Here is a 121896-nt window from a genome sequence, read left to right as displayed (position 1 = left end):
TAAACATTTATCTTTATAGTAGGTATATTTTCGTGACGAAGTTAAAGCACTTAGACATAGAAATGAAAATATCTTCATCATCTGTTTGATAGTTTTCTAATACTTGTATTATTATTAACTAAAAACTTTCGCTCATAACTTTGCAAGCTTTTATCAAATTCCGTGACGTAGATCGTATGGCGCATGCGTCATAGAGTCCGACTAGCTTCTGAACCAGTTCGTACCGAGATTCGCTGGATAGCGCTCCTGACCCCTAGAGATGTGATCCCGGTATCGGTATGCCGAAATAACCGCGAAATTTAAATATCGAACTCGAAGTGACGTTGAAATCGCATAGTGAATAACTTAGTTATTTATGACTGACATTTATAACTTCTATTAATAAAAACTGTTACAGAGTTTTTATGACACTGAAATTTTAGAATGGTGTTGATAACGAAGTGTATGTTGTAGTGTTCAAAACTTTTAAAAGTTTATTAGTACTGTAATACGTACTTAGTGCTTGAAGAATAATAATTTAATTAGATTTTTCAAACGTTATTTCGTGGTAAGTACCTAGTATTAATAACTGGGTTAAAGTATTTATAACAAATCATCTGTCTTTTTATTTAAAATTATTAATATTAATCGGACTTATATCTATCTCTACAGTGTATTGTTTAAAATAACTTTCTTCGAAATGACAAATAAAATACCATTTAGTTTTTATTTTTATTACATTAAATTATCAAAGTGAATACCACTGTTGAAATATTTGATAAATTAGTGATAACGATGATGATGATACAGACATTAAATAATAATGTCAATTTTTTAATTATTATCGTAATAAAAAAAATACTAGATTTTTTTGCTAGAGTCTTAATAATTTTTCTAAAATTAATATGGCTGCATAATATTTTATTCTTTAACTCTTATCACAGAGCGAAGTTTGAGTAACAATCATTGGGATATTTTTTTTTAATATTTTGTATTTCATTTATTCAAAGTCTGTTAAAAATGTTGCCTGCCTTGAAAAAATTGCTACGTGTATTCAGTTGTTAGATGTTTTACGAGTTAGAGGTTTTGGAGGTAGATTTCAAAAAAATATTAAATTACCTCTTGTTAATTGAAATAAAGACTATATTTAAGAATATATTTTTGCAATATATTATGTATTGTATAATTGTATATTTATACAATTATTAAGTTATAATATGATGTAATACTCACTTGTACCGACTCGTAAATCTATGTAATACTCATAAATTACCAATAACTTTGTTCTCTCCCTTTCAAATGAAATTATAAAAGTTCCGGTTAAGTTATTAATAATTAAAATCTTATTATAGTAAAAAAATATACTACTTATAAGATAAAAATGCAATTTATAGTTCTTAATTATAATTAAAGATTTCAGTGCTAGTAAAAAACCCACACTCGGAGAATTCAAACACCATAATCGTACCATAGTTGATTGGGCTCAACTATAGTACGAATATGGTGCTTGAATTGCATATGGTGCAAGTCTGTATTCCTCGACTCTGCGACTTGCTTCCGTTTTCCGACAACTTCCGTTTCCGGTGTCACCATTCACTTGTATGGTTACTTTAAATCAATAGACCCTAAGATTCGTTAACGACATATTTAGTGACGAGAGAAAGACTCATATTGTCGACCCATATTGTAGCGTTACCGAAAATATCTCTCTTTCATAATAAGGCAACGGCCTCTGTGGCGCAGTGATATGTGCGATGGATTTACAAGACGGAGGTCCTGGATTCGATCCCTGGTTGGGACCGATTGAGGTTTTAATTGATCTGGGTGGTGGATTCGTCCGTGACTAGTTACCACCCTACTAGCAAAGGCGTGCCGTCAAGCGATTAAGCGTTCCAGTATGATGTGTAAAAGCCGAAAGGGATATGGATTTTCATCCTCCACCTAACATTCCCCGCTTCCATTTTAGATTGCATCATCACTTACCGTCAGATGTGATTGTAGTCAAGGGCTAGCTTGTAAAGAATAAGAAAAGGATAAGAAGAGAAGAGAAACCGATATTTCGCCGCTATTGGTCCTCAGACATACTGAGGTATTGTCTCATCACGAGGTATTTAGCGTCTCCTAGGATTACAGTCAATGACTCAGCTGTCCTTGAATAAAAAAAGGTGAACCGGGTACAATAAGTTTTAATAGTTTTATTGGTCTGCGTTTAACTTAAATGATATTCAGCAGGAGTTAAATTTAAATGCAACAACTTTACCTACCTGCACTTTATGCTACCGGCTCGAGACTTGATAAACATGGTATGAATATTCAAAGACTATGTTAGGACTTGTTCTTGTTTGAGGTTCTATACTGACTGTTTTGAATATAGGTGAGCGGACCGGAAAGAGTCGAGCAAGGTTTACATACATTTTACCGCAACTTGTGGGAATGGTCTTTGAATAAATACAACTGAATAGAACCATTTGATAGAAGAATTTATTTAGATAGGTAGACCACTTTGTATAAGCACATACACACAGTGGAACATATAACCACATCCTTTTTGGAAGTCTGTTAAAAGATTAGTACTTAGTATATGCTTCCTAAGATCACGGGTCCTGGGTTCGATTTATGGGCCGGGCTATGAAATATTGAGATTTTTTCTTCCATGAATGCCCAGTAGTAGCCCAAAGTTGATAAATTGGTGATGTTGTATCATCGGAGAGCCGTTTAGCAATCGATTAACTTAATTAATTAATTTTGTTAACTTTTTTTTTGTTTTTTTAATTGAGAAAGAATACAAAAAGGAACTTAAGCTAACTTGTTTGTTGTAATTCTACATTGTTTGTGTGAAAATATTAATGTTCGAAAACTAATAGTAGAAACGTCTTGGCATTGTGATTAAAAATAGATAACTTATCCTAACAACTATACAAATCATGCCCACGTGGAATGGTGGCAAGAATACTGGCTGCATTTCCGCGCTGGACAGCCAGGCTGATCCTTTGCGCAAAAAATGAGCCAGCCCTTCTGTCACCAGACAAGGCAAATAGCTGCGGTGAAATGATTCGGTAAAATTTTTTTGCACTGCGACTCCATAGCCCAAGGGTCTCCACGGCAAAAGGTACAAATATGTTACTCTCTGTCAGAGAGGCATACTTGAGCCACTTACCGGTTTCAGCTTTTTCTGCTGTCTTGATTCTGTCTCCCTCACACGGTGCTAATGTGTCAACGCATGTAGCGTCCTACATTAGGGCTCGCCCCATTTCCCAGGGAACCAGCGTCAATCCATCAGGTCTCTTGCCATCATCCCGACTTATTCCTGACGGCTCGATTAACGCAGGATTATTTATGGTGACAAGAGCCCTTTTTATTTTAACATTAAGATTAGATTTTGTTAACTAGATAGTTAGTAAATAGGATCGTGATCCTTACATATAAACAATATCGCATTGGAGCAGCGTTAGCGTCTATGCTCCAGTTCCTCTCTCGTATAATGAGAGAACACAAGATTTTATTTTATGAGTGTCCTTTTTTCTCTCATTTATAAAACAAAGTGGCTTTCTCTGTCCCTGTATCCCTATGTATGCTTAAATCTTTAAAATTACGCAATGGATTTTGATGTGTTTTTTTAAATAAATAGAGTGCTTATAGTGAAAGGTTAATTTGTATGATAAGATTCATTAAATAGTGGAGAAATACTGTTATTTTTGAGATTTTTAATGTGATATCGTAAATAATTACATTTTTTCCGCTTACATTGCAAAGTTGAAAGTTACTGAAAAGTTGGAGGTGCATATCCCGGACCGGATACGAACCCACACCCTCCAGAATCGGAGGCAGAGGTCATATCCACTGGGCTATCACTACACCTATTGATTAATTACGAGCAACTGTTTACATTGAAACCAAATATCTTTAGTTCGACGATTGGTTTTATTGAGTGGAAGCGACTGGCAACCATAAAACTGTATGTATGGGCTATAAGAAGCAATCAATTCGATATTATTGTCGGTTGGTGGGCACCAAAAGCTTCTTTATTATATCGTGGTTAATATACTCAGAAGCACAATTATCCGCCCACTTTAATATGACGCGAGTATATTACAGTGGGCGGATAATTGTGCCTCTGAGTACAGTATTTTTAGTCCTGCATACCATTTGACTATTTTGACGTATGCTAGTTAACATAAACGAAATTGAGATTCCATGTAACAAATAAAAAAAAATCCGACTATATAAAATATATGAAAAAAAAAGAAAAAAAAGTCCACCTCGAGTGTACAGTATCTCACAGTAGTCGAGTTGGTTTTATTTTATTTCAGCTATCTAACACTTGGGTTATTAAGAAAAATAATCGATATCTTAATAATGTAAATCTGTTCAGCGGTTTGGAATATATCTATATATATAAAAGAAAGTCGGGTTTGTTACAACACTTATAACCCGAGATCTGCTGGACCGATTTTCATGGTCTTTGATTCGTTGGATTTGTCTCTGCCAAGAATAGCAGAATACATCTTAAAAACAAAGAAAACTCGACGAATAAATAATTATGAAAGATGAATAATTTTCCATAAATGTTACTTTGTTTAGTACCTGTCAAACATTTGTTGTCCATCCTGTCAAATACTGTAATGATTGACATTTATACGTGCATACAGAAATACTGACAAATGATTATTACATTTACGCGTGCGTCCATAATTTTATTTTGGGTAAATTAAAGTTTCTATTTCCGAAAATCAAATTCCTAAAATTTATTTTATAGGTTAACGAATATTTATAATATTTTAGGGTAGAGGTAGGTAGGGTGGTACTGTAGGGTATGTATAGGGAAGAAGTGCACATAAGTCAAAGCGAAGATTGATCGGGTCCGCTAGTGATGTAATAAACAATATTACATACATACACAATACATGCGCGAGAATATAACAGATATAACCCTTTTTGCAGTCGGGTACAAAATAATTAAAACCTCGTTCTATTTATACAAATAAGCTTAACTTTTTTACAAATAAGCCTAACTTCAACTTAACTACTAGGCGAAAAGTTTTTTGGGACCACACATTGACCGAAAGTTGGGTTCAGCCCCGAGCGAATATCGGTCAGCTAGATATTACCTACTACTTTGTTGAGTTAGGAACAGGGACAAAAAAGTTGGCACAATGGCTTATATACTTTTATTTGATTTTGTATTAGGCGCAAACTATTCAGCTTACAGGGAAAATTTTTAGGGATTTTTCTGGAGGCCCAAATTCTCTAAACCTAATAACGAAAATAGGTATAGGTATATTGATGGTAAAGGTACAATGGTTTGTTAAGAGGATTTACAATCATTTTCATCATTAGACTAAAAGTGGCCCACTGTCGGGCATTTCTTTCTCTTACAACAGCATGTTGCAGCTAAAACCCAACACTCTGTGAGTTTGTGGGTTTGGTTTGATGGTTAATTCTTTAATGTCCATTAACAGACAATTGTGACATGAAATGACGGTATAGCTATCCGATGTCCCAGCATTTTGCAAGGCAAAACTAAACTACAATACTTCACTGACGAGCGTGCCAAGGGATCAGGCGTTCAAACTCTCGGTTGGATGTATCATGTAGTCAGTGACGTGCATAAGGCTGTCGATCGGGGTATGCACTAGTAATAAAATTAAGCAACCTGGAAATATCTGTATTTAATAAGCACTAAGAAGACAACTCTTAGGGTATGCAGTACTTTATACTTTTGTATGTATGAAGTGCACGCAACTGCATGTGGTAATAAAGTAACAGCACAAATACCTTTGTGTGTAAAATAAAGGAACGTTACCTCACCAGGAACGTATCTATCATCTATCATAATATTATAAAGCTGAAGAGTTTGTATGTTTGAACGCGCTAATCTCAGGAACTACTGTTCCGATTTGAATAAATCTTTCAGTGTTAGATAGCCCATTTATCGAGGAAGGCCATTTATCGATATATTATCCCCGTATTCCGACGGGAACGAGAACCACGCGGGTGATACCGCGCGGCGTCAGCAAGTTGTTTAGAGTTATACAGCGAGAAGGATGTGGCGTCAAAATACGTTTAAAAAAACCTTTTTAATCACAGGCAGGTGACAATTTTTTTCTATTCTGAAAATAGAACATCAAAACCTAACCCTTCCGGCAGTAGAGATACAATAACCATTGTATTATAAGAACAGCCACTCAATTAAGTAATTACCAGTAATGGCACACGAGAGTAAATCACGAGACTGGTCTTTTTCTAAAACAAAACACGAAATTGTGGTAGAACACGTCTAGTTTATCTACGGAGCTCGGCGACTTAGGTCAACATTGCTTAATCAATCCAATCTTTTTGTGTACCTACTCTATGCAACCAGGTCATGCTGTCCTCAAACACATTTGTAAAATAGATTGGATACAGTGCATTTGATTCCGATAGATTCCCAAAGGTGCCGTGATTGCTATACTTTTCTGCTCGGAAAGTTCTAGGAGGTTTTCCTTTTACAATTCAATCAATCCAATTGTTGAATTTAACCACTTTGTTTTTTTAACCGCCTCGGTAGTCCGACTGCTAGCCGATGTAGCATAAGATCACAAAGTCCCAAGATCGAGTCCTATTAAATACTGAGAGTAAGGAAATGGTGGTGTTACACTCTTATAAAATGAAAAAATACTATTAAAATAACTCTATCGTGTCTGAAACTTCATACGATACTTATGAATATGATTTATAATCCATAATTGGTATTCTGAAAACACGCAAGTAAGTAAGACTTTAATTGATTAACGTATAATTAAAATAATCGGAGGAAAGAAATATGCAATCGTTTTATATTCAAATGAATTTTTTTACTTGTAATTTTTTTTTTTATCTGTAGGTTATTACCTACTTTGGATTTAATTATCAAAATATTATATTTAACGATAAAGAAGCTTTCACACAACACATCATCACACTTGAAACCATTTCCTGAAATTCTCTCTGTCTGTCACACGATGATGCGATTTTCAATAATAGATTAAGCTAAGTCTAAAGTAATACGATAGCAAAATAAAATTCATTAAAGCCGGACGTAAGGAAAAAAATCTTCTCTGGTCTCGCCTTATCTCATTTATCGACTCGACAATCATAGTTGCTTTTAGACTTTGATTTTTGTTTCTCATCTTCCGTGAGGAAGATTTTGCCTCCCTCCTCAGGAAGTACTTTGAAAGAGACATCACCCACCATGCTTTGCCATTGGGGATTCACAGCTGCTCTTCTTTATAATATAAGACAAAACAGTTATATATACTATTTTTTTATGTAGATTCTTATACCACTAGTAAGCCACGTTGTTTGTGAGTATCACAGGCTATATTTTACCCCCGTACTTTCACGGGAACGGGATCTACGTGGGTGAAACTGCTGGGCGTCGGTTAGTCACACCAATATTATAAAGGCGAAAGTTTGTGCGCTGCGGCTACTGAACCGATTTAGCCAAAAATTTTAAATGAAAATTGATTTTACTCTGGATTAACACAAACTGAATTCCACACGGACGAAGTTTTTGAAATAAAATCAAATTCCACGTAAATAAATTAACAAGCGTCTGTATCTAACAAACCTAACAGAGTACAAAATGCACTGCCAAGCGCGCAACACAAGCAGAACTAATTATTTCGTCATCATGGAAACTACACTCGCAATATCCGGGATATTAAAACCGCAGCACACGTGCACGGTAATCATTTGAAGCCCCCGTTTAATTTTGAGACTGCATTTAAACTGAGACGGCAGAAAGTTTGATATGGAATAAGAGAATAAGTTTGACATAAAGCTGACGAGTGCACCGTTTATGTCTTCACGTTCAACTATGACTTCTACAAGTTTTAAAGACTTCACTGTTTGAATAACGTAAGAATTCCTCGTATTATAGCGGGACAAGCGGTTTCTGGTTCTACAACAATCAAATTAATATTACAAAGGCTTTATGTACCTATAATCTCATGTAGTGCCTCATTTTCTATAACACTCATAGTAACTAATTTTTATATTAACACTAGATGACGCCACGAGGTTTTACTCGCGTGGTTCCCGATCCCGTTGGAAAACGGGGATAATATAAGCCTATAGCCTTCCTCGATAAATAGGCTATCTAACACTGAAAGAATTTTTCAAAGCGGACCAGTAGTTCCGACTACGTTACGTACGTAGTTCCGACTACGTAGAGAACAAACTCTTTAGTTTTATATATTAGAATAGAGTATAGATAGTTAAAATTTAAAAAAAAAGACAAATAAATAAATGAGAGACAAAAAAACTTTTTGTTAGTAGTGAAAAACTGTGGAGCGTGTTATAGTGTGTGGTTGAAAGCTTCCCATAATTATATATTTGGAATATTGGAATACTATTATGGTTAGCTTTCCGAATTAATTTATTTGTTTAAAATTTAATTTTGTGGTCTATAACTTTTCATCATCATCATCATATCAGTGCTTTCAGCGAATTCCTGCGACTCGCTTAGTATATCATGTATTCGTGATACATAAGGAAGGTCACAAACTACAAACTTCAAAACCAAAAAGTCGTGAAGATAAGATTAAATTGAGCTCTATTTACAAAACTACCAACAAAAGCATTAGAAAAGACTACAAGAATCACAGGTTAAAAATTATAGAAAAACACTTGACGACTAGTGGAAGCTGTAAACGTGCAAATAAAGAACTACGTATACACAAAACATGGATACCAAGCCTTTTAGAAAACTCTACCCCTTCTTACAAAAGAGAAAGTATTCTAAAAATAGCGACGAATTTTTACGCAAAGCTCTACGACCAGAAAGATCATGGAAATTCCGAAATTATAACTTTTTACCATCAAAGTAAAACAAACATCGAATAGAACGAAATAGAGATAGGTCGAGAATTAAATAGGCTCAAATCCGACAAGAGTCCAGGGCCAGACGGTATACCAAACGAGGCACTTAAATTGGGTCGAACTCTACTAACGCCTATAATAACCTTTATATTCAATAAAATAATTAAAGACGAGAGAGTCCCCGAGCAATGGACGAAATCAAATATAATATTATTATATAAAAAAGGCGATCCTAACGACATCGGAAATTACCGTCCGATCAGCTTACTACCGAGTCTCTACAAACTATTTTCACAATGTATTCTAAGTCGAATATCCTCAGAAATTGACAAAAATCAACCAGTAGAGCAAGCCGGTTTTCGCAGAGGATTCTCTACCATCGACCATATTCAAACCCTAGAGAGCATAATAGAGAAATACAAGGAATTCCAAAGACCTATCTACTTAGCTTTTATTGACTACCAGAAGGCATTCGACTCTATTTCACACAACTCAATATGGAAAGCTTTGAAAATGAACAACATAGACATCGCATATTGTAATATTATAAAAGATATATATGAGCGTAGTACGAGCAGAATCAGCCTCGAAACTAGTGGTCCTGAAATAAAAATCAAAAGAGGAGTAAAACAAGGTGACCCGTTATCCCCAAAGCTTTTTGTAGCAGTGTTAGAGATGATATTCAAGAACCTCGAATGGCAAAATCTTGGTATATTAATAAATAATGACCATCTTAACCATCTGCGCTTTGCCGATGACATAATCTTGTTTTCAGAAACATTCCCACAACTGGAAGTTATGATGCAACAACTACAGGCAGAAAGCGCACGCGTGGGATTAGAAATGAACCTGACAAAAACTAAACTGATGACCAACTCCTTAAAATCACCAATAAAGCTAGGAAACGAAAGTCTGGAATATGTAGACACCTACATATACTTAGGTAAACAAGTTTCACTTCATCATAATAACAACATAGAAGAAATTTGTAGAAGAATACACATAACTTGGCAAAAATACTGGGCTCACAGGGAAATAATGAAAGGAGATATGCCGCTTTCATTGAAAAAGAAAGTTATGGATAGTAACATCTTGCCCTGTCTAACATATGGCTCACAAACCTGGACATTTACTAAACAAGCCAAAGAAAAAATTAGAATATGTCAAGCGTCAATGGAACGATCCATATTAGGGATACGAAAGAGAGATAGAGTACGCCACACGAAAATAAGACAAAGAACAAAACAAATAGATTTCTTACTTCACTCTATGAAACTGAAATGGAAATGGACAGGCCATGTCGTTAGAACGAAGGACGCTCGGTGGACGAAGCGTGTCGTCCTATGGAAGGGCCCTAGGGGTAAACGGAAAAGAGGCAGGCCTTACAGAAGATGGGTCGACGACATCAAAGATATTGTAGGAGACGAGTGGCAATCAAAAGCAAACGATAGGGAAATGTGGAAAAATCTGGAGGAGGCCTTTACCCTACAGAGGGGTTCTCATTTAAAAAGTTAAGGAAATATATATATAATATATAGAGAAAAAGAAAGAAAAATAAATAGATACAAGTAACATAAAAAATATTAATAAAAAGATAAAATGCAAAAAAATGTACTAAGTATAAAAGTGTTACCTACTTTGTTCTGTTTAAAAATTATTAGAATAATTAATGTACCTTATACCTTATGTAAATGGGAAATAATAAAAGGCTTTTTTATTTTATTATTATTTTATTTTATTAGGTACGACACGTTGATCCTACAAAGTTCAAATCTAAATCCGTGAAGGCACAGAATTTGATTCTTATCTTTGTTGAAGGTTCGCTCGAAGGGTGCGATGATAAAACCATTGGTCGTCGCTTGGACGCCTTATTTTGGCTAGAAGGCTTTGTCGTTTTTTCCTTTTGCGGTCTTATCGGGTAACGCGTGACGTAATACTCGTATGGTTTTCTCTTTCCTAAGGTTAATGTACCTGCGTTCGATGTACTTCAATATCTTTATTATGATTTTACTATTTACTTTTTTTGTTGTTTCTAATACTAAACTTCGTCATTGTACATTTTAGTAGTCCATTTTTACGCTCGAATGCGGACGGGTTCGTTTAGGGTTATAATGTTTGAATCTATAACGACAACTGAGAAAGGGCCGCGATAGCCCAGTGGATATAACCTCTGCCTCTGATCTGAAGGGTGTGGGTTCCAATCCGGTCCGGGGCATGCACCTCCAAAAATTGACTATATAGTGTCTAGCCAAGAGAACTTCTTGTTGATAGACAAACTCACTAAAAGCCATACAATATGAGATGTCAATGACAGCTTACGGTTTCACACGTTAACCAAGACCCGGGGGTGTAACTTTCTTATTCCAGACACATTTCTATTCGCTATTAAAATGTTAATAGTTTAGCTTTTCATTACTGGAAAAGCTAAACTGTTTTAGGCAAGTCTTCAAATCGTTAAAGCGTGAATGGGCTATAATCTCTATCGAACGGTCTTTTCTGGGAGCAGAGATAGCGACAACGTTGAGAGCAGTATTTTATGAATGCATATTTTAGCCAGGTGTTTAAAACTGTTTAATTGTGGCTGACTACAAGTAATGTTGCTAATTTCTCTTGCAGTTTTTGCAAGTTTAAGTTAATAGGCTTTGTAAGGAAGGCCACAACACTAAACACTAAATAGGCTGTTGACTAAATAGGAGGTAAATTATAACAATATCTTATTTTAGATCTTAGTTGCAGAGACATGCGTTAACACCTTGTTATGTAGGTACTGTCTGTTATTAAGCCAATTAAAAATAAAAAATGTCGTATTTGAATATTTGAAATATAAAGTGAAAAGTAGTAATAATGCTAAAAATATTACATTTGTAGTCGTTGAGCATTTTTATTAATTAAATCAGTAATGAAATAGTTAGGTACAGAAAGTATAGTACGGCTCGAAATGTTTCTGTATTTATAGATAGTTAAATAAATACAGAAACATTTCGAAACAAATAGCTTGGTAGCATAGGGACATTTTGTATCATCATTTCGAATGGTCAACCCCTATAAATCAAATTTCGGTGATCCGCGAATCAGATTCTGCGGTGAGCACAAAAATTTAAATTGGCAACAAATTTGCCAATATAAATCTTTCATTTATGTTTTGATTACATTGTGCCTTGTTATGTTGTGTATGTTTTTATTTTATTATTTTCATAACCATAATATAACATTAACAGAAATTAAAACATTCGAATGGATGAATTGTTTGTAAAAAATGTTGTTCACACCTGTTATGTTGAGATAATAACAGCAGCTGTTTTGAAATAATATTTTTCTATGCAGATAAAAATTCTCATTAATCCAACTTCCAGACCTTTTTTCTGACGTGTTTACTGGGCGTAAAACTCGACACACTCGCTTGGAAAAAGGTAAGCGAAATTAATGCTATAAAAATAATTTCTGAAAATGTTCATAATTAAATACTAAATTTAACATAATAAGATTATTACGGCGTTGGAGAAATGTTTTAATCCTATTTCAGAATACCAGATTTTTAAATTGAAACCTAAGTAAGTAATATAATATTCTAGATCCTATCTATAATATCACTATACATATAGTTATATAATATTACATTTATTTCGTGTATTTAACCTGTGAAAAACATACTTATACAGGTATATATATAACAAAATATTAGAACAAAATATTGCTGTTGGTATATATGTAGCTCGCAGGTCAAAGAAAAAGACAATATGCACTGCTCGATTGTTTCATTTTATTAAAATATACAGAGATCGGTTGAAATAACAGATAATGCAGATTAATATGATACTTAAATGTATCAGAGTGACAGGTTGAATAAACAATATCCACAGACAATAGACACCTTATCACAGGCTACCACTGATAAGTTGCCTAGTGGGAGTTTTCAATATTTTCATACTGTTACGTGTATCGCGTTGACGTTGAATTTATATGGAATTGAAACAGTTGTGCAGTAGTGCCACTAGATGGTGCTGTTTCAATTCCTTAGAAATTCGCGTTTACGTTAACGCGATAGTAACAGTATCAAACTTAACATAACTTAGCTCAGCGGCATTTGCCGTGAGAAAAATAAGACAGTTTACTGATGTTGATACAGCTAGGCTTGTTTATTTTGCGTACTTTCACAGCGTAATGTCTTACGGTATTTTATTGTGGGGCAAGGCTGCCGATATACAATCTATATTTGTTCTTCAAAAAAGAGCAATTCGAGCAATATATCAATTAAAATCACGCGAGTCCCTTCGTCAAAAGTTTAAAGAAATAGGTATACTAACAGTAGCCTGTCAATATATATATAACAGTATAGTATATGTAAGACAAAATATTAATTTGTACAAACGAAAAGGAGATTTAAACCCACGTCTTACTAGACACGGGCATAAGTTAGTTATTTCTGCATATCGTCTCCAAAGAGTTAAAAAATCTTTTGTAGGTTTGGGTGTACTCTTCTATAATAAGATCCCCAAGACTGTGATGGACCTGCCAATGCATAGCTTTAAGCAATGTGTTAAAAAACATCTACTTAGTCGAGGGTACTACAACATTGATGAGTTCCTTAATGATAAAGATGCTTGGAGGTCGTTGGATCAGCTTCCACCTTCACACAGAAAGTAAAACTATAAAAAATGTAAACAGTAATTGTTATTAATTGTAAATTATAATACTGTATGACTTTTTCAAAAGAGCAACTGTTGAGTTTCTTGCCGGTATCTTCTCAGCAGAACCTGCCTTCCGAACCGGTGGTAGAATCTTTACAAATAGTCAACTGACGTGTCAAAAGTGCTTGTAAACTGAGCCTACTTAAAATAAATGATTTTTGTTTTTTTAATTTTGAAACTGCCACTAGGCCCTCTGATGAGCCTATATTACCATAGTCGTGCATTTTTGCTATATTCCAAACAGTTGTGGAAAATCTTAAAATAATTTGATCTCTGATGTCTGTATGTTCATTATTGTTATTCTATTAGAAAGTGGTAAAGTTTGTGGTATGAAGGGTACTAACTAATTTTGAAAATTTGTTTACCACTAGAAAGCCACATTATTTGTGAGTGGCATAGTCTATATTTTACATTTTCACCGTATTCTCACGGAAACAGGAAGTACGCGGGTGAAACCGCGGGGCGTTGGCTTGTATTAGATAAATACAGTAGGAAGGAAAACAGTAGATCAATCAGATATATTGATGCGTTTTACTAAGGCTGTATTAATGAAGCGTGTTTTCTGTTTCCCCTTTCCGATAAAATTTTGCAAATTAGAGCAATCCATCATTCGTAATACACAAACAAGTCAAAATATGTATTCCATTAAAAGCTTTTGGATTAGTTTTTGTGTTTTTCGTTAGTTAGAATCGGAAATACTTTCAGTTATATAGCTTTTCCTATGTTATGTTTTATACATCTGATATATTATATTCTAACGAAGAACAATGAAACATATTATCAAAGTCTATTGTGACGTGAAGGGTGGCAGGGACAGTGATTGCCCCATTATTTTGTGTGTGGTAGAGGAAACCTCGAGCAGGTCCCAGGACTTGTGGCCTTGGGTGTAGGTTTAAAGGATCCATTCAGAATGTTTATACACTCACCTTCCCTGCCTGACATGTTCACCATGCCCACACTAAGCAATTTATGATCAATAATTACAATACAATACATTAACGCACAAATTCACTAACGTGACCGGAAGCGTGACGGTGTCCACGCCTCCTAACAAATAACTAAGCTGAAGTCATCAAATATCCTCTTATTTGTACCAGCACTGATACCTTCCCTCCAGAATTACATAAATAATGAATGTTAATACCACCCATAACATTATAATGCATTTTTCAGGCTAAAATTAATGTAACCCGTAAACGATCATGAAAACAATTTGTTAGTTTTTGAGTGTTTCAATAACAGTAATCAGATCTCTCTACTCTCTCAGAATCTAACAATCGGATAATTACAGATTATGAAACAGATTATTATATCACGATTGCAATACCACTCGGTCATGGGTTAAACATTATAACCAATAGGAGATCAATTTATTAACAAATTCATCAAAACGAAACCAAAATTACACAAACCTTTACGAACAAAACACTAGCACTTGTACACTTTAAGAAGTACGAATAAATAACACTCAGAAATAACATCAGAAATTTTGAAATTAATGTCCACTCCAACTGAGAGTGGCATGTTCTAACCAATGACATTAAATACTGATGTGTCACTAGCGTATGAAAAATAAGGCGCTCAAAAGAGGAAACTTATACACAACTCAATGTTATTTGTGGTCAACAACGAACGTTATTTAAGCAAATAATACCTTAATATCGTCTACAATGTCGAGTTGTGTGTTCAGGAAGTGTGAAAACTATATATACAAAAATATATAATGGAATTAAAGACAAAATTGTGCATGTGTGCGCTTAGTGTTGTAGCCTATTATTCGGATTATTTTTAGAGGTGATTTTGTAGGGACACGTAACAAGAATTATTTTTTACTCAGGCTTTATGATATAAGAGTATATACATATGAATATTGCACACCTGATAGTGATCATTATACTGTTAAACATGCCACGTTGGAGTAGCATGGACTCAAAATTCATCATCATCATCATATCAGTCGATGGACGTCCACTGCAGGACATAGGCCTTTTGTAGGGACTTCCAAACATCACCATACTGAGTCGCCTGCATCCAGCGAATCCCTGCGACTCGCTTGATTTCGACCACCCAAAATTAGCTATTGGCAATATTGATCAATATGCATTTGTTTGACGGCTGTCATAGCACGTTGTAATCTCGATCAACTTTGCGAGTGAAAGAGGTCACTTGTCGACCTCTTTACGTCAAACAGTGCATCGTTCTAATGGCGCGCCGTAATAGTGTCAAGTCTCACTTTGACCGTAACGAACTGTGAACTGTATCCAGTTTTCTTTCTACATTCACACTGTCGTGTTTTGGCTTTACATGTTTTGTGGTTTGTGTAACCTTTTTTTTGAGAAATTAAATATCTCGAATCTCAAACAGTGAAGGAAAACATCGTGAGGAAACCTGCATATGCAACCTGGGGGCTGCGTCGGTGTAAAGTCGTACGCGCGGGGTATCGCTACTCTCGGCCCGCGCGGACCATCGTAAGTGTTACGAACGAATTTGCCAAGCTATAATTCTCTGCTGTGATAAGTGTGCTAATCCACATTGGGCCACCGTGTTGGACTATTGGCCTAACCCCTCCATTCTGAGAGGAGACTCGAGCTCAGCAGTGAGGCGAATAAGGGTTGATAATGAAACAAACTTGTATTTCATAAGTGATATGATTTAATACTAGTTGTTAACACTTGATGCGTTTTCTATTCATCGTTATATAACAATTTTGAATTACATAGGTAATTGGGCTACAAAATTGTAGGCATCTGAGGCTCAAACTCAACCTATGCCTTAGTTCAGGTAGACAGGCGCCGGCCAGCGCATTGCAGGACGTGTAAACTATTAACATGGATTAATTAGATCGCCTATTCAAGCTAAATCGATATCGGGTCCGCTTGGTTTGCAAATTAATTTACATGATGTATGACTTCACTCAGTTTACCTTTTGAGTAACTAATATTGTTAACTATGCAGACGCTTTCTAATAAAATGTATGAAATTCCGCAGCATCCAATAAATTATTCATCAACAGTGCTGAGTGATTGCAATCTACCGCATTATATGCGAAACTTGGCATCTAAAGCGATAAATACTTTGTGAACAGCTCTTGAATATTACTGAATTGTTAATTTTAGTTGAATTGTCGTTATTTGCCTTGTTCTGTTTGGCTTACTACAGGGTCAGACCACGGATATAGTGCAGCTTAAGCAGTGCCGGATTAAGGACACGTAAGGAAAAAATTGCAGCTAAGATCCACCACGCTGCTCCCATACAACTTATTACATCTGTAGTCTGATAGCCCAGTAGCTAGTAGTGTAGAGCCGTGATAGCTCAGTGGATATGACCTCTGCCTCCGATTCCGGAGGGTGTGGGTTCTAATCCGGTCCGGGGCAGGAATCCCTTTTCTTTCTTTCTCAACTTTACAGTTGAGTGCATTTTAAGAAACATTCTAAGAAATTAAATATCACGTGTCTCAATCGGTGAAGGAAAACATCGTGAGGAAACTTGCATACAAGAGAATTATCTTAATTCTCTGCGTGTGTGAAGTCTGCCAATCTGCATTGGGCCAGCGTGGTTAATGACGACGATATCTGTAGTCTAAATATCCACGGGGGTATAGCAATACCCACACCCCTCAAAGCCAACTACCACAAACTTCATCACATCTTCTAGAGAGTAAGAAAACCTCCATAATTCACAGTCCAATCATGACTCAGAACTTAAAAATAAAATAACTTTTTAAAAACAAGAACACTTTTATTGATGAATGAGGAAACTTCTTTTGAACGGTATTCCCAATAGGTTTCGGTAAACAATGAAAAACTACATTTAATCCCCCATAAAGGTTGGGCTAACCTCAAGTAAGCCTAATAATATGGGATTGAGGGAATGGCGCATTTATCTTCCACGTCAGACATGTAGCGCCATTATGTACACCCGCTGCTCTTTTCAAACAAATATTTAATGGCTAGAACAAAATACAAACTTTGTAACGTTTTTCATAGCTCGGCGCTTTAAAATCGTGAAAATAGGTTGAAACTGTGAGCAACGGAATGTTTATTTATAGAATGTCAATTTATGTAATTAATAGTTATTTGTATATCTTCACTAATTATTTATCGTTTATTTAAATTCAATTTATACCTACTGAGGAAATATTAAAATAATAATTATAAATGCAATGAAAAATTAACGTTAGAAAACGATTAAATAAAAGTAGTGAGTAATTTCTCTCAAGTGTTATATTATCTCGAAATCTATTTTTGCATTACTTGTATTTATAGGGAATATGTTTGGTTGCTGTTGAAATTACAGGCTGATTGTATCGTTCTAGGATATTTTCCTAGTACGAATTAGGTTTCATACTAGGAATGCAAGCTAAAGTTCAGTTATAAGGATTAACGTTTAAAACAAAGTACTCTGTGTTTATACCGACAAGTATTAATAAAATTAGACCCCATTTAATATTAATATTATATTTCAATCTGCCCAACAATATTTCAATCTGACACTTTGCCACGAAAGACAGAGATAATCTCGAGAAACTGATGGTCACTGGCAAAGTGGAAGGAAAGAGACTGCGGGGCAGCAGCCCGATGCGTTGGTCTAATCAGATCCGCACCACATTCGACTCACAAACACAATGGCGTGACACAATAAGACTGAAAGTCATGAGTGGAGGTGATCACGACCCTCATATATGAGGAACACGACTGAAGGAGAAGGAACATTATTTAAATGATGGAACACAGAGATAAAAATAATAAATATTTTAATTGGAAACCATCGTCAATTAAAGATATATTTCAGCGGATTATTTCTTGTACACATCGAACATAAACAAATTAAGGCACATTTATAACTGGGGTAGAACTGGACCCGGCTCAGGAATTTACATTTTATTAATGGTAGACACTTTCATTGATGTATTCAAATGGAAGGAAGCACTCTTTTTATTTACACTATCAGATAGCCTACTTCAATATTAAATTCCGTAGCGTAAAAAACTGTGTAAAGTCACCGCGGAGCTCCGGGATGTGATTAAATTGAATCCTTTTAGTTTTGAAATTGACGTGGATTACCACAGAAATGCTCTGAATTGGAAGTTTATCAGTTCTTACTCCTACCATAGGTTTTTTTTTATTCTTTACATGTCCTTGACTACAATCTCACCTGATGGTAAGTGATGATGCAGTCCAAGATGGAAGCGGTCTAACTTGTTAGGAGGAGGATGAAAACCCACACTCCTTTTCGGTTATTACACGACATCGTACAGGAACGCTAAATCGCTTGGCGGTACGTCTTTGTCGGTAGGCTGGTAACTAGCCACGGCCAAAGCCTCCCACCAGCCAGACCTGGACCTATTAAGAAAATCTCAATCGGCCCAGCCGGGGTCGAACCCAGGACCTCCGTTTTGTAAATCCACTGCGCATACCACTGCGCCACGGAGGTCGTCATGATCCTACCTATAGGTAAAATTACCTAAACTCATAGTTGTCGTGGGCAGTCTCAGAGTAGGCGCCCTTAGTGAGTCGTTCCGCCCATCTCTTCTGATTCTGCCTTTGGGCACCATCAGGCGATGCTTCTGCGCTCGTCCAAAAGCTTATGTGACGCCGCTGAGGCCCCTTTAAAGGGCCTATAGCATTTACTCTATCAGAAGGAAAAAGTTGCCGTAGGAAAGGAGGTACGGTAGCACGTTTATTTACGTGCCCGTTTAAATATATATACGTTTGTCAATTAATCATATGTCAGACAGTCTTACTTGTTCTATTCCTCAGGAGTCAGGAATGAGGTAAGTGGCGTAACGATACGATCTGAGATCTGTGGCGAATTCATTGGAAGGATCCACAGAAAACTGAGTTGAGTTTTTTAATATGCATTATTTCTTATTTTGCCTTTACTGTCTCACAGACGCGTAGTTATAGAATGTCAGGGCAAGCAAAATGAGATGTAAGACACATAGAAAATTTACAATGCCAGCTTAGGAAAAGATTACAAAGACTGGGGTGGTGGTATGCTGAAATGTCAGGGACATCAAAACTTGGATTGGAATCAAGAGAGGCTTTTTTTAGCCGGTAGAAGTCCGGCTCTATCCAACCATGTTCATGAGGATTTTGTCCTTCTGAAACGAAAATATGGCAAAGGAAAGTTTACCTTTTCTGAACTCCAGATAACCTGTGTAATTGCTGTTACCGCTGCGGTTGACTGGTTAAAAAATGCCGTGAAAGTGACAACGAAACAACAAGTAAACAAAAACATCTCAAAAGTCCTAGGCATCAGTTGGTTATTTTTAGAAGTTGGCGGAAAGCCGATCGAAAATTCGTTCCGCTTCGGAATAGCGTTTTATTACTGGCTTTAAATTGTTTTTCAGAAATTTTAGATTGATCACTAATATTGTTTGCTTTCACAAATCTGTATAACATTGGCATATTGGCGTTATTTTCTGTATGAATTGTTAAATGAAGTTGTAAATATCACATTGTGTATAGGACCGGCAGAACGTTAAAACTTAGTTATGATTAGTTTTAAAACTCTCTCTGTGTCGAATGACGCAGGAACTATCTTATAACTTTGCATGACTTTTTATTATTGATCTGAAAAAAAAAACAAAGGAAAGAGAAAAATAACAATATGGTAGTTAACTCCACAGATTAATCAATAATATACCTACAGATGGAGCGTACGGAATACGACGGTGTCGTATCCGTCACGAATATAAAATTCTTTTTTTGTTTTTTTTTTTTTATGGATTGAACCGGCTTCAGCACGCAGTTTGTAAAGGCTCTCTCTGGTTACTCTGTGTGTTATATATTATATCCCGTATTCCTACGGGAACGGAAACCAAGCGGATGTAACCGCGCGGCGTCTGCTAGTATAGCTATATGATGTATTTGGATGCCGTTCATTTAACATGAGCCACGACCACAGTGTTCATTATTTAAAGTGGAAAAGTATCATAAATCACAGCAACGCAACTGGCAGTCAGCCGCGTATCACATGCCGCGGTGCGTGCGTTTACCAAAAGTTGTAAACTTTTTTTTGTGAAACTCCAATATTCTATATTTTTTGTTGTTAATTAGTAAAAATGTTCTTCACAATCATCATTATTGATATACTGCCAGACCTCCGCGGTCCCGTAGTAATTACTTCCGGGGGAATATAAGGACATATGACATTTACAAATAACGTGAGTTGAAAGAATTTTCAAAATCGGTTCAGTAAATTCAGAGGATACCCCCTACCAAACTTTACCTCTTTATAATATTAATCATATCAACCCATATTCGGCTCACTGTTGAGCTTGAGTCTCCTCTCAGAATGAGAGGGGTTGGCCAAATAGTCCACCACGCTTGGCCAATGCGGATTGGCAGACTTCACATACGCTGAGAATTAAGAAAATTCTCAGGTATGCCTGTTTCCTCACGGTGTTTTTCCTTTACTGAGCCACGTGATATTTAATTTCTTAAAATGCACATGACTGAAAACTTGGAGGTGCATGCCCCGGACCGGATTCGAATCTACGCCCTCTGGAATCGGATGCAAAGGTCATATCCACTGCTCTCATGGCTATCATAATATTAGTATAGACAACAAATGCAAAATAAAGTTGGAGAGAAAGAAAATTTTTCTCTGCGGCTATTTCTCATGAATTGAAAAGTAAAATAAAGACGCAAAAGTTCTGAGCATCAGAGATACGTCTGTAAAACTTTTTGAATAGTTCAGTGGAAGTTATTTTACTATTAAGAATTGACATAAAGATTAAAGTGCTTTTTTCATTTTGATTTGAATTTTAGTAGCCAATAGACTAGTTAAGATTGAAAAAAATATTAACTGCAAATTAACCTTCAAAATAATAAATAACAGTTTTTCACAATCCCTCGGGAAACATGTATTTTTTTGGGATAAAAAGTAGCCTATGTGTTAATTCAGGCTATAATCTATTTCTACTTAAAATTTTAGGTGATTCGGTTCAGTAGCCAAGGCGTTAAAGAGTTAAACGTCCATACAAACTTTCGCGTTTATAATATTAGTAGGATGCACTAAATGCACTTGTACAGTAAACCGAGCAAATGATACAGCCATACACGTCAATACCTACTCTGACTACCTGCTCTTATGTTGTTTATTCCGCCAATGCGTGTTTGACCTAGATTCTACCCCAAGCGATAAATCCCTATTATTACTTGACTTAGCTCTGTATAACTAAAAATCCCTCGAGCACGGTAGTTTATTGAAGCTTTCATAATATTGATATAGGTATTACTTGTTGATCTAATGAAGGCAGAATCTATGAATATCCTGTAGTAACCACTCGTGATTCGTATAACATTGAAAATTACTGTTTATAAAAGAATATAAGCCGGTTATAACAGCCCACTACAGGGCCGCCTCTCTCATTAGGAGAAACTGAGCTAATATAAGCATATCAATATGAAACACTTTCTATTTACGTTAAAATAATATGCCTTTCACAGTTCTGAATATAAACATTACTGTATATTAAAAAAATACTTTTTTTTAGGAAAAATAATCACCTTTTACATAAAAAGCTAACTTTTAAACTTGGTGACCTAAATAACATCTTGCGCGCCAAGAGGTAAAATGTAAAATATGACCGTCATCTTCTTTCTATAAAATGTCTTTCATTTACAGTATTTATCTAGGAACGCAAGAGAGTGCATTATTAAGTTAAAAGTGCTAATAACTTGTTTGTTGTTATTATGTAGGTACTAAATTTGTGTAGGGTACTTTGAGAATAAAAGTGTTGGGAAGATAGATAAGGGACAAAGGCTTCTTGCATGGACTTCCAAGCACAACGGTCTCGATCCACCTAGTGAAGGGTCGACCAACACTGCGATTTTTGGTGCGGGGTCGCCACTCCAACACCTTGGGACCCAAACGTTCATCGGCACTTCGAACTATGTGGCCTGCCTACTGCCACTTCAGCTTCGCGATTCGCTGAGCTACATCAGTGCCTTTGGTTCGTCTGCGGATCTCCTCATTTCTGATTCAATCATGCAGAGAAACTCCAAGCATAGCTCGCTCTATCGCCCACTGAGTGACTTCAAAATCACGCAGTGGGCGATGGAGCGAGCTCTAGCTCTCTAATAAGGCCCATAGTTAGAGACCAAGTCTCGAGAAGATTCCCACCAGGAATAAATTAGTGGACTGTAGGGTATATCGGTGCTGGTGAGAATAGTACGAATATTGCCTCTATTATCTAGGGCAGGTTTCCATCACCGAAATGAAGGCAATCCAGCTTCCGGAGACCAGCGTCTACTCCAAACACGTTGATAAACGGCGTTTGGAGACACGCACTCGGCCGCGGTCTTGTTCACACCATTATTGTCTCTTTCACAATTTTTGATTTCTTTAAAAGGTGCCGAAATTTACTTGAACCGCGTAGGTTTTGTGTTTTTGTCGAAGGCAAACGAAACTATTACCAATGCGAACCGTGACCGTCTCGAATAGACGGGGATTCGGAATGCGAATGGCAGGCGTTCACAGCTCGAGCGTGGTTGAGATGGTTTATTCCTAATACACCCTCAAAATCGGTGACAAAAGTACTCACCCAGATTGAGGAAGTTCCGAATAACGTATTAAAGGGGCTAACTTGTTAGGAGGAGGATGAAAATTCACACCCTTTTCGTTTTCTACACCGTACCCGAACGCTAAATCGCTTGGCGGTAACTAGCCATGCCGAAGCCTTACGCCAGCCAAACCTGGACCAATTAAAAAAAAACCTCAAAAGGCCCAGCCGGGGATCAAAACCAGGACCTCCGTCTTGTAAATCCACCGCGCATACCACTGCACCACAGAGGCCGTCAAAATAGAAAAATCACTGCACATAAGAGCGACCCAGCACTGCAATACATCGCAATGCAATGAAAAAAGCTTGGAATATGTTTTATAATATAGATTATGCCACAATTTCTGTGTAGTCTTCAAAAAAATCTAAATATTTTATTAAAAAAATATTTCAGTTTAATAGGCGACTGCGTAATAATTATAATGTGCTTTAAAGTTTTCACCTTAAATATGCAACAATTTGCGAGTAATGAATGTTAAAACTTTATACCTTATAAACACTAAGTATATTCGTAAAATTAATAACACGTAGCTCGAGGCAGTACTTACTTAAAATGTAATTTAATTATTATTATTTCCGTTTATAAGACACTCAAGTTTTCAGTTGCCTACGTATTTTGGTCGAGTGATATTCAAATACAGTTAAAATGGAATTTGTATTACAGGCTCTCGACGAGACTTCCACCTAATACGGTGAAATTATAATTTTTATGGCGAAATTTTCATGAATAAGTCAACAGATGAAATATGAAATTTTACATTTCAGAAAATATTTACAGAAGCAAATATATAAAATGCTTCCCTAAATAATCGTTTCTCTTCATTCTCCTAATAAAATCCTTAAAGAATTAACTTCAATTTCTTGACTGATATTATACGAGTATATTTCTAGTCTAGTCAATTTTACCTCCTCCTTATAGGAACAGGAAAAACCTCTCTGCAATGCGTGCGTGAGTTATAATGTTTAATTTTGTAATTATCTCTTACCTTGATAATACAATTTAATAAGAACAATAGATATAATTCAAATAATTAAACAAATAAATATGTTTTCCAATAAGGATGGGAGTTTAATGTGGTCAAGTAATTTAGAAAATAAATAACCGGTCAAGTGGTTTCTTTCTGTACTACGGAACCCTAAAAACAGAACATTAATAACACAATTCAGTGATTATATCTACCTATAAACATAACATTATATTTCTAATTAGAAGGCTAACGATTAACGCTGTAGATACACGAAACTTATTTTCCGATGGAAAAGTTAGAGTAATAAGTTACAACAAAGTTAATTAACGGACTCGAGAAAGTTATCCAAAATCAAAGGTTGAAGTTGTGTATCAAAAAATTTTAATAAAAAAAATTCAACCGACTTCCAATTCAAAAATTAACCTAAACTAAAAAGCAAAAAATAACATCTTACCTATGTGCTACCTTCTGATCAGTTTGAAGGCGGTGCCAAGCCAGTGATGTTTTAATTTAAGCCGTTTAAATTACAAAATTTCTGTGGTTCTTTCAGAAACGGCTTTAATTAAAACATGACACTAGATTGGCACCGCCTTCAAACTGATCAGAAGGTAGCACATAGGTAAGATGTTATTTTTTGCTTTTTAGTTTAGGTTAATTTTTGAATTGGAAGTCGGTTGAATTTTTTTTATTAAAATTTTTATTTTTTAATTTTTAGTGTTAGCACACCTACAGAGTGTGAACAAAAATTAATAAGCAATTAGTTGAAACGTTATTTTTTTATAATAAGTATCTAAGTCCTACAATCCCAATTTTTAAATACTACCTTAACTCATATACAAAATTTTACTCCCCCTTTATCCACACGTAATATGAATATTCAGAAAAACATGAAAGGTGACTGTCCTCCGTTTTCATCACCAGACCCCCTATGCAGTCACAATCCACATGGTTGGAAAGTTCTCATCAATATAAAATTTATCAAGTCCAAACACAAGGTAGCTACTGTGAACCGTCGAGGAGTTCCCTTAACTCTCCTTCATCTTCGTCACCAGACCCCTAATACAGTCACAACCTATCCAGGTGGAAAGTTCTCATCAATACAAAATTATCAAGTCAAAACACAAGGTAGCTACTGTGAACCGTCGAGGAGTTCCCTTAACTATCCTTCGTCTTCATCACCAGACCCCTAATACAGTCACAACCCACCTAGGTGGAAAGTTCTCATCAATACAAATTTATCAAGTCCAAACACAAGGTACCTGCTGTGAACCGTTGAGGAGTTCTCTTAACTGTCCTTCGTCTTCATCATCAGGCCCTTAATATAGTCACAACCCATCTAGGTGGAAAGTTCTCATCAATACAAATAAATCAAGCCCAAACAAAAGGTACCTGCTGTAAATCGTTGACGAGTTCCATCGTCTGTGTTTTGGCTCCATCATCAGACCAACTCCAGACCTTCATAAAATTGTAGTGGTTTAAAATACCTTATGGAAACACTAACAAACGCACTAGCCGTCCCTACAATTTTCAAAAGATCCCCTCGATTTCTCCAGGATGCCATCATCAGATCCTGACATGAAAAAAATGGGACCACCCTGGAATCAAACCCTTCAAAACAAAAAAAGAATTTTCAAAATCGGTCCACAAATGACGGAATTATCGCTGGACATACATAAAAAAAAAAAAAAAAAAAAAAAAACATACATACAGTCGAACGTAGAACCTCCTCCTTTTTGGAAGTCGGTTAAAAAGGCATTGATAAAATGTGACAGTAATTTGTGTTAATATTAAAGTCACACATATTACTACATTTTAACCGACTTCCAAAAAGAAGAAGGTTCTACGTTCAGCTGTAGACGCTTATACGCATTACCTTTTTGGCTGGTGGGAGGCTTCGGTAGTGGCTAGTTACCACCCTACCGACAATAACGTACCGCCAAGCGATGTAGCGTTCCGGCACGTGTTGTGTAGAAACCAAAAGGAGTGTGGATTTCATCCTACTTCTAACAAGTTAGCCCGCTTCCATCTTAGATTGCATCATCACACACCATCAGGTGAGATTGTAGTCAAACGCTTACCTGTAGAGAATAAAAAAAACCTGCGTTATAATCTATCTAATTAATATCCGTCCACATTATTATGCTGTTTGACGTATTTAATATTATATTGTCATCATTATCAAGTATCAACCCATATTCGGGTCACTGCTGAGCTCATAGACTTACGAGTCGGTACAAGAATGAGCTCGAGTCAATAGTCCACCCTGCTGGCAAAATTGCGGATTGGCAGACTTCACACTCACCAGTGAACCCACTCCAGGCGAGGCTGTGCGGGTCTGGTCCCGGGTGGCCCTAATGAGCTACACATTTTAAGATCTATTTACAAAAGAAATATTTTTTACTCCTACAATATTAATTTTATAACATAATATGTTCCATAGACATTTTTAATTCTATTTTCTTAAACAATGTAACCACAGTAGATAATATAACTCTAGAGTTATGGGAAATACACCCAAGCAACCTGTATGGAAGGCCTGTAACCAACAATCGAGTATTAATTAGGCTAATGATAATGATGATTTGAGGTTGTCGGTATCTATGGAATTACGGCTTCTATTGGTGAAGCAATTACTGATTAGTTTTATAATAATGATCGATCATTCAATTGTGGATCTGTTGTGTTTAATATTTCGAATAACAATAAGGGTTCAAATATATTCCTTGACAACTCATCGGGTGGAGTATAATCTGAACTCTGAAGGCGAAATATATTTTAGGCTTACTGGTTAGGTACTTATAATTTGCAACAAGTTGAAGCTATGAAATGATTTGTTGATCCAATGGTTAGTCTATGTTTCGTATCAGGAAGACCTGGGTTCGAATTCCGAACTATGAAATACTAGTTTTCTTGTAGTGTTTTGTGAAAATTAAAAAAGGACAAATAAGGATGAGAGAAAAAAAATAATTTGCATATATTTTTATACGGTTTTTTTAATATCTCGAAATATCTTCTCTCTTTAATAACTCTCTATACTTAAAGCCAGGCCTCCCTCTAAATAAAGGATTTAGAGCTTAGACTCACAAAGCTGCTCAAATGCCGGGTGGTGAGATTCGAGCGGCTAATCTTGATAACGTATCTGTATCAATTAAAATCACATTTTAAAAATGACTTGTCATTGTAAAGATGTTATTTTAAGTCTTGTGAAATCTTAAGCTTTCGATGATTCAATATTTAACAAGACTGGAATCGATTCGAATAGTACCCAGTACCTCATAATCCAAGGCCTATATTAACCACTGCACCACTAAGGCAATTGAATTGGGGCTGTTATTAATAATGCCTCGTTGGATCGCAATTACGTAAATGTTGATACATAATTATTTTGTGTGTGCGTTGAATCTGTTCCCTTTGTAATCTGTTAGTGATCGTAAAGAGAGCACGCATGGAAAATTACTGCATTAATACATTTATATTATAATTAATTGAGTTCCACGAAATTTAAACTCAATAGGTCCACGGTTAAGCCAGAATCAACACCGAAAGGTTATGTGTTCGAACCCTTTGTTATTTTTCTTTTTTTATTCGCTGGGAAATGTTTTTACGCATCCCGGCCGAAGAATGCACAGATATACCTACATAGTCTATTGCCGGGTATGTGGGATTCGCTGACTGACCAGAGTACCCACTAAAACCTAACGGAGCCACCTACGTCCTATTGGGATATAAAAGGATTGCGATTGCGAAAGTAGTAGTAACTTTCACATCCCGACGCTCTCGTCGTTTCACTCAGTAGTGTCTACAAGGGCGGGAGGAAGGGCGCATATCGGCGCATTCTACCCCCCGTTCTTCTTCGGGAACAGCGGGACAACATCAGGCATCCGCTCTCTCTTTTGCTCTGGTGCCTTCTTTAGGCTATGGACTTACACATTGAGGTAGTGTGAGACCATCCTTCTTCGCTGTTCGTACCCTGTCCGTTGGACTATTATTGTACCTACTGTTAACGCAGTCTTAACAACTAATTAGAGGGGAAAGGTATATTAGTTATAATAAATAAATAACACATTATGGAATTTATGCTAACTTATCCTATAATTTAAATGATAACTATACAAATCACGCCCAATAGTGGCAAGAATACTGGCTGCATTTCCGCGCTGGACAGTCAGACATCTTTTGCGTTAAAGATGAGCCCTTTTGTCCATTCGAGGCAACTAACCGCGGTGTAATGCTATGAAATTTTTTTTTGGCACTATGACTCCATACAGCGCCGGACCGAGGTAAATTTTAGAATGGAGCGAGATCCAATTATGGCGCCTTTCGCGCACGTAAATTCATCACATAAATTTCTTTTCGAGCTTGTCTTTACCATTTCGGCGCCTCCTAGGATTTGGCGCCTGGAGCGACCGCTCCGTTCGCCGTATGGACGGTCCGGCCCTGACTCCATAGTCCATATAACTCTAGAGTTATATTAGGGTTTCCACGGCAAAAGGAACAAATATTTAACTCTCAATCAAAGAGTTAATAGAATCAAAGAGCCAAGAGAGTAAATATTCGATATTTTATTATGTTAAGTATTTACAAAACATTATGTATAAAACACGTTTTTGGGGAAAATTTATTCAATATCCAATAGCTCAGATACAATTGTTTCAACGGACACAAACATCTTTATTTTTAAGGCAATGAAAGTTCGTGATAAAATAGTGCTATTCGAAATTCACTAAAAGGTCTTAAGGAATTGGAAATTCAAAGAGCCACAGTCGTTTCAATTGCTAAAGTTTCTTACCTGTTGGAAGAGCGGTGAAGTTGAAAGTTTGACTTCTTTATTCAACCGTATACCTTATTATGCTGGTTTGTAGAAGTTTTTTTACACCTAACCCTTGGATGCATCGCAAAACAATTGAATAAAAACAGGCGTTGCTTTGCGGAAGCTTAGAGTGAACATCACTTCTTTTACATACGTTTCTCTCAAAATCGGAGCATCTTTACATATTGAAAATTACTCTAGAATTATGAATTACTAGAGGACCCAATCAAGCTACGCTTTGACTTATGTGCACTTCTTCCCTATCCCTACCCTACCCTATTTCTACCCCTACCATACCCCCACCACATAAACCATCGAGTAAATAGTCGTGGTTCAGTGGTATGCGGGGTGGATTTACAAGTCGGAGGTCCTGGGTTCGATCCCCAACTGGGCCGATTGAGGATTTGGTCCAGGTCTGGCTGGTGGGAGGTTTCGAACGTAGCTAGTTACCACCCTACCGGCAAAGACGTAAGCCAACCGATTTAGCGTTCCGGTACAATGTCGTGTAGAAACCGAAAGGGGTGTTTTTCACCCTCCTCCTAACAACTTAGCCATCTTCCATCTTAGATTGATCATCACTTACCATCAGGTGAGATTGTAGTCAAGGGCAAACTCGTAAAGATTTAAAAAAAATATACACATCGTCGTTATCAACTCATATTCGTCTCACTGCTGAGCTCGAGTCTCCTCTCAGAATGAAAGGGGTTAGGCCAATAGTCCACCACGCTGGCCCAATGCGAATTGGCAGACTACACACACACAGAGAATTAGGGAATTCTCTGGTATGCAGGTTTCCTCACGATGTTTTCCTTCACCGTTAGAGACACGTGATATTTAATTTTTTTAAATGCACACAACTGAAAAGTTGGAGATGCATGCCCCGGACCGGATTCGAACCTACGCCCTCGAATCGAAGGCAAATCCACTGGGCTATCACGGCTCTATCGGGATTTGTACACATACTTGTAATATTTAAGTTGAGCTATGCACTAAAAAAATATGTTGATTTGTTTCACGCGTCCTTCTTTTCCTTACGTTGAGTGTACGTAGCACTTGTGCGAGTGCAGCCGCAAGTCGGGTCGTTAGGTGTCGAGTCCGCTTGTTATTTGCTCAAGAACACCTATGCGGGCCCCATTGAGGGTACACATAGCGGAACAAAAGGGAAATATTAAATAAAAGTGTTAATTTTTGTCGCCATCCACTGTCGCTCGCCGCCGGTCTATTTGGACACCTATGCGGGTATGTCTGACCGTTCTTCAGTGCTTATATTTTTCCTTTTTTCCTGTCCTATCTATATGAAACGATTGCATAATAGGGGTTTTAAATTTGACAGTATTTACAATAGGGGCACGAGAATTGTAACCAAGATATGTTCGGTTTCATTATCTAATTTAATCGTACTACTTATTTCATGCATTACTAGTACATTATGATATAAGTGCGGTAAGTTGAAAACTACAGCTGAGGCGATATTGCCAGCTCGTGCCAAAGGCGAGAGTTTTAAGGAAGCAGAAGCTGTAATTATCAAAGCGCACGTATGTCATACGACGTTTTATAACACATTTTGAACACACTTTCTGAAAATGAATTTGCATCTTTGACTGTTTTCCATATGATGACATTTTGATACGCTTGCCATTTTTGCACACATAGCGAAGTGCACACACCAGCGTTTTTTAGGCAAATGCACCAAAATCAGTCAGTATTACTCATAAGGTAAATATTTATTTTTGTGTTTCTGTTAATGTCATTTATTGTCAAAATTATTAAAATGACAGAATTAAATGTTTATTTATTATATTTTATCTCACAAAGTAAATTTTATTCATAAAATGTTGAGCACTTTTCTGACATAAAACTCTTTGCTAAGATTTAAAAAAATACCGTTTGTTTTTAGACGGATGATAAAGGTTTTATATTACATTACAGCACAAATAATAAATTGTTAATGTATTCACAAGTAACATTTAACAATATTTCCCATAGATCTGTTATCTCCACATTAAGATTCCCTGTATTATGGTAATGACTTCCTTCAACATATTTTGTGAACATATTTGTTATTTGTGCGTTTATGTTTATACTTCATTATAATGAAAAAAATATATATTGAATGTAAAGATTATTATTAATTGATTTAGAAATTTCATTTAGTCATTAGTTAACCTGATTTACCCGAATGTCTCATGAAAATCAATGAATGAAATCTTGTCATCATCCCTGTTTACTAAATTGTCCCACAAAACGTATTTTCTTAAGAAACAATACAGACTTCTTAATTAACTTAATGTTTTCTGGATTCTTGCTCAAGTGACTCCCATTACTCCTTTTTCCCCTACCTAAGCTTTGCTATTATTCATGTTCTAACGTGTACATTACTGGTACACTGTAATTAGTGAAATGAACAACAGTTCAACATGTGATTTTGTAACACACTCGAATAGTTTAGTTACACGTAATTAGTGGTTTTAGTGAATAGTGAGCTTGTTTTACCAGTACATACAACACTACAAAGCGACTGGAGCCACAGCAGCTTTTGAGTGAATCTCTTTGTTTCCTCTGAAGCTTAACAAACGGATTTTATCAAAGCGAGATCGTTTTTATAAAGAAAAACATTGGTACTGTAACAATAGCTCTCGGAAAAAAATATTTTCATTAATAATGAAATATAAAACACTACTAAAATTTACATGATTATTGTCCGACTTTGTCCGACTAGATTGGAATCCATACGGGGCCCTTTATCATGAGCTTGCTACCTGGCGTGAGGCAAACTAATTATTATGGGTAACACTCACTAATAGTTAAAATTCTAAGGGTTTTGTTCGTGTGACTTTTAACTAAATTATACAATACGGCATTTGATATCATTTTTTTAATCTTTACAAGTTAGCCCTTGACTAACTGAATACACAATACAAGTATAAAACTGAGTACAAGATAGTGGTAGAATTGTGATAATTTAATATTCCCAATGATGATGAGCCGTGATAGCCCAGTAGATATGCCCTCTGCTCGGATTCCGGACGGTGTGGGTTCAAATCGGGTCTGGGGCATGCACCTCCAACTTTTCAGTTATGTGCATATTAAGAATTTAAATATCACGTGTCTCAAAGGAAAAACATCGTGAAGAAACCTGCATACCAGAGAATTTTCTTAATTCTCTGCGTGTGTGAAGTCTGCCAATCCGCATTGGGCCAGCGTGGACTATTGGCCTAACCCCTCTCATTGCGAAAGGAGACTCGAGGGCTCGAGCCGAATATAGGTTTTATAGGCGGCCTTATCGCTTAAAACCTCGAGTAACTAAAGTAAGCTAACTATGCTTTAGTATTGTCTATGAAGCGAAAGAGGTCGCACGGAAGAGTGACTAGAATGTTATCTTGAGTCCATTCAAAGAACAATACACTCAGCGGACGATGGGTTGAGCCATGCGGATATATAGGTGTATCTGCGTGAACAAATTAGAAATGAGAAGATCAGCTGAAGAACCAAAGCGAGTAAGAGTCAGAAAGTTGCAGTGGCATTGAGCGGGGAATTTGGTTCTGAGAACCGATGGACAATGGGTCCTATGGCAATCCTGCGGGATGGCTATACGGGATGCTACTCGTAGATGGACCGACTGCATTAAGTGATTTACAGGGATTGGCTGGGTACGGACAGCTTAGGACCATGGTGCTTTAAATCTTTAATATAAAAATGAATCGCAAAATGCGTTGGTAAGCGCATAACTCAACAACATCTGGACCAATTAGGCCAATTCTTTTTTTTAAATGTTCGTTGAAGTTCTAGGATGGTTTACACGGCGAGAAAAATTCGAATAATTGCCGGAAAAACCATGAAAATAGCCCTTTTCTTTTTCCCGTACAAATGTTTTCTAACTAAAACGTAGTCAATTTGAGCTTAATTGTTATTGTATAAAGTTCATATTAAATTACAAGCACTCACTGTTGTCGAAGCATTTTTTTTGATGTGTTTATTATTGTCAGGAGAAGGTTTTTATGAAAAAAAAATATTAAGGGGTAGGGTTCCCTACCCTACCTCTTAATATTTTTTTTAGGGTAGGGGTAGGGTGGGGGTAGTTTAGGGGTAGTGTAGGGGTGGGGTAGTGGTAGTTGAAAGTTTACATCGAGTTTCACGCGGACGAAGTCGTGGGCGTCCGCTAGTACCCTATAAAAAGGCGTATGTCGCGCTATAGACACAATTTTTTACAGATATGCATCTGAATTACTTGTATTGATTCAACCAAGAAGTAAAGTAAACCTAAAGCTTTTTACAGCAAGACAATGCCTCATAACGACTGACCCTATTTCAATAAAAAGTCACTGCTACGGGCAGACTAAAAGTGAGTGCCTTAACGATCCCTTTGATGTGACGACACCTTTTCAACCGTAATAAACGTTAGCATGTTAAAAAGGGACATACTGCCATATAAATAGCTCCATATTCTTTACAAAACTATACAAAAACATGTTATGTATGACTCCGTAGCTCTACTTATATTTCGTATGTAATGTATGTATGTAATGTAATATAATGTATTACTATTTGATAGTTTCGCCAGGAATTTTTTATACGGATTGTATTTTTCAACATACTAAATTTTTATATGAAAAGCACTTTTCATTTATTAAGCTATTGCTAATAACAGTCCAAGATCCCAGTCGCGCCAGACTTACGTAATTTTAGGAAAGATGAATTCCTTAACCCTACACCCTGTAGTCACAAGTTCAGGAGTTTGCTCGGAGCTTTTCTCTACCACGTGATGGACCCGGCAACCGCACGGTGAATCAATGGAATGTTAATATATTCGTCACATTTAGGATCATCGAATTTGAAAATTATTAAAACACAAACGATTAATAAAAACCAGTTATAAGTGCTGAATTTTATAATTATAACTATAAAAAGAGCGCAGTGGAACAGAAGTTATAATTCAAGACTAAGTAAGCTAAGTTTTAAGAATATTACTTAAACAGTCCAATTTCTATTTATATAGGTTAAATAAATAACAAAAGACCCTTTCAATGTCTACAACCTTAAACAATGACACTATCTCATTAAAAGCCGCAAGCCACTGATACAGAAATGAAAAACAGTGACCTATTTTGTAGGACGCAGTCGTCATACGATTTTTTTTCTAGAAACTAGATTTCCAATAATGTATAAAAAAATGTAATATGCCTGATTTCGTTTGAATTCAACAAAATTGTAGATACATTTGTACGAATACAGCAATTATTTTTAAAGAAATTTTACTCTTGAATAAAAAATCAAAGTAAATAAATCAATGGTTAGATAGATCATAATTATAGTCTGGTTCAGTTGGGCAATGAAATTTTGTGTTTTGAAACCCAGAGTTGAGTAGCTGGTGGTATTGACCGATCCTAAATGAGCATATTAGGGATATAGCTCCCAGAAATTTATCATTAACATCCTAATAGTGATCATTGCAGATTCAAACATCATTAGACTCAATAGCTCAATGGTAAGAGGAGTGGTGGTTCGATCCCCGTCCCGTTGCACTATCGTCGTACCTACTCCTAACACAGTCTTTCCTAACTAGTTGGAGGGAAATGAGAATATTGGTCATATTAAAAAAAAGATATGGCGAATATTCTTTAAAAAAAAACAACCCAACCCAGCTATCCTGCTTAGGTGTAACATGTTGGGTCTAAGCTGTATCGGTCTTTGTTGTCCTCTTCTTCTTGATGTATCAGGTCTGCAGGTCTTCAAGAGGTCCCTGTATCACGTTGACTGCTTTCGATCTATTGTGATCACCACAGACTATATACTTCTTTTCCAATACTAAAAGCCGCCAGGTACAGGTACAGTTGAAAGTCCTGACCCTAGTCCTGGTTTAAAAAAAATATATTTTTAGTTCCTTAATTGCTTTAAAGTAGGGCACTAAAACTTCAAGCATTTTTTTAAACAGGAGCAGAGGAGAAAATAAGAATTATAAAACAATTCGCATTTGAAATTGCAGCAGCTTTTTAACTTATGTCCAGTTCAAAGTGGAAAAGGCTGGGTCTAATTAAAACAGGGTCTGATTGCTCTGAAGAAAGTTAAAAAGGCAACAAGATACTTTTGAGACAATTAAACAAGGCATTATTAAAAATATTGATATCCACTAAAATAAAATTTAACGTTTGTATCATGCTGATTTTGTAATACGTTAACATCAATAATAGCCCAGGATCCGTGGAGCATTTTCACAACTGATTACTAACAAGTTAATTTTCCGTGAGTAGCTTCACCTTGATGAGACGCTTAACTTTAATATTTCCGAAAATTCTTGATTCTGGTAGCTACCTGGGTTACCAGGTAATAAAATTCTGAGCGTTAGAACAATATAATGTACCACACAACTTGTAGGACATTTTGGCTGTTAAGTTGTATAACTATTAATTAAGCAACAGTAAACACATCTGGATAGTAACAACTTTTGGTAAACTCCCCTCCTCTCCCAACTTGTACCAATAACGAGGTTATTAAAAGTTGTTAATACCTTTTTATAACTTCGTTTGTTACTAACCAGATGTTTTATTTACTGTTGCATAATTAATAGTAAAACAACTCAACAGATTACTATTACGATGATATATGATTATTTCACTTCGACACTCAGAAATTTTTATTACCTAGTAGCCCAGTTGGGTTACCTATTTCATTGCTACGCAATATTTTTTTTTATTGTAATAGATAACGGAACAAGCAGATGGCTGAAACTGATGTTAAGCGGAAAATGATTAACTATATTAATTCACAGCAGCATCAAAAGCAAATAAAAACCACGTCCTAAATATGTTCCTACTTAGTGAAATTAAATATGGTACATTTCCTCACTTCCATATTTTAATGTAAGATTTTATAAAACAGGACGCAATAATCGTCTATTCAGAATGTTTACCACACTCTTAAAAATAATCTCGGCTTGTAACTGAAAAAAAAAACAACACAATACAAAATTGCCTCGTAAAATATTAGCATAGACAAGATTCTTGAGTGATGCGATCCGTGTTTATGCTGTGAGATAAATAATGTATACGGCGTTGGAATGAAAACGACTGAAATAAATGTTTTACGAGCTGCTTACATGTTCACGTAAAAGTTATAATGCTAAAATGTTTTCTCGTCTACGCCTTGTTACCACGTTCTAATAATGAAAGTCCAACCACAGAAACATTTTTTTAGTAACAAAAAGTTTTATGACTTAAAAGTCACTAATTTTACGTAACGTAAGTAAACGTACGTACATAGCGTAACGAGTATTTTAACTGTTAGATGTTAGCCACATCATCATCATCATCATCATATCTGATGACATTCGCTACAGGACATATGCCTTTTGTAGGGACTTCTAAACATCATCACTATTACATACTAGTACTTATTATATACACATTAGCAACTTATCTACTGTTAAATTGTTAGCTTACTTGTCAAATCCATACTTTCTATGAGAATGAAAAATAAACAATTGTTTTTACACTTTTTATCGCAAATTTAAGGGTTTTTTTCTTTCCGCAAAAGTCTTTGAAATATAAGATATGAAAAATAATAAACTAATATTAAATTAGTCGAGCCAATTTCTTGTTATGCGTTTAGTAACACATTTTGCGGTTTATTTTTACGATTTATGCTATTATTTTTAAATCAATAATGTTTAAATATATATGAAATTACTTTCTTATTCGTATAATCAAATGATCAGAGAGACGATAAAGATTATTTTTACGATTTATGCTATTATTTTTAAATCAATAATGTTTCAATATATATGAAATTACTTTCTTATTCGTATAATCAAATGATCAGAGAGACGATAAAGATTATTTTTACGATTTATGCTATTATTTTTAAATCAATAATGTTTCAATATATATAAAATTTCTTTCTTATTCTTATAATCAAATAATCAGAGAGACGATAAAGATTTTATATTTGAAGAAACTTGAAACTCCTCAACTATTTCAATACGTCATTTGCACCCTGCACATGACGTATTGAAATCCATGTTACACAATCTAATGGCTTCCAAAACTAGAATTCATACCTCTGAATTTGAATTGAAGCATTGTGAAAGCACTTACGGAGAACTTTTCAACAATTGCAGCTCTAAAACCTAAAGTATCACTTGTGTTCGGACCGAATTCGATAGTAGCTCTTGTAAAATATTGACTTCAGAACTCTTGGAAGTAAATTGCATGGCTCGTCTGGCACCTAGAGATCGATAAATATTAATATTTTTCTGCCTTCCGAACCAGTAGTTAAGTCACGTACTATAAACAGACATACTTCACGTTTAAAAGTGCTTGTTAATTAAGACTCCTATAAAGAATAAAAAAATGAAAAAATATAAAATAGTAGTAGTAATACCTACGAAAAATTTAATAAGTGGAGAAAACAACAACAAATGGATTTACTTACGAAAGGAGTTTTTTTTAACTATTATCTCCCACGTTTACCCTAGGTACTCATTATTTATCTTCACAGTAGTCGGAAATTATGTTACCGGGTAAAAGCATCTCCCTTAATATCCAAAATTGTAGACTTTGTACATTTAATTTTCAATTAAAATAAATCATTGAATATTGTACTAAACTATTTTATTTTCTCGCAATCGTAGTGAAAAGCAGAGTGTAACACGTGGGGCTAAACCCATTATAAACTCGGTTTCTATTTAGGCCTAAAAATACCTCGTATATAATGGGTCTTTTTAGCCCCTTGTATAACAATCTACTATTGTATGGGAAGTGGGTTGTACAAACGCCGATTTAGTTATTTAAATCTAATGAACACTGTGAGTTTATTTGTGCTAATTTACTCGTACATCGAACCAAAATATAAGAAATTAATGTCTACGAGTGCTACAACATGCTACGATGGTCTACATTGTACTACAGTTGTAACGCTACGCTGCGTATCTATACTAATATTACAAAGCTGAAGAGTTTGTTTGTTTGAACGCGCTAATCTCAGGAACTACTGGTCCGATTTAAAAAATACTTTCAATGTTAGTTAGCCCATTTATCGAGGAAGGCTATAGGCTATATATTATACCCCTATTCCTACGGGAACGGAAACCACGTGGGTAAAACCGCGCGACGTCAGCTAGTTTTCTAATATTTATTTTCTCTATAACTAAAAGCGTGTTAGTACTTCGAAAACATTTAACGTAAATGGACTTTCTTATCAAAATAATGATCCCTTGGACCCATTCTGAAGACATGAAATTACAGCGACAGTTAATGTAATAGGAACATCTATTAAGTTTAATTAAACCCGTGAGATACTCTCCCAAAATACGAGCTTGTAGGATTATTGTTATTCTAATAAGGTTTTAGGCGGAGTTCGTGATACACAAACATTCTGTGCTTTGATAATATTAACTTTTTAGGATCCCTATAATAAAACAGAGACTGTTTTAAACTAGGATTTATGGCACACGACATTTTGGAACTCAGTCTTTTTTTTATTTTTATTCCATTTATTTTTTACAAGTTAGCCTTTGACTACAATCTCACGGTAAGTGATGATGCAATCTAAGATAGAAGCGGGTTAACTTGTTAGGAGTAGGATGAAAATCCACACTCCTTTCGGTTTCTGCACGACATCGTACCAGAACACAAATTCGCTTGACGGTACGTTTTTGTCGGTAGGGTAACTAGCCACGGCCGAAGCCTCCCACCAGTCAGTCTTAGACCAATTAACAAAACCTCAATCAGCCCAGCCGGAGATCGAACCCAGGATCTCCGTCGTGTAAATCCACCGTGCATACCACCTTCAAAAAAGTCTGCTTATGATGTAGAAGCCTTTATTATATTAATATCGTATAGAAATTTGTTATCAATAAACCGAGCCTTTTTGTTGAACTCAGCTTCTTTCTACTTAAAATATAATTTTCTCGGAGAAGTTGTTATAGAAGCTTTGGTTGTATACAAACAACTGAATGTTTCTCTTGTATTGGTGGAATGGCCTTGGCTGAACAAATGTAATATTGTTTCTCCTATGTAACCTCGTTCACTCAGTGATTAGCATGTAGTTTCGGATCACAAAGTCCGTGGTTCGATCCTGAGTCAAACTGTGACATACTTCTATTCTTCTATTGAATTGCTTGTCTTTATGAATATTATTTATACGGGTACATACCACGATAAAACGACGAGATTTTTAATATCGACATTAAAAATTTCGTTGTTTTATCGCGGTATATACCCGTTTAAATATTATTCATAATGAAGAACCACGAAATAAGTTTAAAATCATTGCTTTTCTTTATTGTCAGAAATTTTAAGTAAAAATCAAACTGGAGTGGGAAAGTTAGAGTGGTTACACCCCTATGCCCTGAAGAGGACCTTAGCCGTCGGTCACTATAATTATAGAAACATTATTATTAAAGGTTAATAAAGGTTATCGTAAAAGTGTTTCAGATTATCATCTTAAGCCTACAAGAGAGGAGGCCAGGTTCTGTAGTGAGTCGTTATATTAGGGTTATAATAATGTGCTAAATGCATTGGATGCATTGCATTCGGTGGATCAAAGGCCTCGCCTTTTGACTGTAGATATATAAAATTATTCGCTAGCGGCATATTATCTGTGAAAGATGGATTCTCCAATAAACCATTGTCCAGATGTTATTTATGGCGGGTTTATATCTTGCGGCTGCCGATTGTTTATTGATTTACAACAATTTGCTGTAACTTTTCCATCCGTTGTCTGTCGGTATGTTGTATAAAATATGTATTATATTACAAAAGTACTGTTTTAGTTTTTCCTAAACAAAAGTTTACTTAAAATAGATAGTTACCAGAAGAAATATTTACAACAATTTAAAATAAATTTTAAAGTAAAAAATAAATAAAGTAATAAAATATATTATGTTAGAAAACAATTTGTACCCGAGTTAATGCTTAACTCTTTAATTAATTGCTACTTTAAAATACATGTAAAATTAAATTTAATTGCTCATTGAGTCGGTTCTACGTAAGTAATATTAATTGATAAATTACATTGAAATCGTATTTCTAATGGGACATCACTTGGGTATTCATTACATCCCATTCGGTATATCGTGGGTTACACCATAATTAATGATCCTAAAAGGGTAAAGGATAACGCGTCCTTTCGATTACAGCTGATCCCTTTTAAGATGTTTGGCTTTATAAGACACGAAGATTTTCGTTTAATGGATATACGTCGCTTCTTCTCATAATAAATGTGGATTGAGTTAGAATACCTACAAGCTTTTGGTGTAACGATTAATATTTTTATTACTAGCGGATGCCCGAGACTTTGTCCGCGTGGAATTCAGTTTTTCATTAATCCCGCTTGAACCATTGATTTTTCCAGGATGAAAAGTAGCCTGTGTTAATACAGATCAAAATCTATTTCCATTTAAAATTTCAGGTAAATCGCTTCAGTAGCCACAGCGTAAAGAAGGAATAAACATACACACTTACACACAAACATTCGCCTTTATAATACTGGTGTGACAAAGGAGAGAGTTTGTATGTATGTTTGTAACTTCTTCACGTCACAACTACTGAACCGATTTGGATGAAATTTATAATGTAGATGGACTATACATACCCTGAAGTATAAAATCCTACTCCAACTATATAATATTGTAAAAACAGTTTGTATGGATGTTTGCTCTTTAACGGCGCAACTACTGAACCGATTTAGCTGAAATTTGGAATAGAAATAGATTTTACTCAGGATTAACACATAGGATTATAACATTCCGGAAATATCATAGCTTCCGAGGGATTTGTGAAAAACTAAATTTCACGCAGACAACATCGCGGGTGTCTGCTAGTACTTTCTAAACCCAAAAAATCCATGACGCCCGCGGGATTTGTAAAAATTGAAAATCGCAGAAATCTGCTATTTTAATAATTTTGATTCGAATGAAAACTTTAATTTCATCGCAATTATATCTTGTATATTACAATTTATCTAACTTTACTATATTATTTTAATTATAATTGCGTCAATAGCTCAACGGTAAGAGCAGTTGGATTCGTCAACGAGGAGTGTTGGTTTGATCCCCGCCCCGTTAATCTATTGTTGTACCTACTCCCAATACAGTCTTTTCCGACTAGTTGGTGGGGAATACGAATATTGGTTACATTTAAAAGATATGGTAAATATTCTTTAAAAAAATCTTTTTATTATTGATATAATTTATAACCTTTCGAACTAAGGTGCTGCCTTAAAAAAATAATTGTTCATGTACCAAAACAAACATCCAAATAGTCTTAGTCTCAATATGTAGATAGCTCACATGTTTTTTTTTGTTTTGGAAGCTACTTTCTATCGCAAAAGGATTATTTTTACCCTAACCATTATTTTTGTAGAAAAATGAGGAAGCTTTACTTATTATACTAGGGGCTTTTATTGGAATTTTATGTCTGCTGTCACTATTTTCCTCATTCTCTTGGGTTTCCTCCTTATTCGCAAAGTCTTCGTAATAGATATTTTGTATTATAAGATTCTATTATTCAAGTTAATGTTCTACAAACCTGCACTAGTAGGATCTTTCTAGATTTGGTCTAGTGTGGTCAGTGGTGGGTTATAAAAAGGATTCATCATCATCATTAGTAACCCATTTTCGGCAGTTGAGCACGAGTCTCCTGTCAGAATGAGAGCGGTTAGGCCACGATATACTAATAGGTGGTAACTGCATAATTTCGACCTCCCTCATGTATGTCTCTAATTAATTACACATCGGATGAGCTGTGTTAAACAATGGTATTGTGTACACATATACACGATTTCATATGTAAGTACATATTACAATTCATATTAATTGATTATGAAACACGGCTAAAACTCACGTGATATTACGTCGGAGTATGCCCGACTAGTTTCGAACCCATACGGGGCCCTTAGTCATGAGCTGGTTCTTGCATCGCGGCACGATCAGTTTGGATCGTGCCGCGATGCAAGAACCAGCTCATGACTAAGGGCCCCGTATGGGTTCGAAACTAAAAAAAAAATAACACTCACGATAGTTTAAATTCTAAAATATTACAATTCATCCTTTGATGTACAATTTGAAGGTAATTGACGTATGACAGGTACAATCTCATTCGCGTTTGAAGTGACAAATGAATGATTTCTAAAAGTAGAACACCGGGACAGCATTACTTACACCTTCTTAGATAATATTTATAAAACACAGCTAAAACTCACGTGATATTACGGGACCCTTTTTGCAGTTTGGATCATACCGCGTTGCAAGGACCATCTCATGACTAAGGGCCCCGTAAGGGTTTGAAACTTGTCGGGCATACTCCGACCTAATATCACGTGAATTTTAGCCGTGTTTTATAAACAATTAATATGAATAACACTCACGATAGTTTAAATTCTTGGATTTTATATACTAATTCAATACTTATAGTATTGTTTGTGTATATATAATATGCTAATAATAAATTAATGTTGCCTTTAAGATTGCGTATAGTGCATATTTGTTCAAAGAAAATTCTATCCGGGACGGGAAAGAGACGGGACAGGACGGGACGGAGACGTAATGGGGACGAGGCAGGACTGGATATAGAATATGTATTAGAAAAACTAAATTTACGCGGAAAAAGTCACAGGCGTTCGCTAGTCTACAGTAATATTATAAAGAGGAAAGATTTGTATTTTTATATATTACAAATAAACTCAAAGCTACTGGACCGAATTCAAAAATTATTTCAACCAAAGGAAAGCTACATTATCAAGGAGTAATATAGGTTACAAATTTAATATCTCGTGTCTCAAACGGTGGAGGAAACCTGCATACCAGAGAATTTTCTTAATTCTCTGCGTGTGTGAAGTCTGCCAATCCGCATTCTGCCAGCGTGGTGGACTATTGGCCTAACCCTTCTTATTCTGAGAGAAGACTCGAACTCAGCAGTGAGCCGAATATGAGTTGATAATGGTGAATATAGGTTATATTATACATACTCCAGATACACAGAAATAGGAACTACATGGATGAAACCGCGTTGTTCTGTAATATTTAAAATGCATTTATTATATACGCATATTACATTTATTTACGATCACTTTGATCGTAAATAAATGTTATACGGGGCTTAACTTTTATTGACTTTAATTTTACCAAATGGATGTTCCAATTACCCTATGGGCACAACTGTAATTGATGGTCTTTAGGGGACAAGGGATTACGTGCCCTTTTGATTAAAAACCACTTCTCTTAGAAGTGATTTAGATAAGTAAAGTAGACCCCTTTTAAGATATTTAACTCAATAGAAACGATTAGATAGGTTAATCGGTTCTTTCAGTGGTAAAGGCGTTTTCTAAAATTGATTCCGTTACTAAATTACAGAATTTAGTAACGGAAAATTTAGGAAAATTTAGGATAGGGGTAGGGTAGGGTAGGGTATGGTAGGGATAGAGAAGAAGGGAACATAAGACAAAGCGGAGCTTGACCGGGTCCGCTAATATTTATATGTTTAGGCATATCATGCAGGTTCTTTTTGAAAAGTTTTCAGTATGAAGGTTTCTCACCGGCTGACACTCCAACAGTGAAGTACGCTTGTCTCTATTCAGGCAAGTTTATTTCTTTTATTGACGGCGCTATATTGGACGTATGCAACGCAACGTGTGTGATGGCAACGTATGGCACTGTCAAAAGGACTTTGCAGAACGTTCTTTCAAATAGCTATTACAAAGTTACTTGCATTTTTTTTATTCTGTCTGCCAATCCGCATTGGGCCAGTGTGGTGGACTATTAGCCTAACCCTTCTGATTCTGAGAGGATACTCGTGCTCAACAGTGAGCTGAATATGGGTTATCGATGATGATAATGATTTAAATTTAACTCAGTATCCTGAATCTATAATAATGCTCGTATTTTTTAATTAACTTTTCAGTTGTATACTCTTGTTATTCTTCCGGGAATGTAGTGTGCTTATTAATGCCACAAAGTTAAGTTTACAGTGACAACTTGAAGGTCTGCTGGTGGAATTACAGGCGGCTGTATAGGTTGATGGACGGAAGTGTTGCAAAGTGATGCTCTATAAAGATGATGATTTTCATTTAATAGTGTGTGTGTTAACATCAAAAAACACTATCCTCATATATTTAGCTTGGGTGCAAATTACAGGTACTTATATACTCCATTATTGAATAAAATCAAGTTTTCAAATTATAATTAAACGAGATTTAAAGCTACAAAATCACATAATCAATAAACGACTAAACGTCATATGTGAATTATGAAATAAATAAAAGTATTTAGCGAAAAGCTTCGACCAACATCTTAAGAAGCTTTCACTTAACTGTTGGATCAAGAGTCGGATACAGAAGGCAGTGATTTTTGAGACGGCGCGTATTGTGAGGAGGTTTCTCACTCAGGAGCCCTGATCACCGGTTGCTTGGGCACTCAAATGTCCCGCACCGGGAAGGTTTTTTATAATTTTTTAATAGTGTTTTGTATTATATTTTTATATTAACATTGTTAATAATTAAAAAAAAAGATAATTATATAAATGAGAGGAAAAATATTACCTTACCACGTAAGCGAAGTAAGAAACTTAGTCAAGTTATAAAAAGTAGTTAAGAAGAAACACCAAAGCAACTTTTACCGCAATCTTATCCGCGCGATTAAAACAACACACAAACTGAAAATTAGTATACAACACGAACGTTACGGAAACTTCATTAATTAATATATTACGAGTATGTAGTACAGTATTTGGACCCCAACGTAGATCTCTATATTATAGAGTACGTATTATAGTACAAAAATCAGCGATAGCGAAGGTAGAAAGTTTGTAGAAATAAGTATGATAGCCAATAATGGAGTGTCGATCGTGGCGGCTTTAGAAGGTAGCCGGTTTTATCCTACTTATATTATAAACGCGAAAGTTTGTATACATGTTTGGATATATGTTTGTTTGTTACTCTTTAACGCCGCTACGACTGAAGCGATTTGACTGAAATTTGGAATAGAAATAGATTTTACTCTGGATTAACACATAGGATACTTTTTATCCCGAAAAAATCCATGGTTTCCCGAGAATTGCAAAAACTGATGATTTTGATGATATGAATGTTGGTTACACTTTCACAGCTCGAGTACTGAACCGAATTAGCTGAAATTTGGTATTAAGATATATTATAGCCTGGTTTAACACATAGGCTACTTTTTATCCCGGAAAAATCTATGGTTCCCGAGGGATTTGTGAAAAACTAAATTCCACGCGGATGAAGTCGCGGGCTCTCCGCTAGTCGGTTCATAATTTATCAATTTTTAAACAACTAATAGGTCATTATCATCATTATCAGCCGATGAACGTCCACTTTTGAATATAGGTCTCTTGTATGTTGTAGACTTCCAAACATCACGGTCTCGGGCCGCTAGCATCCAGCGGCTCTCTGCAACCCGCTTGATGTCCTCGGTCCATCTAATGGGGAGTCGACCAACACTGACTTTTCGGTGCGGGGTCGCCATTCCAGCAAATTGGGACCACAACGTATATCGGCTCTTCGAACTATGTGTCCTGCCTATTGCAACTTCAACTTCGCGACTCGCTGACCTATGTCGGTGACTTTGGTTCTTCTCCGGATATCCTAATTTCTGATTCTATCACCCAGAGAAACTCAAAGTATAGCTCGCTCCATCACCCGCTGAGTGGCCCTAAGCCTACTTATAAGGCCCATAGTTAATGACCAAGTCTCAGGTCCGTAGGTCGTCACTGGCAAAATGTACTGTTCGAAGACTTTCGTCTTCAGGCACTGATGATTTTTGAACGAAATAGGTAGTATCTCGCCTTATTAACTAATTATTATGTATTCTTGTAAGCTACATGTTAAAATAGATTATCTAATTCTAGTAGATGCCTTTGCATTATCTACACTTCACTTCACTTAGACTTGGTTTAGTTTAATTGCAAAAAAAATAGACAAAATTACTTACACTGATTTTTTATTTCGTTTTTTTTTGCAATGATATTTACTATAGTTTGGGAAGTTCGTTGATGACACTCCCATGATATGCGGACGACGGGGAGAAAGACTGCGTGGGTGTGAAATCGTGCGTGCGAGGAAATGAGGGGCAACAGTCGTAGGTTTTTCATTCATCGCTACACGCCTCTCGGCCCGCTCCCGCATCGGAAGTTTAACAAACGAGGTTGCCAAGCTATAATATTCGATTTCCACTTTTTTATTGTAAAATATGATAGAATTAATAAAATTAGCTGTAGCATGGAGTCGCAATGCCAAAAAAATTTACCAAATCATTTCACCGCGGCTAGTTGCCTCGACTGGTGACAGAAGGGCTGGCTCATTTTTTGCGCAAAGGATCAGACTGGCTGTCCAGCGCGGAAATGCAGCCAGTATTCTTGCCACCATTCCACGTGGGCATAATTTGAATAGTTATAAGGATAAGTTAGCTTAAGTTCCATTATGTATTCGCTGTAACATGAATCATAAATTTTCTCAATAATGTAAAATAGGGTAGAATTAAAATCTTAGTTATATCATAAATTATTCATAAAACAAATTCATGTTGATTCTTACAGCATTTATTAAACACGAATTTCACACGAGTATAGGATTTATGCTAATATTTTTACGAACTCATTTGAATGTTATTGCTCTCGGGCAAAATGTGTAAGATGTGAAAACTTTTGGAACGGTTTACAATAATGGTTTTATGGTATAATTAATTTTGCCCATTTAAGAAAATTTGATTATGTATTAGAGTTAAATAGGTACTCTTAGCAGAAGCTTCAAATGTGGATTTAAAAAATATGAGAAAACCAATGTTGAACAAAGGTTACAACATTTGTCAGGACAACTTAATTAACCAATCAAACTGTAACCAAAATAAGACCCTAGGCTAGCAGAGAATGCCTTAAGTGAAGTCACGCACTTGTGAACGCTGTGTGTAGGGTTAAAGATGTCTTTGTCAGCTAGCTAACACTCCCCTTTTCCACTCAAGTCACTCTTCCCGCCTATCCCAAGTAACCCATAAAGAACTACACAATAAGAAATGTGGCGGCTCGAACGCCACGAGCATAATGAAGCCGAACGTACGATGGGCGCCTTATATCGCAAGTTGTTCTCGCCAACCGATCGCTACCCCTCTCTAACTCCCTACTCTTTACGGAAACAAGTCGCGCCACCTAACGTCGGCACGAGCCAACACAAGATCGAGCGACGTCATATCCGTCTCAGACTACTATTTCCTACAGTACAGATATTATTATCATTTATGTCAGGCGTGGGAAATTGGAAATAAATAATGGAGCTGAATGATTCTGTATAAACTTATTGACAGATAGGTGTTTACAGCTTTTAACTTGATTTTAATTAGAAACGTGATAGCTCAGTGTATATGAGCTCTGCCTTCGATTTGGAGGGCGTAGGTTCGAATCTGGACTGGGACATGCACCTGCAACTTTTTAGTTATGTATAAGAAATTAAGTATCAAGTGTCTCCATGAAAGAAAAAACATGACGAAATCTGCATATCTGAGAATTTTCTTAAATTTTGACATCCTCCTCGTCAAATAAATTGTTTTGAAGGCGTTGATTTATCCGTTGAAAAAAACATACATACCCATAAACTCCACTAATGAAATTTTTCGTGTTGTACGAGTAAATAGTTGCGCCGAACATCTCACGAACTGTAATCCAATTCATCCATCATACATACTAACAAAATTTGTTACACCAACGTATACTGATATTACATACATAAGTTTCCTCAAGTTACTGTACAATGTACATACAAAAAATGTAGAGATCTTTGTAATCCGTATACGTCGCCGCTCGACAGGAATATGGAATGTTAGAATACGCCAAGAAGGCAGGAGTTGTATGAATATTTGAACAACCTGTAGGCATTTGGATCATATTTATGTTAACTTTTAAACCAGCATTTACGTGTCTTTTTCTGTTCTGTGAAAAGTACCTTAGTTTTAGTATTTGGGAAACAGAAAAGCCTCGCAATGTTGCAGCAACGTTGAGGTATGTTACATACTTTTATGGATTGGACATTTATAAAATTAGTTAAATTAGCAACTAACTGATAACCTTTAACTTGAGGTCCACAATACTTCTTTCTTTCTCTTCTTTCATTCTTTTAGTATTAGTTTTATTATAATGCAGACGCCCGCGACTTCGTCCGCGTGAAACTCGATGTAAACATTCAACTACCCTTGCCCTACCCCTAACCTTCCCCTACTCTACCCCTACCATACCCTACCCCTACCCCGTTTTCTAATTATTATTAATATGAACTTTATACTATAACAATAAAGCTCAAATTGTTGACTACGTTTTAGTTAGAAAACATTTGTATGGGAAAAAGAAATGGGATGAAAATGAAAGAAATGATGATGAAAGAAATGATGATGAAATGGGATGGGGCTATTTTTATGGTTTTTCCGGCAATTATTCGAATTTTTCTCGCCGTATAAACCAACCTAGAACTTCAACGAACATTTTAAAAAAAGAATTGGCCAAATTGGTCCAGGCGTTGTTGAGTTATGCGCTTACCAACGCATTTTGCGATTCATTTTTATATTATAGATTTGATATAATGAACTTTTGTATATTGTAATTTTTTGTCCGCTGGTTCACTATGACCAAAATGACTGACTCTGGCCGTGTTAGATTTCCGTCTTTTATACGCTGATACAAACAGTGTTTGACAATCCGGCGGCCATATTTGAATTCTATTATCTCTTTGGCACGGACTGCATTCATAGACTTTTTGTTTACTTATCTATGACTGCATTCTACAGTTTGAATACTTGTATACTAGGCATATTAAATGTTTTTATTGTTTCAAACATACTAAAAAATATTTACAAATGAATCGTCACTTTATCTTTTAGTAAACTAGAAGTTGTTGACCGTTTTTATGTCATTTAACTACACAAACTGGCATTTAGGGAGCTATTTACGCAACTATAACGATTAAAATAATGAAACATCGTCTCTATATAGTAGTATGTATAGTTTTTACACTTCCTGAACACTCAACTCGACATTGTAGACGATATAGTTTTTATAAACGCGATATATCGTTGATTCTTGATCTTTGACAGAGTCAGGTCTTTTTTTTTTTTTTTTAGTTAGCCCTTGAATACAATCTCACCTGATGGTAAGTGATGATGCAGTCTAAGATGGAAGCGGGCTAACTTGTTAGGAGGAGCATGAAAATCCACGCTCCTTTCGGTTTCTACACGACATCGTACCGGAACGCTAAATCGCTTGGCGGTACGTCTTTGCCGGTAGGGTGGTAACTAGCCAGGTCGAAGCCTCCCACCAGCCAGACCTGGACCAATTAAGAAAATCTCAATCTGCCCAGCTGGGGATCGAACCCAGGACCTCCGTTTTGTAAATCCACCGCGCATACCACTGCGCCACGGAGGTATTTTTGTAATTGGTCTGAGGATCAAAACGATCAACAAAGGGTAATACAGATAATATAATTAATTAATATAAAACAGGGCTACATACGAAAGTTGTGACAACAAGTTAACGTGGTAATAAATTTTTCAACGAAGATTTTCTAAAGTGAACATAGCAATGTCAGTAGTGATTAACCCGTATTCCCCATTCATAAGTACCTGTCAGCGCGTTGCAGTGCTGTACCTTGCAGGTTATTTTAAATAAGAAAATAAGTCTGTCTCAGGCGAATTCTTGTTTATAAAGTTGTACTGGAAAACACAGTATTTTAAGTGCTTGTTAAGCCGTCCACGTCAACTGAATGAAACTTTGCAAATCCAGGCTTTGATTTCTCGACGGAAAAGCTGAATGTTTTCAGTAAGACTTGCGTCCAAACACGGCATCACGATCCTTGGAGTATCAGGTCTAGGTAACGAGGCAGTCATGTTTTTGCTCAACAGGACTTGCTTTGTTTAACGAATAGAATTAGAAAGAATCTTGTGACCAAGTAATACAAACTTGGCACAGTTATAATTGAAATATAGTAGATGTATCACATCCCAGGCTTTTTTGTAAATCAATACGAGAACAATTATGAATGTCTCACTATGAATAGTTTTGTTTTGATAAATTTCAAACAGTTTAAGCAATGTTTTCTATGAAAGCTCCCAAGTTTTTTCCCAAACTGATTATATATATAGACCATGGATAAATTATACTTAGACTTTCCTCGTGAGTCACTTTACCTATTGATAAAATCGCATGGAAATCGATGGAAAGGTGAAAGTATTTTCAAAATCGGTTTAGAAGATCCAGAGATTACCCTTTACAACCTCACAAACTTTACCTCTTTATAATATTACTAAATTATTTATATTATTCAATAAACAATATAATTATGGAAGTGAATAAGATACAATGAAATGGTAAGTCTCACATATTAATACAATTTTCTCCAGATCTCTACAGATTTGCAGCAGGTCTTGATATAGGCGGTGTAATGAGATATAAAAAGTAATGACAGTCACACAATCACGCAGTATTACTTTGCAGCAATGCTGTTACCGCGAAACCACTTACCTGGATAACTTCGGTGATTCACTTTTATCGCTTACCTAATACGTATAATGAAATTCACATGACTTTATCCTGCGATGAATTTGTTTACGATTGTACACGAAAATGTTTTACGTATTCTGCTAATAGTCTAAGGGTTCATTTACACGAGCAGCAATTGCTACCGACGACTGCAGTCGACTGCCGTTGACTGCCGTTGACTGCCGCCGGCTACAGTCGGCGACTGTCGTTGGCTACGTGCTGCTCGTGTAAATTAACCCTAAAGCGTAAATATAGATATTTTAAGTAGTTTTTATTAAAGAAAGAAAGTGTTGACGATTGATAGATGCATATAGGTGATATTGACACTTTTTGCCGAGCCCTAAGTGGATAAGGTAGATGAGTAGAAAAATGTACGGACTTTATTGATATGATATAATTAAGTATTTCTAAAATTCATGTGTTAACTGGTGTAGGTTAAAATTGCGTAAGAATAAACCGTAGGTATGTTATATATGTATGTATATTAAAACGCTAGGATTACTACACTCAGTGGTATGTAGTGGTATTACGTTCCAATAATTTTAATATACAAATGCGAAAGGTCTCTCATCACGAAATCTCAAAAACCCCTTGGCGTACAAAGATGAAATTTGGCAGGGAGGTAGTTTATACTCGTAGTCACACGTCTGCTAAAAACGGATTTTGCGATAGGACCGTATTAAGGAGGTCTGGGAGCGCACGAAGTCGTGGGCGTCCACTATTTGAATATAATTTCGAAAAAGGAAGGGGAAATTGTTTACCGGGATAAAGAATTTTTTTGAAGAAAATATCATATTAGGTACTCACGCAGCACTCAGTGGCACTCAGCACTATTGCAGCATTGAAGCGATGACCACTAACCACACAAATCACTTTAGTTTATTCCTCGATCCCTCGGTCGAGGACAAAAGGAATCGTCCTTTTTTTACGGCATACGCTTTTCTAGGGAGACAACATAGCACATTATTTATTAATCGTTTCAAACGTCCTTTTAGGTACTCGCAGGTACATACAAAAAACTAGGTTAAATTATTAAGAATACAAAGTAAAATTAAAAAAAAATATATAATATCAAAGACATAATTATGTGCAAATTAAAACAAAACAACAAACTAATACTTTTTAGTATAGTTGAGTAATCGACTTTACTGACAATTATTAAATATATTTAGTCTTAAAAATAATAAGTAGGTACTTCATAATTATTGGTTCAGAGATTAGTCGCAATATGACTACAGTCCTACCTACCTACATGGAATGCTCTAAGATTTCGCGCATGGAAGATTATTATAGGCTCCCAGTAGTTATGTGTTTCGTTAAAGATAACCTAATTCCCCAAACAACACCGTTTGAACCTAAATTGTATCGCTGAACACAGCTACACAGTGCAGTCGGAAATTAGATTTCGCAAATGTCTTATGTCGGCAACGATTTGCGGGTGTTGGCACAAATTTACCGTTTAGAAAAAACTTTTGTGCTCAACGTTTGTCTTGCGGCAATATCTTTTTAGCTTTGTATGTTGTATTTACTTTTTTAATATATTTTATTTACCTATGTTGGATAAAAATATTAATGAAATGTTACATTTTAACCTAAGAGATCCAGTAGATACTACTTTCATCATCATCATCATAAAAAAAATGTTGACGCCGCGAACTTTGAAATATGGACTGGCAACAATAATGTCAACGCGAGCGCAGTGTTGCGGACGCCATGTTTTTTGTGTTCTGTTGTCTATTGCTTTGTGCACTCGGTTGCGGAAACGCGAGGAGATATATCGGAAAATTAGGGTTTTCAGTTTCCGGATGACCAATTTTTTGTTGCGTTGATATATAGACTACACAACAAAGTTAATCGCGAGCGAATCTGGATAACTAACTATAACTTTACCGCGACAGTGGACAATAAAATAGTGGTGTGGTAGCTGGAAGCGGCTGCACTCTCTAATGTCATCTAACCACTTTCGCATTTGCTTTCCTTTCAGATTTATCTTGGAAATGATAACTGAGCTCCTCTCTGTAGGTTTCAAAGGATGCTGAGTTTCCAGAATTTGCATAATTTTAAAAAATATCCTCAATTTCACCTCCATTGCAGATCTAGAAAATTTTGTAAATGTGTAAATTTTAAGGAAGGTGTAATTTCCAGGGGAAGGTGAAGGGACTAGTTCCCTTCACCTTCCCCTGGAAACGGAACACGGCCACACGGAAGGTCACTCATGCGATGAACTGACCATTAAATCTGATATAGGCGGTCCCTTACATGAATGTACGCGACTCACTACACACAGGGAGAAGTGGCAAATGCTCGTGAGGCGTATTACATCTGCCTCCAACACGTCCTAAAGACCACGACGGCTCTGTCAAGCGCAACGACAAAGAAGAACCTCCTTTGACGGCCTCCGTGGCGCAGTGGACTTACAAGATGGAAGTCCTGGGTTCGATCCTCGGCTGGACCGATTGAGGTTTTCTTAATTGGTCCAGGTCTGGCTGGTGGGAGTCTTTGGCTGTGGCTAATTACCACCCTACGGACAAAGACGTACCGCCAAGCGATTTAGCGTAGCGAAGTAAATTTGAAGAAGAGTATTTCTTATGTTTTCTCCTTTCGAATATAATGCACAAGTTGGCCAAAATAAGGAACTCTTCGCAAAGAAATTACGAAACTCCATTTGGGATAACAGTACATATTGAGAACATTTGTGTGTTCAAATCTCTTACAAATACGCTGAGGAAAGGTGTAACAAAATTAGATTTCGCTTAGAGTTTTCCGCAAATGTGTTTCCGCTCGTCAATTATGTAAACAAAAGCAAATTTTCCCAATGTGTTTCTTCCTTTTTCCACTTCTATTATTATTCTTTTAGTTATAGTCGAAGAAACGCTGGTTCAGATGATGTAAAGTTAAAATTACCATCGCATAAGGACATGAAGATGAATAAAAAGCAATACATCGCTGGGCACGAAAGGACATTGTGCCTGTAATGAAGCAATGGTTTCATGTGCCTATAACTTGATTCGCAACGATTTTTTTTTGAATTTTGAACTAGCAAATAGAATATATAAGCATTCTCTGTGTGAGCTTTCACACAATAGCTGTATGTTTTTTTTTTAATTTTTGGGGAATTAATTAATTATTATTACACTTTTTTATTTATTCTGCATAAATCTATACTAATATTATAAAGAGGTAAAGTTTGTGGTGTTACTGAGTAATCTCTGAATCTACTGATCCGATTTTGAAAATTCTTTTACCACATAAAAGCCACGTTATCTGTAAGTGCCATATATCTTATAGAACTATAATTTATACCCGTACTTTTATGGGAAAGGGAAGAACGCGGGTTCAACCGCGGGCTAGTTTCTAATAATGACAATTAAAATAATGCTTTATGAACAAAGTAAGTTTTTTTTTAATTCTTTACAAGTTAACCCTTGACTACAATCTCACTTGATGGTAATGGAAGCGGGCTAACTTATTAGGAGGAGGATGAAAATCCACACTCCTTTCGGTTTCTGCTCGGCATTGTCCCGGAACGCTAAATCGATTTGAGGTACGTCTTTGCTGGTAAGGTAGTAACTAGCTACGGCCGAAGCCTCCCACCAACCAGAAGACTTGGACCAATTAGGAAAACATCAATCAGGGGATCGAACCCATGACATCATGTAAATCCACCGCGCATACCAATGCGCCACGAAGGCCGTCAAAATTTTACTTCTTATTCAAATATAAATTAATCTTCAAATTATATAGTACTTGTCTTCAGTTCATGTTTTTTATTCGAAGATGTTATTTTTATTTTTTTTTACAACGGAAAGATGTCGTTAGTGCCTCCTTAAAATACAATTTCAGAGTTCTCAGTGAATCGCAGTTCATAAAAAGAGTAATTTAATAAGCAAGTAGGTCACAAGCTAATTAACAGTGGAAGTAGCCAGCTGAATAATGACGTCTGCTCGAGATTGCTAGGCGTCTCAAATTAAATATAAACTTAGAATTAACCAGGAACTTATATTTAATTGGATATTAGTTGGGCACGTTCATACTGAAAATTATACTATTACTTACGTTCATACTAAAAATTATACTAAGAATTACTTTCTTTGTTTTCTCTTTGGCTTTGCACATTGTTACTATTACTTATAATAGAATATTAAAAGGCTAACTTATAATTGTATAAAGATATCAATAATCTGAGAGAGTTTATAAAATTTTAAATTTGAAGAATATTTTTTGGAGCTTATTGAAAAATTACTTTGAACCTACACTTAAAACCAAGTAAATATACTGGGTTTTTTTCCCTATTCCTCAAACAAAAAATGTCATGAGAGAAAATTTCCTTTGCGAAATAATACGAGGGTTGGTGTTATACTACAATATTTCATTTGTAGAGTGTTTTAAGAATAAACTTAATCAGCTACTACAACAACTAAGAGAAAATGCAATAATAAAATCTATTAAACAAAAAAAACTTTAAAAAGCGAAATACTCGTACTTATTCGTATGTCCTTTCTATTGATCGGTTTGAAGTCGGTTAATTATTTTTGTTAAAAAGATTTTATTTTTCTGTTGTTTTTTAAGTGTGTGCTTATGCTAGCACACAAAAAAAAACAGAATAATAAAATGGTGTAATAAAATAGGGTAGGGGTAGTAAACGCCACAGTATTGGCAATTTCGTTTTTCGTGAAAAATAAATGGGATCAATTATACTTTTTCAAACAAAACATACTATTTTAAAATTGGCCATTAAATGACGAAGTTATGAGATAATAAACAGAAAAAAAAAATCATACGCGTCGAATCGACAAACTCTTCCTTTTTTTTGAAATAGGTTAAAAATAGCCACGGATGTGAAACAACCTCCAAAAGGTACTGAGATTATTTTATTCCATCTATCTATTCTTGATATTTTATTTGATGTAGCAAAAAATATCATACAGACAACAATTTAAGTGTATGAAAAATACATTATTTTAATCTATGTTGAGATTTCAGATCGTAAACATTTAATGTACAGCTACGCTCAGGCTTGCCTCTATAAACTGGGATTTGCTATCTTATCTCCGCGAATGTAGGCTTACAACACAGTTTTGTTAATGTGTTTCCACACTTAACGAATACGTTAGAATTTTATTTTATTTTATTTTATTTTAAAAAAAAACGACGACAAAGTGACTTTGTATTCATTCAGAACTGTATAACAGAAATTGCTAGTAATTTTGATAAAAGAGCAAGATTTTCAAAGGTGTCTTTGACTGGTGGGAGGCTTTGGCCGTGGCTAGTTACCACCCTACCGACAAAGACGTACCGCCAAGCGACTTAGCGTTCCGGTACGATGTCGTGTAGAAACCGAAAGGGTGTCTCTTCTCCTTGTAGAAGAGGGTATAGAGATCCACGTTGCTCGAATGCAGGTTGGCGGTCTTAGGGTAATAGTGATTTGAAAGTTAAAATACAGTAACTGCCTCGTTGGTATAGTGGTGAGTTTATGTGGCTTCATTCCCGAGGTCCTGGGTACGATTCCTTGGTCAGGCTATGAAATAATGAGCTTTTCTTTGTTTCTATAGAATCTGTGCAAATTTTCACCCGAGAGTTGGGTAGTTGGTGGTATTACACCCCTGTGCCTGGTCATTATCATTGACAACTGATAGGAAAAGGTTCTTTCCAACCCATATTCGGCTGCTGAACTAGAGTCTCCTATCAGAATGAGAGGGGTTAGGCCAATAGTTCACCACGCTGGCCCAATGCGGATTTGTAGACTTCACACACGTAGAGAATTAAGAAAATTATAATAATGGGCACGTTTCCTCACGATGGTTTTCCTTCAACGTTTGAGACACGTGATATTTAATTTCTTAAAATGCACACAACTTAAAAGTTGGAGGTGCATGGACCATGGACCAGATTCGAACTCACACCTTCCGGAATCGGAGGCAGAGGTCATATCCACTGGACTATCATAGAGTTTTGAAAAAAATGTCTCATCTCCTAATACAGAAGCAGGTGAGACTGTATAGTAAAAATCCATCATCGATAAAATCAAAATACCCTAAAGGGAATTCGCAGAGTAAACACGGAAGCAATATTCCTCAGTCACCTCGATTTTCGTACGACTTAATGAGATCCTTTCCTTGTCACGATGTGATTGAAATACTGTCATACAAGCTTTGAACGGAGATGGAAATAGTTATCTTCCAACGAGACAAAATACTCCAAACTTGTTACATTTCTGTATTTTATTGTTACACTAGTAAACGTACGGTGATCGCACGACGGCTTAATTATACACGATGGCCAACATAATTAATGCGGTAAACGAGAGAAATATACAAAAAAAAAATTAAAACAGTATTTTATTTCAAATTTATAGGTTTTATACCTGACTTTGACATAAAATATTAAGTACTTGCCTAATTTAATTTAGTGTAAAAACGTTATAAAATTGTTTTTATCCTATTAATAGAGTTAAAGTTATTTTTAAGCTTAGTTGCAGATGGACACCAAGGTCAAATCCTTGTGATTTTTGTGGTTGGCCGTCTAATTTATCTTTTTATGTTTTGTATTTTTTTAATAAATAAATAAATAAATCGGCCACGACTTTGTTTGAATCGATATAAGTTTTCAACCTCTATTTCACCCCCTTTTTTATTTTCGCAACAAAAAGTATTTTATAGCCTTCTTCGGAATATCGTCTCAAATCGTGCCAAGTTTCATTTGAATTCATTTCGGTGTGATGCCCGGTCAACACAAAGACAGACAGACACACAGTATCGATTATACAGGGTGCTTGGGAGTATTTCCCATAGCTCTAGGGTTATATTCTTTAAGGAAAATTTATTATAAATACGAAAATAAGTTTGTCTGTCTGTTACCTTTTCACTGCTGAACCGATCAAGGTTAATTTTGGTATAATAGTAAATAGGAACTTGTAGCAAAACATAGGGTAGGTACTTTTTAGCCTAAAATAAAAACAGAAGGGGGTGAAATAGGGGTTGAAAGTTTGTATGGATTATACTTCATTTTTAGAGTTACAATTTTAATGTTCATAAATCATAAAAAAAACAATATGAAATATAGTGTGATTCAAGAATTTTTAAAATTAACCCTTAAAGTAGTGAAATAGGAAGGAAAGTTTACATTGATTTCCACACGGGCGAAGTCACGGGTTAAGAAATATGAAACTTAACGAAACCAAGTGAAACTAAAAATTCCAAGTGTCCACTACAGTTATCTTTGGAATCCTATTTAAGTAGTATCTTCATATTTAAGTAGCTAGTTTGAGAGTTTCAGTTGCGCGGTCAGCGATACGCGCGGGCTTTAGAGAAAATTTACCTAATTGAATGTTATCCGAGCAGCAATTTAACGACCAATCTATTCGCTCAACTTGGGAACGAATAAATTGGAGTTAAAATTTGTGCTTGACAATTTAATAGCTTGGTCTATCAGTAGACGTAGAGACATCTTTTGTAACATTAATAACCATCTCGCTGCCTGTCTTACTACCACGTGGTGCAGTGGTTTGCGCGGTGGATTTACAAGACGGAGGTCCTGGGTTTGATCCCCGGCTGGACTCATAAAGGTTTCTTAATTGGTCCAGGTCTGGCTGGTGGGAGGTCTTGGCCGTGGCTAGTTACCACCCTACCGTACCGCCAAGTGATTTAGCATTCCGGTATGATGTCGTGTAGAACCCGATAGAATTATGAATTTTCATCCTCTTCCTCACAAGTTAGCCCGCTTCCATCTTAGATTGCATCATCACTTACCATCAGGTAACATTGTAGGACCAGGACTATGTAAAGAATTAAAAAAAAAAAGAGTGGACGTCACGAAATGGGCTACAGCTTTTTAAAGTTTGGAAAATTTAAAAAAATAAATGATTTTTAAATTAAAATTCTGTGAAATCCTTAATTAATAAGTAAATAATTAATCTATACTAATATTTTAAAGCTAAATAGTTTGTTTGTTTGTTTGATTGAACGCGCTAAACTCTGGAACTACTGGTCCGATTTGAAAAATTCTTTCAAATCAAAGTGTTAGACAGCCCATTAGATAGATAGCCCATCGAGGTAGGCTATAGGCTATATATTATGCCTTTATTCCTACGGGAACGGGAACCACGCGGGTGGAATCGCACGGCTAGTATTGCTATATTTCGGACCCTTATTCCATTGTACTATACGAAATTAAAATTGTTTATATTAAATTTAACATGAGTCAACTACCCTATTGTTAGATATAATTCTTGTTTTATAATGAACTTCTACTTAAGCTTTCACTGATGATTTAGTGCACTCGCCTATAATTTTCTAAATGGATGCATTTACATAGAAGTATGGCGGGTTTGCTACAGCGATTCAAAACACAATGCAATTGCGACCGCATCTGTTACTACTCGGTATATAGAATTGTTGAGAGTTGGCAATCTTTCTACGGCTTTTCTGTTGCTGTATAATAACACGATGCTTCTTTTGGGAAAAATCCAAGTGGATATGCACTTAAACCTATTTGAAATTCAACGAGATAAGTAAAACAATAAATATTGTGGGGTGTATTTTTCTTTTTTAAAGCGGACTTTTTCCGTAGATAGCAAGCATATTAAAATTACATCTGAAAACAAAGCCTTTTCACTAGACTTTGTAAGCGCGAATAATAAAGGAAGCTTTGGTTCTTGTATAAATTTCATGAATAAATTACTGAAATATTATCGTAGCTATGAAGGTAAAGATTGCAGAAACTATGCTTCCATTAATTATAAAAAGAAATTCACCGGTGACTCAGGACTCAGGGAGAACGTAATAAGGGATCAATATCTAGAGTAGTGTATACGTATACTTATATACAAAATAAGTGTTTGTTTTGTTAAACTCAGGAATTACTGAAAAATAATTTTCGTGTTGGATATTCAAGTTATCGAGGAATACTTTAAGCTATTATAATTTTTAAAATAATTTGAACCTCAATAGCTCAACGGTAAGAATGGTCGGACTCATCACTGAGGGGTGGTGGTTCGATCCCCGCCCCGTTGATCTATTGTCGTACCCACTCCTAATACAGTCATTACTATAGAATAGGAATGTTGGTCATATTTGAAATATATGGCTAATATTCTTCTTAAAAAAATATATAAGACCATGCAAACTAGATAAACAAAAAACGGGTAGCATTATTTCCTTTGAAAACTTCCGACTTTAATTATTTAATTATAAAAACTTTAATTTTTGAGTAACTTTAACGTAAACCGTTAAATCATCTATGTATTATTACTTTTTAATAAAAAAAGCTTGCGATAGTTTATTTTTATTAAGCGCAAATATGTATAATCCGAATAAATGGGATAGGTTGGGGAAGGGATCAATTTCTAAAGTTAAGCTCATACTTAATCATAAATCAAGACCACATAATTACAGTTAAAAAGTGTTGAACTTTCCCAAGTTTACTTTAGTCTCGCTACTGGAATCTGAAATTAAATTTGACGCGACCTACTTGGACTAGTTGCTTAAATCGAGTTAGTGAATACTAAACTAATAACTCGTAGCTGAGTCAGCAAAGACGAGATAATATCAGGATCCCTCTTTGAAGATCGGTGGCGTATAATAAATCTACAATAGGTACAGATTTATGATAGCGAAATACAATAGATAGGTATTATACATTAGGCTGAATAAACTTTATGTGTTGAATGCGAAATGCGTAGTAATGATTTCATATATCATTATAACTAAAAGATTTTCTACTATTTGACATATAACAAACTTGGAACAAGATAGCGTTAGTTCGGTTTGCTGAATAGAAGACGAGTCTAATGAAGATGACATTAATGTCCCCTCTCCCAGCGCGCGATGCGAGCAGCTGCGCGTCGCGCTGTCACTTCGAAGTTTGGATCGTGCCGCGTTGCAAGAACCAGCTCATGACTAAGGGCCCCGTGTGGGTTCGAAACTAGTTGGGCATACTCCGACCTAAATATTACGTGAGTTTTAGCCGTGTTTCATAAACAGTTAATATGAATAATATTCACGATAGTTTAAATTCTAAAATAACCACAAAAATTGATCCGAATTTACATACTCCACACATGCACACTTTAGTGTTCACTTACATTAAACGTGTACTTATGTTTATTATAGTTTTTATACTTAGTGAAATTAAGACAATTAGCCATTTTTGACAGCCTCAGTTTAAATTCGCTAGTGACATATCTATAGTATAAAATTTTAGTTAGAACTACATTTATTATATTTTTTTTAATATAAACTATTGCTTGGCTGTAATCATGATAACGAAGATGTGTCGACGTCTTTAAAATACTATTTATTGTTTTAGGTACTTGATTATAACAAGTATTTTTTAAATTTATGTTTTCAAATCCGAAAACAAAATGCTCGATTTACGTATCTACATCCACTATTACATCCACAATCCCCTATTACCATGTACGTAGTATATAAGCAATGTGAAAAAATTTGCAGCCGTAAAATTTACCTGATACCCATGATGTTGGTTAATTCTTTTTAGGATATGATGATCGAGTACATTGGGATTGTTTCAAGTTTAATACGTAAATGGAATTTCCTGATTCCCTGAAATTTCATTTTACTAAAGTTCTTCAACGAATTCGAAAAAGTCTGGGATTATTAGAAAAAATACTCCCATGGGTTAGTATTTTTAACGGCTTTAGTATTTTTAATGTTTATATTTTTGCTTTAGCAGGTAAGTGAGTGCGCTATTATTTTTAATGACCTATAACATTATTTTTATGAGTAAGAGTTCCATCGTCAACCGTTATATAAAACGTGTCCTATTTTAGCAATTGCAGTGTTTAGTGTCCACATGTAGAGCTATTTGTGAGTATTTGTTCCGTTCAGGGAAGTACTGCCCTGATGTTTCTGTCACCATAAAAGTACCAATATTTTCATGTTTTGGCCTCAGGGATGTATGAATCAGAATCAGAATCAGAATCATTTATTTGCAAAAAACATTAAATTTAGTTATACAAAGATGTTCTTATGTATTAAGTAACAATGTTTCACCGTTATTAGGTATACAAATGTTTAATTAATAAAATTAAAAATATATAAGTTAAAATTAAATGACATTAAGTTTAAAAGAAATATAATTACAACAATTTTTTTGAAGTATCAGCAAAGTATTCTTCTATGGAGTAGTAACTGCTAGAATAGACCTTGATTTTATAAGGGCTGTTCACAGAATGTTTGCTACAACTTAAACAAAATTACTAAAACTAGATTAACATAAAAGGCAAACTGAACTAGGTCGTGTAACGATAACCATCGTAAGCAATAAAAAAGTCTAACAAAAACTTAATGGTGCTTCGTTGATAAGTTATTGGCTGTATAAAAATCGCGTGTTGTGGAATAGTTTTATAATGGAACAGAAACGTGATTTAGCGTAGGTTATCGTGAAACTTGTATTACTTACTGTAGTTATGGAAAGTGGTTATTAAAACATAATTCAGCTCCTATACTGTTCTAAAATTTGCTTTTTTTGTTAATTAATTAAAGACGGAAAATTGTACTTCTCTACATCATTACTTAGAAGTGTAGCTGGGACGCTACTGGGTACTATATTACTCTTAATACTCAAATTATAGTATTAGTCATTGATTTTGATAACTTATATACAGGTTGCTCGGGAGTATTCCCCATAGTTTCAAGGTGTTGACGAGTCTACTTATAGGAACCGAACTGCATAACTTATATTTTTTTAACTAATAAATAAACGCTGTTTATGTTTTCATACAAAGTAATTCAAATAATTCCGACTATCCATGTAACACACGCCTTTATCTATCCTTGCACTTTGAAAAACGCAAAACTTGGCTATGTGATAATTATAAGGATGCGTTTATGGGACACATTATAAGATCTATTTACAAAAGAAATATTATTTACCCCGAAAATATTAATTTAAGAACACATGTCCCTTGAACATATTTTTTCGGTAAAGAATATAACCCCAGAGTTATGGGAAATGCTCCCAAGCATTCTGTATATAGATTTCAATTACAGCGATGCAAGTTTGAAAAATATAACGTAACAAAATTTGCTTAATTTAAAAACTGTTTACCCGTCCTACAGACGTGCATTCATAACTGATCAGTAGAACTGTTCAGTTAAGCCGTAAATGTAAAGTGTAGTGTGTGATTTCGATTGAAATTTCAATCAAAATAATTAGAATTAAACTTTACAATTAGAATTAATTCTGAGAGTTCTTCAGTTAAAACTGCGCAGTTACTAAACGTCTGTAGCGTGCGTTTTTTGGTGTCTTCCTCGAAGTTCGATAGAGATTCTTCTGAATATAACCTATAATATTTTCACTAAATAATAGAATAGATCTCATTATTCATCAATTATGTTGTAGTTACGAAAAATAATACTGTAATGTCTATATTATATTCGTTGCTAATTACGTAATTTTATTTAACATTTCTGGTGCTTACAGACTTACCGAATGATGTTATCACTAACATATCAAGTACCTAATCATGTAAGAGATATCAACACAGGGAGAAACTAAACTATTAGCTTCGAGATTTATTATCATAATCACATTCATAGCTCCCCTACCCTGTATTATTCGACTGAGCGAACATATTGTTATTTCTGTTATCAACCAACGTGTTAATGTTAGATCATTGACTAACTTCTGGCTAACAAAGCTTTGATTAAGCCGTTGGGAATTAATCACGTGATATTTTGAGGTGCAGGTATTGGTAGTTACGTTAAGTCCAGCAGCTCAGAGATTGCGTTAGCGTTTGTGTAGGTCGTGTGAATGGGACAAACATATTCAATTATAGTAGGGGGGCCGAAGAGGGGATTTTTGTAGTTACTCGGCACATGAACATAAGGGAGTATACCTTGCACGTTTTTGATTACGTTATGTATGAAAAGTACCTATCCTTCTTCGTATTATGGTTTCAAATAGTGCGAAGTTTCATTTGAATACATACAAGAGTTTTAGCGTGATCCCGGTCAACAAAAAGACAGACAGAAAAACAATAATAAGAAAATACATTTTTGGCTTCAGTATCAATTAAAATATTTTTTAAATTTTTTTCCACCAACATTTTTTTTCGAAATATCTTCAATGTACAGAATTAGACCTATTACAGTTTTGTTATTAGTATAGCTTAATAATAATAATACTATTTTTTTATTTTAAGGTATTTACCCAATATAAAATGTACAAAAGTAATAATAATACGAAATATTTAAATTTTAAAATTATAAATAACTAGCGGACGCCCGCGACTTCGTCCGCGTGGAAATTAATGTAAACTTTCAAGCCCTATTTCACCACTTTAGGGGTTGAATTTTGAAAATTTTTGTATTACATAATATTTCGTATATTTTATGATTTATGAACAAATTTTTAGAACTGTAACTCTAAAAATGAAGGACTTTCCATACAAACTTTCAATCCCTATTTCACCCCCTTATTTTCGCAATAAAAAGTATCCTATAACCTTTTCTGTATTATGATCTTAAACCGTGCCAAGTTTCATTTGAATTCATTTAGTAGTTTCAGCGTGATGCCTGAATAACAAAAAACACGGACAGACAGACATACAAAAAATCGAATAAAATATTTTTTACTTCAATATCGATTAATATAACGCCCCCAACAAAAATGTTCAAAATATCTTCAATGTACAGAATGTACAAAATGTACAGAATTCGTATTATAAGTATAGATTTTAGATGACGCTTGTAGTACTCTATGCCACGCTAACGTTTGTTGTTACAAATGGTATAAGTAAAATCTCAAATTACGAATAATTGTATAGAATTCGACCTCTTTTATTATAAGTATAGATAAGTAGCGATATAATTATAATAGAATTATAATACCTTAAGCGATAAGACTAATCTATACTATTATTATAAAGAGGTAAAGTTTGTAAGTTTGTAAGTTTGTCACATTTTTTAAATGGGGTAATCTTCGGAACTACTGGTCCGATTTTAAAAATTCTTTCACCAGTAGAATCCTACATTATCGGGGAGTGCTATAGGCTATATTTTATATTGGTATCATATATATTAGCCGAGTTATCACAGTTTTTGTCATACAGGTCGGACTGAAAATCCTCTTAAACAGACTTATTCGCATGCGCTGCCTTAACTATTGCGTAAAATTGAAATTAATGTATGGGGACTTTATGTATCTTTAAAAGTTCTACAAAAAAGTCCGCGACACCATATATCTATCTTCTATATATTAGCAGATATAGTACCTTTTGTGTTTTAAAAATTATTAATTTTATATACTTAGGTTTACGTCATTATTTATACAACTGAACTTTAATCCTTATTAAAATAAATTATTTAATAATCACAAGGATATTATGGAGATAAGATTTGCCCTTTACAGTATGTTAATTACTTAAATAGTTTCGGAGATAATACAAAATTTCTAAAAGACGCAGAAATTCCGCTATATGACGCCCAGCGCTTTCATTTACGTAGTTCCCGTTCCCGTGTGAATATGGGGATCAAACATAGCCTATGACACTTGCAAATAACGTAGCTTTCTATTGGTAAAACAATTTTCCAAATCGGTCCTGTAGATCCAGAGATTACCTCCTACAACCACACGAACCTCTTTATATTATTAGCATAGAAGTCTTTATTTCTCTTGGTCATACCACCACTCTCGAAGGACTAGACCGATTTTGCTAAGGGTAGGAATAAGATAGAGAAGTTACAGGGTAGGGTAGGGTACGGGTAGGGAAGCGTAGGGGTAGTGTAGGGGTAGGGTAGGTTTAGGGTAGTGGTAGGGTAGGGGTAGAGGTAGGGTAGTGGTAAGCTAGAGGTACGGATAGGATAGGGAAGTGGTAGGGTAGGGGTAGGATAGGCGTGAGATAGGGGTACGGCTGGGATAGGGGTAGGAAAGAAATAGGGCACGGGGAGGGTAGGGGTAGGATGGGGGTAGTGGTAGGATGGGGGTAGGGTGTAGGTAGGTAGAGTGGTAGAGGTAGGGTAGGGTAGGGTAGGGGTAGGGTAGATGTAGGGGTTGGGTAGGGTTGGGGTAGTGGTAGGGTAGGGGTAGGGTAGGGTAGGGTTAGTAGTAAAGTTGACATCGAAATTTACGCGGACGAAGTCGCGGGCGTCCGCCCTAAGTCTAAGGCGTCCCCTATAATATAAGATAAGATATGCCTTTTATATTATTATCTTTTCAATTTACGGTTTTTATTTTGCTTTTATTCCACAAAGAACATTAAAAAAATAAAAAAAAAAAAATAAAAATAAAAAAAAAAAGCCTTTTATTTCTTGTCTTACAAGTAATATATAATATTATAGACAGATTAGTAAAAGTAATAGGTACAAGAACCCCTCTAGGAGAGGGTGAAGGCCTCCTCCAGTTCAGACCATCTCTGCCGATCTTTGGCTAGTTTAGCCCATGTATTGCCAGCGATTTTTGCGATGTCGTCGGACCACCTACCAAGTGGTCGGCCAACTCGCCTGTAACCCGGGGGGCCTGACCACGATGTCAGTCTTGTTGTCCAACGATCGTCACTCATCCTTGCTACATGGCCTGCCCATCGCCATTTTTGTTTTAGAGAGTATTGAAGAGCATCTGTAACCTTGGTTTTTTGACGTATGGTAGAATGTCGTATCTTCTGAATTTTTTTAATTTTCATAATACTTCTCTCCATACTTCTTTGACAAGTTCTAATTTTGTTTTTTGTACGAACATTGTACTTCCATGTTTGGCAAGCATATGTTATTGATGGCAGCACACAAGTGTTTAAGACCTTTGTTTTAATTCTCATCGGCATGTTACTTTTTAGAATTTCCTTAAGTGTCCAAAACTTTTTCCATCCACCCTTAATCCTTCTTTCTACCTCTAGATCATTACTTTGGCTGTGAAAGGAAATTTGTTTGCCTAAGTACATGTACCTGCTTACGTATTCTATAGGCATGTTATCGAGATATATAGGGTGTTCAGCAAAGTTTGTCATAATTTTTGTTTTACTAAGGTTAATTTCTAAGCCAACGTCTCTACTTGCTATATTTAAACTTTGCAGCATTAAATTTAATTCGTTGCTGTTTTCTGATAGCAATACGATGTCGTCAGCAAATCTTAAATGGCTCAGGTATTTTCCGTTTACTTTTACTCCATAATTTTGCCAATTTAGCTTACTAAACAACATCTCAAGGACAGCTATAAAGATTCTAGGGGAGCAAGGGTCGCCCTGTCTTACGCCTCTACTAATGTGTATAGTTTGCCCTAGTCTCTCTAGTTTCACTTTACTAGTACACTCTTTATATAGATATTTTAAAATTCTAATATATATGGGCTCTACATTTTGAGAATGTAGAGCTTCCCAAATTGCCGAGTGGAGTACAGTATCAAACGCCTTTTGGTAGTCTATGAAGACCATGTACACTGGTTTCCTAAACTCTTGATATTTCTCTATAATCATTTCTAATGAGTGTATGTGGTCGACCGTTGAAAAACCCTTCCTGAATCCGGCTTGTTCGATTGGTTGGTGTTTTTCTAGCGATTTACTGATCCTTTTCTCTAAAAGTGAAGCAAAAAGTTTATAAATTGTGGAGAGTAGGCTTATTGGCCTATAGTTACTAATATTTTTAGGGTCGCCCTTCTTGTATAATAAAATTATGTTTGATTGAGACCACTGTCTAGGAGTATTACCAGATCTTAAAATCATGTTAAATAGATGAACTAGTGGTGTAGTCAGAAGCGCCCCTGCTGTTTTAATAGCTTCGTTGGTAATTTTGTCAGGGCCTGGACTCTTCTCTGTTTTTAGCTTCTTTATTTCTCTGATTATTTCTAATTCGTCAATCAGCTCTATCGCTACATCATTATCTTCACACACAACACTGTTTGGTGATTGACCCTGTAAGCTATACAAATCTCTATAGAAAGCTGTTGCTGCGTGTAGTATGTCTGATCTAGTTTTTAAGGCTTTTGTTGTCCCTTGTAGTCCTTCGATCCAGGTTTTGTGTGAATTAAGCTGTCTGTAAGCTTTTTTAAGACTACCGGTAGCGTTTAAGTGTTTTTCAAATAAATTTGAGCGATAATGCCTATAATCGTTTCTGATTCTTTTACTTATAAGTTTATAAAGAGCTTTAATTTGGTTTTTTATTGCGCGTGTTTTTGGCTTAATATTATGAAGTTTTTGCCTTCGGTTAATTAAATTTCTTGTGTGTTCGGAGATAATATAGTTATATGTGTTTTGAGTCTTGGGCGTCTTTGCCTTATTTTGGCAGTCCTCAACTACTCCGATTATTCTGTCATAGTATGTTTGGACAGCCTCGTTTTTGTCTGGAAGTAAATCGATATTGGCAATATTTAATAGTTCTCTATACGTTGATATTTCTTCGTCTGACTTAAGTATGCTTTTTGAGCTGTTGGTATACTGCTTTCTACTAGGCTTTATCTTCTGCAGTCCGAATGTTAAAACAAAGAACATTACTTTGAAAATATTGATGACCTAATATAATTTCAGAAACGCGTTTACCGCATTTATATTATAAACGCGTTTTATATCAAAAGGAAAATGAAAAATAAAATTGCTATTGCGTGTGAAAAGGCGATCTAGTTTTCCTTGTTTAAATAACTAAACCCGTGGAAAATATGCCTAGGCTTTGAGTAAGTTGTTACAAATTACCTTTGTTATGTTCTAGTATTTGCTCACTGAAGTTTCTACTTTATGCGGTATTAAAGTTCTTTTTTTTTCCTTTTTCTATAATTAAATTAAATCGTGAACCAAACGTACCCAATAAAACTTTTTGTTTTATTATATTTACAAGTTAGCCATTGACTCAATCACCTAAAGGTAACTAATGCAATCTAAGATAGAAGCGGGCTAACTTCTTCAAGATTTTCGTCTAGCGGCTTCAAGACTAGGTCGATGGACCTCGTACCGAACCACAAAGTTTTAGTATGAGGTCAAAAAACCTCGTACCAGAGGAAAATACAGAAAAATCAATGCCGCAGCGAACGTGTTAAAAAGATTTAAAGTATCAATTATACAATGAACAAGCCGACGCCCCGCGTTTTCATCCGCTTAGTTCCCATTCCCTATGAGATTCACAAATAACTAGTGGTAATAGAATTTTCGAAATTAGTTCAGTAAACCCTGAGATTATCCTCTAACAACACCACAAACTCTCTCTATATAATATTAGTATAGATAAGTCATAAGAAGGCTCAGAGTCACACACACAGCGGGCGATGGAATGAGCTATGTTAGGAGTATCTCTGCGTGATCGAAAGAAATTATGAGATCCGCAGAAGAACCAAAGTTACCGACATAGCGCAACGTGTCTCGAAGCTGATGGCCGTTGGGATTCCAAGGTGCTGGAATGGCGGCCCCGCACCAGAAAGCGCAGTTTTGGTCGTCCCCCCACTAGGTCAACTGACGACATCAAGCGAGTCGCAGGTATTCGCTGGATGCAGGCGGCTCAGTATCGTGATGTTTGGAAGTCCCAAACATCACGATACTGAGCTGGCTGTACATGGCTGACATGATGATGATGATGATGATGATGATGATGATGATGATGATGATGATGATGATGATGATAGTTATACATGAACGATAATAATTACAAAAATGTAATGTAATTAAACTACCCAACGATGGTAATGATCAATTTTATAATAATAATTTTAATATTGTGTTAATAATTTCGTGAAAATTACTCGCGAGCTATAACGAAACGGTGTTATTAATGCGCAATGGTAAGGAGGTCAGACAACAATAATTGCTCCGTATATTTAATTGGTCTGGCTCGTTAAAAGTCCAATTTTATTGTACAACCTTCTGGAGTATTGCGGGTGCCGATCAATGCATGCCTCGAGCGAGCTCAATTTGCTCGAGTGCTATCATTGTTCTCTATCTTAGCTTGAGTTAAACCTTCACCGAGAGGTTCTAGATTTAAACGGGTGGGGACTATTGTGTGCCTAGCATAAGCTTTCCGCTTAGTTGAAGCGAAACGAAGTAAGTCTTGAACGTGGGGAAAAAATAGTTTCAGAAAAATAGTAATTATAATTTTGTTTTCAACGAAGACGAACAACACAAATCTAACCTTTTTTGATTCAATTCAATTCAATTGTTGTCGATCTCACTTTATATTGGCTTACACTCTTTAAACAGGAAGATAGCATCGGCGGCAGAAATATGCACGATTGATATACTTTCCTAAATAACTTAAAATATACGTCAAAACTGTACCAACATACAAACACTAGATTTATTAAGTTAGGGAAAAACAGTTCAAAATGTATAATAACTTTGCTCTTTAAAATAGTGGTGCCCTTTTCCTAAAAAAACGTGTATTGATACTTGAAAAGCGGTGATCTTTCGGACACGTTCTAATATTTTAAAGCAAAGGATTTAAGGCAAGCGGCTAAATAACTTTAATATTAATAAAAGTTTAAGAAATACTAACACCGGAGCTAGGCAACGCAATTGGATATTATTCCATTTAGAAGTTTTCCTACCGCTAACATACTTTAATCCGGATGAGAAAACTAGGAGTTAAATCGTATGGACCACTGGTGCATTTGATCTGTATTTAAGCTATACCAGAGGCGTAACTAGATAACTAAGGGCCCTGGTCCAAATAAGAAATGGGGCCCCACTACTATCTAAACTGGTTAGGTTTTATTAACTTAAAATGTTTATCAGCTCTTTTTCGTTTTCGAATTCTTCTTCTTCTTCAATTAGATCGCAGTTTTCTGGTAAGGATTCGAGGAGCCCCTGAGCCTGAGGTTCCCGGGGTATTGCACCGCATAGCCCCTGCGTAGCTAAGCCAATAACCTGGTTTTCTCTCTTAATTCTACTCTGGGTTAGTACACAATAGGTTTTCATAGCCGGTATAACTGTAGCTGTATCTAGTATTTATTAAGTAATTCGCACAGCAAAAATTTAGAATACCCTCCCGGCGTTAGTGTTTCGTGACTATTATAATTTAATTCGAACAAAAAGTGAGCCGAATTTAGCCACCCCACTGAGCGCACGCGTGCATAATTTTTCGTTTAATTCCATTATACATATATTTATGTATACCTATACAGTTTTCAAAGTAATTGAACATACAACGCGACATTGTGTATGTATATTTAGGTATTATTTGTTTAAATAACTTTCGTTTTTTACTATGTGACTTAATGAAATGCCGCTTTTTTCGCCTCAGTTTTGATGCGTTAGTGACATCTCTATTATAAAATCTTTGCCTTCAAAGCAAACAGTGAATAAGCATTTTGTAGGTAAAAGTGCCCCAACTTAGACCGCGATGCTGCTTTTTAACCGACTCCAAAAAAAGGAGGAGGTTATCATTTCCTTTGAATCTTTTTTTTATGTATGTTCGCCGATTATTCGAAGAAGACCGAACCGATTTAAATATTCTTTTTTCGTCTGAGAGGGTATGCTTTCCAGTTGGTCCTATAATAATCACGTCAGGATCTAATGATGAGATCCTGGAGAAATTAGCCAAGCGGCTAGTCGTAAATAAAAGTCAATAAATATTCTTCTTCAACAAATTTCATGATCAAAAAATAAATGTAATAAGAATTCGTTTATCCACCCTACACAATTCGGTCCTGGGCTTATTTTTACCAATACAAAATTATCCTCAAATTGAATTGTGGTCGTTGTTTTTCAGTGTATCTCTCAATACACGCAACGAACCGCAAACAATGAAATATTAAACATATCCCCGAACACAATGTGTTCAGAGAATGGAGAAAAAATATTTGGGGAACTGAGCGCGCGGTTAACTGATTTAATGCCAAATGAATCTTCACCAAAAGCAATATAAAAAAGCCTGACAAGTGTGAGTCAGACTTGCCCACCGAGAGTTCCGTACAAATTTTAAATGCAATACATACCAGTATTTACATAAACTTGATTGATTGATTGAGAACTTTAAATAAATACTGTATTGTTTATGATTTATTTAAAAATGACATAGGTTTTCCCTACATTTCTGTAAGAGTATAAGACGGTATTATTTACAAAATTCCTACAGAAAGTACCTAGAGATTTAAGGTTATAATTTCAGGTCATTAACTCTACGCGTTTCATAAATAAACTAGTGAAAATAAAAACTGACAGAGTAACCATGTAAGGCATTAGTTTTCTTCCTTTTGAGTACGGTACCCTAAAAAAAGATATTATATTTTGCAGTACAAATTTATTAAGCGTGCCGCACTGAATCTTAAATATTGGTGGAATGTTTACGATGCGCCCCTGTTACGAGCCCATTATCATAATTCTGAGTTTCCATCGTTTTACTCGCAGGTGCGCTGGCAAGCGGACGGGAATTGCTACTAGTACTGTAATGTAGAGTCGTATAGTTAAACTACTAACTACTGACATTACATACATTGTATTAAATATACTAGCTGGTTGTGTTTCATGGTTCACGTATCGAGCAAAGTAGCATTTGTGCTATGCCAAAAAAGTACGACTGTCACGTATATTTTTTCCTACACGGCTTGTTTTTAGGGTTCTGTAATTACGAGTAACAAGAAACCTTTATAGCTTCACCATGTGGACATACTTAATGAAAATATTTTTAAGGTTTCCTTGTGGGTTTCAATCGGCGAAACTCTATAAAAGAATAGGGATGATGATACTTTTTTGAATTGTATATGTATATAAATTAAGCGTGTGCTAATAGTAAAGCAATTTTGTAAAAGTAACATGATATCTGTGACAATTACTTTCGGAGCTACAGCGATTTAAACGGTCAGATTTGCGGCACTGCCACGTCCTTGAAAAACGCCCCATACAAAATGGTATGAATTAATTACGTCGTAGGTACATAATGATCGTTAGATTTGTATGGGCGTTCAAACAAAATTACTAATATCGTTGTTATATGTGTTTCATAGTTCAGGTATTAAAAAAATGTCGCATTTAAAGTAAGGAAGCTAAAGCTGTATGAATTTTCATCTAAGATTTTTAATAGATTTTGAATCTTTATAATCTTATTTATTTTTCAAATATCCAGACAATCTTTGCATAAATTTCTGCTTTCAATGCATAAACTAGTTGACCTTATTTACCTTATTTATAAAAGTCAATAGATATTCAAACATAGTCATTGATTCCAAAACTTTATCACGCAAAAACCCAGTTCATGATACCCAGGTATACAAGTATCATACATAATACATACTCACCCTCGTTGGTTGTCAACACTTGTTTCACTTCAACAATGTAGTATCAGGAAAATTACTTCGATAACATGTGCTCTGTAGTCTTTTAAAGGTTTATTTAGATTTCTAAAGGTTACAGTTTTTATTAAGAAATTTCCTGTTCTTTTTGAATCTTTTGTCAAATTGGCAATATCTTAAATAATAAAATAAAAACTTTTTCTGCAAAACTTTGGTAAATATGTGATTACAACAGGAAACTTATTTTTAATAGCCTGGTTAAATGTGCTCTGTAGTCCAAAATGTTTTTTTTGTCTCCTATAAAAATGTTTGAGCTGTAATTCGATTCGGAATTTAATGTAGATAGTTTTTGAAAAAATTGAAGGCCCGCTCGCAAAAATTGCAAAAGTTATAAACAATTGAAAAGGGGTTCGGTTTTTGTGTTAACTCGCACCTTAACTAATTGTTAGTCTACGCTTCTAACTGGCTTAGCGGTGTAGATGACCAGTTGTGTTGCTGTGTTGACTTGGGGATTGGTTCCACAGAGCATACGACAATAGTCACGTTCAGGCATTCCGTGTTTAGAGATTTGATTTAGGTCGAATCTAACAGGTCAATATTCATTTATTTCAATTAGGTTTAGTCTACAAGCACTTTTGAAACGTCAGGTAATATTATAAGGTAACATTATATATATATAATGGTGATAATAATTAGTCGAACACTTAAAATTAAATTTCCGAGGGTTCCAAAGCGCCTCGGTCCGAGATGAGCCCGCAACAAACTCAGCCAGGCTTTTTCTTTTTTAGTTTATCACTATTTAACAATAGGTATTTACGTAATTTTCAAGCTATTTTGTCATTTATATAGTCATTATGACTATAATACTTTTCTATAATAGATTTATTTGAATTTTATTTAAACTTCGTATGATAAGTATTATTTACGAGATGCGTTTTCAGAGTGAGGAATCTTCTTAAGAACTCTTTACGTCATCTCGAAAATTCATCGTCGTTGTCAACCCATATACGGCTCACTGCTGAGCTTGAGTCTCCCCTCAGAATGATAGGGGTTAGGCCAATAGTCCACCACGCTGGCCCAATGCGGATTGGCAGACTTCACACACGCAGAGAATTAAGAAATTCTCACCGTTTGAGACACGTGATATTTAATTACTTAAAATGCACACAACTGAAAAGTTGAAGGTGCATGCCCCGGACCGGATTCGAATCCACACTCTCCGGAATCGGAGGCAGAGGTCATATCCACTGGGCTATTTCGAAAATTATTGCATCTTAAATCCGATTATTGGTCCAACAGCCAAGCAAAACATAACTATGAAATACTATTTCTTGAATACGCCTGTGTAAAATTATTTGTTGGATAACCAGAAGTTTAGCATATTAAAGATATTATGTATTCTATGCACAAATTTTCATACATTTTAAGCGTTACTTTAAATTATTCCTTCTTTATTAATATCTATCTGTTATTTTCTTTACAAGTTAGCCCTTGACTACAATCTCACCTGATGGTAAGTGATGATGCAATCTAAGATGGAAGCTGGCTAACTTGTTAGGAGGAGGATGAAAATCCACACCCCTTTCGGTTTCTACACGACATCATACCGGAACGCTAAATCGCTTGGCGGTACGTCTCTGTCGGTAGGGTGGTAACTAGCCGCAGCCGAAGCCTCCCACCAGCCATCATCACTGTTTTTAGGTGTATCACAATAGTATGTATGTACCTATATAGGTCCATTTTAGATTTTACTAATAAAATGTAGATTACTGTGTTAATTGTGAGCATTGTGATAATTGTGATTACTTAAACAATAAAAATACATGTAGGTATATGTACTTTTTTAATTTATGGCTTTCCTAGCTTTCCTCAGAACATATTATATCGTGATTAAAAAGTACGCATTTTAACGTGTTTCAAATTAAATCTATTCAAATATATATTGTGATTGGAAAATACACATACATACACACAACTAACAAACTAACAAGCATTGAAACTTTCACATTTTTAATATAAGTAGGATTTGCTACGCAACAAATTGGAGTCACAGAATCTCGTTCCAGCAGATTACTTACGAGTATATAAGGTTATTATTAGTCGTAACATCAATAACTCTCTTGTCCAATATTATTGCGTCAAGGGACAAAGTTATTCGAGGAATGGAGACACATATATGTGTATTATACGTTTATCGTGCCTCGTAACATTCATTGGGCTAATTTGAAGAGATTTTGCGGAAACTGTGACCCAGTCCACACGTGGGCTTGCATGAAAATAAACAGAGCAAATGGCAATATATGAAGGACCTTCACCCGTATTTGGGTGTCCCAAAAACACATACAAAAATGGTTTTTTTATTTTTTGTTACTAAATACTACGTTGAAGCACTTAACTCAGATTATGATGTAGCCTATCTATTATACGGAGAGACGTGATAGCCCAGTGGATACGACCTCTGCCTCCGATTGCCAAGGGTGTGGGCTCAAATCCGCCCGGGCATGCACGTCCAACTTTTCCGTTGTGTGCATTTTAAATATCACGTGTCTCAAACAGAGAAGGAAAAACATCGTGAGGAAACCTGCATACCAGAGAATTTTCTTAATTCTCTGTGTGTGTGAAGTCTGCTAATCCGCATTGGGCCAGCGTGGTGGACTATTGGCCTAACCCCTCTCATTCTGAGAGGAGACTCGAGCTCAGCAGTGAGCCGAATATGGGTTGATAATGCTATCTATTAATTTAATTTGAAATTTAATTTCGTTCAAATTAAATTACTAATCTAATTAGTAATTTAATTTGAACGAAAGTTTCTAAATAAAATATTGAATTCAAAGACGATCAAATCCCAATAAATTAATCTAGCTCATAAATTGATTTAACTTAAAACTCTTACAATAAAATCCAGTAAAACCAACATAAAAAAAATATAAAATCATTTTCTCAAAAAAATTTAATCAACTTCAAAATCACAACAATAAACTAAAAAGTGAAAAACAACATCGTATACCTTCTGATCATTTTGAAGGCGGTGCCAAGCCAGTGGTGTATTAAATAAAGCCGTTTGTGAAAGAACCTCCTACTCGTCTTCTCATCAATCGGTAGACCGCATTATGTATATTCAAGGAATTTTCCCACTCTAAAGTTTGCGCGAACTGTAAATTGTTTACGAAACTAGGAAGCTAGTGATTAATGGTATATTCGGTGACGTAAGCAGCCAATGGCTCTAAACCGGTTCATATTCATCCCTATAGTGCTAACATGCGACCAACGACATATATCTCGTAAAGAGAAATAGACAAATTTTAACGTATGATAATGTGTGTGTGAGTGGATCAAATTATTCAAAGATATATAAATGTCCACCTCATGTTTTCCTAAACCTATGGTTGCTTGAAGGAAATTTAAAAAATATTTTTCTTGTTTACCCGACGCAAAAAGAAGGGGTTACCTTAATTATATTGTTATAAGTTTCACGTCGATATCCGTCTGTGTATGTCTGTGGCATCCAGGAAGTAAATAATTTTCATTGATTAAGCTCACATACTGCAACACCATTTAAACTTTTCTGTTATGACGGATAGAAGACGTTTGTTGACGGCCTCCGTGGCGCAGCGGTAAGCGCGGAAGATTTACAAGACAGAGGTCCTGGGTTCGAACCCCGGCTGAGCCGATTGAGGTTTTCTTAATTGGTCCAGGTCTGGCTGGTGGGAGGCTTTGGCCGTGGCTAGTTACCACCTTACCGTCAAACTTTATGACCTTCGAAGGGATATATTTTTTTTATTTTAACTTTATTATAATAGATACAGTACACAAAAATAAATAATCGACGACATCAAGCGAGTCGCAGGAGTGCGCTGGATGCAGGTGGCTCAGTATCGTGATATTTATCATTCTGGTCGTCGTAGGCAGTATCCTATAAAAAGTATTTTACCCCGATATACCCCGGGAATAACATAGGAATACGCGGGAAATCGCAGGACTCGCTAGTGGTTTAATAAACCCCTAAGTAATACTCCTTGTAGGGTAGAGTCGTAAAGTCGGGGCGGTCTAATAAAGAAACGTATACCAGTAGAGACACGTTCAAAGTAATGTTTAATTCATTTTGCTGGCGTATCTTACCCGTTAATTTTACCTCCTATAAAATAAATTAACAATTTTACCAAACGGCGTATAAGCCCGGTCAAAATAGACATTCCCGTGCATGAATTTACCATAAATTGTGAAATGAAATGTACCCTAAATATACTGAATATTGGGAAAATTTTCATCGATATCATGAACAATAATTGACGTTCATACAACACTGCGCAGGGCATGGATAATTTAAAATAATCTATACTTAAAATAAAACTGTCAAATTATCTACATTGAATAAAGAATCTATAATGAAGCCAAAAATATATATTTTTTATTTTTTGTGTCTGTCCGTATTTTTTTTAACCAGGCATCACGCTGAAACTACTAACTTTAAATGAAACATTTGAACGGTTTAAAACCATAATACGAAGTAGGTTAAAGGATAATTTTTATTGCGAAATTAAAATAAAAAGGGGTTGAAATTTCGTATGGAAAGTCCTTCATTTATTAGAATTACAGTTTTAAAAATGTGTTAATAAAACATAAAAAAAATACAAAATTCAACCCCTGAAGTGGTGAAATAGTGGTTGCAGACGTCCGCTAGTGACATAATAAAAACAAAATCTAGATTTCAAAACATCTCATAATCGAAAAATATTTATAATATTTTGGAAAAAAAACAGTAAACCGAAGTTCTTGACCGACTTTCAAATAGAGAAATAGCCTGCGTGAGATCATATTAAACAAATATTTGCTGACATATTATTTCATGATTCTCACAAATTTCCATTGAGCCTGAGTTAGGAGTAGGTTACTAGTACATATCCATTATACGAACTTCCAGTTCATATTCCCCGAATTCGTGTTGATTGAACACACGTGAATTACTAATGCTCGAAATACACAGTCAGAAGAAACTTTTACATTATCAGAGGAAATTGAGAAATTGTTTTTGTAAATGCCGACGCTGGTAATCATAAAATACTATCACACACATTTATGTACCGTTTGGACCTCTTGCAAAAATATATACCTACTAATGTAATAAAACTGAGAATTTGCTTGATTGAACGCGCTAATAACAAAAATTAGGTTCTGCAATTGACTTTTTTTTTTAGAAAATATTATTTTTCAGTGTTGGATAAGCCATTAAATGAAGAGAGCGATCTAGGCTTTATAACGTGAGGCTATAAACAGCGGACGCAGCTAGATAATAATCATACTTTTTAACTACGCCCGTTTATGAGTAGAACTCTTGCTTTTTACCAGCATCATTTTAAAATTTTAAGATAAAATTACGTAATCGTCTAAATATCCTTCGAAATTTAGTGGAATATTTATATAAAGTTACTTTTTCTACGACGAAAATTTAATAATTTTCGTACATAAATCAGTAAAAAAGTTTTGTTTAATAAACTAGCAGACGCCGAGTGGTTTAACCCGCATGGTTCCCGCTCCCGTGGGAATATGGGGATAAAATATAGCCTATAGACTCGGGGAGAGTGTAGCTTTCCAACAGTGAAAGAATTTTACAAAACCGGTTCAGTAACTTTAGAGCCTATTCAATGCAAACAAACAATCAAATCTTTCATTTTTATAATTGTTATAGATAATAAAATTAATATAGTTATGTTTAATTTAGTTCTTCCAGTATGTGGATAAATTGTAGGCCTTGTTACTAGCTGATAATGTAGATTTCCATTGATAAAATAATTTTTAAATCTGTTAGTGGTTTAGGTATGTGAAGCAAACAACAACAACTCGTATTCGTATTTCTACTATTAGTTGAATATAATTATCATAGATTACGTTAATTAAAATTAATTATCTTTTCAGGTACACTGAAGAATTAACTAAGCAAAGTGACGAAGGAAAGGAATCTGACGAAGGAAAGTGACAGTTTCGTTTCGTGGTGCTGCGAAAGCAACTTCAGCACCGATGAAGCTTGTCAACCATGAGTGCTTGGTGTTGCATCGTGATCATGATGGGCACCATCAACACGGGCATTCTATCACCGGCGCCCATGAACGCTGAAGTTAAGGAGGCTTATGGTAGGTATCTCTTTAAAATTATCATTAACAAAAAAAAACACACGAAGGAAAAACATCGTGAGAAACTCCGCACTGGGCCAGCGTGGTGGACTAAGGCCTAACCCCTATCATTTTGAGATGAGACTCGTGTTCAACAGTGAGCTGAATATGGATTGTTAATGATGATCAATAACAACCCATTTTTGGCTCACTGTCTCTTCTTAGAATGAGAGGGGTTAGGCTTATAGATTACGGTAAAGGTAGTTCACATACAAAGAGAATTAAGTAAATTCTCAGGTACGCAGGTTTGGCCTCATGATGTTTTTCCTTTACCGTTTGAAGCTCTTGGTTTAATTTCTTGAAATGCACGTAACTGAAAAATTGGAGGCGCATGCCCGGACTGGATTCGACCCTACGCTCTCCAAATCAAAGTTAGAGTTTATATCCACTGGATATAAAAATATGGTTGTTTTTAGTTTTAAAAATAAGTTTGACGTGCTGTGTATCTGTGTTGGTCTGAAGTGGTCGTAACTTCTGAAGTATAAACATAGAATCTATTTCAGTAGCGTTACTTTATCAAAAAAATACCAAAAGTCAAAAATCAAATACCGTAAGAGATAATATTGCGGAAATACACAATAGCTGTATCATAACAATAGATCAGTAAACTGTCTCCCTGATTATCTCCCTGAAATCCAGCTGAGCTAAATTTGCACGAAAGTTTCTTTATAAGAGGACCCCACTGATGTTTACAATCCAAGTACATTCCTAGAAAAAATCTCTTCTTGTGTGAATGAAATTTTTAATTTTCATCCTCTTTTTGCAGTCGGTCAAAAAATCCGTGTTTAAAATTATATTCACCAAGCTGTTGAACTATGAATCAGAGGCTTAAAACGTCGTTGTTTGTCAGACTAAACAGCTTAACTTGAGTGGAGACGACAAACGGATTTCCGAGAAAAAGTTCGATGCACTTTAATTCAATGCTCTTTTATAGAAATTCTCTAAGTTCGAGGTTGAGTTTACTGACATTTTTATTTTATTTGTCACTGTGTCTAGCGACCCGCTGTAAAAGTAGTTGGTACTAGTGCTGTACATTTTAAGATAGTTTTTCGAGGAAGTCCGTAGGTACTACCAACATAAATATTTCCGTCGTCTGTGTATATTTTGTTCTGATGTTATTACAATTATGTACATATACCTACTCGTACATAGTTGCCGGTATAACAGATAACATATTCATGAGGCTTATTATGTGCCACGTGTTAACAGGCAGTCACAGGTTATTATTATATATGTTATCGCCGCGTTGCAACGACTTGCGGTAAGGACGGCTTCAGTGTACTCGTGGCGTTCGAGCCGTCCACATCTCTTGTTGTGTAACTCTTTATGGGTTACGGATAGGCAGGGAGAGTGACTTGAGTGGAAAAGGGGAGTGTTTGTTAACAGTCAAAGGTACCTTCCAATACATTGCTTCGCTAAGCTGTGAATATTAAAAAGCTTTTCAAGCTTTTCTTCTTAAACCTAAAAAGGTTTTCCACTTCTAGTTTAAAATTAATATCCAATCAGTAATGACAATAATTTGATCACTTAGACAGTAGAAGAACAAGCTTTTGTCTAATATTAGAGATACATCCAGACTAATTCTCAGACTAAATAGATTTGGTCTGGAACGAGATAGAAAACTTTTCAAGCATTTTTTAGATAACAAACCTTATAGAATTATTATACGTGTAATCTCATGAAATCTCACAAGAAGTTTGATTTTGAGTGTTATATGCACGTATCAAACGATTAGACTTGCTTCGAAAGATTTAAAAAAAATATCATCAGTTGGTCTTTAAATAGCGGAGAGTGTGGAGAGTTCCACAGTTTTCCTGGGAGTGACCTTGGATTGTAAACTTCAGTGGGGTGCTCATATAGAAAAACTGTCTGGTAAACTTAGCTCAGCGGCATTTGCCGTGAGAAAAATAAGACAGTTTACTGATGTTGATACAGCTAGGCTTGTTTATTTTGCGTACTTTCACAGCGTAATGTCTTACGGTATTTTATTGTGGGGCAAGGCTGCCGATATACAATCTATATTTGTACTTCAAAAAAGAGCAATTCGAGCAATATATCAATTAAAATCACGCGAGTCCCTTCGTCAAAAGTTTAAAGAAATAGGTATACTAACAGTAGCCTGTCAATATATATATAACAGTATAGTATATGTAAGACAAAATATTAATTTGTACAAACGAAAAGGAGATTTAAACCCACGTCTTACTAGACACGGGCATAAGTTAGTTATTTCTGCATATCGTCTCCAAAGAGTAAAAAAATCTTTTGTAGGTTTGGGTGTACTCTTCTATAATAAGATCCCCAAGACTGTGATGGACCTGCCAATGCATAGCTTTAAGCAATGTGTTAAAAAACATTTACTTAGTCGAGGGTACTACAACATTGATGAGTTCCTTAATGATAAAGATGCTTGGAGGCCGTTGGATCAGCTTCCACCTTCACACAGAAAGTAAAACTATAAGAAATGTAAACAGTAATTGTTATTAATTGTAAATTATAATACTGTATGACTTTTTCAAAAGAGCAACTGTTGAGTTTCTTGCCGGTATCTTCTCAGCAGAACCTGCCTTCCGAACCGGTGGTAGAATCTTTACAAATAGTCAACTGACGTGTCAAAAGTGCTTGTAAACTGAGCCTACTTGAAATAAATGATTTTTGATTTTTGATTTTGAGCGTGCAAACCTTTAAATAGTGACTTTCGCTGTGGGTGATATTTAAAAAAAATCTATACTTTTTATGTAAGTATACAGGTTGCTCAGGATTACCCATATCTCTAGGGGTTCTTAATTATTAACTCTTAATTAATTATTTAAAAAAAAATTCAAAATGTTTGAGATACATGCGTTCTAAAAATGAATATTTTCGAAGTAAACAATATTTCTTTTCCAAATACATCTTAAAATGTGTCGTTAAAACCAGCCTTATAACAATGACGTATTTATATTTATAAATGCAACGTTGTCGCTTTGGCGGCAGTTACATGGATAGTCCGTAATATTTAAATTACTATATATGAAAACATATTTTTTTTGTAGTTAATAAAATATTAGTTATGGAGTCCGGTTCTTATAAGTGGTCTCGTTAATACCTTGAAGTTATGGACAATACTCCCGAGCATCCTGTATACAGCCAACAATGAATACATAATAATAATTAAATTAAAAATTATTAATTTTATTATAATTTATTATCACCATTACCAGCATATTTTAATGGCCTTCTACAAGACCTCCTCATAGGAATTTCATATTGAAGGAAAATATATTAACCCAGCTCAGTCCTAAGGAAATTTAACAACCGAGGCCTTACACACAGAAAGTCTGAGTAGGGACCTTTTTTATATGAATTATTACTATTTATGAGATTGGAAAGCTCAGAGTCGAGCCGAATTCAAATTGGTGTTTGATTTACCAGATAACCAATTTCAATGTTCATCGACTACGAATGTCACTCTTTGAGCATATTTGGTGCACAGTTGACAAATATTTTCCATGATATTTGGCAAACATCCGTTTTCAGTCACTGGTTACACTGGTTGCGTGTAGGTATATTTTATGCTTTACTTTTATATAATAAAAATGCATCTACATAACATTCGTAGTATAACTAAAGTAAAGACGCTTTTCGCTGTCTATTTTAAAATACTTTTAGCAGACTCAGAAGTGGATTACAAAAAATAAGAATACCAATGTTGAACAAAGATGAAGTTTGCAATAAATAATTCAAAAAAATAAACCTTGGCTTAGTTTGTTGTGGGCCTTTTTCATTATTTAATTATCACCATTAATTAAATCATGACATAACTTGACTTTTCAAAAGTGCTTGTAAACTAAGCCTAATTGAAATAAATGAAATTTGAATTTGAATATTTGTCAGGACAACTTAATTTACGAATCAAACTGTAACCAAAATAAGAACCTAGAATGGCAGAGAATACCTTGAGCAGTCACAGAGACTTGTGACTCCGGATGCATGCTCAAGGGATCCCTTCCGACATGCCAACACTCACCTTTCACTGCTCAAGCTGTTCTCCCCACTTATACCATGTAACCCATAAATAATTACAGAACAAGACAACACAACAAATGTGGACAGCTCGAACGCCACGAGAATACTGAAGCTGACCGTACGGCGAGCGCCTTATATCGCCAGTCGTTCCCGCTCGATCACTACCCCTCTCTAACTCCCTAGTCTTTACGGAAACAAGTTGCGTCACCTAGCGACAGCACGAGCCAACACGAGATCGAGCGACGTCATATCCGTCTCGGACTACTATTTCCTAAACTACGTTATTAATAGATAGTAATTTAAGAGGAAAGTTTTTAATAAAGATGTCGTGGTTCAAAATTAACTTACTTGTTATGTATAGCTCGTCTGCCTGTTTCCTCAGTATAATGAAATATTATATTTATATCGTTAGAAAAAGCAATATTATATTTATATCGTTAGAGATTAGAGCAAGAAAATTCGTTTTATAGTTTCCAAGATTAGAATGAAAAGAAAAATAGATCTAATATTAAAAGAATACTTCTTTGTAATTAGGTGGTTCAGCCATATTTATTAACGTAACTCGTCTTTTACAACCCCAACTCAATTCAAAGGAAATTTAAGTTAAAGTAAAGACACATGACTGTTTTCTCATATTACAGTTATGTATGATTAGTACAGTTGCCTACATTTGTGTTATAAAAGTTAAATGAATAATAAATAATTTCCATCGAAACAATTTAACACATCGCAAAATATGCTCGGCGGTTTAGTTTCGTACAATCGCTTTGATAAATGGTTGTTGTGAAACTGTATACGTTCGGGTACATTCTATAAACACATTCTGTTATCTATGTACAACTGTACATTGCACAGAATTAAGAGGTCTTTGTTATTTACTGACTTGCTTCTGACGTCAGTTACATCTCTAATGAAAGCGTGTACTGTCGAGTCGAAAAGTAGTAGTCACATAAATTATTTAAATTAGATTGTTACTTCAATAAGATAATTGGAAATGTTAACACAAGAATTCTGTATGCATAGGACAATCGAGGACTATTGTGATTTTATTCTATAGTATAATGAGATGGAGTACGATACATGATAAATACATAACATAAATGTAACTATCCACTTTTATTACACGGCCTATGACGGCCTCCGTGGCGAAGTAATATGCGCGGAAGAATATATACAAGGCGGAGGTCCTGGGTTCGATTCCCAGTTGGGCGGATTAAGGTTTTCTTTATTGGTCCAGGTCTGGCTGGTGTGAGGCTTGGGCTGTGGCTACTAGCCTCAATAGCTCAACGGTAAAAGCGGTTGGACTCCCGCCCGGTTCGATCCCCGCCCCGTTGGTCTATTGTCGTACCCACTCCTAACACAGTCTTTCCCGATTAGTTGGAGGGAAATAGGAATATTGGTCATATTATAAAAAAATATGGCAAATATTCTTTTTTTTTTTAAGTTACCACTTTACCGGCAAAGCCAAGCCAAGCGATTTAGCGTTCCGCCACGATGTCGTGTAGAAAAAAAATACAATAAACTCAACAATATACTTTATGACTTTTTGAGTAGGTACTTAAATATCAATATAATAATATATATTTAATATAATAAGTATACAGTATTGTTTTGATAAATAAAATTAACACAGAAAATGAGATATTAAAGAGGATATTGGAAATCTATATTAAAAATAAAGTTACTAAATCTTATATAAAGGAAATTATATCAGTGTAACTTAGGTTCAACATTCCTGAATAGCATCAGAAGTTTCTTCGGAGTTTGTGTTCGAAACACAAGTGTTTGTAAGATGTAAGCGATGTGCTACGAATGTCTAATTTGTATGTTCTAGTCTCCCGTGGATATATCAAAGACTACATATGTACGCTATTTGACCAAAGTTCCAGTAGTTAACTATGTTAAAACTTAAATTCTAGATCGCACGGTTGCCTGTCCGAATTCAATAAGACATACTTCAAGAAGTATGCTCAGAAATTAGATCTCGTTCTTTGTTTACAATTCTATCGTAGAAACGTAAATATCTGTACATGTCGATACCTGTCTTTGCGTTTCTGGAATGGCAGCAAAAATTTGGAATGCCCTTCTGGCGTTTGTATTCCCTGATACTTATATTTTAGACACCTTCAAAGCAAGAGTGTATCAAGGCATCTTCTACGTGAGCACGCTCTAATTACCTTACCTTACCTTATCAGCCGATAGACGTCCACTGCTGGACATAGGCCTCTTGCATGGACCTCCCAGCACAACGATCTCGAGCCGCCAGAATCCAGCGGCTCAACCTGCTGCTGCTCAAAGCTGCAACCCGCTTGATATCCTCGGTTCACCTAGTGGGGGGTCGCCCAACACTGCGCTTTCCGGTGTGGGTTCGCCATTCTAGCACCTTCTAGCGCTCTAACTAAGACCGCATAATGCTTTATATCAGGCTTAATTGTAGTTATGCGCAAGCCTATAGAGTGCAAAAAGAAAACGAAAATGGCCTTCTACTTTCCGTTTTCCCTACCACCAACAATGTGGTTATCTCCGAGTAAATAGTCAATAGGCACCTTATAGACTGGCATATATGTGGTGGATAGTTACCACCCTACCGACAAAGACGTACCGCCAAGTGATTTAGCGTTCCGGTACGATGTCGTGTAGAAAAAGAGTGTGGATTTCATCCTACTCCTAACAAGTTAGCCCGCTTTCATCTTAGATTGCATCATCACTTACCATCAGGTGAGATTGTAGTCAACTTGTAGAGAATTAAAAAAAAAAGATCGAAAGGGAACCGAACAAACAGGCAGAACGAAAAATTATAAAAAGGATTGTGTGTGTTTTGGTTATGTTGGTTTCACATGAGAAAACATAATTATTTTGAAACAACAGGCAGACACTTTAATTTTATTTATATGTATTGATACTGATTAATTTTGTTCCAGATCGCCAGTACTGGTACGCACAAGCACAGGAGACTCTGCAGAAGCGGCTTCAGTACGCGTCAGAAAAAAATCCTGTTGCGAAGTAAGTGACATAAATTAAGCAAGTAGGTACAGTCAGGATATCTATGATATCTATCAAAGAAAAAATTACAACCCGTACTGATACAAGCTACTTTGCTATTTGTTTCTTGTTTGCTACTTGAGAGTGATCGTTAGAGTCTTTAAAAATTATGTCTCTAAGCCCAATAACCTGTATTAGAGGAGCGTGGTGACTAGTTGAATATCCACCCTCCTACAAGTTCTTGGACCTGTAGTAGGTATAGTTATGCTCAGTGGCCTGCATAAGGTTGTCGGTCAGGGTATGCACTAGTAAATGTTTTTTTTTTATTCTTTACAAGTTAGCCCTTGACTACAATCTCACCTGATGGTAAGTGATGATGTAGTCTTAGATGGAAGCGGGCTAACTTGTTAGGAGGAGGATGAAAATCCACACCCCTTTCGGTTTCTACACGGCATCGTACCGGAACGTTAAATCGCTTGGCGGTACGTTTTTGCCGGTAGGGTGGTAACTAGCCACGGCTGAAGCCTCCCACCAGCCAGACCTGGACCAATTAAGAAAATCTCAATCTGCCCAGCTGGGGATCGAACCCAGAACCTCCGTTTTGTAAATCCACTGTATTGTAATACCACTGCGCCACGGAGGCCGTCAAAATGAAGCAAACAGGGAAAATCTTTATTTAATAGGCATTAAGAAGACAACTCTTAGGGTATGCAGTACTTTAATGCATGTGTGAAGTGCACGCCACTAGTTATGCTAATAATGATGAAGTTTTTACTCTCAAAGGCTTCAATATATTGTGCTTTAAGTCGCATACTCATTCTCACTGTTAACCTATTCAGTTTCTGAATATCACACTCGTAAGTTACCCAAGTAATAAACTTACGGAAGTCGGAACTTAACATGGATAACAAAAATCAGGGCCTTTCCTATGTTAATTCTGATCGTATCTTCCTACTTAATGCAGATGGTGTAGTGATTTGCTGTCCGATTTGCTCAATTCTACATAGAGAATAATTTATTATCCCGGAAAAGTTCTTCTGCTCCCGGAAAATGTAGCTTTTAGTCGTTCCTGTTTCCATGTTATTATTTTGTTTGAATATTTGCTTTATGTATTGAACGTAGAAAACAAGTTTTAGAAAATTAAAGCCTGTAAGTTGAACTATGCGCAGCAATACATTTTCAAGTGTTACTAATATACGGTAGATGGCACGAGTGTTACGTGTTCCTCGATTGCAGGTAGGTAAGCAAGAGGGTATTTGATGACTTGACTTCAGTTTGTTAGGTAGCGTAGACACCGTCACGCTGCCAGTTGCGTTAGTGATTTTTTTATTTGCTCTCATTTTTATTTGTTTTTTTTTCAAATTTTTGACAATGTTAATAATAGAAAATATAATACTAAACTCTATATAACATATGTATAGAAAATATAATAAAACGCACAGCAAAAAAAAATTGCGTCCTCTAAAAAACGCAAGGAAAGGCCTAAAAAATGTAACATTTCAATGGACTAATGACAGTAATCGATACTTGAGTTAGTATTATTACGTTCCACGTACATAGTACATTAAAGCTCAATGTATAATTGCTATAATTACAAAAGGCTTTTAATCTTGATAACCATCAAAATTAAGCCAGTAAATAACCTCGTGATTTAGTGCAGCATTATTAGGCAAAAGCGTAATTTACTCGGCTATCCAAATTGTTTATAAATTATTATACTTCGCTACATGGCAAGATTTTATCTCAATGCCTAATTTAATTTTCATGTGGGTGAAACCGGGTTCATGTGGTTAAGCTCGATTACAGTTAGAAAAGGGGTTAATGTTCGTAATTTGGTTAAGCGCACAAAGCCTTTTGTTTTATTAAACGGGTTTGCATTGTAAATCTACTGTAAATATCAGAAATAATTATAATTGTAATGGGTATTTTCTTATTGTACTGTATCGTTACTGATCCTCCAGTAAGAACTATACATAAATATATTATAATGTAAAAAATCCACTCAGTGAAGTAGCTGAATTCGGAACTTTTTGCGGTTATTATGTAGGCACGTAACCTATCTAGTATAAAATATCTCGTAGTAACTCTAAAAAAATCACTAGTCATTTTCCTGAAGTCAGTATTCTAGAATTCTCGTTTTAATAGAGATATCTATTCCGTATGCAAGAACTCCGATAAAACACACGACGCTTCTCATGTTTTATTTAGTACCCTCGTACATCTATGTCACATACTCGCACCGCCCATTGTAATGAATCACAAAATATATGATATACGTCCTACCACTTTGTGTTCGTAAAACAGGATGTCTCAACTCACAAATGGAGTCCTGCGTAGGCTTTAGTGTTCCCATAAGGTTTAACAAGAAACAATTTACCCAAAAGCGTGAAATTATGTCTTCATTGTGTTACAAACAAAGGACTGTTTTGTTTAAAATACGTATTGTATTTTTACGGTTTTGTATTATACGAGTATCACCTCTTTGAGTTATTGGTATAATATTTCATGTCATAGGTTAAATTATAGTCATATTTTTATTATAAACACACAGAGTTTAATCTCTATTCATGCAAGGAGTATATTATTGGAATCCTACACAATGGTAGGTTATCAGGCATAGATAAGAATACATAGATTTGCTGTTAAAATAATAATAATTGCAAGAGTGGTCCGTTTACATCTGGAAAAGGAGGAGGTTCGCAAGTCGACGCGTATGTTTTTTTTTATTGGAGTTTACTCCATATGAATCGATTTTCATATATAGCCCCCGGTATTAAAAAAATATGGGCAGTAAAATTCGATGAACGAATGACAGCGTCACGTTTTTGTGCACAACCTATTCTGCGCACGCCGCGGCCTGCTGCTCCTCGGTTGCGCACCATTCACTTACAGGCGTACATAGTGTATGCTGCGGGGCAACATACACCTATATAGACAGTCGATCTGAAAGAGTAAACTCCATTATTTCTTTCATCGGAGCTTTTTTTGGTCTTTCTTGTACAAAAGATATTCCATTCCAAATTAACGCCAACACAGACAAACGAATGCATTGTTTTTCCGGGATAAAAATTAGCACAATTTATTTTACTATACCAAACTACATCGAAATCAGTGTAATGGCGTAGCCGTGAGGGAACTGACCGTCAGAAAGACAGACTTTTTTCACATTTATAATATTAGTATGGATATATTGCTTATTACCATATTAGTAGACCGTTGCTTATTACTCACAGACAGGTGATTATGCCTGCTTGTACAAGTGTACACCTTACTGTTACAACCAAAGCCATACAGTCTTCCATAAATACGTATTTTGCATTACGAAGCAAAGGAAGCCGCTAGCATCCAGCGGCTCCCTGCTACCCGATTGATGTCCTCGATCCATTTAGTGGGGGGTCGACCAACATTGCGCTTTCCGGTGCGGGGTCGCCATCCCAGAACCTTGGGACCCCAACGTTCATCGACTCTTCGAACTACGTGGTCTGCACATTACCATTTCAGTTTCGCGACTCGCTGAGCTATGTCGATGACTTTGGTTTGTCTACGGATCTGCTTATTTCTGATTCGATCACGCAGAGAAACTACAAGCACAGCTCGTTCCATTTCCCGCTGAATGACTTTGAGCCTTCTAATTAGGCCTATAGTTAGCGACCAAGTCTCGAATCCGTAGGTTCATCACTGGCTACACGCAGGCACTTTAACATGACGCTTTGCCATTATACCTGAATCCTATAAATCCCATGTACCTAATGTTGTGGCCATGTTCAAACTGTAATACGGCAAAAATAGCAACATAACAACACATAGAAACGGAAAATCTAAAGCTAATGCTTTGAACTAATCTAATGAGAGCATGACAGGAGAAAAAAAGAGATTTTTTTAAATTTCAACTGTCTAACTACGGACGGACATCGGAGTCTTAGTAATAGGATCCGTAATAAAAAGATTTTTTTTTCATAGGAACGTGATACTGGTGGTGGGCGACGGTATGAGCCTGACCACGGCGACGGCGGCCAGGATACTCCGTGGTCAGCGACGTGGCCAATCCGGCGAGGATACGGACCTCGTGTGGGATACATTCCCCGCTGTGGCTCTGGCAAAGGCAAGTGTTTCATTGAATATAATTTGTATGGTGATATGACGACGAAATTGAAATCAAATTCAAATTTTTAGTAAGGAAATTGTGTTACAGTGGTGATACACCGTTTGTTCTTTGTGCCTTGGAGCAATCATTTAAAAAAAGTAAAACATTATTTTTTATTCTTTTACAAGTTAGCCCTTGACTACAATCTCACCTGATGGTAAGAGATGATACAGTCTAATATGGAAGCGGGTGGACATTACCACACTAAACTCGCCAACCTGCATTGCAGAAGCGTGGTGGGTCTAAGCTCTATATCCCCTATCCTATATAAAGAGCCTGCCACTGTTGTGCAAAAATGATGATGCGGACTACAAACACAACGGTCTGTAAAAATTGATGGCTACAATTTAAAGTTTTAAAATTGTATTTATGACTACAATTTAAAGTTTTAAAATTGTATTTTATAGTTTATGTTTATGAATTTTTGTCCTTTGAAACTTACTATTTTTTAGTTTCCTAAGTATCCTTGTCCTTTATCCTGTAGCAGTCTCAAACAAACCAAACGAAACTCAATTTAGATTTCCCAATGTTTTCAATTGATTTCCCCATTTCCCCATGTCCGTCGTTTCACATCGGTCCTGCAACTCTCTAAAACTTTAATTTGATTTGGTTGAATGGGAGAGTATTGACTATTATATGATTGCTTGAGCAATATTATGTTTTAATATCGATTTCATAGGTTTCAAAAGAAACAATATACAGTAATTATACAAACGAAGACTATAATAATAATTAAATATAACACAAATATAAGATAATGGTATTTAAATGGTCTCCACATAAACATTTAGTTCACCCGTTTGTGTGTAATTTCGATTACTTTTAGTATTTATATCAGAAACTGTCCCAAAATTCACTCATTACACAAAATCTATGCTCAAGTGTCTGGTCCAAATTATCGTCTAGTTACCCTTTCACCAGCTTTATTAAATTAAATTACCAGCTTATTTAAATTATTTAAATATTTATTCACCAGCTTATTTAAATTATCGTAGGGTAAATAAAACCCTCTAGAAGCTCTCTCTCTTCTAATAAGTTAAAAAGTCACTCTGATATATTTGATCCCAAATTAATCCTATCCCAGACACTGAGAAAACATCAAGTATAATTGTATTACCAAATAGGGTCTGACCGGTACGGGATCAAAGTACTTATTACTTACAAACTTAATTAAAACAAAGTTAATATCAAGTGTTATCTTACGCGATGATGAAGACCGAAGCGGGCAGGATATTATGTATGAGATACATATTTTGGTACATAACATATCATATACTTGAAGAATATTATTTATTCTGTCGGATTGCCGAGCGGGATACAGGAAAATAGGAAAGCTAACACTGACGTTGTATCAACATGACTGATGTTTTGTTAGTAACTTTGTTATGAACACATGGCTCATTGTGTTATCAAAGATAAATAGTGTCTAAATATAATATCGAATGTACTAAGACTTGTGGGAAAATATAAGAAACTAGCCGACGCCCGTAACATTGTCCGCGTGGAAATCAATGTAAACTTTCAACCCCTATTTCACTTTAGGGGTTTAATTTTAAAAATTCTTAAATCACATTATATTTTGTATTTTTATATGATTTATGAACAAATTTATAAAACTGTAACCATTATAACAAAATACATTTTGATCGGTTCAGCCGTTTAGCCGTTTCATTTATAATATTAGTAAAGATACGAATTGGTTATTTGGTTCATACATTTTATAATAACACATTATAAAATGTGTAAACCAATAAATAAATATGAAAATTTTCAACGTTTAAGAACGCAGAAGCGCCAAACATTTTAATTTTTATGTCTTAACATAAGATTAATTTACATAATATTTTGTCGGTTTAGTGTTCTACTATCTTACGAAATTGAATGATTAGTACATTTTGTATCGAATTATAGAGCATTTCATTATCATCAATTAAGTTATGTACAATAAAAATAGTTTTCAAGTTTTTCATTATATTTTAATAACTAAGAAATATTTTTTCATACAGGTAGTTGTAATTATTGTAAGCTCATTCAATATAAATTATTTCGGTAACATGAATTGACACATTTTGGGTGCAAATGAGATTTTTTAATGAGTCACACTGTGTTACGTGGTTGCCAGTAAAAACCTTAATTAAATTTCCGCTCAGTTTGCTCGGAATAACCATCACGGTTATCACTGTTGAGCGGTGTATGCTTTTGGAATATTAAAGGAGTGCGCGGCTCGTAATGACCTTTTAAGTGGGAGTTATGGGAACGAAAGTTGTATTCATATATTTTACTGTACTATAAAATAACGCTTACAGCACAAAATAGTTAGCTGAGGAGCAGGTGGTGGGTATTCTGTAACGATGTTTTAAATAACTTTGAATTCACCTCTATCTATCTTTGTCTAAAACGATAATATAGAAAGAGATAGAGGTATACAGAATAGACCTGCTGGTCGACATGTTTGGGTAGGTATTTCAGTCAATCACTAAGCGAGTGATAGAGAGCGAGCTAATCTTGGATTTACTCTGCGTGATCGAATCAGAAACGATAAGATCCGTTGAAGAACCAAAGACACCGAGTTGCGAAGCTGAAGTGGTGCGGGGTACATTGTTCTAAAAGCCGATGGACTTTATGGACATAAGGTACTGAATGGCAACCACGCACCGGAAAGCGCAGTATTGATCGTCCCTTTGGATACGTGGATCGACGACACCAAGCGGAACGCATGGAGCCGCTGGATGCTGACGGCTCAAGACCGAGATATTTCGTCCATACTAAAGGCCTATTTCCAGCACTGGACGTCCATCGGCTGATATGATGACTGTGCTATAAAATAACACTTACAGCACATAATAGGGTCGCCATTTTTGGGTAGGTATTTCAGGCAATTACTAAGCGAATGATAGAGCGAGCTAGGCTTGGATTTACTCTGTGTGATCGAATCAGAAACGACGAGATTCGTAAGAACTAAAGACACCAAGTTGCGAAGCTGAAGCGGTTTGTACTCAGACCAATAGGATCTGTCTCGCTAGACTTTACCCTTCTGTCAAAGGCATATGATCATGATCTAACGTTCTTATACAAATTGCGTCTATATAATCGTGTGTTAAAATTACGCGTGTGTAAATTAAGATTTAAATTTATAGTTGTGTTTAGTGTAATGAGACAGTAAGGATACACATTTATTGGTGTTAAATATGTTCGCCTAAATCCCCCCCAATAATCAAAAATGACAGACAATTTTGTTGGTGAATTTGGGTGCAATACAAGTCTAAAGGGTTAGCATGAAGCCGCTGGACACTGGCGGCTCGAGTTTGGACGATACAAGAGGCCAATTTCCGGCATTGGCTGATAATGACGATGATTTGATATAAGCTGACTCGTCCTATACGAATTGTTGAACTGGAAGTATTGGGACTAAATCAACCTCTATATCGCTAAAGCCTTTTTTTTGTCAAAAAATATCCTTGTGGAAACGGTTACACTGTTAAGTCGAATATTGACAGAGTAAATACATAGGTTGGGTAGTAAAGGAGAGGTACAGGGTGTGTTTATGAAATACCTACGTGAAAATTTCGACCAGCTCTCGTACCAAAATGTTCATGAAGGTAATATTTTGTGAAAGATGCAGCATTAAGAGCTACGTAATGTACACGCAATCAAGAAAACATTTCAAGACTGCGAAGCTTTTAAATATAGTTGTGTAACTTGTAAGATTTTCTTTGATATTCGACGACCTGGCTTTTTGGCTGGTGGGAGACTTCGGTCGTGGCAAGTTACCACCCTACCGACAAAGACGTACCGCCAACGCCAAGCGTTTAGCGTTCCGGTGCGATGTGTGTGAGTGCGGATTTTCATCGTCCTCCTGACAAGTTAGCCCGCTTCCATCTTAGATTACATCATCACTTGAGATTTTAGTCAAGGGCTAACTTGTAAAGAATAAAAAAAAAGAAACCTGAAACTGTTGGAAATGAATGAATGGGGTTTCGAACGATGTTAGTTTTTCATGTTTTTAAAAACCGACCTGAAATTATAATTATGTAATATTAAGAGTAATTTTTTATTCCATTTAATTCATAAGAATCACCTCTTACCACTTTACCGACAAAGACGTACTTCTAACCAATTTAGCGTTCCATTACGATAAAAATCAATTAAATGTTTACTTCGAATGAACCATACTCCCAAGTTAACACAATACCATTGTCTGTATCGTCAATTATCAGGTGAGATCGCAGTCGAAATAAAAAAATATATTAAAGAATTTTCAGAAATTTTAACAAACAACTGCGCAAAGTAATGCCTTTGTATTCCTAATCTCATAATGTACGATTGTAATCCTATACTCCCAGGAGGATATATACAAGATAACGTACTCAGCTTTATGTACTCTGCGAGTGAAGATGGTTTAGTACAAACAATTTCTCGGAACCGAACTGCTACTGGGAAACTCTCGATGGATAAGCCTATTAACAATCAGCCAGACTTCCTGGAGCTCGATGAGCGTAAGCTAATCACTAAGCCAGCGTTCCGCAGACGTTTCGAGTTTAAGGTATAAATGCGAAATTAAAAAATTGTAGAAGGACACTATGAAGAGATTAATTAACTAACTTTTAGACTTGTAAAATGAAAAAATGATGGTATTAGATATATAATGAAAAATACAATCAACATTTTTTAATATTTATTAATTACTATCTGAGACTTCTTCTTCTGAGATCCCATTTCTGTAAATAAATAAATAAATATAAATATACTTATACAATACACATCACTATCTAGCCCCAAAGTAAGCATACAGAGTAGCTTGTGTTATGGGTGCTAAGATAGTTGATATTATAATATTAATATACAATTATATACTACATATAAATACTTATATAACGTATAAATACACACAGACACTGGAAAACACCCATGCTCATCATAATTAAGGCACAAGGTAGGTTCTTATGGAAAAAGAAAACCAACATTTAAAATCAATATTTACGACACACCTTTTAAATACGAACCAGATATTAAATAGAACAAAGGCTGCCCGGGAAACTTGTAGAAACATTGATCTATTTAAATTTGGAACAGTGTCACTCTTACAACTTTTTCTTAAGAAAATCGGTTGTCTGTAAAGGCGGTTTACTGACGATAGTTGTACGTGACAACGTTATAAGAAAATATAGGATTTTTTTTCTAAACAAAATGTTCGTTTTTCTAAAATACTGTTTAATAATCTTCATAGACTAGAATATTCTTTATTTCTTGTAAAAAGAGTTGGCAACCCTAAAGCGACGGAACGACGCATGAAGTCATCTTTTTTCGAGTGTACAGTCGGCTCCATCAAATTATAAGACGTTGTCACGTTAATTTTTTTTTTGCGGCACATCAAAGTCAAAGTCACAGACAAAGCCAAAATTAATTGATTTCGACTAGACGTTGTTTACAAGTATTTTTGAAAGGTCAGGTTAAGGGTATGAGTTACTGGTGATAATTAAAGTGTAACCTATGTATTGAAACCTAAATAAAACATTACACACGGGTCTCATACTTTGCTGAACACTGCACTAAACTATTATGACTGTTCAGTTATATACGTAAAGTCACAAAACTAAACTCAATAGACACGTGTCGACTGAAAAAGAGGCCAACATAAAGTGCAAGCTAGCGTGTTACGTTCATTTCTAGCGCCGCAGAAAACTAGTCACGACCAGGGAGGTTTGCCGGCTTTCTCACCAGAATATCATATTATTCCTTTGTGAATATTATATTATGCCTGTGACTCCGTCCGCGTGAAATTTAGTTTTTCACAAATCCCGCGGGAACCATGGATTTTTCCGAGGTGAGAAGTAGCCTTTGTTTTAATCCAGAGTAAAATCTATTTCCATTTAAAATTTCAGCGCAAAGAAGAAATAAACATACACACACACACACACACACCCACACATACACACTTACAAACGAACTTTCGCCTTTATAATGTTAGTGTGATTGCTTAAAAATTCACAAGCAATGCTAATATTACATTTATTGCAACCGAAAGGGGTATGGATTTTCGTCTTACTCCAAACAATTAGCCCGTTTCCATCTTAGATTCCATCACATACCATCGGGTGAGATTGTAGTCAAGAGCTAACTCGAAAAATATCGGTAAGATTTAGCACCAAGAGATGCTCAATTCCAGTACTATTCTGGGTAGAAGTCAGGTAGTCTAATGAATTTCAATTAAGTGATAATTTTACTTTACCAACGTTGCTTTTCAATCATCACGTGATAAGTGATAATGCAAGAAATAATAGATATGCCGTTTAAAGATACGAGAATGTAAAATACTTAGATACATTTTTCTTATGAGGCTTGAGACTTACGCCTGAGATTGATGGCCATAGGGCGGCAATTTGTAGGACGTGTTCGTCGTATGTCCTCAGGGCATTGTCTTGTTAAGTGTTGCTCAGTTTGTAGGCGATAATTTTACACTTCCCAATAGGTGGGGTAGCTGGGACTGTCAAAATAGGTATTTCAGTCATTATAATAATCATTATTATCAGCCTATTTTTATAGCCCACTACTGAGTCAGGCCGTCTCCATATAGGAGAGGTCCAATGCGAGTTGGCGGGCTTAAGGCGTTAATGTTAAATTCGTTAACGACCACTATCAGATGTTAAGGATAGTGACCAGGATCGACGGCTTTACGTGCTCCTCGAGGTACGAGGTGTGACATTTTATTGATTAAGGCTATTAGGTACTTCGGTCACATTGCCAGGAGAGAAGGAGATAACCTAGAGAAACTTGTTATCACTGGCAAAGTGGAAGGAAAGAGACCTCGGGGACGTAGCCCGATGCGTTGGTCAGATCAAATCCGCACCACTCTCGATACAAAAGTACACGATGCTCTACAAGTCGCGAAAAGCCGAGCCGCATGGCGTGACATCGTGCGGAAAAAGGTTATGAATGTATGATAGGGGTCACGACCCTCAGTAATGAGGAACACGACGCGGAGAGAGAGATTAGGTATAATAATAATAGGAATATCATTACCAAGACCGCGTGAAATTTAGTTTTTCATATATCCTGCGAAAACCATGTATTTTTCTATGACAAAAACTAGCCTATGTGTTAATCTAGTGTACGAGTATCATTTATATTCATTCCAAACTTCAGCGAAATCTATTATGGAGGTTTTGCGTGAAAGAGACATCAAATCCTCCAATAATCAAAGAAACATCCATCGAACTTGCAAATTTCCGAACGCAGCTCATAATGACCAATATTCTCATTCCCCTCCAACTAGTCGGGAAAGACTGTGCTAAGAGTCGGTGCGACTATAGTCCAACGGGGCGAGGATCGAACCGCCACCCCTCGGTGAAGAGTCCGATCCCTTTACCGTTGAGCAATTGAGGCTTCAAAATGGAGAAGGATAGATCCCAAGAGCGTATACTGTTAAAGTAATGGAGGCATTATCATTCCCACAGACGTTCAAGTGATTCTTATTACTATTTTTTTGTTGCCAGACCTACAACATCGACGCTCAAACAGGCGAATCCTCTGCTTGCGCCACTGCGCTTCTCTGCGGTGTGAAAGCACGATACGAGACATTAGGTCTGGACGCTGGAGGTCGATTCAATAGCTGCGCATCGGCCATCAATTCCAAAGTCACCTCGCTTATTGATTGGGCGCATGAAGCAGGTGAGTACTAAAGGCTAATGGCGTAGACACGTAAATTTTACTGCCATTTGCAGTTTACGGTGGCTATCTCCCCTTAATAGATGCTATTAAAGGCACGACTGGGTATTGTATCATATCACTATAGTCCACAACTTTAGGCTTTTTACACAACAATATCACTTCTCAAAAAGGTTCTTTCAGGGCGTCACTTTTCGTTTCGATTCACATACATTGTATTTTTAATAATAAGCTTTACGGCTTACGGCTGGGTTCTAGCCCTTTTGAGCCCGGATTCACAAACAATAAATTAATTATCTCGGACCAATAATAGAAGGACCTACCTCGCAAGACGTTACCTCTCTGTCAAAGAATCAACGATCTATCTATATAGAGCGGGGCATTTAGAAGTGTTTGTAAAATCGGCTGGGATAGTTGAGCGGCGCGTTAAACAAACGCGTTAGATTGTTCGATTGTATCGATGTTTCATTGTTGTAATCGTTTTCGTCGTCTAAAAAACTCCCTAAATATTCCGGTTTGTGTAGTAAGTAGTTCAATGGCATGAAAAACGGCCAACAACTTCTAATTCAGTAAAAGATGACGTGACGTTCAATTTGAAAATATTTCTTTACATGTTAGCCCTTGATTTCAGTCTCACCTGATGGTAAGTGATGATGCAATCTAAGATGGACGGTATGATTATGTATATGTATTGACAAAAATAAAAATGAATTTGTTCTTACTCCAGAGATCAAAGACTTAGACCCGGCAAGCTAAAAAAAACAGATGAAGGAACTATTTTGTTACGTTATTTATTTATTCATTAGATGAAAAACTTACTTTACTACACTTTATATTCAGTTTATATAAACTAAAGTTACCTTCATAAATGATGATGAAATAAAAACATTGCTCGCTGGTTCATTCATCGCCCAGCGCTCGGTATTTCTAGTTCAACCGTTATGTTACGAATATATACAAGAACTAAATGATGGAGGTAGGTTACTCCTCAGTCTACAATAATAGGCAAGCGTAGATATATATTATATTACTTCACAACGCTGTATTCACTTAATATAACTATTTCGTTCCCCCTGTATTCTGTTAAGTTACAGCGATGTGTCATCGCTCATTTCCATGAAAATTTCGTTGTTAAAGACATTATATTTTTAAAGGCGAATATTACATCGATATTAAAATGGCAAAATCACACCCCTGATCCAACGCAACGTCATAATTATACTTACTTACTGAATTTTTGGCTGGTGGAAGGCTTCGGCCGTGGCTAGTTACCACCTACCGACGTACCGCCAAGCAATTAAGGGTTCCGGTAAGATGTCGTGCAGAAACCAAGTTAGCCCGCTTTCATCTCAGATTGCATCATCACTTACCATCAGGTTAGATTGTATTCAAGGGCTAACTTGTAAAAAATAAAATCCAAAGCCACATAAGCTAACAGCTAGACCAACAACACATTTTATACTATCCTGTACTTACTATGTGCAAGACATCAAGCTTTTTTTGTTTCATTTTTTTATTTTACTTAGCATAAATCATAGAATATGTAATCATGTATAAGTTTTAAGTTAACCATAGTCGTTCATGATCACACAAGGTTTCACCTGAAAACCAGCGCCACAGCTCGCTGTGGCATCGTGCTGAGGTAGATACCTTTTTTGTCCACGACCAGATTTTTGTATGTTCTGTTTGTTTATTTTATTACTTGTGTGTGGACAAATAAAGATATTCTATTCTATTCTATACAGGAAAGTCCAGCGGTATCGTGACGACTGCTCGTATCACACACGCGACGCCGGCAGCGCTGTACGCTCACGCCCCGTCGCGGTACTGGGAGGACGATAGTCGGGTGCCGCCGACCGTACGGCGGGACTGCAAGGATATTGCTCTGCAACTCGTTGAGAACGAACCAGGGAGAAGTATTAATGTAAGATTTCTTCATTCACTTGAACGTTCCTAATCCAAACAGTGAAGTGTGTGGAATGTCTTACCATCTGTGTTTCAGGCAAAAATGAATAGGCATTTGTTGAAAAATTTTTGACGGCCTCCGTGGCGTAGTGGTAAGCGCGGTGGATTTACAAAATGGAGGTGCCAGGGTTCGATCCCCGGCTGGGCCGATTGAGGTTTTCTTAATTGGTCCAGCTAGTTACCACTCTTCCGACAAAGACGTACCGCGAAGCGATTTAGCGTTCCGGTAGATTTCGTGTAGAAACCAAAGGGGTGTGGATTTTCATCCTCTTCTAAACAAGTTAGCCCGCTTCCATCTTAGATAGCATCGTCACTTACCATCAGGTGAGATTGCAGTCAAGGGCTAACTTGTAAAGAATAAAAAAAAATATAGCTTTTTAATATTCCCATCCAATTAGTTGGAAAGAGTGTGTTAGGAGTGGGAACGACAATGGTCTAGCGGGCGGGAATCGAAACCATGACCCATGGTGTTGGGTTAGGCCCCTTTACCGTGTTATTTACTAATTTTGGAGTATTTTAGGCATGCGTCGCAGATCTCATTACTGCTTTTCATCAGGCCTTATTGTAGCCAAGCGTAGGCAGTACAAACTGTATGTAAGAATATATATCCATATTATTACATAGGTACTTACTTACCAATATTAATATACACAAGTACAGTTTTTAAATTTTATCTAACAACCCTCTCATAATTAAATTTTTAAACGAAACTTTTATGGGATCATCGGTTGGATAGTTAGTCATAACATGAGTTATGGTCATACATTATCAACATTATAATCCGATGGACGCCCACCTCTGGACATAAGCCTCTTGTAACTCCCAAATACCGAAATCTTAAGCCGCCTATATTCAGCAGCTTGATAAGAACAGGCGTACTTAAAAACAGTTTTGTGTTATATATGCTGGTACAATAAAATTTAATATAGCCAACTTACTAGCAGCTTACTAGCTCGCTTCATGTTCTTGTGTTTGCCTAGAATGTCTCGTAATAGAAACCGCGCCACTGCAAGCAACGTGTCGAAATTTACACCGGCTTCCGTGCTGCTGTTTGTGTTTGCTTGGAATAAAATGATACTGTATACTATTCCGTGTTTGTGCCAACTCTATCTGTTTTATAGTTTAATCTGTGGGAAATAAAGGTCTCCTTCTTCTACGAGTATATTATAAATTACAATAGGTAGGTATTCAACTTGTTCTTTCTTATAAATTTCACCGTTGAATTGTAAAATACGTTAGTTTATAATCTCACTCGCGATTTTGTAATCTGTCGATATATTGTGAACTGAACATAATGACTACAATTTAACCTGTTATTTTTCGGTATATTATAATCTATCGAAGTGAAACCGTTAAATTGTCAATCAGGATGACCATTGAGTTACAAAAATATTACAACGGGCATAATAAAAATAGTAAAAATTACAATGGATAAATCAAAGAAAAAAGAAAAAGAAAGAAAATCGGAGGGGTGGAAAATCGTTTCTTAATTTTTTAAACACTTAATTTAAAACACTGTTCTTTCATAAATAAAATGTTGTTATTGTTAATTATAAGTATAATTTTGTCAAATTTAAAGTTAGGTTAGTTTAGGTTAAAACACAAAAATTCGGGTGACAAACACTTAGGTGAAAAACACTTAAGTCAGTCTTTAGGTATAATAAATAATGATGTCACAATTCTTGAAGTATTTTATTTGACTGACATATGTGTTTCATTCCTAACTCTATGGACACAGAACGGTCTGTTGTAAAGCCGACCAATCAGGAGCAAGTTCGGACAGTTGAAGTTTTAAGATTGCAATTTAACGATTTCACTTCGATAGATTATAATATACCGAAAAATAACACGTTAATGTAGTCAGTATGTTCAATTCACAATATATCCACAGATTACAATATCACAATTGAGATTATAAACTAACGTATTTTACAATTTAACGTGTTATTATATTAAATAAGATGCGACATGAGATTTGATTGGCTTGCATAGCAGTTAAGGTTCTTTAAACATGAGAATCATACTCGCCCCAGACTCACATCAGGTAACCTGACTCAATAACTCAATGATATTTTTTTATACTATAGATCGGTTACGTCCTTACATAATGACCGCAAAAAGTGAACCGGATAATAGGCTACAAAACTGAGCGCACTCATTCACAATTCCATTAGTTATTTATGTATATATATATTATTAGGTATTATTTGTTGTTGACCTTGTAACACACCTAATAGTATTTAATGTCCTGTAACCTATATCCTTTATAAATTAAATTTTTAGTCGTTATTAAAAAGTTAATAAGTATTAGAAATAGATAATTTGTCCCATTTCACTAGTCACCTCGCCATATAAGTAGTTAGTGAAAAACAGTCAACAGACTAAAATAATATAAAAGAATAATATAAAATAAAAGGAAAGATTGCTTATAAAAATCGTTTATTATGTATGGAGCTGACCTTTAGCCGCTATTGTCTAACGGTCAACTTCACAGCAAAATATCACGTTTCTTTTTTCCATCATATCATTTATATTTAGGAAACAATATTGTTTATTCAATAAATAAATTTTTCTTTTGATATTATTATTTTAGTTTACCTGCAAATATATTTAGAAAAAAACATACGCGTGGAATTGAGAAGCTCCCCTTTGGAAGTCGGTTAACAATATTGTTTATTCAATAAATACATTTTTCTTATGATAATATTATTTCAGTTTACATTTAAATGTATTTAGAAAACAATGTTCACATGTTTATTCAATAAATACATTGTTCTTATTTTAATATTATTATTTCAGTTTACCTGCAAATATATTTAGAAAACAGAATTGTTTATTCAAAAAATACATTTTTCTTATGATAATATTATTTCAGTTTACATGCAAATGTATTTAGAAAACAATGTTCATATGTTTATTCAAAAAATACTTTTTTCTTATAATAATATAATTTCAGTTCACCTGCAAATCAGCAAAGCACCCCAGTTTCTGCTGATTGACGCGGGTTACGATAATTATTTTTCCGATAACCTATTTTCCCGTAGAATATGGAAAAATACAAAGGAATTGTATTTTTCCCTGTCTACATAAAAGATAATTGGAAATTTATTAAATAGTTGTTTTGTTATTGTGAAATAATGAACATAATATAAGAGAAAATGCTCTCTCTTGGTGAAAGTTGTTATACTATGCAAATACTAGTTCACATAAATATCTTGTTTTTGAAATTAAAAAATTCTTGGAATACATTTCGTTCGCATGAAGAATGTTTGGTTCATTTCCGGGTTTAATTGCTAAGCTACTTAGAGCAAGCTCAAACCGATCTGTTATTTTTAACGCCTGAAGAGGTAATTTGGGTCTGTCCTTACTCAGGTTTTGTTTTTTTTTTTTAATCTTTATTTTAAGGAGCTGAGTCCATTTTGGACTATGCCGCTCCGTAAGGCCGCCTTTGAACCAATCAAACCAAATCTTATAATTTAATTAATTAGCTTAAAACTTTTCCTATAAAGCTGTACCAACGCCCTGGCCTCCTCTGACTTACTTACTCAGGTTGTTTTTCAATAAAACTGTGGCTTTTATCCATTTTTTTTTTTCAAAATATGTTTATTTTATTATTATTCAAAATTACACTTTATTCATTGCATTTTATTGAATTAAAAATAAATATACATATATTAACATTTTCCAGTGTAACTTAACGGTGTGACAAGCTCGATTGAATTTTTCCGCACACCGGCATTCGTCGTCAGCAATCATTAAACAACATGTAAAACACAACACACAAAAACACAATACACTAATAAATAATTTAAACCAAACCAAATAGTATAAAATAGATATTCTTTATCTTGTTTTAATTAGTAATTCAATTAACGTACAGTTAGTTTATACGACACATATAGTCTCGGAAGCTAGAGCTGCCTTGATATCGTCAAGCCGTTGTAATGTTAGGAGACTCGTATGTATTGTATGTAGATAAACGGGCGCCTGCGACTCCGTTTGCGTGAAATTTAATTTTTTCGGATTTTCCAACATCTCGCACGAGGGATTTTTACAGGGCTAAAGTATATTATGTTAGTCCTGAGTCTGAGAGAATCTATTTTCATTCTAAATTTCAACCTAATCGGTACCTAGTTACGGCGTGGAGAAGTAACAAACTTACATGCAAACTTTCCCCTTTATAGTCTATGGTGTGATTAGGTACGAGCACAGAACATATAAAACGATATCAACCCATATTCGGCTCACTGCTGAGCTCGATTCTCCTATCAGAATGAGAGGGGTTAGACCAATAGGTGGTCTATTGGCCACGCTGGCCCAATGCGGATTAGCTGATTTCACACACGCAGTGAATTAAGAAAATTCTCTGGTATGCAGGTTTCCTCACGATGTTTTTCCTTCACCGCTTGAGACACGTGATATTTAATTTCTTAAAATGCACACAACTAAAAAGTTGGAGGTGCATGCCGCGGACCGGATTCGAACCCACATCCTCCGGAATCGGAGGCAGAGGTCATATTCACTGGGCTATCACGGGTCATAAAACGCTATAAATAGCTGTCGATTTGTTTATAGATAACGTGGTTTGATTGTTTTATTTTTTAATATGAGAATACTCTTATGTTATTTTGTGTTACCAGGTTATAATGGGTGGTGGACGGCGTCATTTCCTTCCAAACGTAACTCCAGATCCGGAGCATCCTAATCGCGAAGGAAGAAGACTTGACGGAAGAAACTTAGCGGAAGACTGGGCAAGAGAAAAGAAGAGAAGGCGGTTACGGGCGCAGTACATTCATACAAGAGAACAACTTGCTAAGTTAGATCCAAGAACAGTAGATTATTTGTTAGGTGAGTAAATTAATTATTATTATATTATATTTATACTTCTATACTTTGTTTTACAAAGAGGTTATAGGTTATAGGCGGTAATGTCTGCATTTAATTAACCAATTTGAGAAATTCTTTTACCAATTTTTGACGGCCTCCTTAACGTAGTGATATTAACGCGCGGTGGATTTACTAGACGGAGGTCCTGAGTTCGATCCCCGACTGGACCGATTGAGTTTTTCTTAAGCATTGAGCATACATATTCAGGAGCATACTTAATAATATCATGCTTATTGCTAGCAAATTTAAACTGATGATACGTATGCTCGTATGGAGAATACTTAATAGCACGTCTTTAGCATTCTATTTTAGAGCATATGTACCAGTACCTTAATGCAGCAACCAATTTTTTATCGGGTGCAAAAATTTTCATTGACCATGCAGAGTGGCTCGATACTAAAATGTGAAGTGCCTTTTGGAATTTTCGGTGAAAAAAGAATATGTTTGCCATAGCAGAAAATTAAAAACGTGAACCGTGAATTACCAATCACGTCGATAAATGGAAGTGGCAGTTTTATGATTTAGTTGGTTTAATAAAACTATCAAAAATGTTTCAGGTATATCTAAATTATTTTTATAGCACCTCAATACATTCACACATTTTGTTTGAATTTATCTTTACGACATAAAATATAAAATAAAGTGAACAAAGTCTATCTATTCGCGTTAAACTTGAAAATACTGAACGGATATTCATGCACTTTTCACCAATAAATAGAGCGGTTAATGAAAAATGTTTCATTATTTTTTAAGCTTTTGTATAAATTGATGATATTTCTTGAGAATTCCAGAAATGTCAAGCCGCCTGGGAGTTGTCCATCGAAAATTCTACCCTACCTTAATCCCTTTGAGATATAACAGACCAATGTAAACCAATAAAAAAAATGCATGCAATCAAATCAAATTAAAATTTTTATTTATTTCAATTAGTATTTGGTTGCACTTTCGTCATTCCATGTAATGTCATGATTAAATCATCATCATCATCATATCAGCCGATGGACGTCCACTGCAGGACATAGGCCTTTTGTAGGGACTTCCAAATATCACGATACTGAACCACCTGCATCCAGCGAATCCCTGCGACTCGCTTGATGACATCAGTCCACCTGGAGGGGGGTCGACGACGATTAAGTTACGATGGTTCCAAGCGCGCCTTGGTCCGAGAAGAACTTGGTCCATGATGGCATATTCCGCTATAGATGCTCGCGCTGCTGCGATATTCCCCTCTCTCCCCTCTCAGCTCTCACGCTGCTCTACTCGCGCAATTCATCGCGAAGTTTCCTAATTGTCCTTTGACTTGCGCTCAAAAACCGACATAAGAGGGAGCGGTAGGCAGGATGAGGAACATGACATGCAGCATGACGAGTAACGGTGCCACACTACTTCTCTGCCTCCTTTCCTCGCTAATTTCTATGCCAATCATGGAGGCGAGCGGCATATCAATACATATAAATAAAATTTAAATATCTGTTATTTCAAAATAACCGCGTTTTCTCAAGTGCTTCTTTTTTCTAATCTCTGTAACTGACTGGGATGGGACTTTCATAATAAAATAGAGAAATATATTGAGAAACATAATATAAGCTTTAACTAAGTTGGGCTTTTAAAAAATAAACGACACAAAAAAAAAATTACAAAGAAACTAAGTAAACTTGTACATTTCAGTAAAATGATACAGATTTATATGGAGATACAACCGTTTCAATGTCCAACTATTCAGGATAAGTTCTCAAACAGTAAACGAGCGGTGAATTATTCATTTTTTAATAAAAGACAAAAAAGTATTGAGATTGTTCATTTCGCCGACTACGTGACTTAAAAAAACATTGACAAAAAAGTTGTTATGAACTGGTTTTTTATTTAAATTGGCTGCTGCTTTATTTCGGTCTTTTTATCTATATTTCTACATATAATAAAGCTTTGTTGGTTGTTGTTGTTGTTCTTTAACCCTAGAGTAGGTGCGTCTTTTAGGCCAACGTCAGTGGGCGCGATGCGGCAATTTGCCGCTATTTTTCATTTACCGTGTATAGTAGAAATACAGTAATTTTATTGGAGTTTAGTACTTAAGAATCGATTTTTCATATATAGCTACCGGTATGGAAAAAATATGGGCAGTAAAATTCGATGAACGAATGACAGCGTTACGTTTTTGAGCGCAACCTATTTTGCGCACCTTTCACTTTTCATGCGTAGTTATTGAGACGTACATGATGTATGCTGCGAGGCAACATACACCTATTTAAACAGTCGATCTGAAAGAGTAAACACACTCTTTTTTTAATTATTTTACCATGATTTAGGTAAAATACAAGAAATGATAAAGTACAAATACAAATAAGAAAAGAAATGATATTTATTGAACGACAACGAGGAGTATGTATGACAATCGTGCAGTGAGCGGGTATCGAACCCACTATCTATTGAGTCTGAGTTACAGTGGAGCCAATCGGATTTTAACAAAGTTGACGAATGACAAAATTTTTTTTGACAGGTAATTAGGGACAGTTAATTAAAACTGTTTATTTTTACGGTGACAAAAACCGCGAGACATATTTAGTATTTCATAATGAAAATAATAAAATAACGTACGCGTGGGAACATAATAATTAATCATTAAGAAAATAACAGACAATTATTGAGTAAATATCTTATTTAAAGAAACATTGAGGAGTACTTTTCCTTATTATTTATAATGAACAACCCACAGTGAAGGCGGTCTAATTGCAGTAAGGAGCTTTGGCAATATTATACTAATTAATTATTATTATTATTATACAGACTTGCCTATGCAGCACCTAATTGATATTAACATATTTTATCAGTATATAGTCATATTATTATGGCAAATCAGCAAAGCAATTTAGCGGGATTGTTATGTAAATTGATATAATTATATAATAAGTAGGTGCATGACAAGGTTGCTCATATATAATAATAATTATTATTAAGTTATAGTTTAACTACTGAAGTTATTAATGGATCAATTATGTAGTATTTTTTTTTATAAATGCAATAGCTATGTTTTAATAATGATTTTAGTGTAGTAACCCCTCAGTGATGAGTCCGGCCCCTTTACCACTAAGCTATTGTGACAGTATGTAAAAGCGAATATCATCAATAACAACCCATATTCAACTCACTGTTGAGCATGAGTCTCCTCTTAGAATGAGAAGTTAGTAGTCCACCATGCTGGCCCAATGTAGATTGGCAGACTTCACACACATAGAGAATTAAGAAAATTCTCAGGTATGTAGATTTCCTCATGATAGTTTCCTTCACCGTTTGAGATACGTGATATTTCATTTCTTAGAATTCATATGCCTAATTAAAAAGTTGGAGATGCATGCCCATGCATGGAATCAAAGGCAGAGGTCATATACACTGGGCTCTCACGCCATCCAACTTGAAGGTGTATAGTAAGCTTGACGGCCTCTGTGGCGTAGTGGTATGCGCGGTGGATTTACAAGACGGAGGTCCTGGGTTCGATCCCCGGCTGGGCCGATTGAGGTTTTCTTAATTGGTCCAGGTCTGGCTGTTGGGAGGCTTCGGCCGTGGCTAGTTACCACCCTACCGACAAAGACGTACCGCCAGCGATTTAGAGTTCCGGTACTATGTCGTGTAGAAACCGATAGAGGTGTGGATTATCATCCTCCTCCTAACAAGTTAGCCCGCTTTCATCTTAGATTGCATCATCACTTACCATTAGGTGAGATTGTAATCAAGGGCTAACTTGTAAAGAATAAAAAAAAGCAGTGGCGTAGTGTGCCTTGGAGGGACCCCGTATCAAAATTAGTTGGGTGCCAAAATTAAGGGTAAAAAATTCTTACAATAGAAACAAAAATGCTTGCTTAAAATAAATATGACAGTGGCTTAACTTATGTAGGACGTTTCCAAGCTTTGGGCGCATGCTTAACTCGGGAAAAAAGATTGCTTTTTCGACTTTTGGAAACACCAGATTCGGTGAGATTGTGGACTACATTTTACTAATTTTTGCTTTCACACGTAAGGGGCCCCTGTAGATTGTTGGCCCCGTATCATTGATACGGCTGATACAGCGGTAGATACGCCCCTGATAGTAAGGAAGGATTATACCTTCCAGTTAATCACAAAGACTGTGCTTATAGTGGCTACAACAATATTCAAACGGGCAAGTATAGAACGCAAAACCTCACAGATTTAACGCCCGTCCCTATAACCGAGCACCTATTTCGACTCTAAAATTAGATCGACTTTCAAAATTCATTTATTTCAAATAAACTTAGTTAGGCAGGTGCTACTGGCTCGAATTTAAAATTATTTTCGTGTTGGATATTCCATTTATTGAGGAAGGCTTTGGCTATAAAATAAAATAAAAATGTGGTAAAAACTGGAAAAAATAATAATCCCTTTGAGAGCTTCCGATGCGTGCGCTGGGTAAACGGTTCAAGTTACACAAAAATCTAATATGACGGATTTTTTCCCAATAAAAAATCTAAAAAAAAAAATCTAGGAAACACATGTTTACCTTTTTAAGGTAAGGACAATTGTTCATGTTTATCTTTTAAAGGTATTATGCAAACAAACAAACAATCAAATCTTTCCACTTTACAATATTAATATAGATATAACTAGCAGACGCTCCACAGTTTCACCCGCATTTTTCCCGGCAATTCGGCAATAAAACATAAGCAACGTTATTTGCGAGTGTCATACCCGCAAATTACGTTGCTTTCTTAACAGTTTTCAAAACCGGTTAAGTAGATACAGAGACAACCATTCCCTACACACAATCTTTATCTCTTTATTATATTAAAATAAATAACTTATTATTTGTGAAGGTGTTTTAAATACTGACTAATTTATTTAAAGTATTTCCATTGTAGAGTCAGCATCTCCTGAGGGTGCTGAAATAAGGTGAAAAGTGTATAGATGATCGTATTTGGGCAAAAAAATAAATTGGTTATTTTTTTATAATGAACTTTCGTTCAGTACTTTTATTTAAATCTAGCTGACGCCGCGCGGTTTCACTACTACGGAACTACGCCTTCTGAAGCAAAGCAAGAGGTCATATGATATACCACTGAGCTATCACGGCTTCAACACGCGTCAAGGATGTTTTTTACTTATTGGTAAATAAAATGGTTTCTACCCGCGCAGAGCAAAGCTAGTTATATTCATCATTAACAACCCATTTTCGGTTCACTGCTGAGCACGAGTCTCTTCTCAGATTTATTTTTTATTTTTTTATTCTTTACAAGTTAGGCCTTGACTACAATCTCACCTGATGGTAAGTGATGATGCAGTCAAAGATGGAAGCGAGCTAACTTCTTAGGAGGAGGATGAAAATCCACACCCATTTCGGTTTCTACACGGCATCGTACCGGAACGCTAAATCGCTTGGTGGTACATCTTTGCCGATAGGGTGGTAACTAGCCACGGCCGAAGCCTCCCACCAGCCAGACCTGGACTAATCTATCTGCCCAGCCGGGGATCGAACCCAGGACCCCGTTTTGTAAATCCACCGTGCATATCACTGCGCCACGGAGGCCGTCGAATGAGAGGGGTTAGCCCTTTAGTCCCTCGCTAGCCCGATGCAGGTTGGAAGACTTCACACAGAGACTAGAGAGAAAGCTAGTAATTAAAGTTAGTAAGAGAAAATATAACTTTTAGTTTATGTGGCGTGAACTTGAAACAGAACACATAAGTCGAGAGGCATTACTGCGAGTATTTAATGTGTACAAAGAGAGTATAATATCCCTTTATAAACATTTGCGTCAGACTTAATTTAGCTGTGTTTACATTATAACCACAGCCGCTTTTCTCTCTAATCCTCTTAAACCTTTTTAATTCGCGTTTACTCCGCGACTTTCTTCATAAAATAATGTGTTGGGGTTTTAATTAATCTTTTATAATAATATTAGAGTTTTTAAGAAACTTTTGCACACATTATTCTTCCAAAGAATTATTATTATTAGATTACTTCAAGTTTTATGTCTTTTAATTTTAATGTGCCTATGAGTTATGAGTGAAATTATTTAACTCTTTTCTACAATATTCAATTGCCTGAGTACGAATTGCTGACTTTGCAATGGAATTTTGCTTTGTAAAGTTACAAGTTTCTGAGGATGTGTTTGTGTAGGTCGTATGAGGATTTTATTTTATTTTTATTTATTTTATTTGACACACCTACAGCTAGTACACAGTAGATGTTATAAAAAAAATACACAATGATCGTGGACAATGTGTCCAGCCACTTACAGGTGTAAACAGCTTGCTATAAAAAACATTTTACAATCGACAAAATATATAAAATATGGTTATACCTATACAGTTCACATGTTCAAGTTTTAAAAATAAAGCTTCATTTTTAGCATAGGATGGTTTAGAAGTAAAAAATTACGTTGAAGATGAAGGTGACGTTTGACGAGCAACAGTTCACTTTATGTGCTTTAATGAAACTTTCAAAATATTTAAAACTCGCGGACACCCTTGACTTCATCTGCATGAACTTCAGTTTTTCACGAAACTCGCAAGAACTATATATTGTAAAATTAAAAAAGTTTGTTTACGTTTCAGTATCGTGTAAATAAGAGCACTTGAGAAAACGTAGTTACTGTGAAATCACAGATCTCTCTCTCTACAGTCGTTCCTTCATTACTGAAGATCCTGGTAAGATCCCAGCCTCCAGCGGGTCCACGCCTTCCATCGGCTTTTGTTGGTGGGCATCTCTGCTATCGTGTAGAACTTCGTCCTTTTATCCTCCTTCAGCTGGTTAGCCCATCGTGTTGGTGAGCGGCCCCTCGGTGTCTGAAATCACTGATAGACACTTTAATTTTATTCCAATTGTATTGATGTGAATAATTTCTCACACAGGTTTATTTGAATACTCTCACATGGAGTTCAACGCAGAGCGCGGGGCAGTGCTAGACACTGAAGAGGGATCAGCTGCCAGTACATCTGTAAAAGCAGATGACCCATCGCTTGCAGACATGACACGAGCTGCCCTTGCGATACTAACAAAAAACGACAAGGGATTCTTTCTCCTACTTGAAGGTAAGAAACAGAGACGAATATTCATTCCATGGATTCACAGTGCAGGTGCCGGGTCCATCGCGTGGTAGAGAGAAAAACACCAAGCAAAGTCCAGGACTTGTGACTACTGGATGTAGGGTTAAGGAATTCTTTGACGATCGATCAACACTCCCCGTCTCTGCTCGTGTTGTTCTCCCTGCCTATCCAAATTTGGTAAGATCCTATTAGAGCAGCTTTGGATAGTTCTATATAGAACTAGCTGCATTTCTAGAGAGACCAACTATAAAACTGAAACTTTGAATGTAAAATCATTTAAAATATTTGTGGTGCTAGCTAGTCGTCATCAACTCATATTCGGCTCACTGCTGAGCTCGAGTCTCCTCTCAGAATGAGAGGGGTTAGGCCAATAGTTCACCACGCTGGCCCAATGCGGATTGGCAGACTTCACACACGCAGAGAAAGAAGTTAATTCTCTGGTATGCAGGTTTCCTCACGATGTTTTCCTTCACCGATTGAGACACGTGATATTTAATTATGAATGCACACAACTGAAAAGTTGGAGGTGCATGCTCCGCACCGGATTCAAAACTACACCATCCGGAATCGGAGGCAGTGGCTATCACGGCTCTCTCGGTTATATATAGAAGATTAAATTTTTGGAATTTTATAGGTGGAAGAATAGACCACGCCCATCACTACAACAATCCGTACAGAGCGCTCGACGAGACCTTAGAATTAGAGACTGCTTTATTGGCAGCTTTAGAGAAAGTGAATCCAGCAGAGACTCTTATAGTGGTCACAGCGGATCATGGTCATGTTATGACGTTTGGTGGTCAAGCCACTCCAAGAGGACATCCAATATTAGGTAAGGCATACAAGAATTTAATTAAATTTAATTTTAAACTGCTTTTGTTTTTATTTAACGCTAAGTTAACCCTTGACTACATGATATCACCTGATGTTTGACAATGCACTCTAACATAGTAGCGGGCTAACGTGGAAAATATGCAAGTTCTATTCATACATCTGACGTTTTCTACGCGGTAGGATGGGACGCTAATCCTACAATGTAGGATTTTATTTTGGTTCAGGTAATTTCTGGGTTAAATTTTGGAATTTAACCCAGACATACCAAATTACACAAATCAATACCAACTGTTCCAGAGAGGTAGCCAAATGAGTTTTGCCAATGTTATAACGAAGTATATTTTGTGGTGTTGTTGTGAGTAATCTCTGGATCTATGAAACCGAGTTTAAAAACTCTTTTACCATTAGAAAGTCAGCTAGTTAAAAATAAATTGACAATCTATAGTAATATTATAAAGAGGAATGATTTGTTTGTTAGCTTAGAATAGACTCTGAAATTACTAAACCGATTTGAATAATTATTTCACAGTTGGGAAGGTACACTATCCCCGAGTGCTATAGGCTATATTGTATCCCCGTATTCATACGGAAACAGGAACTACGCGTGGAACTGCGCGACGTCTGCTAGTACTGAATAATATTGTTTGACAGGTGCTGACACAGTAGTATCAGATATTGACGGTCTCCGGTACACGACACTGCTGTATGGCACTGGGCCAGGTCATTCTGAGCCTCGTGCTTTGCCATTAAATGGGACATCGACCACCCCTGCTGACGCAGTGCACGCCGCAGCTGTGCCGAGACAGTGGGCGACGCATGGTGGGGAGGATGTGCCTATTTATGCTTTGGGTAAGTAACTATTGGTGGTTATTCTATACGGCTTTAGATTATGAGGTCTTTAATTCAAGTGAGTACTCGAAAAAGAGGTTGTATGAAAAGCCACGACAGTGGGCGACGCATGGTGGGGAGGATGTGCCTATTTATGCTTTGGGTAAGTAACTATTGGTGGTGGTTATTCTATATGGCTTTAAATTATGAGGTCTTTGGTTCGAGTGAGTACTCGACAAAGAGGTTGTATGATAAGCCGCGACAGTGGGCGTCGCATGGTGGGGAAGACGTGCCCATTTATGCTTTGGGTAAGTAACTATTGGTAGTTGACGCTTATTCTATACAGCTTTGGATTTTGAGGTCTTTGGTTAGAGTGATAACTTGACTCTGAGGTTGTGGTATGAAATATTTATTTAGTTTTTCTTTCTTTCGAGACAGGAGACCAATCATTTTCGGCCCAGCATGTCCCGGAAAAGAAATAAACGACTAAAAATAATCAATTAGAATTCGCAGTAGTTATTATTAGTTAGAAACCCAGTGACATGAGCCCTAATAATTTTTCCCTAAGAATTTCCCTTTATTTCCTAAAGTCTTTCTGCTAAATTTTCCGAATTACTGCAGATAGTTGCCTTGACTGGCGCCAGAAGGGCTGGCTCATGTTTTGCGCAAAAGATCAGCCTGGCTGTTTTACGGAAACGGAAATGCAGCCAGTATTCTTCCTTATGGGCATGATTTCTACAGTTATTGGGATAAGTTCGCTTAAGGTTCCTATTGTATTATTTCTGCTAATTTCTTTATTGAGCGTGTTGCTAATAAGGTAGCTGACTTGGGATCGTGTTCATGTACCTTGAAAAGCACGCTAAGTTGTCGGTCCCGGTTATTATTTGGCGTTAGTGATCGTTACTGAGTCAAACATTATAACCTTAAAGCTCGCCAAACCGCATTGGAGGAGGGTATCGGGGGTACATAAGCTCTAAATCTTCTGTCCTCTCCCGGTCTCAATATTAATAACGTTGTAATATTCAAGTTGACTTTCGGTATTATTAGTGTTAATTTTATTACTAATAATTAATTAATGCATAGATAATAGTTAAGCTTTAATATCTCAGTGGTAAAGGGACCGGCTTCGTCACCGAGAAGTGGTGGTTCGATCCCTTCCTGTTGGTCTATTCTCGTACCCACTCCTGACACGATCTTTTCCAACTTCAGGGACGGGAAGGGAAATACTGGGAAATATTGGTCATATTTAGAAAGATATGGCAAATATTGAAACAAAAATGATCTAAACAAAATATGACTCAGCCGTAATATTGTTTCAAAGTGACAATATTTGATATCAAACTAGGTACAGTAAAATAACTTTAAATAGTTTAAAAAAGTAAAATACACTCTTTTGGCACGCACCAAAAATTACGAATATTGGATTTAAGTCACGTGACTATTTTTTTCGTATTTCTGACAGCAAACCCTTTCATTTAATATCAAACAGGGGTGGATTTCAAACAGCCAGTCCGCCATCTTGGAGAAGCCGCCATATTGGATTTGTAATGACGTTTCTTAGCTAGTCATGTAGTGTCATTAGAATTCAGAGCGTGTGCAAAATTTTATCTTAATCGAAGACCGCAAAGTAGGTCAAATTAAGATTCCAAGATTAGAATTTCTTACATAAATAGTTACAAGGAAAGCTAATTTAAGCGTGTTAATTATGAAACGAATACCCTAATAACCTCCATAGGTTTTATTGAAGTATAAAGCTCAGAATAATCCTAACTAAAAAAATATATATCTATCTAGAATCTAGACAAAATAAATGAGCAAAATTTTCAGAAAATATAAAAGTAGCAATATTGTGAAATTGAGAGGAATTTTGTTTAAAAAGCAACTAATTTTAAATTCACGTTGTCAAAAGAGATACGAGTGATTAATTATTATTAATATATCAAAGACTGTGATTTAGCTTCACAGACATGTATTAAACAACTTTAATTGTGTAGATACTCGGAGACTATTACATTTTCGATACTTTAGACTAACAAAGACTTTGATCATTACTCGGCTTCATTATATCTAGCAATAAATTGCTCTATTATAATTTATGTAAAACTGAGCCATACATTTTTTAAAATAACAAATAATTATTTTTTTCACCATTCGTAAAATATATAGCGACTGATTGTTAGTTAGTCAGTCGTAAAATATACGACTGATTGTTAGTTAGTCTTAAAATATTCGTGTTAATAATGAGTACGACAATAGACTCGTAGTTCAACGGGCGAATCGAAACCATCACCTCTGGGTGTAGTCAAAATTAATATGTCACCAACAACGAAGTTGCCATGGAAACGAACTATGTCACATCGCTGTTACTTTAAAGGCCCTACTCACACATCTGCCGCAGGGGCAATCTAGGGTGTAGGAGTGGGGATAACCCTTAATTGCATCCTTAATTGTGATGTGTGTAGGCATGCCGGGGCAATTTGGGAGGATGGCCCTGCGGCAGGGCGGCAGGGGCGCGAGACTATCCTTGATCCCTAAGTCGTCCCTGTCGTCGGTGCGTGTGTAGCGCGATTGGGGCAGTTTCTCAGTCAGTTTGTCAGCAGCTGTCACACGGAGTGCACGTACAAACAGCGTAGAATCAAAATGTGTACTTTTATAATATTCATGTGGCATAACTGACTTCTTTTCTGTAGCCATTTCTTCACCCAGTATCTCCTTTTCCTTTTTTTTTGAGGTAGCACCACAGAAAGCGCCAAGGCTACTCCAATCTTTTGAGTGGTCGATAATATGGGTGCCATTCTCAATACGTGTGCTCAGCTCGGCTTATTCTGGAACACTGCACGGCAGGCAAGTGTGTAGAGATACTCCCGATATCGCCACAACCGCCGTGCACCCTAGATTGCCCCTGCGGCAGATGTGTGAGTAGGGCCCTTTACAGAATGTAGAGGCTATCTTTCTTCCAAGAAACTGTCAATAAACATTCCCCTCCCCCCGTGCCTCGGATAGTAATAATTTACATCTGATTGTGATCGTTACGTTACGTTACGTTACGTTAAGAGTAAGCACCTTAAGCCCACCAACCCACACTGGAGCAGCGTAGTGGCCTAAGTTCCATAGGCCCTATTTAAGGACGGAGGCTGGCCGTGTAGGCCATTAAAAAATTGGCTGATAGTTATTTTCTTTACAGGTCCAATGGCAACAGTGTTATTCGCGGGAGTAGTGGAACAAAGTTACATCCCGCATGCCATAGCATATGCGGCATGTCTCGCTCACCAGGCCCGGCGGTGTCAAGAGAATACTTTTAACTTCACAAAACCTCAGGTGAGTTATATGTACGTCATTTGTACTTTACATCCATCTACGTAAAGCCTACGAAGTTTACACCTTGTTGTTGTGTTTTCCTTGGTGTTTGTGTAGTTTTTAAAAAGACAATCGTTAAGTACCATTATTATCACAATAGCCAATACACGGTAATTTATAGACAAAACACATAGACTAAGAGCCTTGCGTACTTCAAGTTAAAAGAGCTGAAGTTTTGTCAGCCTAAGCTCTCGTCGTACATAATTGTAGGTACGGTTTTATGGAGTTAAGACCGAGGTGCCTTTGGAAGGTACAGTAGGTTTCAAAGGACCAGATTCTCTTTGTCTGATTCTCGATTTTTTTTTCAATGTCTTCCTTGGCTTAGTATGAAAAATCATGTCCCCATTCGCTAGTCGCATATGGGTTCAGGATTGTTCACTTTAGATCCCTTTTAACAGTTCCATTTCCTAATGATTTAATTTGTTTTCTAGGTGAAAATACCGAATTGTGTTCCACCTGAAGTTAGCAGCGTGTCAGCGGCTGAAGAAACAAGAAACGAAGGCTCAAGTGGTAGACGCGTTATCGTCGCTTCGAGCGTCATGTCTGACGAGCGTGTTCCGCGGTCGTCCGCCTCGCTTGTCGCTCCGCTTATGACGTCGCGCTACCTTATAGTGTTTGCTCTAAGCCTCTTAAGTCACTTAAGTGTTCTTTGGGTCACTGTTGATAAATCTGTGTGATGTCAAACTCAGACGTACTTGTGGGTACCTAAAATAACCTTTTTGTACAGGGATCGTTTGTAGATATAAATGGCACTAAATCACTGTAAATATTATATTATGTATTTGATAAAATCTGTAAATAAATTACTATAATTCATGTAAATTGTTTTATTAAATGTTACCCATACTTATAAAATATACAATGACTTGTTAGAGGGAAGACACAAACGGACGGACAGTAAACTATGAAATATTAATACAGTAGGTATTCTTTCTTTGTTACTCAATTATAGCCAGGTAGATATTATTTTAAGTGACGTTAAAGTAGGTGCGAGAGAAATACTAACAAGCAAAATCTATCTTAACTTGCTAGACCTTGGGCTCCTTAAAACTGCAGCACTTCTTTATTAAATGTTTAAGCTTTCGAGTATCCAAATTGCTCTGATTCTTGATAGCCCAGTGGATATGACCTCTGCCTCCAATTCATTCCAATGAACATTTTAAGATATGAAATGTTTCAAACAGTGAAGGAAAAACTTCGTGAGGAAATCTTGGAATTTTCGTAATTTTTGAACCTTGCCATTCCGTATTGGGCCAGGGTGGGGGACTATGTTGTAGCTAACATTTTGAGAGGATAATCGTGCTCAACAGTGAGCCGAATGTGAGTTGTTGATGAAATATGCTCTAGTAGGCTCCTACCAAATTTGTCTGGGCTAAGAAGGCTCCTTTGCACGTTCAGCCAACCTACCAAACAAACTGTTCACCTTTTAAATATTAGTATGTACTGATATTTTTTAATATTAGCTGTCTATTTTACCAAGGACAAGGCGATGTCAAAAAATGGAGTATACTTTTTACGATAGTCAATCCCTTCGTATTTTTGTGATATTATATATTTTAACGGTAGCTCCTATAATAATAATAATAATCGATCCGCCATCTCGGAGCGTCCAATTTGACTTTATGATCTTTCTCGGTTTACTGTTTTAGTTAGCCTTTTATCAAATAACAATAAAACTCGTAATAGTAATTTACAAAAAAAAACCACTATAGTTAAAACTTATTCTTGATAAATTTATAATATTTCCAATATATTAATACAAGCAATTATTTTGATTGGGCAGGGAAATAATGTAGGTAGGTATGCATGATATCATGCATAACTACCTACATTATATCATGTATGAATGATAGTTCTAAAACAACACCTATGGAATACCTAATTATCTTAATCTATACTAATATTATAAAGCGGAAGAGTTCGTTTGTTTTTTGTTTGCTTGAACGCACTAACGTTTGAATATCAGGAACAACTGGTTCGATTTGAAAAATTTCTTCATTGTTAGATAGCCCATTTATTGTGGAAGGCTATAGGCTATATATTTTCCTCGTATTCTTACGGGAACGGGAACTACGCGGGTGAAACCGCGCAGCATCTGCTAGAAAAAATAACAAGATATTTAAAGGCGTAGTGTTAAAATTGGCATTGTCCTGTTGAGTATCCAAACATAGTCAAAGTTGACTGGAGTTTCAAATTGTTGTATAGCTAAAATGTTGCAAAATGATTTTCGTACCTCTACATCTAGTATTTGGCTAATTCAACGGCGCTCTATTTAATCTTTAAAAGCCGGAAAGCAGTTTCTCTTTGAAATTATGCGAGGAAGATTAATTTACGGAGTCACGCTCGCTTATAGCGAGTTAATTTTAATGAAGGTTTAAGTAAACGGTGGGGAATGGAAAAAACGGTACGGAATGAATTTAAATAATAAATGATGCCTTTTTAACAAATACATTTTGAGCTTTATTATTTTATAATATTAAATGGGATATACCACTAATTGGCTGATTAATTAAGAAATGATTTTACTTTAAATTCGCGGCAACAAAGTGCTGGAATGATTTGCCTCCTCCTCTTCGTAATTTAGAAATATCCAAGACCACTTTTAAAACCAAAATTCGAAAACATTATCTTTTAATTCAAAACATATAAGTAATGGGTCCTTTGTTTTGTTTAATTTATGATAATATTTATTTACCAAATTATTATGTTATCATTTATTTATTGTATTATTATTTATAATTGTCTTATTTTTACCACTTGTTTCTACTAGTAATATTTTTGTATTTAATTTACGTATCTGTCTTCTTTTAATATTTGTCGATGTTTGTTAGAGGCGCTCCGCACGTCTCGATACCGTCCAAACGTCACCTTAATGGCTCCACGGAAGATCAGCGCGGTATCCTTACGGACACTGCAATATGCTGAGTGGTGACCCTTTTAGGATCACATCATGCAAGTTGCAATGTATTTAATTTATTGTTTTTTTTTCTCTCTTTTCTTTGTATGATGTGTATTCTGAATAAACTTTTCTTTCTTTCTTTATTTCTAATCATAATTAAATGTTATCTTTGCACTATCTGACGCCGCGCGGTTTCACCTGCGTGGTTCCCGTTCCTGTAGGAATACGGGGATAATAAAAAGCCTTCCTCAATAAATGGGCTATCTAACACTGAAATATTTTTTTAAATTGAATCAGTAATCCCTGAGATTAGCGCGTTCAAGCAAACAAACTATTCAGCTTTATAATAATAGTATAGATACCTTAAATGATTTAATGCAATATTACTTTCTATTATCATTTATCACTTCAGCAAAAAAACCATTTTCTCATTTAGTCGAAAAAGTGAAATAATACCTATTATGAGACATTTCAATTTCAATAAGGACATCTCAAGTCCGATAATATATTCATTAATGAAATAAATCAATGGGCCCGTCATATTGGTAAGTGATTGTACAATTAATGGCGCATTGTTCAATAGATCAGTGCTCTCAACACGTGATACGATTTATAGCATGCTCCAGTACTATTATATTACCACTAACGAACGCCCACGACTTCGTCCGCGTGGATTACAATATAAACTTTCAACCCCTATTTCATTCAGTTAATTTTGAAAAATTTATTGTATCACATTATTTTTTAGTTTTTTTTGATTTATGAATAAATTTTTAAACCTGTAACTTTAAAAATAAAGGACTTAACATACAAATTTTCATCCCCTATTTTATCCCCTTAGGGGTAGAATTTATAAAAATCCTTTCTTAAGAAATGCCTACGTCATAGTAGCTTTATACATGCAATGTCGCAGCCTGATCGGTTTAAAATTGACAAAGTTTCATACAAACTTTCATCCCTTATTTTATCCCCTTAGGGGTAGAATAGATAAAGCATATGGACATAGGACATAAGCCTTTTGTAGGGACTTCCAAACATCACGATACTAAGCCACCTTTATCCAGCGAATCCCTGCGACTCGCTTGATGTCGTCAGTCCACCTGGTGAGGGGTCGACCAACTCTTCTCTTTCTAATGCAGGGTCGCCATTTCAGCACTTTGGGACCCCAACGTCCATCGGCTCTTCGAGGTATGTGCCCCGCCCATTGCCACTTCAGCCTCGCAACTTGTTGAACTATGCCAATGATTTTGGTTCTTCTGCCAATCTCCTCATTTTTTATTTGATCGCACGCAGATATACTCCTAACATAGCTCGTTCCATTGCCCGCTGTGTGACTCTGAGCTTTATTATGAGGCCCATAGTGACCAAGTCTCGGAACCATAGGTCATCACTGGCAACACGCACTGTTCGAAGACTTTTGTCTTTTGGCACTGAGGAATTTCGGACGAAAATATGTCGCGAAGCTTCCCGAATGCAGCCCAGCCGAGTTGGATATACAAATAATACTACAATTTGTTTGATGCGATGCGTCCGATGCGTACGATGTGGATCTGTGGACGTCTGCCGGTATAGGTTGGCATTCTAAGTTAAAATTTGAGTTTGTAACTTGCGCTGAACTGAGGGCCTAGTGGCAGTTTGATACTGTTACTGTCACGTAACGTAAACGCGTATCTCTAAGGAATTGAAACAGCGCCATCTAGTGGCACAACTGCATAACTGTTTCAATTCCATATAAATTTGCGTTTACGTCAACGTGAATATGATAGTAACAGTATGAAAATATTGAAAACTCCCACTAGGCACACTGAATGCGCTTTACGTTCAGTTTTAACTGTATAGTTTTATCCAATCGAAATTTCAAACAAAACCACTAGAAGAAACTGTACAGTTAAACCTGACGGACACTATATACGGATAATTTAACTGAACAGTTAAAACTAAACGACTGAAGCACGGGTAGCGAGTGTTATATAATTCTCACCCTTATACTGCTTACACTGCTACAAGTTAACTTATACCAATTGTATTTTGCACTTTAAACGGCCTTATTTCGTTATGTATTAAGGAGAATATTATAAAACAAAAATTAAAAAAAATATTAAGTTATACAAGGCCACAACAGCCGTATAGCAACAGTGTTTCTGGCAACGAAGAATAAATAAATAGTTAACCGTAATTGTAACTAAAATAGGTATACTCACAATCGCCATTTATATTGAGGTTTTCTTCTGGCAGGTGGGAGGCTTCGGCCGTGGCTAGTTACCAGCCTACCGGCAAAGACATACCGCCAAGCGATTAAGCGTTCCGGTAAGATGTCGGGTAGGAACCAAAAGGGTGTGGATTTTCATCCTCCTTCTAACAAGTTAGCCTGCTTTCACCTTAGATTGCATCATCACTTACCATTAGGTGAGATTGTAGTCAAGAGCTAACTTGTAAAGAATACAAAAAAAGTTATAAACTAAGCACTTTCTAAAAGAATAAACTTGTCGGAGAAAACGGGTTTGACATCAGAAGCGGTTGTCTGAAAAACACAGTTATTGAATGAAAGTCTGTCAGGTCTAACAATTCCCACTA

At 35.9% G+C, this 121896-nt stretch overlaps 1 protein-coding gene across 1 annotated transcript; it reads left to right on the top strand.

The window, feature by feature from the left end:
* Positions 1–230: 230 nt before the first annotated feature.
* Positions 231–117239, top strand: LOC112057927 (alkaline phosphatase). Its single transcript, XM_024098540.2, has 12 exons — positions 231–547; positions 78453–78667; positions 85636–85717; positions 89657–89798; positions 97334–97508; positions 99251–99429; positions 104111–104318; positions 111213–111392; positions 112042–112236; positions 112890–113087; positions 116251–116384; positions 116855–117239. Exons 2-12 carry the CDS (start codon positions 78571–78573, stop codon positions 117098–117100), a joined length of 1836 nt encoding a protein of 611 aa, XP_023954308.1. The 5' UTR covers positions 231–547; positions 78453–78570; the 3' UTR covers positions 117101–117239.
* Positions 117240–121896: the final 4657 nt, after the last annotated feature.

This window comes from Bicyclus anynana, chromosome 13, assembly GCF_947172395.1.
Source record: "Bicyclus anynana chromosome 13, ilBicAnyn1.1, whole genome shotgun sequence".
In the NCBI taxonomy this organism is placed as follows: Eukaryota; Metazoa; Arthropoda; class Insecta; order Lepidoptera; family Nymphalidae; genus Bicyclus; species Bicyclus anynana.
The sequence above is the reverse complement of the archived record's forward strand: the minus strand, read 5'-3'. Positions and strand labels throughout refer to the sequence as shown.

Bases quoted from the DNA above. Each gene is read 5' to 3' on its own strand.
- LOC112057927 (XM_024098540.2), top strand. From the start codon at position 78,571: ATGAGTGCTTGGTGTTGCATCGTGATCATGATGGGCACCATCAACACG. The intron at 113,088-116,250 runs GTAAGTAACTAT...TTTTCTTTACAG, and splicing joins TGTGCCTATTTATGCTTTGG to GTCCAATGGCAACAGTGTTA. The intron at 116,385-116,854 runs GTGAGTTATATG...TTTGTTTTCTAG, and splicing joins TTAACTTCACAAAACCTCAG to GTGAAAATACCGAATTGTGT.